This window comes from Lampetra planeri, chromosome 36, assembly GCF_965212315.1.
Source record: "Lampetra planeri chromosome 36, kcLamPlan1.2.h2, whole genome shotgun sequence".
Lineage (NCBI taxonomy): Eukaryota > Metazoa > Chordata > Hyperoartia > Petromyzontiformes > Petromyzontidae > Lampetra > Lampetra planeri.
In genome coordinates, this window is record NC_136142.1 from 10,863,160 (window position 1) to 11,007,338 (window position 144,179).

At 47.8% G+C, this 144,179-nt stretch overlaps 1 protein-coding gene across 5 annotated transcripts; it reads right to left on the minus strand.

Moving 5' to 3' along the window:
* Positions 1-35,556: 35,556 nt before the first annotated feature.
* Positions 35,557-119,767, minus strand: LOC144730807 (polyhomeotic-like protein 2). Of its 5 annotated transcripts, none has more exons than XM_078611577.1 (18): positions 119,702-119,767; positions 114,020-114,161; positions 100,843-101,078; positions 84,756-84,947; positions 75,817-75,930; positions 70,402-70,554; positions 69,264-69,365; positions 68,071-68,452; positions 66,404-66,460; positions 65,451-65,818; positions 64,729-65,073; positions 63,907-64,051; positions 49,539-49,831; positions 48,903-49,176; positions 48,350-48,467; positions 47,320-47,446; positions 43,245-43,977; positions 35,557-43,090 (listed from the first exon to the last, which is right to left on the minus strand). In XM_078611577.1, exons 2-18 carry the CDS (start codon positions 114,129-114,131, stop codon positions 42,936-42,938), a joined length of 3,906 nt encoding a protein of 1,301 aa, XP_078467703.1. In that variant the 5' UTR covers positions 114,132-114,161; positions 119,702-119,767; the 3' UTR covers positions 35,557-42,935. The 5 variants fall into 5 exon arrangements, with proteins under 5 accessions (XP_078467703.1, XP_078467705.1, XP_078467704.1 ...); XM_078611579.1 differs by having other exon boundaries at positions 114,020-114,158; positions 119,702-119,762; XM_078611578.1 differs by lacking the exon at positions 119,702-119,767 and adding an exon at positions 116,186-119,671.
* Positions 119,768-144,179: the final 24,412 nt, after the last annotated feature.

Below are 144,179 nucleotides of genomic sequence, written 5' to 3' on the forward strand. Positions count from 1 at the left end.
GTGTGGAGGGTGAAGTGTGTAGAGGGTGGAGTGTTTGGAGGGTGGAGTGTGTGGAGGGTGGAGTGTGTCGAGGGTGAAGTGTGTGGAGGGTCGAGTGTGTGGAGGGTGGAGTGTGTGCAGGGTGAAGTGTGTGGAGGGTGGAGTGTGTGGAGGGAGGAGTGTGTGGAGGGTGGAGTGTGTGGAGGGTGGAGTGTGTCGAGGATGAAGTGTGTGGAGGGTCGAGTGTGTGGAGGGTGGAGTGTGTGCAGGGTGAAGTGTATGGAGGGTGGAGTGTGTGGAGGGAGGAGTGTGTGTAGGGTGAAGTGTGTGGAGGGTGGAGTGTGTGGAGGGTGGAATGTGTGGAGCCTGAAGTGCGTGAAGGGTGGAGTGTGTGGAGGGTGGAGTGTGTACAGGGTGAAGTGTGTGGAGGGTGGAGTGTGTGGCAGGTGAAGTGTGTGGAGGGTGGAGTGTGTGGAGGGTAAAGTGTGTGGAGGGTGGAGTGTGTGGAGGGTGGAGTGTGTGGAGGGTGTGGAGGGTGGAGTGTGTGGAGGGTGGAGTGTGTGGAGGGTAAAGTGTGTGGAGGGTGGAGTGTGTGGAGGGGGGAGTGTGTGGAGGGTGGAGTGTGTGGAGGGTGGAGTGTGTGGAGAGTGGAGTGTGTGGAGGGTGGAATGTGTGGAGGGGGGAATGTGTGGAGGGTGGAGTGTGTGGAGGGTGGAGTGTGTGGAGGGTGGAATGTGTGGAGGGGGGAGTGTGTGGAGGGTGGAGTGTGTGGAGGGTGGAGTGTGTGGAGGGTGGAGTGTGTGGAGGGTGACGTGTGTGGAGGGTGGAGTGTGTGGAGGGTGGAGTGTGTGGAGGGTGGAGTGTATGGAGGGGTAAAGTGTGTGGAGGGTGGAGTATGTGGAGGGTGGAGTGTGTGGAGGGTGAAGTGTGTGGAGGGTGAATTGTGTGGAGGGTGGAATGTGTGGAGGATGAAGTGTGTGAAGGGTGGAGTGTGTGGAGGGTGGAGTGTGCAGGGTGAAGTGTGTGGAGGGTGGAGTGTGTGGAGGGTGAAGTGTGTGAAGGGTGGAGTGTGTGGAGGGTGGAGTGTGCAGGGTGAAGTGTGTGGAGGGTGGAATGTGTGGAGGATGAAGTGTGTGGAGGGTGGAGTGTGTTGAAGGTGAAGTGTGAAGGGTGGAGTGTGTGGAGGGTGGAGTGTGTGGAGGGTGAAGTGTGTGGAGGGTGGAGTGTGTGGATGGTGGAGTGTGTGGAGGGTGGAGTGTGTGGAGGGTGGAGTGCGTGGAGGGTGGAGTGCGTGGAGGTTGAAGTGTGTGAAGGGTGGAGTGTGTGGAGGGTGGAGTGTGTGGAGGGTAGAGTGTGTGGAGGGTGGAGTGTGTGGAGGGTGGAGTGTGTGGAGGGTTGAGTGTGTGGAGGGGCAAAGTGTGTGGAGGGTGGAGTTTGTGGAGGGTAGAGTGTGTGGAGGGTGGAGTGTGTGGAGGGGCAAAGTGTGTGGAGGGTGGAGTTTGTGGAGGGGCAAAGTGTGTGGAGGGGCAAAGTGTGTGGAGGGTGGAGTTTGTGGAGGGGCAAAGTGTGTGGAGGGTGGAGTGTGTGGAGGGGCAAAGTGTGTGGAGGGTGGAGTGTGTGGAGGGGCAAAGTGTGTGGAGGGTGGAGTTTGTGGAGGGGCAAAGTGTGTGGAGGGTGGAGTTTGTGGAGGGTGGAGTGTGTGGAGGGGCAAAGTGTGTGGAGGGTGGAGTTTGTGGAGGGGCAAAGTGTGTGGAGGGTGGAGTGTGTGGAGGGGCAAAGTGTGTGGAGGGTGGAGTTTGTGGAGGGGCAAAGTGTGTGGAGGGTGGAGTTTGTGGAGGGTGGAGTGTGTGGAGGGTGGAGTGTGTGGAGGGGCAAAGTGTGTGGAGGGTGGAGTTTGTGGAGGGGCAAAGTGTGTGGAGGGTGGAGTGTGTGGAGGGGCAAAGTGTGTGGAGGGTGGAGTTTGTGGAGGGGCAAAGTGTGTGGAGGGTAGAGTGTGTGGAGGGGCAAAGTGTGTGGAGGGTGGAGTGTGTGGAGGGTGGAGTGTGTGGAGGGTGGAGTGTGTGGAGGGTGGAGTGTGTGGAGGGGCAAAGTGTGTGGAGGGTGGAGTGTGTGGAGGGTGGAGTGTGTGGAGGGTGGAGTGTGTGGAGGGTGGAGTTTGTGGAGGGGCAAAGTGTGTGGAGGGTGGAGTGTGTGGAGGGTGGAGTGTGTGGAGGGGCAAAGTGTGTGGAGGGTGGAGTTTGTGGAGGGGTAAAGTGTGTGGAGGGTAGAGTGTGTGGAGGGTGGAGTGTGTGGAGGGTGGAGTGTGTGGAGGGTGGAGTATGTGGAGGGTGGAGTGTGTGGAGGGTGGAGTGTGTGGAGGGTGGAGTGTGTGGAGGGTGGAGTGTGTAAAGGGTGGAGTGTGTGGAGGGTGGAGTGTGTGGAGGGTGGAGTGTGTGGAGGGTGAAGTGTGTGGAGGGTGGAGTGTGTGGAGGGTGAAGTGTGTGGAGGGTGGAGTATGTGGAGGGTGGAGTGTGTGGAGAGTGGAGTGTGTTGAGGATAAAGTATGTGGAGGGTGGAGTGTGTGGAGGGTGGAGTGTGTGGAGGGTGGAGTGTGTGGAGGGGTAAAGTGTGTGGAGGGTGGAGTATGTGGAGGGTGAAGTGTGTGGAGGGTGGAGTATGTGGAGGGTGGAGTGTGTGGAGAGTGGAGTGTGTGGAGGATAAAGTATGTGGAGGGTGGAGTGTGTGGAGGGTGGAGTGTGTGGAGGGTGGAGTGTGTGGAGGGGTAAAGTGTGTGGAGGGTGGAGTATGTGGAGGGTGGAGTGTGTGGAGGGTGAAGTGTGTGGAGGGTGGAGTGTGTGGAGGGTGAAGTGTGTTGAGGGTGAATTATGTGGAGGGTGGAGTGTGTGGAGGATGAAGTGTGTGAAGGGTGGAGTGTGTGGAGGGTGGAGTGTGCAGGGTGAAGTGTGTGGAGGGTGGAGAGTGTGGAAGGTGAAGTGTGTGGAGGGTGGAGTGTGTGGAGGGTGGAGTGTGTGGAGGGTGAAGTGTGTGGAAGGTGGAGTGTGTGGAGGGTGGAGTGTGTGGAGGGTGGAGTGTGTGGATGGTGGAGTGTGTGGAGGGTGGAGTGTGTGGAGAGGCAAAGTGTGTGGAGGGTGGAGCGTGTGGAGGGTGGAGTGTGTGGAGGGGCAAAGTTTGTGGAGGGTGGAGCATGTGGAGGGTGGAGTGTGTGGAGGGTGGAGTGTGTGGAGGGTGGAGTGTGTGGAGGGTGGAGTTTGTGGAGGGGTAAAGTGTGTGGAGGGTGGAGTGTGTGGAGGGTGGAGTGTGTGGAGGGTGGAGTGTGTGGAGGGTGGAGTGTGTGGAGGGTGGAGTGTGTGGAGGGGTAAAGTGTGTGGAGGGTGGAGTGTGTGCAGGGTGGAGTGTGTGGAGGGTGGAGTGTGTGGAGGGGCAAAGTGTGTGGAGGGTGGAGTGTGTGGAGGGTGGAGTGTGTGGAGGGTGGAGTGTGTGGAGGGGCAAAGTGTGTGGAGGGTGGAGCGTGTGGAGGGTGGAGTGTGTGGAGGGTGGAGTGTGTGGAGGGTGGAGTTTGTGGAGGGCTAAAGTGTGTGGAGGGTGGAGTGTGTGGAGGGGCAAAGTGTGTGGAGGGTGGAGTGTGTGGAGGGTGGAGTGTGTGGAGGGTGGAGTGTGTGGAGGGTGGAGTGTGTGGAGGGTGAAGTGTGTGGAGGTTGGAGTGTGTGGAGGGTGGAGTGTGTGGAGGATGGAGTGTGTGGAGGGTGGAATGTGTGGAGGGGGGAGTGTGTGGAGGGTGGAGTGTGTGGAGGGTGGAGTGTGTGGAGGGTGGAGTGTATGAAGGGTGGAGTGTGTGGAGGGTGGAGTGTGTGGAGGGTGGAGTGTGTGGAGGGTAAAGTATGTGGAGGGTGGAGTGTGTGGAGGGTGGAGTGTGTAAAGGGTGGAGTGTGTGGAGGGTGGAGTGTGTGGAGGGGTAAAGTGTGTGGAGGGTGGAGTATGTGAAGGGTGGAGTGTGTGGAGGGTGAAGTGTGTGGAGGGTGGAGTGTGTGGAGGGTGGAGTGTGTGGAGGGTGGAGTGTGTGGAGGGTAAAGTGTGTGGACGGTGGAGTGTGTGGAGGTTGGAGTGTGTGGAGAGTGGAGTGTGTGGAGGGTGGAGTGTGTGGAGGGGTAAAGTGTGTGGAGGGTGGAGTATGTGGAGGGTGGAGTGTGTGGAGGGTGAAGTGTGTGGAGGGTGGAGTGTGTGGAGGGTGAAGTGTGTTGAGGGTGAATTGTGTGGAGGGTGGAGTGTGTGGAGGATGAAGTGTGTGAAGGGTGGAGTGTGTGGAGGGTGGAGTGTGCAGGGTGAAGTGTGTGGAGGGTGGAGTGTGTGGAAGGTGAAGTGTGTGGAGGGTGGAGTGTGTGGAGGGTGGAGTGTGTGGAGGGTGAAGTGTGTGGAGGGTGGAGTGTGTGGAGGGTGGAATGTGTGGAGGGGAGAGTGTGTGGAAGGTGAAGTGTGTGGAGGGTGGAGTGTGTGGAGGGTAAAGTATGTGGAGGGTGGAGTGTGTTGAGGGTGGAGTGTGTAAAGGGTGGAGTGTGTGGAGGGTGGAGTGTGTGGAGGGGTAAAGCGTGTGGAGGGTGGAGTATGTGAAGGGTGGAGTGTGTGGAGGGTGAAGTGTGTGGAGGGTGGAGTGTGTGGAGGGTGGAGTGTGTGGAGGATGAAGTGTGTGAAGGGTGGAGTGTGTGGAGGGTGGAGTGTGCAGGGTGAAGTGTGTGGAGGGTGGAGTGTGTGGAAGGTGAAGTGTGTGGAGGGTGGAGTGTGTGGAGGGTGAAGTGTGTTGAGGGTGAATTGTGTGGAGGGTGGAGTGTGTGGAGGATGAAGTGTGTGAAGGGTGGAGTGTGTGGAGGGTGGAGTGTGCAGGGTGAAGTGTGTGGAGGGTGGAGTGTGTGGAAGGTGAAGTGTGTGGAGGGTGGAGTGTGTGGAGGGTGGAGTGTGTGGAGGGTGAAGTGTGTGGAGGGTGGAGTGTGTGGAGGGTGGAATGTGTGGAGGGGGGAGTGTGTGGAGGGTGGAGTGTGTGGAGGGTGGAGTGTGTGGAGGGTGAAGTGTGTGGAGGGTGGAGTGTGTGGAGGGTGGAGTGTGTGGAGGGTGGAGTGCGTGGAGGGGTAAAGTGTGTGGAGGGTGGAGTATGTGGAGGGTGGAGTGTGTGGAGGGTGAAGTGTGTTGAGGGTGAATTGTGTGGAGGGTGCAGTGTGTGGAGGATGAAGTGTGTGAAGGGTGGTGTGTGTGGAGGGTGGATTGTGCAGGGTGAAGTGTGTGGAGGGTGGAGTGTGTGGAAGGTGGAGTGTGTGGAGGGTGGAGTGTGTGGAGGGTGGAGTGTGTGGAGGGTGGAGTGTGTGGAGGGTGGAGTGTGTGGAGGGTGAAGTGTGTGGAGGGTGGAGTGTGTGGAGGGTGGAGTGTGTGGAGGGGTAAAGTGTGTGGAGGGTGGAGCGTGTGTAGGGTGGAGTGTGTGGAGGGTGGAGTGTGTGGAGGGTGGAGTTTGTGGAGGGGTAAAGTGTGTGGAGGGTGGAGTGTGTGGAGGGGTAAAGTGTGTGGAGGGTGGAGCGTGTGTAGGGTGGAGTGTGTGGAGGGTGGAGTGTGTGGAGGGTGGAGTGTGTGGAGGGTGAAGTGTGTGGAGGGTGGAGTGTGTGGAGGGTGGAGTGTGTGGAGGGTGAAGTGTGTGGAGGGTGGAGTGTGTGGAGGGTGGAGTGTGTGGAGGGTGGAGTGTGTGGAGGGTGGAGTGTGTGGAGGGTGAAGTGTGTAGAGGGTGGAGTGTGTGGAGGGTGGAGTGTGTGGAGGATGAAGTGTGTGAAGGGTGGAGTGTGTGGAGGGTGGAGTGTGTGCAGGGTGAAGTGTGTGGAGGGTGGAGTGTGTGGAGGGTGGAGTGTGTGGAGAGTGGAGTGTGTGGAGGGTAAAGTATGTGGAGGGTGGAGTGTGTGGAGGGTGGAGTGTGTGGAGAGTGGAGTGTGTGGAGGGTAAAGTATGTGGAGGGTGGAGTGTGTGGAGGGTGGAGTGTGTGGAGGGTGGAGTGTGTGGAGGGTGAAGTGTGTGGAGGGTGGAGTGTGTGGAGGGTGAAGTGTGTGGAGGGTGGAGTGTGTTGAGGGTGAATTATGTGGAGGGTGGAGTGTGTGGAGGATGAAGTGTGTGAAGGGTGGAGTGTGTGGAGGGTGGATTGTGCAGGGTGAAGTGTGTGGAGGGTGGAGTGTGTGGAGGGTGGAGTGTGTGGAGGGTGGAGTGTGTGGAGGGTGGAGTGTGTGTTGGGTGAAGTGTGTGGAGGGTGGAGTGTGTGGAGGGTGGAGTGTGTGGAGGATGAAGTGTGTGGAGGGTGGAGTGTGTGGAGAGGCAAAGTGTGTGGAGGGTGAAGTGTGTGGAGGGTGGAGTGTGTGGAGGGTGGAGTGTGTGGAGGGTGGAGTGGGTGGAGGGTGGAGTGTGTGGAGGGGCAAAGTGTGTGGAGGGTGGAGTGTGTGGAGGGTGGAGTGGGTGGAGGGTGGAGTGTGTGGAGGGTGGAGTGTGTGGAGGGTGGAGTGTGTGGAGGGGCAAAGTGTGTGGAGGGTGGAGTGTGTGGAGGGTGGAGTGTGTGGAGGGGCAAAGTGTGTGGAGGGTGGAGTGTGTGGAGGGTGGAGTGGGTGGAGGGTGGAGTGTGTGGAGGGTGGAGTGTGTGGAGGGTGGAGTGTGTGGAGGGGTAAAGTGTGTGGTGGGTGGAGTGTGTGGAGGGTGGAGTGTGTGGAGGGGTAAAGTGTGTGGAGGGTGGAGTATGTGGAGGGTGGAGTGTGTGGAGGGTGAAGTGTGTTGAGGGTGAATTGTGTGGAGGGTGGAGTGTGTGGAGGATGAAGTGTGTGAAGGGTGGAGTGTGTGGAGGGTGGATTGTGCAGGGTGAAGTGTGTGGAGGGTGGAGTGTGTGGAAGGTGAAGTGTGTGGAGGGTGGAGTGTGTGGAGGGTGGAGTGTGTGGAGGGTGAAGTGTGTGGAGGGTTGGAGTGTGTGGAGGGTGGAGTGTGTGGAGGGTGGAGTGTGTGGAGGGTGAAGTGTGTGGAGGGTGGAGTGTGTGGAGGGTGGAGTGTGTGGAGGGGTAAAGTGTGTGGAGGGTGGAGCGTGTGTAGGGTGGAGTGTGTGGAGGGTGGAGTGTGTGGAGGGTGGAGTTTGTGGAGGGGTAAAGTGTGTGGAGGGTGGAGTGTGTGGAGGGGTAAAGTGTGTGGAGGGTGGAGCGTGTGTAGGGTGGAGTGTGTGGAGGGTGGAGTGTGTGGAGGGTGGAGTGTGTGGAGGGTGAAGTGTGTGGAGGGTGGAGTGTGTGGAGGGTGGAGTGTGTGGAGGGTGAAGTGTGTGGAGGGTGGAGTGTGTGGAGGGTGGAGTGTGTGGAGGGTGGAGTGTGTGGAGGGTGAAGTGTGTGGAGGGTGGAGTGTGTGGAGGGTGGAGTGTGTGGAGGATGAAGTGTGTGAAGGGTGGAGTGTGTGGAGGGTGGAGTGTGTGCAGGGTGAAGTGTGTGGAGGGTGGAGTGTGTGGAGGGTGGAGTGTGTGGAGAGTGGAGTGTGTGGAGGGTAAAGTATGTGGAGGGTGGAGTGTGTGGAGGGTGGAGTGTGTGGAGAGTGGAGTGTGTGGAGGGTAAAGTATGTGGAGGGTGGAGTGTGTGGAGGGTGGAGTGTGTGGAGGGTGGAGTGTGTGGAGGGTGAAGTGTGTGGAGGGTGGAGTGTGTGGAGGGTGAAGTGTGTGGAGGGTGGAGTGTGTTGAGGGTGAATTATGTGGAGGGTGGAGTGTGTGGAGGATGTAGTGTGTGAAGGGTGGAGTGTGTGGAGGGTGGAGTGTGCAGGGTGAAGTGTGTGGAGGGTGGAGTGTGTGGAGGGTGGAGTGTGTGGAGGGTGGAGTGTGTGGAGGGTGGAGTGTGTGGAGGGTGGAGTGTGTGTTGGGTGAAGTGTGTGGAGGGTGGAGTGTGTGGAGGGTGGAGTGTGTGGAGGATGAAGTGTGTGAAGGGTGGAGTGTGTGGAGGGTGGAGTGTGTGCAGGGTGAAGTGTGTGGAGGGTGGAGTGTGTGGAGGGTGGAGTGTGTGGAGGGTGGAGTGGGTGGAGGGTGGAGTGTGTGGAGGGGCAAAGTGTGTGGAGGGTGGAGTGTGTGGAGGGTGGAGTGGGTGGAGGGTGGAGTGTGTGGAGGGTGGAGTGTGTGGAGGGTGGAGTGTGTGGAGGGGCAAAGTGTGTGGAGGGTGGAGTGTGTGGAGGGTGGAGTGTGTGGAGGGGCAAAGTGTGTGGAAGGTGGAGTGTGTGGAGGGTGGAGTGGGTGGAGGGTGGAGTGTGTGGAGGGTGGAGTGTGTGGAGGGTTGAGTGTGTGGAGGGGTAAAGTGTGTGGTGGGTGGAGTGTGTGGAGGGTGGAGTGTGTGGAGGGGCAAAGTGTGTGGAGGGTGGAGTGTGTGGAGGGTGGAGTGTGTGGAGGGTGGAGTGTGTGGAGGGGCAAAGTGTGTGGAGGGTGGAGTGTGTGGAGGGGTAAAGTGTGTGGAGGGTGAAGTGTGTGGAGGGTGGAGTGTTTGGAGGGTGGAGTGTGTGGAGGGTGGAGTGTGTGGATGGGTAAAGTGTGTGGTGGGTGGAGTGTGTGGAGGGTGGAGTGTGTGGAGGGTGGAGTGTGTGGAGGGGTAAAGTGTGTGGAGGGTGAAGTGTGTGGAGGGTGGAGTGTGTGGAGGGTGGAGTGCGTGGAGGGTTGAGTGTGTGGAGGGTGGAGTGTGTGGAGGGGTAAAGTGTGTGGAGGTAGGAGTGTGGGGAGGGTGGAGTGTGTGGAGGGTGGAGTATGTGGAGGGTGAAGTGTGTGGAGGGGTAAAGTGTGCGGAGGGGTGAAGTGTGTGGAGGGTGGAGTGTGTGGAGGGTGAAGTGTGTGTAGGGTGGAATTTGTGGAGGGTGCAGTGTGTGGAGGGTGGAGTGTGTGGACGGGTAACGCGTGTGGAGGGGTGAAGAGTGGGCAAATGGAGGCCCTTCCGCCAGCAGTGGCGAGAGCGAAGCCAGTTCAGGGCTGCACTTTGCCTGTCACTACACAGACCTGATTCCATACTCAACCGGGCACACACACCACCCCACTCACCAGGACACGAACACCACCCCACTCACCAGGACACAAACACCACTCTACTCACCAGGACAAACTCACCACCCCACTCACCAGGACACACAACCCCGCTCACTAGGACACAAACACCACCCCACTCACCAGGACACAAACACCACCCCACTCACCAGGACACAAACACCACCCCACTCACCAGGACACAGACACCACCCGACTCACCAGGACACACTCACCACCCCACTCACCAGGACACACTCACCACCCCACTCACCAGGACACACTCACCACCCCACTCACCAGGACACAAACACCACCCCACTCACCAGGACACAAACACCACCCCACTCACCAGGACACAAACACCACCCCACTCACCAGGACACAAACACCACCCCACTCACCAGGACACAAACACCAGTCCACTCACCAGGACACACACACACCACCCTACTCACCAGGACACACTCACCACCCCAACAACAACAACCGCCATTCGCCACTAATTGGCGGTGACGTCACCACGACGCTTGTGCACCACCCCACTCACCAGGACACACTCACTACCCCACTCACCAGGACACAAACACCACCCCACTCACCATCACACAAACACCACTCACCAGGACACACTCACCACCCCACTCACCAGGACACACTCACCACCCCACTCACCAGGACACACTCACCACCCCACTCACCAGGACACACTCACCACCCCACTCACCAGGACACAAACACCACCCCACTCACCATCACACAAACACCACTTATCAGGACACACTCACCACCCACCAGGACACACTCACCACCCCACTCACCAGGACACACTCACCACCCCACTCACCAGGACACACTCACCACCCCACTCACCAGGACACACTCACCACCCCACTCACCAGGACACAAACACCACCCCACTCACCAGGACACAAACACCACCCCACTCACCAGGACACACTCACCACCCCACTTACCAGGACACAAACACCACCCCACTCACCAGGACACACTCACCACCCCACTCACCAGGACACCACCCCACTCGCCAGGACACAAACACCACCCCACTCACCAGGACACATTCACCACCGCACTCACCAGGACACAAACACCACCCCACTCACCAGGACACAAACACCACCCCACTCACCAGGACACAAACACCACCCCACTCACCAGGACACAAACACCACCCCACTCACCATCACACAAACACCACTCACCAGGACGCACTCACCACCCCGCTCACCAGGACACACTCACCACCCCACTCACCAGGACACACTCACCACCCCACTCACCAGGACACACTCACCACCCCTCTCACCAGGACACAAACACCACCCCACTCACCATTACACAAACACCACTCACCAGGACACACTCACCACCCCACTCACCAGGACACACTCACCACCCCACTCACCAGGACACACTCACCACCCCACTCACCAGGACACACTCACCACCCCACTCACCAGGACACACTCACCACCCCACTCACCAGGACACAAACACCACCCCACTCACCAGGACACAAACACCACCCCACTCACCAGGACACACTCACCTCCCCACTTACCAGGACACAAACACCACCCCACTCACCAGGACACACTCACCACCCCACTCACCAGGACACACTCACCACCCCACTCACCAGGACACAAACACCACCCCACTCACCAGGACACACTCACCACCCCACTCACCAGGACACAAACACAACCCCACTCACCAGGACACACTCACCACCCCACTTACCAGGACACACACACCACCCTACTCACCAGGACACACTCACCACCCCACTCACCAGGACACACTCACCACCCCACTCACCAGGACACACTCACCACCCCACTCACCAGGACACACTCTCCACCCCACTCACCAGGACACACTCACCACCCCACTCACCAGGACACCACCCCATTCACCACGACACAAACACCACCCTACTCACGAGGACACAAACACCACCCCACTCACCAGGACACACTCACCACCCCACTCACCAGGACACAAACACCACTCACCAGGACACACCACCCCGCTCACTAGGACACAAACACAACCCCACTCACCAGGACACACACACCACCCCACTCACCAGGACACACTCACCACCGCACTCACCAGGACACACACACCACACCACTCACCAGGACACAAACACCACCCCACTCACCAGGACACAAACACCACCCCACTCACCAGGACACACTCACCACCCCATTCACCAGGACACACTCACCACCCCACTCACCAGGACACCACCCCACTCGCCAGGACACAAACACCACCCCACTCACCAGGACACACTCACCACCCCACTCACCAGGACACCACCCCACTCGCCAGGACACAAACACCACCCCACTCACCAGGACACACTCACCACCGCACTCACCAGGACACAAACACCACCCCACTCACCAGGACACAGACACCACCCCACTCACCATCACACAAACACCACCCCACTCACCAGGACACAAACACCACCCCACTCACCAGGACACAAACACCACCCCACTCACCATCACACATACACCACTCACCAGGACACACTCACCACCCCACTCACCAGGACATACTCACCACCCCACTCACCATCACACAAACACCACCCCACTCACCAGGACACAAACACCACCCCACTCACCATCACACAAACACCACTCACCAGGACACACTCACCACCCCACTCACCAGGACACAAACACCACCTCACTCACCAGGACACACTCACCACCCCACTTACCAGGACACACACACCACCCCACTCACCAGGACACAAACACCACCCCACTCACCAGGACACACACACCACCCCACTCACCAGGACACAAACACCACCCCACTCACCATCACACAAACACCACTCACCAGGACACACTCACCACCCCACTCACCAGGACACAAACACCACCCCACTCACCAGGACACACTCACCACCTCACTCACCAGGACACACTCACCACCGCACTCACCAGGACACACACACCACCCCACTCACCAGGCCACAAACACCACCCCACTCACCAGGACACACTCACCACCCCATTCACCAGGACACACTCACCACCCCACTCACCAGGACACCACCCCACTCGCCAGGACACAAACACCACCCCACTCACCAGGACACACTCACCACCCCACTCACCAGGACACCACCCCACTCGCCAGGACACAAACACCACCCCACTCACCAGGACACACTCACCACCGTACTCACCAGGACACAAACACCACCCCACTCACCAGGACACAGACACCACCCCACTCACCAAGACACACTCACCACCCCACTCACCATCACACAAACACCACCCCACTCACCAGGACACAAACACCACCCCACTCACCAGGACACAAACACCACCCCACTCACCATCACACAAACACCACTCACCAGGACACACTAACCACCCCACTCACCAGGACACACTCACCACCCCACTCACCATCACACAAACACCACCCCACTCACCAGGACACAAACACCACCCCACTCACCAGGACACAAACACCACCCCACTCACCATCACACAAACACCACTCACCAGGACACGCTCACCACCCCACTCACCAGGACACAAACACCACCCCACTCACCAGGACACACTCACCACCCCACTCACCAGGACACACTCACCACCCCACTCACCAGGACACGCTCACCACCCCACTCACCAGGACACAAACACCACCCCACTCACCAGGACACAAACACCACCCCACTCATCAGGACACAAACACCACCCCACTCACCAGGACACAAACACCACCCCACTCACCAGGACACACTCACCACCCCACTCACCAGGACACACTCACCACCCCACTCACCAGGACACACTCACCACCCCACTCACCAGGACACACTCACCACCCCACTCACCAGGACACAAACACCACCCCACTCACCAGGACACACACCACCCCACTCACCAGGACACACTCACCACCCCACTCACCAGGACACAAACACTACCCCACTCACCAGGACGCACTCACCACCCCACTCACCAGGACACAAACACCACCCCACTCACCAGGACACACTCACCACCTCACTCACCAGGACACAGACACCACCCCACTCACCAGGATACAAACACAACCCCACTCACCAGGACACAAACATCACCCCACTCACCAGGACACAAACACCACCCCACTCACCAGGACACACTCACCACCCCACTCACCAGGACACACTCACCACCCCACTCATCAGGACACACTCACCACCCCACTCACCAGGACACACTCACCACCCCACTCACCAGGACACACTCACCACCGCACTCACCAGGACACACTCACCACCGCACTCACCAGGACACACTTACCACCCCACTCACCAGGACACAGACACCACCCGACTCACCAGGACACACTCACCACCCCACTCACCAGGACACGCACACCACCCCACTCGCCAGGACACAAACACCACCCCACTCACCAGGACACGCACACCACCCCACTCGCCAGGACACAAACACCGCCCCACTCACCAGGACACAAACACCACCCCACTCACCAGGACACACTCACCACCCCACTCACCAGGACACACTCACCACCGCACTCACCAGGACACACTCACCACCCCACTCATCAGGACACAAACACCACCCCACTCACCAGGACACACTCACCACCCCACTCACCAGGACACACTCACCACCCCACTCACCAGGACACAAACACCACCCCACTCACCAGGACACACTCACTACCCCACTCACCAGGACACAAACACCACCCCACTCACCAGGACACACTCACCACCCCACTCACCAGGACACACTCACCACCCCACTCACCAGGACACACTCACCACCCCACTCACCAGGACACACTCACCACCGCACTCACCAGGACACACTCACCACCCCGCTCACCAGGACACGCACACCACCCCACTCACCAGGACACGCACACCACCCCACTCGCCAGGACACAAACACAACCCCACTCACCAGGACACACTCACCACCCCACTCATCAGGACACAAACACCACCCCACTCACCAGGACAAACTCACTACCCCACTCACCAGGACACACTCACCACCCCACTCACCAGGACACAAACACCACCCCACTCACCAGGACACACTCACCACCCCACTCACCAGGACACACTCACCACCCCACTCATCAGGACACACTCACCACCCCACTCACCAGGACACACTCACCACCCCACTCACCAGGACACACTCACCACCCCACTCACCAGGACACGCTCACCACCCCACTCACCAGGACACAAACACCACCCCACTCACCAGGACACACTCACCACCCCACTCACCAGGACACACTCACCACCCCACTCACCAGGACACAAACACCACCCCACTCACCAGGACACACTCACCACCCCACTCACCAGGACACACTCACCACCCCACTCACCAGGACACACTCACCACCCCACTCACCAGGACACACTCACCACCCCACTCACCAGGACACAAACACCACCCCACTCACCAGGACACACACCACCCCACTCACCAGGACACACTCACCACCCCACTCACCAGGACACAAACACTACCCCACTCACCAGGACGCACTCACCACCCCACTCACCAGGACACACACCACCCCACTCACCAGGACACACTCACCACCCCACTCACCAGGACACAAACACCACCCCACTTACCAGGACACAGACACCACCCCAAAGACAAAGCCACACCACACACCAACACCACTCACCAAGCCTTATACATCACCCCACTCACCAAACTACACGCAACAACAGAGACACTAGTAGAACAACACACACACACAACTCACCACACATATGTCAGATGTGTGTACATGTAATCGTGTGTGTGCATGTGCACTTGCCCCTATCAGTCTGCTAACAGGCTGTACAGGGTATCTTTGTCTTTGTATATACATGAGTATGTGTGTATGTATGCAATGTCAACGTGCCTCTATGTGTCACGTTATAGAGACATGTGTATGTATACCGTATGTATATGCATGTATATTTGTGTATGTATATGTGTGTGTGTATGTGTGTGCTGAAGAGATGGTTCTGTATTTTAAAATGGTGGGTGGGTGTGCGTGTGTGTGGGGGATGGGGGGATAGAGGGGGGGGGGTCCGAGGGGAGGGGCTAAGGAGGGAATGGGGGGAGGGGCAGACGAGAAGATGGAGGCTGGAAAAGGGGGTGGGGGTGAGCGGAGGGGCGGGGGGGGGGTTATGGGGAGGGGTGAGGAAAAGGGGAGGGGTGGAGTGGGGGATAGGGGCGGGGTGTGGGTTTCACAGAGTGAGGGAGAGGGGGGGGTAGTGGGGGAAGGGGAGGGGTGGTGTAGGGGGTGATGAGGGAGAGAGGGGAGGGGTCAAGGGGGGGGGAGTGGGGGATGAGGGGAGGGGTGGGTGAGGGGGTGGAGTGTAGGGGAGTAAGGGGAGGGGTTGGGATAGGGGGGTTTAGTGGGGGTGAGGGGAGGGGTTATGTGGGGGAGGGGTGGAAAGGGGGATGAGGGGAGGAGTGGGGTGAGGGGATGGCGTGTCGGGGGGTAAGGGGAGGGGTTGGGATAGGGGGGTTTAGTGGGGGGTGAGGGGAGGGGTTGTGTGGGGGAGGGGTGGAAAGGGGGATGAGGGGAGGGGTTGTGTGGGGGAGGGGTGGAATTGGGGGGTAAGGGGAGGGGTTGCGTGGAATGGGGGAGGGGTTGTGGGGTGAGGGGAGGGGTTTGGGCAGTGATAAAGATCAGGAATTATAAATACAGTGTGTGTATGTGTACACATGCATGCACACGCGCACTTAATAGGTGCTCACTAACAACACTTGTGTCATAAGCCAACACGAGTGTGTCTGAGTGAGTTCATTAGTGCTGTGTGTGTAAGTATATGTGTGTGTGTATTAGTATACTGTATATGTGTATATATGTAAATGTGTACATGGATGTACATTGTGGGGAGCGGTAGTGTAGCGGACAGCGCTACGCTGCGGACCCGGCCATCCGAGTTCGATTCCTGCTCACGGCCACCAACACCGATGACGATTATCTGAAAGGGTCGTGGGCCTCCCGTAGGTCGACTCAGCCTTAAATTGAGTACCTGGTGCGGGGTGTATAAACATCGCCACTGGGGAGACAAAGGCGGTCGGGCGTGGTGCTGGCCACCCACCCCCTCGTGTGCCGTGCTGACCTTCATAGCTGCTCGCTAACAGCACTCGCCCCATCAGCTTACTAAGGCTACACGGGGGGATCTTTGTGTGTGTGTACACACTTTGTGTATACGAGTGTCACGTGTGTACAGGACAGTATTGTGGCACACACGTTAGAGTTGTATGTAGTGCACTGATCTAAAACACGATAATGTTTGTGTACACGTGAATTGTGTGTATGTGTCATGTATGTGTCATGTATGTCATGTATTTGTCATGTACGTACATGTGTACGTGTACATGTGTGTTGTGTACATACGTGTGCACTGCAATTGCGTATCCATATCTCCATATATGTATGTACATGTGTGTACTCTCTTTAGGTCTGTGTATATATTTGTGTGTACTTGTGTGTGTGAATTGTATATGTTTTGTGTACATATTCACGTGTGTAAATGCATGTTTACATATACATGCGTACAGTCCGTAAAATTGTGTCTGTGTACACGTGTGTGCATGTGTGTACACGTGGTCTACGTGTACTTACACGTGGTCTACACACAGCTGTGTTTGTCTATGTATGCCTGTCATTGTGTGTACGTGTGTACACACGGGCATACATAGAATGCGTGTGTTTCACACAGCATGTGCGATGTGTTTACATAAGTGTATGTATTGTGTACACAAATGTGTACTGTGCTGTTGACACACGTGTAGTATGTTTGTAGATATGCCTGTTTAGTCTTTGTGTGTGCACACATGCGTGTGCAGTATGCTGTGCCCCTGGTGTGTACACGAGGGTCGTGTGCAGTGTGTTGTGTATATGGTGTGTACACACAAAGTGTGTTGTGTGTCTGGTGTGTACACACAAAGTGTGTTGTGTGTCTGGTGTGTTGTGTATATGGTGTGTACACACACAGTGTGTTGTGTGTCTGGTGTGTACACACAGTGTGTTGTGTATATGGTGTGTACACACAAAGTGTGTTGTGTATATGGTGTGTACATACAAAGTGTGTTATGTGTCTGGTGTGTACACACAAAGTGTGTTGTGTATATGGTGTGTACACACAAAGTGTGTTGTGTATATGGTGTGTACACACAAAGTGTGTTGTGCATATTGTGTGTACACACAAAGTGTGTTGTGTGTCTGGTGTGTACACACAAAGTGTGTTGTGTATATGGTGTGTACACAAGGGTTGCGTGCTCACGTGTGCAGTGTGTTGTGTATATGGTGTGTACACAAAGTGTTGGGTATATGGTGTACACACAAAGTGTGTTGGGTATATGGTGTGTACACACAAAGTGTGTTGTGTCTGGTGTGTACACACAGAGTGTGTTGTGTATATGGTGTGTACACACAAAGTGTGTTGTGTATATGGTGTGTACACAAAGTGTGTTGTGTGTCTGGTGTGTACACACAAAGTGTGTTGTGTATATGGTGTGTACACAAGGGTTGCGTGCTCGCGTGTATAGTGTGTTGTGTAATCTGGTGTGTACATAGGGCTTGTGTGCGCATGGTGTTGCGTATCTGGCGTACACACTGATTCTCTGCTCATGTGTGAAGTGTTGCGTAATCTGGTGTGTACATACGGGTCGTGTGGTCACACATGTGAATTGTGGTGTGTCTGGTGTGTACACGAGTCTTGTGTGCTTATGTGTGCAGTGTGTTGTGTGTCTGGTGTGTTTTTGTGTACACGAGGCTTAAGGTCACACGCTAGCAGTGTGTTGTGTATCTGGTGTGTACACGAGGTGAGGCGTGTGTGTGTACAGTGCTGTGTTGCACGGTGTCTAATGAGTCCACAATTCCACCTCGTGGTCAAGGTTGACATAGCAGCTTCACAAAATCACGACACTCGCACACTGATGGCATTGCAGACGCGTGGATGGTTTCGTGTTCGACGGCTCTGTCCGTCCGTCTTGGTTCGGATATCCGTCAAATAATTCCCGCACGTCCAATATACAGCTCGCTGTGGCTGTACTCGCGACCCATACAAATAACACCGAATAATCATTATATCTGTACACGACAAAAAGGTGATCTTTTATTTAATATTCGCCAGTTCACCAGCATTGATTCCAGCGAGCCTGGCTGCTGATGAGACACTGCGCGTCGAAACCGGTCGAGGGTTTTGCTTGTCCTGAATCAATGCTGCGGAAACAATTAACTCCCAGAAGGTCGTGGGGCTGACGGGATGTGTAAAGAAAACTTTGATTTCTTAAGTGGGAGAGACAGGAACTCTGCGTGTGAAGGATATTTACACGACTGACCACACAAAATAAATATCGATGGTCGCTCACCGCGTGAAATAAAGGATATCAATCACAAGATACAATTGATCTCAATGGGGTCTCGCCTGGTATAGTAAATGGCGTTTAATATGCAGTTGAATAGTCACGACGACTTCAAATCCGAGTCTAATCACTTCATCATAAACATTATCATCAACAAATCGCCTATTATCATTCCCGCACTTCCGATTATCACGGTTGGCTACGTACGGTGCGAAAGAAGTTAAAGATGCATACATTCCCAGCTCATCTTTATGACCATCATCAACTCACGAACTTCATCATGAACCCATCGCTTCTATCAACTCAGAACCATCATCATAATCATCAGAGCTGCCACCAGGGTCGATACAATTACGAGGAGCGACACATTTGGCCAGAGCCAATTGGCGATTGTTCAACGTGGATATACTTGGTCCCTGCCATATGAATGTGGAATTTACATTCATGCCTCGCCGATAGAGATGAGCGCCACCCCCCCCCCCCTTGGCTCAATGATGAAGGAGAGGGACTGGGAAAGCCACCGGTAGTGCGACCCCTGCTGACCAAGGAGCTGTGGTACAACAACGACGAGAATGTAACATTCTGGTAATGAGGGGCCGTCCATAAATGACGTCACGCGATTTTGGACGATTTTTGACCCCCCCCCCCCTAGTCACACGGCGTCACAAAAATCAGACCCCCCCCCTCATATATGACGTCACAAAACTCTGCCCCCCCCCCCAAAATAAAATAAAACATGCTTCAAATCGCTTTAAACTATTATAATTTTTCTATTCTTGGTTCTTTCGGTAAAGTCACGTAGAATGGAAATAATAAAATAATAAAAATAAAACATAATAAAATAATTCTCACGACGTTTCGGCCACAAAGCAAGCAGCCGTCCTCAGGTGAAGAACAGGTCTGTCAGAAAGACAGCGTCTGAATGAACACCACCAGGCTTGGCAGCGTATATTTAAGCTGGGTTGGAGGGGGAAGAGCGCCTTGACAAATGAATTTGCATATCAAGAGGAATTTAGCATATTTATGGGAAATGCAGGTATGTGATTAGTACTACTTATGCCCGTGCATTACGCAGGATTAGCAGCATCAAAGGGAGGGGATATGGGAAATGCAGGTATGTGATTAGTACTACTTATGCCCGTGCATTATGCAAGATTAGCAGCATCAAAGGGAGGGGATAGGGGGTAGCATTAATAAAGGGAAGGAGTGTTAATAGTATGTAGCTGCAGTAACTGAAACCACCACGTAAACAACTAAAGTATAAACTACATAGTATCATCAGTATACTAAATATAATCTACAATAAGCTGAGTTACTAACAGTAAGTAATACATTACAATTCTACGTCGTAAAAAATATAATATGCTTCCATATAAATGTTATACTATTTGTTATTATACACTGGACCATTGACCGTCGTGTGAAAGATACTAAGAGGAAGCAACGAAATGTGTCAATTGGAGAGTAGTGAGGGGAAACCTGCAGCGGAGCAAAGAATCCATTCCCTGCAAAGAATACAATGCCAGTGAGTCGAACGCGGTCTGAAAGTCACCGTAAACGTGAACACAATCAGTTAAGATCCTAAATGGTTTATTACGTCCTTCCAATGATTGCTAAGCCAGAATCCATCTTCTCAGTTGAAATTGTCTCTGTGTTTGTATATGTGAATCGCCTCATGAACGAATCTCTCATGGTAGCCAGATGGCTTGCAGAGAACCTCTGTCTTGGAGAAGTCAATATCATGTGAGCCCACTGAATTGTAACAGTGATCTGCCACGGCTGAGGTGTTTGTCCTACCGTGTTTCATGTATGCTTTATGTTCACGGATGCGGTCCGAGACATGTCGTTTGGTTTCTCCAATGTAACTGCTACCACAGAAGCAACTTAGTTTGTAGACGCCAGGGTACTGTATGTCTGGAACCACATCTTTTACAGACGGGACCAGATCACGGATTTTATGTACTGTGTTGAATCAGACCTGGATCTTGTGTTTTATCAAGATTTTGGAGATCTATTTTGTGACCCCAGCAATGTAGAGTAAGGTGATGGTCTTGAAAGGCTCCTCAACAGGCTCCTTCTTGATGGTTGGAGTGATGGCTTTGCGGATTGTGTAGTCGGAGTAACGATTAGCCTGAAAAGCTTGGCGTACGTGTTTGAGTTCACTGGCAATGTGTTCCTGGTCGGAGATGCATTGGGCTCTATGGTATAGAGTCTTGATGAGGGGATTCTCCTGGGATGGATGGTGGTGGGAATCCGGTTTTAGGTAAGCATCCGTATGGGTGGCTTTCCTGTAGACAGAGTGGCTCATTGAACCATCAGGTCTCCTTTTAATTAGGACATCCAAAAAGGGTAGCTTGCCATCTTTTTCGACTTCCATGGTGAATCTGATGGCTGGGTGTATGGAATTGATGTGGTCGAGAAATTGGTCTAGAGCAGGCCGGCCATGTGGCCAGATGACAAAAGTGTCATCTACGTACCTCTTCCATAAGGTCGGGCGTAGAGTGGCAGTCTGGATGGCGTCAGTCTCAAATTTCTCCATGAAAACGTTGGCTACACCCGGAGATAGGGGGGAGCCCATTGGGGTGCCCTCAGTTGGTTTGTAGAAAGTTCCATTCCAGGTGACGTATGTATTGGTTAAGCAGTGTCTCACCAGGGGGGGTACCCCAGTATTCAGTCCTTGATGAACCAAGTCTTCAATGATTGCGATGGTGTCAGGTACAGGAACTTTGGTGTATAAGGAAACCACATCAAAACTGACAAGCAGGTCGTCTGGGGACAGGGAAATCCCCTTGATTGTCGATACCAGGTCAGTAGAGTTTAGTACCGCAGAGGTGGTTTTTCCAGTGAAAGGCCGTAGGATTTCAGACAAAAAATGAGCCAGTTTGTAGGTGGGGGAGTTGATAGTAGAGACAATGGGACGAAGAGGTGTATCTTCTTTATGTATCTTTGGCAAGCCGTATAATCTTGGTGGCCTTGCTGCTGGTCTGATCAATTAATGCGGTTGAATCAGAAATGATTTTGTTGGTTTTAGTGACGAGGCTGTTGGTGGGGTCTCTTTTTATTTTTGTATAGCTGCCATCGTTGCGTAGTTCTTGAATTTTGTTGTTGTATTCTATTTTATTGTCATTGTAGTGCGTATTTAATGTGGCGCTGCACTCTAATGTTGTAGGAGAAAACATTTATTAAAACGTCTATTTAATTAAGTAGAACGTGTTGTCTATATTTATTTAATGTTGCGCATTTTGATGTGACATCACATTTCTCAACCCCCCCCCATCGTCACACATCGTCACAAATGTCTGACCCCCCCGCCCCCTAGGTGCGTGACGTCATTTATGGACGGCCACTAATGAGAGGCGCTTTGATCGCCTCCCTCCCTTCTTCACTCGACGACGTCCCTGTGGGACTAAAATTACAGCCTAGAGTTGACTTGCACGTGTGCTTAACTTAACATTTCTTATGGCGCCTCTCCCTATCATTACACAGTCGACTTTCAATGACCTGCGTGCGGTTTATCCAATTTGCGGATTAATCGTCCACACTGATAATTTGAAATAAATTAATGACTCATTCATTTTCTCTTAAGCTCAAATTAATAATCTAAAAACAGTTGTATCTTGTTATTCTTGGAAATGTGTATTACAAGTCTCGTGCTTAAACCGAACAAATATGTTGCTCCGGTTAATCCAAAATCTGCGTGATCGCCTCTACAGTACAGTATTTGCCGTGTCTTTACAACAGTGGGCGGAGTTTGATTGATTCTGATGCCGTCATCCACTTAGTGGGCCGAGTCTTCTGTGCCGAGAGCAGGAAAGTTACCACTGAGCACGCGCATCGATCGGTTGATCGTTAGTATTCATTCTAAATCGAAAGAGCAACAATCTTCAGTTGTGCTTCATTTTGAGTGATTTATCTGATCATTTATTTTTGGAGTTTTATTTACAAACTGTGCGACTTAAACATAATTTATACCTATATTAGTGTTTTTGGGCATAGAAAATTATTATATTTGGATTATCCGCGATTTTTAATTCTTTGCTGCCGTCCCCGTCATTAGCACGGATAATCGAGAGTTGACTGGATTTGCAAACTGTCGTTTTGTTTCGCGTGTGCTTTGTTTTACGACCGTTAAATAATACCCCCCCCCCATCCTGAAGGACCGTGTACACTCGTTCTCTACAATAACGATGTTTTTCTGTAATTGTGTTGTTGATGTTGTTGTTGTTGTGCTCACGCAGCGCCACGGATCTCAACTGGCTAAACCGCAACCATCCGTGGAGCAAAATAAAATAATCCATTCCTTCTTTTTGGTTGAGATCGCAAATATGAATGCGTCATTAAACCCGCTATCACCCGATACAACCAATTAGGAAGGTTTGTCACGGAAACAAAACATGTCAGTTAGTTACTAGTTCAGCACACGGGTATGTTGGAGACTAAACCAACAACATTGACAATTCGAGTACGACATTTTTCTGGTAATTACAACCAGCTTCATCAGGCAATAGCCAGAATTGTGGCACGAGGTGACTCAGCGCACGATCTAGGAGCGTGGAGATTAGCCTGCCAGTAGGAGGGCGATGATTGCTGCTGTTGTTGCTGCTGCTGCTGTGCGTGTTATCCCAATTGAGAACCGTAATTTGCGGTGTAATTTTTCGAATTTGGGAAATTTGGAGCGAGATGCCAGCACACAATGCCCTACTGGTTTCGAATGACGTCAAAACATATTTTAGAGTCCACTGTAAAGCAGACGGCGTACTGAGTAGTATTTTACGGTTAATAATCAACACCCGCAGCACTGACCAGGGCGGCCTGCCGGAAGTGAGCTGCAAACCTCTGCAACGAGCCACCAAGGCCGCGCCACTGCCCTCAAAATCCCTTGTGTGTCCACGAATACACAAATTCGTTTTAGTTCAGTATTGGGCTTTCTAGACCAGTATCATCCAGCGGAATTTATTGAAGCAAGCAATCTATGGGTCTCATCAGCAGTCAGGAGCGTTAATCAAATGCTTCTGCATGTCCAGATGTTATTGGGAGGGACTATCTAAACTAAGGGGCTCGAACTCAATGCAAATCAACAATCTTGCATATAAACTCATTATGGGTTAATGTATACAAGCAGAACTCATGAGGTGCCTTTATTTAACCGAAAAGCTGAGCAAATCACCCGGAAGCTAAGCAGGCTCGAGCCTGGGATGATGATTGGATGGGCGACCACCAGAGCGTCAGATAGGTGCGAGAGGCTGTTGCTGTTGCGGCAGAGCGGCGCGGGGAGCATTGGTGATGCTACATTCAGATTCCTTCACGCGTGTAAAAGCGTCGACTTATGCCATGACTAAATATTCCATATTGTTTTCACTTTGGTTACCTTCAAAATGACAACACCCACTTTCACAATGGACCGATTATGGTTGGAGGTTGATATTTATTGACATAATACTCTACTTTATATATACACGGTATACAGTATTAAACACGTTTGCTGGCTGGCTGGAGAGAGGAGCGGAGGGCCGGCCAAGTATAAATACTCATAATCGACATTTGGAAAGTAGCCCATTGCATACGTAAATCCTAAATGCGCCGTGTATGAAAATCCAGGAAATTAACAGAGGCGGGGGAAAACCGCCAGAACTCGGCGGGAGGTGGGTTAAAGACCAGTTTCAGAGGTGAGTTTTCAATACGGGACTTAAACGCCTAGAACAACTCTGAATGTCTAAATGCAAAAGCGTTGTTCCAAAGCTCGGCGAGCTGCACTGGCAAAAAAAAGCGCGCGATCACTCCAGGAACGGAGCCTTGAGCTTCGGAGTCCGTAGGCGGCGGCAGCGATCCGAAGACTTCAGGGACTTTGCAGGCTGATAATAATCGACAAATATCGTTTATTTCCTTTTATATTTACCGAATAAGATGACCACTACCTTTTTAATTAAATGACGTAACAAGAAAACAATAGAAGATATGATTCGTGGACAGAATACAGTGTATTTAAATACATCCCTGCACTCGCGGCGTTCAGCTGTTTCGTTTGAATTATCTGCCGGGTTGTCATTACCGATGCGGTTAAATATGCCATCAAGAAATGCAAGTTTTAAACTGAACGTCGTGAGCAATTCATCATCGTACCCAGAGCAAAGAGCGTCCTGGCTGAGTCGCGTTCCTCCGTAGCTGCACCGGCAGAGTGCCTGCAACTCTTCGCTGCACCTTCTCAGCATCCAGACATCGTCAACCACCTTCAAGCAGCAGCTCAAGGCTCACACCTGTCTAGGTTCTCATCGCTTACCTATTCGGTCTCTCATCTGGTTCACTCACCTGTTCTGGCTCACGCGTTCAGTATCACATCTTCAGGAACTCACCTATTCAGGCTCTCACCTGGCTCAGGCTCACCTGTCCAGACTCACCCCTGTTCAGGCTGGCGTACGAGGGACTTTTAGCTCTGCATCCACGACTCCGAGATGCCAACGGCTTGGGGATGCCTGAATCCAGCAACGGAGTGATCATGGCTGCTGCTGCTGATGAAACTGTCATCAATGCTCCCCGCCTTCACCAGCGCGCACCAAAGACGTGGTGGTGGTGGTGGTGGGGAATCAGGTGCTCCCTCATCCAGCAGTGGGTTGGCAAAATGTATGTACATGTACAGTACTTATGTGTTTGTGAGATGGAATTCACTCGTCAAGAGTCCATCACCAAGTGCACAATGCCGACAATCTAAGATGATTGCTTGTTTCATGGGTGGCAGAAATAAACTATTTAAAAACATTTTTATTTTACCAGGTATAGGCCCACTGAGCTATGTAGCTGTTTTTCTGAAGCTACCTGGACACAACGAAGTGGCTTATCGTGTGCAAATTGATAGCAGTCAAATACTCTAAGCGCGTGTTTCTAAATCTGGAGAGAAAACCCGGAGGACCCGGAGAAAACTCCACGCGACCACGGGCGCCTCGAGACGCTCTGCATGGGAGGTGCGGTTTCAATATGAAGTGGTGATGATGATGATCACATTGGCAGTGGAGGTGCCCGGGGATGTCAATAGTGCAAAGTGGGACTGGCACCACTGCGTCTGCGAGGATTACATGGTGGGTGTTTGTCGTGCGTTGTGGTGATGAATATTAGTGAAGTGATTTCTTTGACTTAAATTACCATCGATACAATGGTGCTATAATGGGGTGTAGGGAGCTCTGGGTAGAGGTAGTACCTTTGTTTTCTGGTAGCTGCACTCAATTTTTGAGTGGACGGAAACACTGGTCCTCATCCATCTCCTAAATCTCTGACGTCTGGCTCCTAGTGCCACACCCCGGTAAACCGCTTCAGCTGGCGGGCTAAACGACGTGAGGGGGTGATGTCAACACTGCATCACTGGGCGAATGAACTCCCACGACGGAGTCACCGGCCAGGGCGGAAGGGTCTCGTTAGGACCCAACGGCCAAGTGTTCGGGACTAAGGCGCGCCACTTCGTTACTGTGGACTGCGGCTGTGGCCTACCAGCTATGGTTTGAAATAGCAGGGACGGTGGATCTCTTCAGCCTTGGAAGGCCGTCTACCTAGGAGAAGGAAACTCTGATGTAAAACCTACGGCCCGAGGACCTCGCTGTCACCGTCCCAGCTTGCTAGGCCATGGCAGACGAACCCCGGGTTTAAAGGGTGGGGTCAGTTCTGCGCACACTGCACTCCACTTGAAAGCTCCTTTGCACAGGCAAGAAGGGAATCTTCACGTCTACCCCCCCCCCCCGGCCTCACTAAGTCCTGTAGCGATGGGAAAGGGGCGAACTCGGCAGGTGTAAGATGACACTGGCAGCCGCAGTCTCAATCCTGCATGCAGGCGGCTCAGGGGCAAGTGGTCGTCTGATGATGACCTGGAAACGACATCATCACCCGGCAGCACCCTGAGCGACCAAGCAGCCTTTTCTAGGGACATCACTGCTTGCTCCACACGGAGGGGCCTAGAACAGGTGGCCTAAACAAAGCTCGTCTCCTCCTCCCTCAGTTGGCTTACCGCGGTCAACGGGCATCTTCATATGCGGTCGAATTACATCAAAGAATCGACGGCGCATCCCACTCGCCTTAAAAGGTGGGAAAGGACTCAAACTCGCATGCTGGAACATCAGAACCATGCTAGACTCAGCTGACAGCACTCCACCTGAGCGACGATCTGCTTTAATTGCACACGAACTCGCTCGGCTGGATGTTGACATCGCCGCTCTCAGCGAAATCCGCTTTTCAGAGGAAGGCAGTCTGAGGGAGCATTGCGCAGGTTACACTCTCTACTGGTCAGGTAAACCAGCGACAGAGAGACGCCGTTCAGGTGTCGGCTTCATGATCAGGGACTCTATCGTTACCAAGCTTGCAAGCCTGCCAAATGGTCACTCTGACCGCATCATCTCAATGCGTCTACCACTTCGTGACCAACAACACGCAACGCTGCTCAGTGTGTACGCTCCAACTCTCCAGGCAGATCCCGCTGATAAAGACAAGTTTTACTCCGACCTACGCAGCCTTCTGCAGGATATCCCAGCTGACGACAAGATTGTCATCCTTGGCGACTTCAACGCCAGAGTGGGCAGAGACTCGGAAACCTGGAGAGGCGTACTTGGAAGGCACGGCGTGGGCAGCTGCAACGACAATGGACGCTTGTTACTTGAACTCTGTGCGGAACAGCAGCTTTCCATTACCAACACCATCTTCCAGCAGAAAGACAGTCTGAAAACAACCTGGATGCACCCTCGGTCAAAACATTGACATCTCATAGACTACATCCTTGTGCGCCAGCGTGACCTAAAAGATGTCTTTCACACCAGGGTAATGCCCAGCGCCGAGTGTCACACAGACCACCGTCTTGTCCGCTGCAAACTCAGCTTTCACTTTAAACCCAGACCAAGGAACGGTGGCGCCCCGAGGAAGAAGCTCAAAGTCTGCAGCCTTCAGTCTGCCGCGGTCAAAGCAGCTTTCCAGAAAAGCCTACGATCTAGGCTAGAGGAACCGAGCTGCCTAGGAGACTCGCCTCCGGTTCCTGAAATGCTGTGGGACCGCATCAAAACTGTTGTTCTGCAAACATCTGAAGATACCCTCGGATTCTCCACGAAAAAAAACAGAGATTGGTTCGATGAGAACAACTTAGAAGTCCAGGAGCTGCTGTCAAAGAAGAGATCAGCACACCAGGCCCACCTGGCCCGACCATCCTGCCCGCACAAAAAAGCAGCCTTCCGCCTGGAATGCAGCACCATCCAGCGCAAGCTTCGAGAGATTCAGAACGAGTGGTGGACCAACCTCGCAGTAAAAACTCAGGTTTGCGCTGATACTGGCGACTACAGGGGATTCTACGAAGCTCTAAAAGCGGTATATGGCCCCTCGTACCAAATCCTGAGCCCCCTGCGGAGTGCAGACGGGAAAGAACTGCTCACTGAAAAGGACTCAATCCTGAACCGCTGGTCTGAGCACTTCTACACGCTCTTCAATGCTAGCCGCTCAGTCCAAGAACCAGCGATTGACCGCATCCCACAACAACCAGTGAAAACCGAACTGGATGTGGCACCAACATTACAAGAGACTGAGGAAGCCATTAAACAGCTGAAGAGTGGTAAAGCTGCAGGAGTTGATGGCATCCCTCCTGAAGTATGGAAGAACGGAGGTCCAGCACTGCACACCAAACTCCATGAATTCTTCGTCTGCTGCTGGGAGCAGGGTAAACTCCCTCAAGATCTCAAAGATGCAGTCATCATCACCCTGTACAAGAACAAAGGGGAGAAATCAGACTTCCAATTATCGTGGCATAACACTTCTGCCCGTCGCCGGCAAAATCCTCGCAAGAGTACTGCTGAATAGACTGGTACCCGCAATAGCTGAAGATCACCTCCCAGAGACCCAGTGTGGCTTTAGAGCCAACCGGGAAACCACAGACATGGTGTTTGTCCTGAGGCAGATTCAGGAAAAGTGCCGGGAGCAAAACAAAGCGCTGTACGTCACCTTTGTGGACCTGACAAAAGCGTTTGACACCGTGAGCAGGCAGGGACTTTGGAAAATCCTGGACAAGCTAGGCTGCCCATCGAAGTTCCTCACCATGATCGTCCAGCTTCACGAAGACCAGCTTGGACAAGTCAGACATAGCAACAATCTCTCGCAGCCCTTCCCTATTGCAAACGGCGTGAAACAGGGCTGTGTTCTTGCTCCCACGCTGTTCACCATTTTGTTCAGCATGATGCTCCAGCAGGTCACAGAGGACCTCGACGACGCTGATGGCGTATACATCCGTTTTCGTCTCGACGGGAGCGTGTTCAACCTGAGGCGTTTGCAGGCCCACACAAAGACCATGGAGCAACTGATCAGGGAGCTGCTTTTTGCTGACGATGCCGCCCTCCTTGCTCACACAGAGGCAGCTATGCAGCGAATTACGTCCTGTTTCGCGAAAACAGCTCAGATCTTCGGCCTTGAAGTCAGCCTGAGGAAGACTGAAGTTCTTCATCAGTCCGCACCCCATGAGGAGCACCATCCACCAAGCATCTTCATTGAACAAACAGAACTGAAAGCTGTCCACCAATTCAGCTACTTGGGGTGCGTGATCTCGTCTGACGCCAAGATCGACAACGAAGTCGACAACAGGCTGGCCAAGGCAAACAATGCATTTGGCAGACTATACAAACGTGTCTGGAACAACAGAAACCTTAAAAGAGCCACAAAGGTCAACGTCTACAAAGCCGTTGTGCTGACCACTCTCCTGTATGGCGCTGAGTCCTGGGTCACGTACCGTCGTCACCTGAGTCTCCTCGAGCGTTTCCATCAGCGCTGCCTCCGCACAATCTTCAATATTCACTGGAGTGACTTCGTCGCCAACACTGAAGTCCTCAAGTCAGCGAAGGTCATCAGCATCGAGGCCATGGTCCTCAAGACACAGCTTCGTTGGGCAGGGCACATCGCCAGGATGGAGAACCACCGCTTACCTAAGATTGTGCTGTATGGGGAACTGTCCTCTGGCCATCGCGACATAGGGGCACCACGAAAGCGATACAAAGACTCCCTGAAGAAGTCCCTCACTGCTTGCTGCATCGATCACCGTCAGTGGGCAACACAAGCAGCTGATCGCAACTCCTGGCGGCACACAGTCCACCAGGCCACCTCCTTCTTCGAAGATACCCGCAGGGCCCGTATGGAGGACAAAAGGAGAAGGAAGAATCATGATCCCTCAGCACCCATCCCAGATGAGACCCATACTTGCAGCTGTTGTGGCAGGACCTGCTTGTCCCGCATAGGCCTCTTCAGCCACCAGCGTGCCTGCAGAAGACGTGGATGTCCTTCCTAGATCTTCGTTCGCGAAGCCAAGCCATGATGATGATGATTAGAAAGTGGTTATGGGTTTGGTTATGTGGTCATGATGCAATGCAAAGTTATTTCTCACTCAAATGAACATCGAGAGGAATTGGCATTCATCCGGCCATGTGGCGTTACTTCTGCAGTACCCACGCTGAAAAAGCTTTTCTTTTTTCATCGTATTGATATCAGCAAAAAGGGTCCCATAGATATAACTGACAAACCCGAGCTAATAATATCATGGGACCTCATTTGCCAGTACCAAAATATAATAGGTTTCCCCCTTTTTTCTGGCAACAAAACAGGTGTTGAGATCAGTTTAACACGTAGGCTTTCGCGACCAATATTATTCATAATCAACGTTTTTGGGTTTAGATCGCGTTATTTATAAATGTGTCGTAACCCTCCACCACCCGACACGGCCAATCAGTAAAAAAGTGTCCCGTTGACAAAAGACAAATTAGTTCACTGCTTTAGCCCACCGGTGTGTTGAAGCGCGAAACCACAACATTTACAATTTGAGTACGACGTTTCGCTGGTAATTGCATCCAGCAAAAGCAAAACATTACAGTAAGATTTGGTACAGTACACAAAATTCAGCAACTAGTAACGTGCACTAAAGACGAATTACCTAAATTATCAACAGAAGGTGTATATCGGATTAATTGTGTATGTGGCAGATGCTATATTGGACAGACAGGGCGTAACGTTAGTGTAAGACTAAAAGAACACCAGAGAAATATTAAATTATCACAAACACAACTGTCGGCAATGGCAGAACATGCATGCCAACAGGGACACTCAATTGATTTTGACAACGTTGAAGTGCTGTGTAAAACTAGTTACTACTGGCATAGACTAATTAGAGAATCGATTGAAATTGAGAGAAACAGACAGCTACAGGCTTAGTGCGGCCTGGAAGCATATTATTAAATAAGATACATTACAATTCCTTATAAGGGAAACAAACACTAACTGATTACTAATGTAGCATAATCACAATAAAACACATTCCAAATGATTACTAATCTACAACTCGCATCGTAACAATAGCCTGATTACTAATCTAGTATATAATTACAATAACTCCCCCCTCAAATCTTTGCACCTGATGAGTTAATGAGTTAATGATGACGTCACCCTGCTGCTGCTCTATATACGAACGGGAGACACAGCAGAGCCTCACCATTCTGGCGAATTGCCCGATGATGCTGGATGCAATTACCAGCGAAACGTCGTACTCAAATTGTAAATGTTGTGGTTTCGCGCTTCAACACACCGCTGGGCTAAAGCAGTGAACTAATTTGTCTTTTGTCAACGTGACACTTTTTTACTGATTGGCCGTGTCGGGTGGTGGAGGGTTACGACACATTTATAAATAACGCGATCTAAACCCAATATCGTTGATTATGGAGGTGTTGAGATGTTAAAACACCAAACTGAAACATTTTACAAGGCATCATGTCTGCATTAACCACTTGTGGTCAGAATGCAAACAAAAAAACACTGATAATATATGCAGTCTTTGAAAATGATTGGTCCACACCTCTGTGTGTCTGTCCATGTGCCTATGTGTCTGTGTTTTGTCTCTCTCAAATTTAGCAATCTTTGGAAGAACGTAATCAACCAGGTAGGGTGTTGACTGTTATGTTAGCCGACTCTGTGTTGTATTGCATTATATTTCTAAGTTTACTAGGTTTGTTTTCTCTTTCATTTGTACCTGATGATGATCGCTTGTGTTGCAAATGAAACGGCGTATGCTATTATTTAATTTATTATTTTCTCTTTCTACATGCCTTTACCAAAAGAACCAAAGAGTAATTTCTGCAGTCACGAAAGCTCAAAATCAAGTTTAATGCATGTTTTTTGTTTGCATTCTGACCACAAGTATTGTGGTTAATCCGAGCTAATAATGTTTTGAAATTTGCATTGCCTTCGTGCCGTTCACCTTTTGGCGTTCTCTGGTCTAGCGCCAATGAGACAACGCCATAAAAGGAGGCTGCAGCTCTGGTGTAGGCCAATCCATTTCAAGGATGATGCATACATTATCAAACTCATTTCTTTTAAACTGCTTTGCGTTTAGTTATTTGTCCTTCCCCCGCACCTCTGATTAGCAAGTACGGTGCGAACGAAGTTATAGATACATACAAAGCATGTTTTTTTGCATGTGTAATAACAGCCATAGAGGGTTCACGTGGGGATTGGCTTGCCGGTCCTGCTTGTAGCCAATAAGGGTTGAGATAGGGACCATGGCCCATGCGTCATCACGACAGGTCATCAGGAGTGATTGGCCTAGCCATTCGGGGCCCCAGCCAATGGGGAGCCGGATGAGGGGCGTGGTCCCGGGATTGACAGGAAACCATCGAGAATGGTCGAAGCTGTCCATGTACGATTGGCTGGGGGAACCACGTGACGAAGGTATTAAGAGCGAGTGGAGGGGAACGATCGGGAGCAGACTGAAACTGACAAGAGCAGGGTCACGCGCGGACGGGGGCTGGGGTTGCCACGTGCGCGGTGGGGACTTAGTGCGTGGTCTGTCCTCTCTCCGTTGTCTGCCAGCAACGGAGAGTGAGTGAGCAAAGTGTATTGTGGAGTGGAAATAAAAGGACCGATTCCGAAGCCGTCTCTGGAAGGATTATTACACATGTTTTACTAGAACCATGTGTGGTTAACATCTCATCTATTATTGCCTTAAAGGGTAAAGCCTTTTAATTTCCCCTCGAGGATTACCAACCATCAGGTGCATGCAGTGTGTGTGCAGAGGATTCATTTGGATGTTAATATCAATTATTGTGGGGCATTGCGCTCGGACACCCGACCTCCAGAGTTCGATTCCAGGCAAAGTTTTAACCAAATCAATATCCCGACTGTTTCTGTACAGCAGTGAATTTGTGGTCACATTTAGACGTTCGATAAATCCACATTTGTAGATAATATTTGTGATGTATTAATGCACTGTATATTGTTTTAAAAACAGAAATATGCACGTTATTAATTCATTATTACACTCGTTTATCCAGGATAGTCTTGGCTCCTGCCAAGTTTTGGCAATAGGGGTGCAATGTCCCTGCTGCTGTGTGATCCCAATTTAACATTTTCAGCATTGGAATGTTTTGGCCAGTTACATTGCAAGATTTGTCAGCTTTGAGAGGAAACCTGAAAACCCCGGAGGAAACCCATGCTGCACACGAGAATAACATATACACACTCCCAGTGGCGGCTCCTGCAAAATCTCTCAGGGGGGGGCAAATGTCTGGATGATTTATAAGGATAAGGTCCACCCATGCAAAGGATAAATTAACAGCTTAAGCATGTAAAGGCAACTTCACTTCTTTAATATTAATGAAAAATAAAGTGACTCTTACAATACATCTTGTTTGTTTCTATACTCACTATTAATACAATCCACTCAAGTTTCTTTTATTAAAGATTCCATTAGGTGGCGACAAATAATATTGTTGGATGCAACGTGCTTATGTATGATGACGTAAGCACGTTAGTGCGAGCCCTCCCGGAAGCCATAGAGAATGCATTGCAGCGCCCCCCCCCCCGTTCGAAAAAAAACATATTTGAATGTAAGTCTATGGGACTACTCTGGGCGATTCTCAGCCGGAGTGAAATCGCCCAAAAAGAGGCGGTACTCCACAGAACGGGACATGACGCTGATTGGACTATATCCAGAGGCACAGTGACGGCTAGCGTGACTCTGTGGTTGAATGACATTGGTGGTGCGTCGCCCAATCGCCCTAATGAAGAAACCGCCCCTGCACACTCCACACAGAAAGGGCACCCCAGTCAGAAATTGAACCCAGGTACTTCTTCCTGTGAGGCATGAGTGTTCCCACTGCATCGTCCTGCTGCTGCCCAGTTTGCACTACTCAGTAGAGTGGCGCTATCGAGAGGTGAGACACTGGAGGGCCGGGCCTGGCCTGACGTGAGAAGGACGTAGAATTAAGTAACAGGTATCTGAATATGACTTGGTCCTTCCCAGAGGGCTTTATACGAGCATCAGATGGCGCATTCCAACAAGGGTTGTTGAGTCATATTAGTCTCTCAGTAACATTCCGAGAGCCTCTCGAATCCAGATGCATTGCTAGAATCGATGGCGGTGAATAGAATCGTGTCATGCGCGTATGAGTGATGCTTAATACCGAAGCTTGCAATGAGCCGGCCGATCGGGGAAGTGTAGGCTGTAAAGAGCAGGGGACCTAGTACAGAGCCCTGGGGAACCCCGCATAATGCTATTGTTTCAGGCGATGTGGACATGCCCACCCTGACTGAAGATTGCCGGTCAGAAAGGTACGAAACTATCCACTTGAGTGCTGAGCCGCATATACCGAAGTCGGATTTCAGGAGGGAAGTAAGGAGCGAATGGTTGATGGTGTCGAAGGCTGACGAAATGTCCAGACTTACGAGTGCAACAGTTGAGCCGGAATCAATGATCGTTAAAATGTCATCAAGCACTCTAGTGAGTGCTGTTTCTGTGGAATAGTTTTGACGGTAAGCTGACTGGAAGCAGCAGTAGTTTGCGGAGGTGATGTGTGGTTTTAGCTGGGCGAGGGCTAGTCGTTCAAGGAGTTTAGAGAGGTTCGAGAGGTTAGTGATGGGACGATAACTAGATGGGTCATCCGAGTCAAGACTTGGTTTCTTTAACAAGGGAGAAACCAGGCCAGGTTTGAGGTTGGACGGAAAACACCCCGTAGAGAAGGAGGAATTTGCGATGTTCCTGATCATGATGGCGAGTTCCGGAGCACATTGCTTGAACAAGGAACCTGGGAGCACGTCGAGTGGAGATGACTTCAAATGAGGTGATTCAATTAAAGAGAAAACGTCTTTTGTAGACACTGGCTTTAGCGTAATTAGAAGAGTGTCTGGGTTAGTGCTTACAATTTTAGGTACCATGAGCGGGGTACAATGGTGCAATGTGTCGGTAGATGTGCACGAGTTTGCGATGGTGATTAGCTTGTTGGTGAAGTATTAAAAGAGGTGACAAGTTTCAGTGAGGCAAGGGGATCGCTAAGGTGAGGGACTATGGTGATACCAGGATGTAGAAGATCTTTGAGGGTTTTCCATAGAATGCGCGGTTTTCCGGTTGCTTTTTTGATGCGTTCCTCAATGTCGGAGGAACGTAAGACTAGGATCAATTTGTTAGTTTTCATGCAGGCGACTCTGTAAGCAAGTCGATCAGCAGGTAAACCACTGCGGCATGCGATACTTTCAAGGCGCCTCCTGGTTTGCTTAGCAATGATGGCATCTCTTGAGAGCCAGTGAGTGTCGTGGGAAGACTGCCTAGCGGTTCGTGATTTTAATGGAGCTAGTTTGTCCAGCGCCGCCCTCATGTCAGCTTCTAGTTAGAGAGCGCAGACGGTTGGATCCGATGATGAGGATAACATTGAAAGCGAATTTGCAAGGTGACGAAAAGCAGAAAACTCGATACCCTTAAAATTACGCAAGTTGCGGGTGAATTTGATGGTGATTGGCTTGGGAAATTGGAGGGAAGAAATTATGAGGCGGTGGTCGGAGTAACCAGTTTGGAAAACTCCCAGTGCAGTGATGCGTCGGTGCTGGTCAGGTTCCAGAACCAGGTCGAGCATGCTCTCAACGTTTGTTGACGAAGCTCTGGTGGGGCCTGAGTTTGTGATGTAATAATCTTTCTTCCAACCCAGTTACAATGTGTTTTTGGGGGTTTAACAAATCTGATGTTAGTTGCTTAGAGCTCCTGGATCTGCAAAGCTGTGTTGGGCTTTGCGAAAGCGTCTCGACCTCGTGAGCAACTTTCAACAACAAAAGATATTGGGTCATGCACACCGGTTTGGAGCTCAACATTGTTACAAACGTTCAATGAATTGCCACACACTAGCGTACAACCACTTTTTGAAACACATGCATCCGCGCTGGCTTCTATACAAAATCGATACAAAACGACGATACAAAAACAACACTGCTCACAGCGGTGGCTGGCGAAAAGGAACCACGAACAACGAAGATCATGGGAAAAGCCGCGAGGTGCCGACAACACACGCGCGTCTTCGCCTTCGGACGAGAGCCCTGTTTGGAACCAAACTCGGGGTGGGGGGGGGGGGTTAATCCCTTTTTAATGTTTTGTTTGTTTTGCATATGATTACCAAGTCGCACACAAACCGCCAGAGCATCGAGAACACGCGGCAAGAAGTCGGGTGTGAAAACACGCATTCTTGAAAAATAAAAAGCATGAAAACCGATCGTAATTTAAACACAAGAGAACTCTTACGAACGAGCACATACAACAAGAAGAAAAAACCTCCGGTTAAATTCACAACAATATTACAAAAACGATTTAGTAAAAGCAAATCTGCCCTGAAAAAAAAACTTTCTAAAAACCTCCCGACGACTTGGAGTCTTTTAAAAACGCGAAACATTTTGTTTTCATATCTGTAAAACATGCATACGGGCACGCACACGCTAACCCAGCAGTCCAAACTAAAGTAAAAACAAAACCACCGCTTATTTCTGTTGGAAACGAGCGAAGGTAAAATGACTTGTCCTTTATCAATCAGGGCTGATTGGAATGTCTGTGACCTGACACAGAGCAGTGTTGAAAGCCTAGTTATTTATTTCTCTACATGCCCCCCCCCCCCCCCTTAAAGTGCAGGGCACTTGGTTCTACAGCAATTATCACCATCACCACAGTCGTCATCAGCATCATCGATATTCCAAGCCTTTATTTCCGCCCGGGACGAATTAATTATTTGTCAAGCTTCTCAAACCACTCGCTTGAAGAAGGCACTGGGAGCCCAGCCTGGCCAGAATCTGTTTTCTCCCAGAAATGTTTCTCTTCTCCAGATTGCTCTGCGTTTTCAAGCGGACGTGTCCACTACTCAGCGAACACGCAAACCCGATGACTACGAACGCTCGAAAGCATTGACATTTAGTGCGTGTTCCGACAGACAGCAATTATATACTTGGAACGGATACAGCCGCCCTCCGTTGCATCTTCACTCCTCATACACATCAGGCCACTAACTCCCCCACCCCTCGTGTTTACAGCACCCACTGCAGCGAGTCGACTACCTTAACATCACTTGTAGGCACCCATGTGTCACAGTGTGTGGTCGACAAAGGCTCCTCACCAGGCCTACTGCTAGAAAACGCTACTAACAGCAGTTATGGCCACGTTCTTTGCCATCCCAAAACCTTAATACGAGCTGGGCAAGCCAGTCCGTGATAACGGAGCCTTCCGGTTCATTGGGGAAGGGGGGGGGACGCTTTGATCGTACAGAGAAATGCGCGGACAAACGGAGACACAAACGCACGCGCGGGTTCAGCCGGGTCCACGCCCAGGCGACTGGTTGCGTGGTCGTCTCTGCAGTTAGTTTGGACCATGTGTGGGTTCGGGAGCGATTTGCTTGCGAGATTCGGTCGCTCGTGTGTGGAACAGTCGCGATGCTACATCTTTAATCTGAAATGAAAACGCCGTTCAAAGTATTTATGTTGCAATCTTTCCCCCAAAAGCTCTATAGGATCCGGGGACTGCTATGGGTAAAGCCTGTGGTGAATTTTCGAGCGATTAATTTTTGTTGTAACAACACACTGGCGCGTGTCATTGGACGGACGAATTTGCATACGGATGGACGGACAAAAGATACAACCATACCCAGGTACAGCGGAAAGCAGCCGATTGGCTCGGCTGACAATGTCGTGTGGCGTTATTCGTTTCCCTGTTGACTCAGCTGTGTCGCTAAACTGAAGTCCACGCGTGGCGCTGGCTGCACGGCGACAATTGAAAAGCTGTCGTCAAATACCATCCATCTTCTGTAAACGTCACTGGCATTACGAACCACGCCTGGTAGTGCAGAGAACGCTTCACACGCAAGCTTGTCGATTCACCCAGAAACAGGCGCTGTGTGTTGTGACGCTGACAAACCCCGCCTGGATGTGAGCTGGGCAGAAGGCATTACAACAAGTCGGTTCACGAACCCGTCTATGTGGACCCTCGAGTTATCTCCGGATACTCCGACTTTCCCCTCCTACACGAAGTAATACAACTCAGGATATAAAAAACAAATGGACAAAAATTCCAATGCAGAACAGTACCGTGCGTCATTTTACACAGCTTAAATATGAATGCAAATTACTCAACAAAGTGGTCGCCCTATGGATAGATTGGAATAGGCATGGAAATTTGGAATGTTTACCACTGGACTACTCAGCCCAAGATACACAGCACGTGCATGTAAGTACAAGATAAGAGCCGCCTATTCTCTTTGGGTTGTGGTTACTCCTTTCCTTCCACGCGGCAATACGGCAACGACACTGCACCACAAACCCAGACACGGCCATGGCCAACGTAAGTGGAGAGCGATATCCAAACTGGACCCGAACCAGTCGTGGCCCTCCATCCTTTCACCGACCCCGCATGTTGAGCAGCGTCGTATGTAACCTGAACTTCTTTCGCACCGTACGTAGCCAAGCGCAGCTTTTAGCGGCGGTACAGCGATGACCGCAGGTGGTTAAGTATGGTCTAGGACAGGGGTCGGCAACCTACGGCTCCGGAGCCGCATGCGGCTCTTTACGGGCTGCTTCTTGACGATATGTACGTATGTACAGTATGTACTCAGATGCATTGCGGCTCTTGAAATACTGAATTTTGCACCGAATTGGAAAGAAATGGCTCTTCTTGTTATTTTGGTTGCCGACCCCTGGTCTAGGAGAAGCCCCTCAGGTCCCACGGCCGACGCGGCGTGTGCAGTTGCCTTCACCCAGCAGGGGATTGATGAGAGGCCCTGCACGCGCTGCGCATTCATGTGAGGCATCGTGGGATGCCACAACACCAGTGAGCGAGCATTTTGAATGGAGATTCTGGGTCCAAATGTATTTGGATTAATTCGGACGTTTCATCACATGAGTATTTTTTTTTACAACAGAACCCCATCACAAACCATGAAGCAAGCAAACAACCGCGTGCCAGCGCTCGCACGCGGGTGGGTGACAAACATCCAACTGACGATTTAGTAGAACAAAAATGCGTATAAATATTAATCTGCAAAAACTCAACTATCGTCAACAAGAGCTTACAAACACACAGGGCGATCCATGTATAGATACCCCAACTTGTTTCTCGTGGCCATCTCACCTTCCCAACGGCTGACTGAATATTTGGAGAGCGATGGCCCAATATCAGAGGAAGTGCCTAAAGACAATTCGCAAGTCTGTTGTGATTGGGTGGGAGACGAATCAGATGTTGTCTCTGCGATTTCTGAATATCTCAAAAGCAGTGCCTTCAAAAGATTTCGACATTTTAAATTGGGAATGTATCGATTTTAATTATTTAAATTTAACTATATCCCCCTCAGCCCAATAATATTCCAATTGTGCTCACTGACGGCACGTCATTCTATGAAGACATATAGATTCGGGACTCTTAAAGAAAGCAACATCTCCCGCCATGTTCAAGAACAGCCTGTGGAAGTTGACGCCAAATAACTACTTTCTGAGGTCCCGACAATTGCCTCTAATCCACGCTGAGTGATGCTGCGCTTGCTCACGTGCGCTGCTATGGAATTGTACTTGTCACATGGCAATCAAACCGAATTCACCAGAAGCAGCATTAAGTAACAAACTCAACACGTGTTTGTTTTGTGCAGTCATCGGTTACCGGGCTGGGACCATCAACTCGCTACGCTCAAGAAGCCAGTTTAATCATGGGCGCCTAAAGCCTGGATTCAGACCCAGTATCCTCAGCATCGCTGGCTCAGTATTCTCTGACCCCTGGGCCAATCGACCGCCTCGAATTGCTGGATTTTTCTTGATATGTGCTTGTATATATACCGTATATGACTGCCAGTGCAGTCCCCATCACCATCATTGACAGAGCCTCATGAGCAACAAAGTACAGCTGGCGATGATGTAGACCCCGCCCCCCCCCTTTGGAAGGATAACCGACCGAAACAAAACCCACTGAGAAAAATCGCAAATTCCCGATACTTTTTCTTAGTCACATGAAGGGGAATGGTTTGTTTTTATTTTTCAAACACCCTCCAATTTTGATTACCGTATATCGCATTCTCCATATTATAAAATGCACTCCGCCCCCCCCCCCCCACTGTATTTTAAAGCTAAAGTAGGTTCAGTCGGTGTGTGTCCATCTGTGTGTCTGTGTCCATCTGTGTGTGTGTGTCCATCTGTGTGTGTGTCCATCTGTATGTCTGTGTGCTAGTGGGGAGAGGTAGCGCACCGTGCTACGAACCAAGCGACCCGAGTCAGATTCCTGCTCACGGCCAATAACATTTGTGAATATTTCCCCTAAGTCGACTCGGCCTTAAATGTACCTGAAACAGTGTATAAACATCAGTACTGGGGTCACAAATGCGGCCGGGCGTGGTGCTGGCCACCGACCCCCCCCCCCCCATATTCCATGCCAGCCTTCATAGGTGCTTGCTGACAGTACTTACCCCAAGAGTCTGTTACACAAATCTGGGGGATTCTCTTACATATGCAAGCGCACGTTAGTATGTTAGTGTGTACATCGCGTATGCGAGGCCACATGTATATCACTTCATTACTTCATTAGCACTGGGAAAAAGTCTTATAGTCCAGAGAATACAGAAATTATTGTTGGTGTCAGAATGGAGAAGAGCTTCATTGAGGGACAAACAAAACCAATTGTAGACATTGAGACTGAATCCTTGGTCTGACCCTCTGAGCTTTGGAAAGCACCACTGAACCCCAAGCATGATAATGCTGCCTTCATCTGGCTCTGCGAGCCTTGGCCATCAACACTAAAACCTATAAATCTTACGAGCGCATTCGTTTGGCTCTGAGCCTTAGGCAATAACACTGAACCATAAGCAACCTACCAATGTATTAGTCTGACTCTACAAGCCTCGGCAATTAACACAAAGCACAAAAAATGCAATGGGCCCTCCCCCCCCCCCCTTATCTGGCTCTGTGATCGTCTGGTTAACCTACGCCAAGCCACGCTAAAGTCAAGACGTAGCTAAGCATCCATTTTCTTTCGTAAAGGTGATGAGATGACAGCGATTGTATGGTAACACGCCGACACGATGCATCCATACTATTACTCATGAATTCGGAGCTGCTTGAACTACTTAAGGACCTACACGTTGCTTGGTTTGCTAACTCCTCGCCACCACTGCTTACAACATACACATTTGTTTTCAGAGACACCTTACAGACCATTGTTTTCAAATCACAACAGCCAACGCTCTACATTGCTCTATAGACAAAACGACGCGAACTTGACAGCGCACACACACACACTCCTATCCAAGTCTACAGGCAGTCCACAGCTTGGGAAGCAGCACCGCAAGTTGGTTGCTGAGCAGTACAGCACGATGTGCACTTGAGTGTTGTCCAGTTGCACTCAGTTATTTGTAACCAAGCACTCCGATTTCCTCCCACGACTCAAACAATAAAGAAAACGAATGCAAAGAGGTAAGAATTGACCAAACATCCCAACTTGGAACCTCCTGATAAATACTTATTTTTCCACTGCACAACCGAGCCGCGCTGGCGCTGTGCTGAGCCAGCCTTACGTGGATCAAGAACTGGGTTGTTTTTTTCCATTACGGTTGAACGACAGCTGTGCCACGAACGTCACACGCAATGAACGAGTCAAGGTGCGCGTAGTGAACTGACGCAGCGTATAATAAAAAAACTATTGGCCTCGTCCCTAGCCCTGTTGGCCCTAAGTCAGATTGAGATGTCTTGTGAAGCCAGTTGAAGCACGGTTTCGTTCTGGATTGGCAAATATCCAGTGGAAAACCATCTGTGTATGACTTGGCTCAGATGTGCCAGTGGAAAAAGGTGTCTTGAGGCTCAGTGAAGGCTTTCCTGGATAAATAAAGCACTGATGATTATTGTAATACTCAGGATCATTATGATTACACCAGCAAAGATTATTAAAAAAGCACCTTAAGTTCATTCCACACTCCGCAAAGCCTTAATGAAATAAAAAATGTCTGGTCGCCTACAAACGACGACAGAGCGGAGCGTCATGAAGAAGCACCCTCGTTTGCCGCTAAAATTAACAAACGGCAGTCGCGGCAAATTTCCCAGCCGCCATTTTTCGTGACCAAGGTCAGTGCTACGAGCAGCCATCTTGGATGGCAGCCGTTGTTGTTTTGTACGTTCCAACGTCATTTTGACTTCGTATTTTTTAGAAACCTCTGTGTCTTGAAAGTCAGTTCCATCTTCTTGCTCAGCGGTACAGCAGAGTCCATTCGCATAGCTCCCGCGCGGATTTCTGATTTGGTGAACGGTGGTTGTGATGCATTTTGGGAAAGGAAGAGGGATTTGTCGGGTTCTTGTTTGTGGACGAGTTTGGTCCCGGCAACTTTGATGCTCTCACAAAGCAGCTCGGACGAGTCATACTGCTGGTGCTGGAATAGAACTAAACGACCGTTCAAAAATATAATAACAATGGTAATATATCACTGATATGGGATTCAGAGTTTAGTGTAGAATTCGGACACTTACTAGCATGGAATTTAGATACAGACTAGAGTGGGATTCACACTCAGACTGGAGATCGATTCATGTTCGATTTCCAAAACGATGCAGAGTGTGTGACAATCACACGCCAGACAAATGCAGATAGTGAGAGGGATTTAGAGAGATGAAGAGACAGACACAAAGACACATGTGCACTCACACACCCACTCACACGCACATTCTAAATACATGACAGAAGAATACAGAAATGGATTGAGATACAGATGGTGACAGACATACAGAAGGACATGATATAAATACACTTATTAAGATACAGAGACGAGGAGATACAGAGATAACAAGTCTGGAGGATATTGAGAGGCATAAACAAAGAGATACAAGTAATGACCCTGTTTACGTCGGGGATGCTTTCCTGAAAGGTGTGATGACAAATATCGAAACGATGAAAATCAAAGCAATTTACAGGGTAGGTGGAGGCATACGCCGAGGCAGCGGATATGAGAAAGGACGGACGATGATGTCCATGTTGGTTGACGGCGACGCAAATCCGGTAGCGGTGTTAACAAGTGACGATATATTTACGAAACGACGTAAAAGGAGGAGACAAACCGGGGTATTACTGTAGAAAGGTGGGATGGAGAAGGATATTGCCAGGCACACAAAGAAACTGAGACACAAAAGAGAGATGGGAAGACAGACAGCGGAGAGAGACTGGGATACGGGGAGATGTTGTTGGCTCAGCACTCCTTGAGGCGATTGATCCAGGCACAGACTTTGAGTGCCGGCCCTAGCTTGAGGTTCATGGCCGACATGAGGTGATCCTCCTTGAGCAGCAGCAGGGCTTGCCCGTCGATCTCCTGCTGACGGAACTCGTCCGCCAGCTCCTGGCAGCCTGCACACCAACGGAGAAGACGACACGGGGGGCTGCGTGAAATGGAGGCTTGGGTAGTGTGCAATCAAGTCACTTGTAGGCTCCCCGCCCTTGTGTGGTGGTAGGGGGGGGGGCTGTAGGCGAGGGTGTTGTGACCAGAGTTTGTGAACCTCACCCGGCAGCCGCCCGATGAACTCCCACACCTCGAGCACACTCCAAGCTCCCGGCTGCCTCACTTCCCTTCCCCTCCCGTGCTGCCCATGCTGCCCGTGGTGCCTGTGCTGCCCGTGCAGACAACCCAGGCTCCCTCCTCCAACTCCCACAGCTCCAGACACCACCCCTCCAGATCCTCCTCCTCCCATCACGCGGCTGCCACCCATCGCTCCCACCACTCCTCCTCCCCCCCCCTCGGGTGGAGCGACAGTTCCGCTGGCGGTGTTGGGAGGGGCGGCGCTGTTCCGCCGCGTGACCGGCACGCTGCGCACCAGCCGTTGCCGCGCCGTGTCGCGCACCCCTGAAGCGCCGTGCCGGTGCGAGTGGAGGCGCCGGCGTTTGGCCGGGCGGGGCCGGGCGGCGCTGGGCTCAGACTGCGGGCGCGGCGTGGCAGAAGGCGGCGGAGGCGGCAGCGCCGGCACCAGTGGCGTTGTTGTCGACGATGACATCTGCGATGGCGCAAGTTGCGCCGCCGCCGTCGTCCGTCTCGAGTCTGCGTCACGACTGCCGTTGGCGCTGCTGGCGTTGGTGGCGTTAGCGGCGTTGGTTGCGTTGGCCGTGGCGGTGGCGCCTGATTCTGGTCTGGTGGTCGCCGACGAGCGGGTGGATGGGGGGCAGAAGGGCTCCTCGGGGCTGGATGCATCGTCGCTGCCAGCAAAGGCCTGGTCCTTCAGGCCCGAGGGACAGGCCAACGACTGCCCGACGAGAGGGTCGGGAGGTGTGGGAATGGCATGGGCAAAACGGCTTAATTTTAGTAATGTAGATTCATTCCATTCTAAATGTTACATTATCATATAATTAGAAATCAGTTTGTCTAAAACATTAACAATTGATTCCAACATGCACAAATCGATGTACTGTTACCATAAGAATACTTTTTCCCCCTCAATTTTATCCCAAGCGTACTTTTAGCGTTGTGTTATGAGAAATAATCGACAGGGAACTCTCCCACAATCAATACATCACCCAAGGTTAGGAAAGAGCCCACGGAAGTGGATATCATAGAACTACTTCTGAGGTCTTTTTAAGTGACTTGTGGTCCACGCAGTAGGGAGCAGCACTTTCTTACCTGCCCTGCCACCGAGAATAATGTATGTAGCATGAGACTCAAACCAAAAGTTTTAGTTATCAGTGTAGATGAAAATGAAGGGATTTTTTTTTGCGGTTGTTGGTGAGAGGAATGAAACCCTCAACTCATAACGCTTGAAAACCCAATTTAATCATAGGTGGTTGCCTGCATTTGAACTCAGGTTCTCAGTGTTACCGGGTCAGCGCTCCGACCTGTGAGCCACTTGGCCACAACCGTAAAACCAATGGTTATAATTCTCAGAGCTGGAATGTAACAAATATAAGTGTAGAACCGACTGTTTAGTCATCAGTGACTGGGCCCAGACCACCACCGTCCTACACTTGACGTAATAATATATAATAGAAACGGGAAATCCATGTATTGTGTGTGGTGTTGTGTGTGTGTGTCGGTTGGAAACATTTAGGCTGGCCTGCCTACGATCCATCCTGGGTTTAACCAGGCTGGATTGTGTGAGGAGCTCACAAATCCTTGAAAGATCTAGGCAAAGTCCCTTCGGTGAGCACCTCCGGCAGGCAAGGCTGCGTTGGCTGGGTCATGTAGCCCGCATGCCCAGCAACCGCATGCCTAAACAGCTTTTGTTCGGCCGGATCGAGGGGGCTAGACGGGCGCGGCACGGGCTAGAGAAGAGATGGAGTGATGTGGTACAGGAGGACGTGGAGCTGAGTGGACTTGCCGATGACTGGTACCAGCGGTGTCAAGATCGGCCTCAGTGGAGGAGGCTCGTGAAGGACGCTACTGGGCAGTTGGAGGCAGTCGCCCTCCAACAACAACGGAGGGCGGAGGAGCGACGCTCACAACAACGAGCGGAGCACCGGGTGGCTAAAGCACAGCAAGTTGGTACAGTAGGGGGCACAGGTGGTGCATCAGCTAGTCATCTCGGTCATCTCGGTCAGTCGACCCGTGGCACCTGCTGGGTCTGCCCCGTGACCTCCTGCCAGCGGGCGTTCGACACTTCACGTGGCCTCAAGGTGCACTTGGCCTGGCACAAGCGTCGTGGTGACATCACCGCCACTTAGTGGCGAATGCCGGTTGTTGTTGTTGTTGTTGTGTGTGTGCATATATATAGGGAGCAGTGGCGTACTCTGGTTGCTGGGTTTGTAGCGCAGCGCTACGATCCCAGCGACCCGACTTCGATACCTAGTCATGGCCACCAACACCAGTGACGATTATCTGAACCGGTTCTGGGTCTTCCCTAGGTCACATCGGTCTCAAATTAGTATCTAGTGCGGTGTAAACATTGCCACTGGGGAGACAAAGGCAGCTGGGCATGGTGCTGGCCACCCACCCATAGGTGCTCGTTAACAGCACTTGCCCCAAAAGTTATGGCTATACAGGGGATCAATCTTAATTTTATAACTTTCGTGACTGCAGGAATTATTATTTGTTTCTTTCGGTTAAGTCACGTCTAAAGATAAAATAATAAATTAAATTAAATAATAGAATACGACGTTTCGATTGCAACACAAGCAATCATCATCAGGTATAATTAAATAGCGACATAAAATCTAACCAGAAAACTATAGACAGACATATTAGCAGACAGATATCACCAAGATACATAGCGAGAGCAACACAGGTAACAGAGAGGGGTGATCGTCTCTGTGTGGTGGCCTTAAATAGACAGAGGGGGGGGGCGGAGGCAGAGAGAGGGAGGAGGGTTAGAGAAAAAATTAGCATATCAATGAGTGGTCAACAGACGTGGTGCTGCGAATGCGATGGCACGGCAAGCAAGCCTGAAAATCAGAAGGACACACTAAAATTAAATAACCTAGTAAAATATCGAAATGTAATGTAATACAACACAGAGGGTCGGTCAACACACAATTAACGCATAGCCTGGTTGATTACGTATTTCAAAGATTGCTAAGTTAGAATTTAAGTGTGAACAATCTAAAGAGAGGACACAGGCAGAGAAAACAAGTCGCCAGAGAGAGAGAAAAAAGATAAGCTTAAAACTTCCCCGTAGAAGTGGTTCAATCTTAATTTTAGAACTTTCGTGACTGCAGGAATTATTATTTGTTTCTTTCGGTTAAGTCACGTCTAAAGATAAAATAATAAATTAAATTAAATAATAGAATACGACGTTTCGATTGCAACACAAGCAATCATCATCAGGTATAATGAAATAGCGACATAAAATCTAACCAGAAAACTATAGACAGACATATTAGCAGACAGATATCACCAAGATACATAGCGAGAGCAACACAGGTAACAGAGAGGGGTGATCGTCTCTGTGTGGTGGCCTTAACCGAAAGAAACAAATAATAATTCCTGCAGTCACGAAAGTTCTAAAATTAAGATTGAACCACTTCTATGGGGAAGTTTTAAGCTTATCTTTTTTCTCTCTCTCTGGCGACTTGTTTTCTCTGCCTGTGTCCTCTCTTTAGATTGTTCACACTTAAATTCTAACTTAGCAATCTTTGAAATACGTAATCAACCAGGCTATGCGTTAATTGTGTGTTGACCGACCCTCTGTGTTGTATTACATTACATTTCGATATTTTACTAGGTTATTTAATTTTAGTGTGTCCTTCTGATTTTCAGGCTTGCTTGCCGTGCCATCGCATTCGCAGCACCACGTCTGTTGACCACTCATTGATATGCTAATTTTTTCTCTAACCCTCCTCCCTCTCTCTGCCTCCGCCCCCCCCTCTGTCTATTTAAGGCCACCACACAGAGACGATCACCCCTCTCTGTTACCTGTGTTGCTCTCGCTATGTATCTTGGTGATATCTGTCTGCTAATATGTCTGTCTATAGTTTTCTGGTTAGATTTTATGTCGCTATTTCATTATACCTGATGATGATTGCTTGTGTTGCAATCGAAACGTCGTATTCTATTATTTAATTTAATTTATTATTTTATCTTTAGACGTGACTTAACCGAAAGAAACAAATAATATACAGGGGATCTTTGTCTTTGTGTGGGTGTGTGTGCGTCTTACCCTCTTGAGTTTAGACCTGGTCCCTCCTCCGGCCATGCGAGTGTTCTTACGTGGCCGCCCCACCTTGTTCTTCTTAGAGGCGTCCGACTTGAACAAGCCAATTCGCTTACTGCAGCCGACGTTATACCTGTTCATTATGCCACCACCGTCACGCAAAAACAAAGATCCCCCGTTTAGCCTTAGCAGACTGTTGGGGTACATATGAATGCCAGCACGGCACAAAAGGGGGTGGGAGGCCAGCAGTACGTCTGGTTGCCTTTGTCTCACCAGTGCTGATATTTTTACACACTCTACTAGGTACTCAATTGAGGCCGAGTCGACCTAGGGGAGGGCCCAGGACCGATTTAGATAATTGTCACTGGTGTTGGCCGTGATCGGGAATCGAACTCGGGTCGTTGGGGTCATAGATCAGTATGCTAACACTAAACTACCGCTCCCCACGTACAAAGACACACATACACACACATTATACACAAGCTGCAGGATACCTATGCATAAATGTATTAATTATTCCGCTTGTTTGCCCAGGAAATGCATCAATGAGTCATAAGATTTCTTCAACAGGATCCTGCCAGGTTTTCACAGTAGGGGGCGATGTTGTGATGTGTAAGCTCAATTGAGTTATTTGCCGTAAAAAATGTTTCGTACCACCATTGTTTGACTAATAGTAGGAAGTTTTTTTTTGTTAAGCCATGGGAAGAAACAGGAGAACCTGAAGGTAACTAATGCAGAAAAGGGGGCACAACATACAAACTCCACACAGAAAGGGTTATTTTGACCATACTTCACCACAGCTGTTAAATGGCCGGATTGGCATATTGTCACAGAAGGGAAATCAATAAAGTTGTATCAAAAATGCAGTAATTAAGGTAGGACATTAATAATTCTCACGATGGCATCATCTCCACCCCTCTGCTGCAAGCTCTCATACGTATGGGCAAGCAGAGTTTTTGTTAATCCCCTGCTGGGATGGGGGGGTGCCTCACCATCTGGCCTCGTCTGATTTGTGCGGGGGGGGGGGGGCACTTACCGCTTGGCACAGACCATGGAGCAGAAGCGTTTGGAGCGCTTGAAGGTGTTGTAGAAATCCACGCGCCCACAAAACTCACACTTCAGCAGACGATCGTGGACTATGGTTCGAGGGGGCTCTGTTGGTGGCGGGGGGGTGAAGATTAAGGTTTCACTACACATGCCCACTCGAATACACACATACTACAACAAACACACAAAGATCCCCCTTATAGCCTAAACAGACTGTTGGTACAAGTTCTGTTTGCGAGCATCTACGAAGGCCGGCATGGCACACAAAGGGGTGGGTGGTCAATGCAACGCCTGGTTGCCTTTGTCTCCCGAGTGATAATGTTTTAACACACTGCACCAGGTTCTCAATTGAGGCTGAGTAGACCTCAGGGAGGAGGCCCAGGACCAGTTCAGATCGTCACTGTTGTTGACCGTGAGCGGGAATTGAACTCGGGTCGCCGGGTCCGTAGGGCAGTGCGCTAACTGCTACACTACCGCTTCCCACGTATACTAAAATCCACACATACAGATACACCCACTCGCATCCACACCCCCCCCCTCACCTCTCCCCGCCTCAGCTCCATCAGAGTCACTGTTTTCTGACCGACGCCCTTCTCCCCCCCGCTGCTGCTGCTGCTCAGTCCCGGCTGCGGCAGCTGCAGTGGCGGCGGGCGTCTGTATATGCAGCTGCTGCAGCTGGTGGCGGATGTGCGCGTGCACTGCGTGTGTCTGTCTGGTAGCAGCAGCAACGACAGCGGCCGCTGGCACTGACGATCCTGAGCGAGGGGCGAGCGGCTTCTTGGCATTCTTGTCGGAGATAACGGTCTTGCGTGCAACCTGCACACGCAAGGGATACACACACCCACACACAGCTATTCATAAGCACACACACACGCACAGCTATACAAAGACACACTCACGGATAATCTTCACTGGTGTTGGCTGTGAACATGTATCAAACTCGGGTCGCTGAGTTCGTAGTGCAGCACGCTAACCGCTACACTACATACATACACACATATACACAGGGCCTTTAATATAAAGGTTTTCATTAGTTTTAACAGCTAGTAGCTGGTCTTTTCAGCGAGCCGGACCAGGCCTCTCCCCCATTAGTTGGGCGAGCCGAGGTTTTACTGCACTCGCTGGGTAAAGGAATAAGCAGGCTCAGAGCTCATTCAGTAATGAACCACTGTACTCACGGGGAATGGCTCCGAGCCTTCTTGGATGACAAATCCCTCGATGACGTGGGTAAGAATCTGGGGTTTGACAATGGCCTGAGGTGGTCTTCCATCTCTCCCTCCTCCACCACCACCACCACCTCCTCCTCCACCTCCGCCGCCTCCTCCACCACCGCCACCGCCCAGGTGACCCCCAGGGGTCGAGCCAGGGGTCGTGATCTCCGACCCGCTGACCCCTTGACCCGTGACCCCGTTAGGCCCGCCGCTGGCTCCAGAGGTCGTCTGAGTAGAGGTGGTGCTGGGTTCCACTTTGTCTGTGCGTAAAAACAACAGAGGCAACGGTTAGCGAGTAACTATTAAGGACGGCAGGGAACACGTGCGAGTGGGGCGCAGGAAGGTAAGGATCCATGGCTTAAAAGTGAGTCAAGTTCAGGATACACACATTGAATCGTGCCACTTAAGAATGAGTTGTTTCCTATTCCTGAATATTATATCAACATGAGACCGAACGTAAGAGACAGACAACATGGATGGGACAGTATAAATGTTCCCTTCAGGCTAATGGACAAAACAAGACAGGACATGCAAGACACAACATATGTGTGACTACTGGTCACAGCTAACATCAGTGATGAACGATATCTGAACCTGTAATGGGTCCCCTATCCACCACTGTAGTCCCTATGGCCAGTGCGAAGTGTGGTGTGACTGACTCATGGGGAAGTCGTCATCCAGCAGTCGATTTACAAAGGGCTGCTGTTTGTAAAAATGTTTTACTATACGTATGCATAAAGTACAACGTTGCATATTTGACTTGCTGGGGACTGATGTAGTATGGGGTGGATATGTCAACAGCTCAGATGACTGGACGAAAATAAAGCGCAAACTGCTTTAAACACGGTTAAACGCTTGAATGTTCTTTACAAGCAAGTGAATGTACGCGAGATTAAGAACTCATTACTGCCGTGCGTGACAAGGTGCAACTTGTGAACATCTTACAGCAAATGACAACTACACCCGTGCACAAACACGACAACCGTGTGTGGGCGGCCAATTGGGCAGGGTGGATATGTGGCGGTGAGATATGCAACGCCGCCGTATTGTACTTCGAAATCCCACAGGTTATCTCTCACGAGTCACTCGTCAACACCGCTCTCACCCACACAAGTCCCCCCCCCCCAACCAAACTCCGGTTTCCTGAAAATAAGCTTTTACAAACAGCAACGGCCACATGTTCTCCATGGGGAGGATGTTGCCGTATTCGTGGTGTTTCCTGGGTCATTTTCCCCACACCAGACACCAAGCTTGAGCCATGTTTTGATGAATGCCCCATGCACCATTCCCATTCTGCTGTAATGTGCACCGATGCCTACTTTACTGGGGGCAATATTGGCACGTAAAATAAAGATCGATTGATTGAGGCTGAGCTTCTGAATGGGACACACAAGGCAGCTATGACGTTTGGTCGCTATAAATGATACATTTTAATGTTATTATCATCATGATACAGTCACGCAGACCAGCCTAAGATCATTCTCATTACTGCTGCTGCTGCTGCTCGTGATGAGCTGTGCCTTGTGACTAATCCCTAAGAAATCTAACTTCCTCAGGTTTCAAGTATTTTGTTTTAACCAGTTGAGAACTCAAGAAACCAGGAAGAGTCTCATTTGCAAGAGTAACCTGGGGCATTCGTTTGCCAATAGGGAGTGCTGATTGGTGCCGCATATAATCCCAATTGAGTAATTTGTCTCATAATGCCTAAGTTTGGTCCCATGGGTCTTGGATGTTTACACTCAACATGTGTAAAAAAACAAACGATTTCTGAATGAATGACATAGAAAAAATATTGTTTTTCATCACATAAATAAACAACAATTAATAACAGCTGGATGTTTGATAGTTTAACTCTATTTCCAGTAGAGTTATTGTTGTAGTACTCCATTATTTATAGACAATAACAGAGACTGGTCTCCGATGGGGTCTCTACACAGTTTGCTAAAAGATTGCTCTCTGATGGGATATTTAGACAATTGACCAACAGACTGGTCTCTGATGAGATCTTAAGATAATATAATGACAGACAGGTCTGTGACAAGGGTCTCTAAACAATAATAGACTTACACACTGCTGCCTGATAAGATCTCTAAATGATAATATACAGACCATTTTCGGATGGGAGGCATTACATAAAAGGTGGACGGGTCTCTCTGATGGGGTGTCATGACAACACGTAGAGACTTGACTATCCTCGCCAACAGAGAAATAAAAATGCAGCAACACAAAAACAAAGGAATTGCACAATTTCAAATGGACCCACCCCATCACCACCCTGGGACAAGCCCGCACTTTCCTAGCGCACACTGTCAGTCCTAAGCGTTACGCACAAAAGAGACGCGCAAACAAAGGGGCGTCATTGAACGGAAAAAAACACAAATCTTCTGGAGCAGCAGGAGCAGCGATAGCACCAACCCCGCAGAGTTGATGAGCGGGAGGGGGCACAGCCCCACCTCTGCCCACCGCTTCCCACCCAGTTGAAGGGTCAGTACTCCACTTCTATTCTAAATTCTAATAATCAGTGGAAACTCACATTCGTCAATAGCACTACACCTAAAAGGATATGAAATAAAAACGATAGGCTATGTTTTGGGCAATGGCCCTTCTTCATAGTAGAGATGATCTCAATTAGTCTTTGCGGTTAAGCACCACTGCCCATGCGGTACCACAAAATTAAATTGACAAAATCTTGGCACAATAACATCCACATACATACACACACATGGGGTGGAGTGTGGTAGAGCCGAACCCACAAAAGAAGATTGTATCGTTACTCACTCTGCTTCGCATTTTAATTAGTTTAACGTAAACTGTGTCGTGTACCCCTCACCCCCCCCGAATTGTCATATGCCCCCGACATCCCCCAGCTTAACTTTAAACAACAAGGTCTTGCTATACTACAGGGTTGAAGAGCACCCACCTCCGAGAACAGAACCATGGATCCGCCGGCCAACAACCGGCGCCAACACCGCCAGACTCCTCATTCAAAGGCCCTTCCACAGCGGTGGCTATCAGAGCTGCGCGTGGGTGGTCTCTTGCTGTTGTTTGCTTCGCTGGATGAATAATTATTTGTCGTTATCGTCGCCGTTCCTCCGACACAGTGGTGGCCAGAGTCTGTGAACTCACCAACTCACAAAATTTAGCAAAAGCGTCGACGGTGGAGAAACTTGCGTGGGGGAGGGGGGTCAGTTGTTGCTCTCTGTCAAATTTACCTTCGTGGTTTTAGAATCTGACTTTGCGCGCTCTATATTTTCTTAGGTTAATGGTCTCAAGAGGCGGCTCCTTCCAGAATTGGTGAAGCAAAATTCAAAAGTCCGGTTCCAAAGGCGACGACGAGGCCAAGGCATTTCATGATGTGGGAGTGATAACTCAGCGCTAAAATTCTGCTGAAGGCTCCGTTCTCTCGCTCATTTTAAACGCGTAAATCCTGGCAGGAACAAACTAACGGCCAATTTGATCGCCACCGCTCAGAGGAAGATGTCGACAATGCCTGTTGGACCTTGTTCCCAATTACACATTCTTTCGATGCGACAACACAATCTACAAATGAACAAAACGGCCAGCCAAGTCGGGAGCAAAGAAGTTGCTACAATTCAATTAAAATGTTTTCCTTCAGCTTAATTTTTTTATGAATAACAATGTCTTCAACATCTTCTTGTAAAGGTTTTATTTGATATAATGTTGTCTTGCACATGTGACAAAAGGAAAATCGATTCAGCCAGCACGACGAGGTCTCAGCAATCACCACGGCGAAACAAGTTTTTTTTTTATCTTTCCCCGAGTCTTCTTTTGTGGACACGTTGCCGACATCCGAGTTTTGTTCCGTGTTCTTTCCTACCGCTAGTTCTCCATCATCTGCAGTAAAGAAATTGTTTCTCAACCTGTGTCACACTGCGGCTCGATTGTTTTCTTCTCGCTTTGTATCGCTACGCAAGTGACTCTTTCCAAGCGATTCAAAACCACGCTCGCTCTGTGTCGCAACAATGGGGTCAGTATCGGCGAGCACACACTGCGAGGCAGGCTCAGATGTCGCCGGTGTTCAGCGCCACCCACCCCAACTTCACCATCGTCCCAGAGAAAAGCAGCACCCTCTCAAACGACGACAACGAAGACATAAACGAAGAGGCGAAGCGTGGCTTGCAGGGCTTCTGGCACGAGCGACAGCCCAACAGATGGGTGGAGAAAATGAAAGGAAAACAAAGCAGGCAAGCAATAAATAAATAAATAACACTGTTGTCCCTTTCCTTCCTCCGATGGTGACACGCTGGAAATTTGGCAACTTGAATTTTCTTTCCACAAATTCTCTTTGGCGAGATGCGGCTGGAAGCGAGGAAGGTTGCTGGAAGATGCAGGATTTGAGAAAATCAAGCGGAGAATTCTTTGGCAACAGCGAGCGGCATGTGGCAATGAGGTGAAGGCTTCACCGTTGAGCCGCCACAAATGCGCTCGATTCTTGACATCACGGCCGTGATATCCTGCACGTGCATTTTAAAGCAGTGCAGCGATTTCTGTACATACGGCCGTCCGGCTAACCAAATGAAAAACAAAACAAAAACTCACGCATAGGTTTAAGAACGGAATCCCGAAATAGAACTCGGTGGGATGAAGCCACGCGTTCGTCAAGGAGGAGGCAAAGCTTGCTTGAAGGGAATTGTGTGAACAGAAAAAAAAAACCCGCTCGAAAAAAGAACGACATAAACTTGGGTTCGCCTGTTAAAAATTTCCCTGTTAATACGCTTCTTGTTTCATTGGCTCCGCGCAACTCCAGAAACACTCCCGAGCGCGACAATTGCCGTGGCAATTGTGACTGCCAACGCCACGTAAAGGCCGGTTTTATGATCACTCTCCCTGTGACACACCAAGGCACCCGCCCCCCTCTCCCGCCGGCTCGCCAACCCGACCGCCTGCCTGCCCTGAAAAGGCAGATGTCTGCCTTTGTGAGCCTGTGCTCACTCACCCACTCCTGCCCCCAACACCAGAACCCATCCCCCAACACTGACCCCCCCACCTCGCCCAACTCAGGACCATGCTTGTTTTTTTGTCCTCCCCTGACAATCAGTACAGCCACTCCTGCTGCTATTACTACCACAACCGCTGCTACTACCGCCAACAGCATTTCCACCACTACCAGTGCTCGCACAACCACATCTACTACCATTACTACGACCGCATCAACGACTACCAGTGCAATCCACCGAACCAGTGTTACCATAAACCGCCAGTATTACCACAACCACCACTAATACGAGTGCTATCACAACCACACGTGCTACCATTAGTACTTCCGCATCCACAATCCAACTTACTACCACAACCACCAGTGTTGCCATAACTGCCGCTGCCAGTGCTACCACCACCACGATCACATAAATACGCACAATTTTTACGGTGTAACATTGCAGACTTCTCGGTGAAATACTATTAGTGAACATGTATTAATACATGTGCACACCCTGACACTCAAGACACACAATCAACGTACATTACATACAAACATCAAATACGTTCACATACGTACTGTACATACTTGCATATATGGGCATCAATTTGATTTACAGACCAAAATCAATCCACTGGTGCATAAAGGCCTCCCCGTGCTGTGCCGGTCAAGGGGGTTGTTTTACCACACTTCCACTCATAGTTACAAAACCCCACACATACCCCAACAACTATGTTTAACCATATAGGTTGCTGGATAAGTGTTGGAGGCAAGCAGCTATACACACACACACCATACACACACAACCCTTCATTACATCCCCAACAGACACACCCATATTATTAGTAACCCAACATACAGAAACGCATATAATGTATAAACATACACATATATACTTTTATTACACACAATACATACACACACAAATAGCATGCTATATTTCCATGACAAAAAAACACACACATAAGCACATATGCTTAAAATGCACACACAAAGACCCCATGTAGCCTTTAACAGACTGCTAGGGCACGAATTGCGAGCCAAAACCTATTAAGGCACACAAGGGGGGTTGTGTGGCCAGCACCATGCCTGGCCACCTTTGTCTCTCCAGTGCTAATGTTTTACACACGACACCAAGCACTAATTTAAGATTGAATTCAACTTGGTGGAAGCCGTGGACCAGTTCAGATATTCCCCGCCACTGATGTGAGCCGTGGCTGGGAATAAAAATCAGGTTTACTGGGTACGCAGCACAGTGCGCTAACCACCGCACCACTGATCCCCACAGAACACAGATGTTATACATATTACCCATACAAACACGACCACTACACACACACAAATAACCTTTGTGTAACCTTAGAGACTGTTGGGTTATGTGTTGTAAGGAAGGACCTATTCACACGCCACAAAATGTATACACAGCACATTACAGCCACAATATACACGACATACACAGATACCACACTCACTCACTACACACCAAACACACCTTACACGACACACACACACCTAATGCATACCCAAAACACAAAATACACACACACTTTATACAAAACCAACATGTGTGTTTTGTCCTTAATGGGTGCTTCCAAGCACAACTTGTCATCAACACTCTGCAAGGCTATACAGGGGAACTTTATTTTGTATCTTGTATGTATGTTGGAGGAGTGGTGGTGCAGTGATTAGCACACCGTATTACGAAACCGGTGATACAAGGTCAGATTCCATTTGTTTCTGCTCCAACCAAGGATTTTTGTCCAAGCATCCAGTCAACCTTTGCTCCGGGGGGGGGGGGGGGGGTAACTCCTCCTCTGCTGCTCCTATTCTGGAACTCCCTTCCCCTAGCCATCTGTGCTCACGGTTCCCTGCCCGTTTAACTCTAGGCTCAATACCTTCATCTTCTCCTCTGCCTATGACGGATTGCCTCTCTCTCTACAAAACAAATGTTGCCCACGGTTTCTGTCGAGCATCTTGAGATGCAATTTCATTTAGATGCTACGTAACTGCAAATTGTTTCGTGGAATGAACATGCATTTTAAACCATTACAGTACCCACGCACACGCAATGCAAGGCAGATCCTCCCACAGAGCAGGCGGTCGATGCATGGCGTTGGGATGAAAATAATGGCAACAGGTGTTTAAGCACAAAATCCCCTGAATCAGTCATTAGCTCCTCCAGTAGTCACCCATCATCCAAGGCCACACTCATCACCCATCACCACCCCAACCTAACCATCAAATCTCCTCCCATCACCCATTACCACCCATCAACACACATTACCCACCACTACTCCCACTTTGCAGCCCACCACCAAGCTCCTCCCACCACCCCCCTCCCCCCCTTAAACAGACACAAAGGCCGAGGTTCCCATTTCCACTCTGGAGACGGCAGGGGCAAGTGCTGTTAGCGAGCACCCATTATGGCAAATGTTCCATTGTGGAGTGCTTTTGTGTTGTCATGATACGTGGGTTTCAACTTCAAATTGAAACACGCATGAGGTGGGGAGAGCTCTTCACCATTGTCAGCTCTCAGCCCGTGGTGGAAATTCTACATTCCTGTGATGGGAGCCAGACTTTCCATACGATAATTGTCGACCTTCCCCACAGAGTGGTGATATACACCTTTTATCAAAAACAAGGAGATGCGGCTGATTATGTTGCTGTAATTATGTTGGTGTCCTGAGATGTACTGCATGGGAGGTGTGGTATTAATAAATTATTATTCCTGCTATTATTTGGTAATGATGTTGCCTTTGTTGATGATGCAGAAGCGGTTACTAATATTGCGACTGCTTTTCCTGAAAACGCGGCTGAAAATGCTGTTGCTGTGACTATTAAATAAAAATGATGATGATGATGACGACGTCTTTGTTGGCAATGACAATGCTGTAGTTGCTGTTGATGATATAAGAGGTTTTGGATGCCCAACCCAGATTTGAACTTTCGACCTTGCAAATTAAAATCACATGCTGTGACCACAGTTGTATTTGGCTTGTGTTTTGTGATTGTCAGCATCGATAACTCCTTAAGATACATAAAGCAAAACCCACGAAAAACTGTCACGCATCGATGTTACTCTGTCAGTATCACCATCAACTGGACTTCATTATTCTTTACATTTAGCAAATTTCCCACGTGCCACATGTAAACCTCATTTTTATTGTTTTACCTATCAGTGCTATATATCTGTGCCATTGGAATTGTGTTTCTCTTTGTGAACTATTACGAAGGCACTGACAGTATTTGAACATTTACAACAAAAAATTAGTCACATCAAATGGTGTATCTGTAATTTTGAATACATATTTACATATCAGACTTATTCATACATCCGTCAATAGCGAGTAATACAGTCCCTCCAGAAAAACGCGATTATGCGATCGCATGATTTCATGCAAAATCAGCCAAAGTCCGCATATTTATGCGGGGGGCACGTTTTTTCAAATACGCCGCACTTTCGCCGCATAAATTGCAGATTTCCGCGCGCAAAATATGCGGGCTTGCATGATTTCATAATCCCCGCATTTTAGTTGCAAAAAGTCACATATATCTTAGCAGAAAGTTGAAAAATGTTGCGTTTACTTCACACAAGCGCAGCCATTTCCCCTGTTGCCATGGGAACGTTATGAAGTGACGTCACTCATTACGCGACATCATTGAAAAGCTGCAAACCCCGCGATGCCAATGAAACCATGATGAAGCCCGCAAATCTTTCTCATTTGCCAACAAACATAAGCGCAAAAGACCGCGCAAAGCAGTTTCCCAGTGTGTTACATGACAGTGGGGGCAAATTATTTTGCACTCCGTGCAACTGCGTGTTGGACCACAGGCGGAAGTCGACGCTGGACAGTCACTTTGCAACCGACAAACATTCGAGGATGGTTAAAGCAGCAGCGGAATCAGCCAAGATGAAGCAGCTCACCTACAACGAGGCATCAACTTCCAAAACAGTTGCTAGGGCTGAAAGAATCAAGGTCAGTAGCCTATTCCTTTCTTTGTGTTTTTATAGGTGTGTAGCAGAAGTGCTCCACAGTCTGTGGAGAGACTCCACGAGATGCTTCAAGACCAAGACCTAGCTCAGTCCCTGAATGTCCAGATCAACATCATGGCTGACAAGTGCAAACGCTTCCTAAGTCTTCTCGATATCTTCCAGAGCAGACGTCCTGTGACCACAAAGATCTTCACTTATCTGGAGGATCTGCAGGTGGTCTTTGCTGCCAACAAAGAGCTGCAGTATGAGGCGTGTGCCGAATACTTTGAAGGGTTTAACTTACCTTACACCACAAAGACACAGATCCTCTGCACAGTTGGTCAGGCATATGAAAACGCTGAAGAAAAGCTCACCAAGTACATGTCACATGGGCAGCCGGCCATTGAGTTTCTCCAGGAGGTTAGGGTGTTTGACTCTCGCCACATTGCATTCCTAGATGACTCCGTAGCAAGCTACAAGGCCATTCCAGGTTTCACTGAAGTGCAGGGTGATGAATTTGATTCTTACTTCAAGACTCTTGGTCCAGCAGCACTCAGAGCTGCACCATTCGGCGTGGTGGATTTGGATGTGTTTTGGGATGGCCTACAGGAGAGACTTCCTGTGCTGAGTTCCTTGGCCAAGCGGTACAAAGATGCTGTCTCAAACTCAGCTGATGCTGAACGCAGCAACAGCATCTACAAACTAGTGTTGTCTAACCGAAGAAGATCCACTACCAACCAAAACCTCAAAGCCTTGGTCTTCCTTTACCATAACCAACGAGTCCGCAGTGGAGCATTTGAGAGGGAGGAGATGGTGGAGGGGGAGGAGATGGACACTGAGGGAGAGGGGATGGAGGATGAGGATGGTGAATGATTGGCCAGTGTTAGAGGCTACGTAGTTAGTTTTATTCAGGAGTTTATGCAACTTTACAGTTGTAAGATTGCACTTTTTTGTTAGTAGTATGTAAATTTACATTACTGTAAGACTGTACTGTTACTGTATTGCTTACGTTACTGTGCACTGAAAACACTTATTTTAACAGAAGATGTCTGTTTTGTATAGCTACCTCTGTAAAACAGGAAGCACACATTTTATTTTTTAATATTTTATTTATTCATTTTTACAGAAGTTGTAGCATATTCATTTTGTAAAGCTACAGAACTTGTTCGACTCAATGTTTTGTAAGTTTGAGCCATCTGTTTGTTAAGGTCTGAAATAAAACAAGATGAGAACTTAAATATTCCCAGCACTTTCTGTGATGTAGTATGCTTGCTTATCATAGGAAGTAATAAGAAATGACTCTTTACATTAAAGTAGTAGCCTAGTGAATAGGGTGTTGGGGGAATCACTTTTTTTTCTCTTTTTCATCAAACCGCAGTTTTTGCAAGTTCCCGCAATTTTTGCAAGTTCCCGCAATTTAATCGCATAAAATTGCATAAATATCCCGCATATTCCATCGCATTTTTTAAGAAAACGTGCCGCATAATCAACGATTTTTGCCCGCAACAATCGCCAAAAAACTCCGCGTTTTTCTGGAGGGACTGGTAATATATGCAACATTATACCCTCTATAAAATTGGAGTAGTCATCATTATTAGCCATGGTCAATCCACTGCTCGATGAAGGCCTCTCCACTTTCGCCATCATGCATGGTACTGAAATGCCACAATCCATCGAGCTTCTGTCAATGAGCCGATCTTATCTTTGGTATTTTCACTCATTTAGTTGCCATTATGTCTCCAGTCTCATCCAGCAGCCATCATTCCATCCAGCCATGATGTGCTCTGCAAAAACCCACTTTTCTTTACAGCCGATACCAAGTCTCTGATTTGCATTTGTCCTTTGATCCACAAGCTCTTCTTTCAGTCTCTTAGTGTAATTCCAAGCATTCACCTCTCACCATGCTTCTTTGTACAATGTTCAACCTTTTGTTCCAATGCCTTTGTCAGTGTCCACGTTTCTAATCCATGTCACAGTAGAGGCAATATGCACTTTATGGAAATCATTCCTTGTAAGGCAAAATGTTTTTTTTTCCATGATAAGATTCAGTCTTTACCAAAATCAATACATCCAGCTCTTATTCACCTCTTTATATCATATTAATCCTGATCTGCATTCGAGAAGTAGCAGCCTATTTCATCAGGTGAGAACCTACTGCAATATCCCGTCTCTTTTGCAAGGGTGACAAGGGTAGGAGGCAGTTATTTAACCATGTTTTTATATATACAGTATATTTAGAATGCTTACAAAGACAGACAACCTCATGTAGCCTCAAAGACTCTTTGGAAAGTGCTGTTAGCTAGCACCTAAGGCCAGAAAAGTACACAAAGGGGTGATGTAGAAAGCGCCACGCCTCATCTGCCATCGTCTTCCCAGTGCAGATGTTTACACCCCAATTCAGGTGCTTTATTTTAAGCCAAGTGAACCTATGGCAGGCCTAGGACCGGTTCGGATATTGCTTGCTACTAATGTGAGCTGAAGCCTGAAAACCAATTTGTGTTTGCTGTTTTCAGCACAGGGTGTGAGACACCCCCAAAGACAAACATCCCCCGTATAGCCTCAACAGACTGGTGGGGCAAGTGCTGTTAGCGAGCACCTATGAAGGTCAGCATGGCACACGAGGGGGTGGGTAGCCGGCACCATGCCTGGCCACCTTCAGACACCCCCACACACATCTACCACCCTCTCACACGCACACACACAAACATTGTCCCCTCACACACCCACACTCTCATACACACTCGCACACATACAACCTCTCATACTCAGCACACACAACCATGTGCTCACACCATCAGTCTCTCTCACACAAACCCAAAGATTCCCACAGTTGAGCATTAGAGACTGCAGCGTTGAGTGCTGTTAACAGGGACTTTAGCTGCACACTCTGGTCGTTGGGTTCACAGCGCAGCGTGCTAACCGCTATACTACTACTTCCCACATACACAAACACTCACGCGTCCCTCCCAACACATACGCTCTTGCCCCCACAAACTCTTTTTCATGAATAAAAATTCATTAGAACCAGAGAAAGCCAAGGCTCGGGGTGGTTGTGCGTGCGTTCGTATGTGAGCATGTGTGAGTGAGCAGGTGTGAGTCTGCGTTTGAGTGTGTGAGTGCACGTGTGTGAGTGCGTGTGCACGCATGTGTGAGTAAGTATGCGTGTTCGAGTCTGCGTTAATGCATGTGTACGGGTATATGTTTAAGTGGGAGCGGTAGTGTAGCTGTAAATGTGATTGCGCTACGAACCCGGCGACATGAGTTCAATTGCCGCTCACGGCCAATAAAGAATGATGATTATCTGAACCAGTCCTGGGCATCTCCTAGATCGCTTCAGGCTCAAAGGAGTACCTGGTGCGGTGTGTAAACATCGCCACTCGGAAGACAAAGGCGGCCTAACGTGGTGCTGGCCACCCACCCCCTTGTGAGCCGTGATAGCCTTGACAGGTGCTCGCGAACAGCACTTGCCAGGTCTGTTAAGGCTATAGGGGGAATCTTTGTCTTTGTACGTGCATATGTGCATGTGTGCGGTGGAGCGACTATTATTCCTGCATCTGCTCCCAGCGTCACCACCACACGCGAGCTCTGAACCCCTTTGTGTGCCATGGGCATGCGTATGCATGCGTGCGTGTGCATGCGTGCGTGTGTGTAGCGCAGAGGTGGGGTGTGGCAAATGTATTGGTTCGTGCACTGCGCTACAAACACGGTGAGCAGGTTGATTCCCACTCACAGCCAACATCAGTGACCAATATCTGAACCAGTCCTGGGCCTCTCCTAGGTCGACGCAAGCCTTTTACAAGTACCTGCTGTGGTGCAAAAAGAAATCCGCACTCAGGAGACATAGATGGTCAGGCATGGTTCTGACCACACCACCATCAGATGCACTGTATCAGCCTTCATAGGTGCTTGCTAACAGGACCTGCCCCAACAGCCTGGTGGCTATATGGGGCATCTTAGTCTTTCGTGAGTGTATAAACGTATGTTTGCCTATATACAGCATGTGTATGTCTGTGTGCGCACCTGTGTATGAATGTGTGTGTACATATGAGAGTATGCATAGAGAAGTTATTGTGTATCAGTGTTCCTTTGAACATGCATGTGTGTGCTTGTGTATGGAGGTGTATTGTCTGGAAAAACAAACCCATCTACTCTATTGTGTCAGATGGTAACACCGAGCTGTTTTGTGAACAATGGCAATGGGGGAAAGGCTGAAAGGCTGATGCTAATTAGCTGTTGGTGCTTACAGTTACCAGAGTGGTTAACGGGGGCACTGGATGCATACAAGGGGCCCTCCCCCATTAAACTAATTACCAAAGAACGACGGAGAAAATAAACTAAGCTTGTGTCGGAGGCACTGAGGGGACAGCGTCTGTAACGTCTTGTTGCCAAACCTCATATCGTGGAGCCAGGAGACTAAACGCCCCCCCTCCTCATGGTCCCTCCATAAATAACAGGCAATCACTCAGGCTGGCCATGTGGAACGTCCAAATGGTCGTAGGGGAAAATAGACGCTGCTATTCCTCTTGGGACCTCCCTTGCCAGTATCAAAATATAACAAGAGGTTTTACCCTTTCTGGCAATAAAACAGGTGTTAAGATGTTAAAATACCCAAATGAAACCTTTTGCAAGGTTGCAAGGTTTCAGTTTGTCCCATGATGTAACTGCTCAACCCACGCTCTCAATGTCCTGATAGTGTGTGGTCTTTGTGCTGTTCACCTTTTGGCGTCCTCTGGTCAAACACTGTTTGAGACTAGCCTCTAGAAGAAAGCTGTCTCCGGTGTGGACCAATCGGTTTCAAGGAAAATTCATATACTACCAGAGCATGTTTTGTTTGCATGTTCACCATAAGTATATGTGGTTAATGCAGACATGATTCCTTGAAAAAGGTTTCAGTTTGGTGTTTTAACATCTTAACACTTGTTTTATTGCCAGAAAGGGTAAAATCTATTCTTATGCTATTCCTCTGTCGGGATCTGCACTGGTACCACCGAGACCTCTGTGGAATAAGAAGGTCCAGTGGATTGGTTCTAGCTCCAGTAACGATGAGTGGTAGACAGCTCGCCACTCGGGAAAGGATAAAATCAGACAACAGGGAGTGGCTTTTTATGTGAATAACAGAATGAAGAGGGCATGGACGCGTGGGTGTGAGGTGTGGGAAGCCGTGAGTCCCAGCCTATTACCACCAGGCAAGGGCTGGTGGTGGCGTGGCTTACACCCTCAAAAAAAGATGAAGATGAGTAAGAGGGATGCAAGGCAAGGTTATTTTGTGTCAAGTACCTTCTGCTGTGACCTGTCCCAGGTGCTGGCTAGAGCATTGGATTGATCATGGTTTGTGATCACGATGATCATAAGAGACTGTTGAATCATCATGGGGAGGTGGAGTGAATCATTGTACATGGTGCCAGTGGAGGACCCGGCCTCACCTGCGTGTGGCTGTCCATCCACAGGCCGCGGTGCCGGCGAGAGAGAGGGTGGGGACGGCGTGTTTGGTCGGCGTGATGGGCGCGCCTCTCCAGGGGGGCTACCCCGCCGCTCCCCGTTCACTTCCCCTGCCTTGGGGCCTTGGGGCTGTGCGAGACGGGGAGGAGGGCGGTGGCATTACTGGGCAGCGATCCTTCTTGCGCGCAAAGACAAAGATCGCCCATGTAACTTTAACAGACTGTTGGAGCACGTGTTGCAAGTGAATACCTATGAAGGCTGAGAAAGCACGTGCGGGATAGTGTTGCCAGTCCCGAAAACCACTCAAATTACATATGCATTCATGTGTGTGTATGTATTGCCACACACGCTTGTGTATCATGCATATACGCCGAAGTGTGTGTCATGTTTATCAGCAATGGTTAGTGCGCCGCACTACAAACCCAGCAATCCGGGTTCAATTCCTGCTCACGCCCAACACAGGTGACGATTTTGGGAATGGTCCTGGGCCTCCCCTAGGTCAACTCAGCCTCAAATGAGTACCTGGTGCAGTGTGTAGACATCGCCAAAGGTGGCTAGGCGTAGTGCTGACCACCCACCCCCTTGTGTGCCGTACAGGCCTTCATAGGCGCTCACTCACAGCACTTGAACCTACAGTTTGTTAAAGCTATAAGGGTGATCTTTGTCTTTGGTGTGTATCAGCACACACTCACAATCATCTATATGTATTAGTGTGTGTGTGGTGTGTATCGGCACAATCCCTTGTAACTGGCTGTTTTGTTTAAGGTGTCAAGAGTGGTATTTCACGAAACCCCACGCTCACTCACTTCTCCAGAGCCAGCCGTCCCCGCCTGCACCACCTGCAGGTTCACCGCCATCGTCTGTGGGGGCGGCAGCGTCGAGGTGGCGGCGACGGGAGTTGTGGATGAGGTGGGAGGGGCAGCACGTGGAGAGGAGTGTCCGGAGGGGTGCGCTGTGTTTCTGGATGTCGTCACTCCCGAGGAGCAGGAGGAAGTGAACGAGGAGGACAACGAAGCAGACGATGATGATGTCACTGCCGTTGCTGTCATCGTCGAGTGGGGCTGGGCGCATGGGGTCGCGCAGGAGCTCGGGGAGACAAGGTGGTTCGCTCCGGAAGCGGATGACGATGATGATGAAGTCGTGCCCACCACCTACACAGCGACCGAGCAGCCAACTCACGTGAGATATTTGGTTAAAAGAGAGGGGTACATAAGTCCCACTGGCCCGTTTCGGCCCACCCAAAAGGTCTGTCAAATACTTTTGGAGAGCCACACATAAGAACACACCAAAAATATTCCCATCTCGTATCCCATCAGTGCAGTTAAGATGCTTGCAGTGACCGATAAATATCACTTGCAGGACATTTCAAAGTGTGACCATGTGCCATCTGAAATGAAGTCATGGGCCATGTGTAAAATTAAGTTGTGGGTTGTATGAATTGAATATATTACGGGGCTGGCTAGGTCTCCCAACCCGGCTTTAAAACAATACGATGCAAATAGAATAATCGTGCGAGTTGGGTGCTCACCTGAGTGGCTCCATACGCTTGTGCCGCTGGGGGCAGATGGGATCCGCTGGCCCCCATCACAGCACTCTGCTGTCTCTGACTGACGGTGCCAGCCACCCCCATCGCCACCTGCCCGGCCTGTACCGGTGCATGCTGGGAAAGCAATGCATGATGGGAACAGACGGCGGAAGCAGCGGCGGTGGTGGTGGTGGTAGTGGCAGCACTCTGTGACACGTGACTGGTCGCCTGATGCTGCTGTTGCTGATGCTGTTTGTGCTGCAAATGCTGTCCATGAAGAAGCTGCTGCTGTTGCAGCTGCTTGTGCTGCTGCTGTTGCTGTGTTTGAATGAGGTGATGCTGCTGTTGCTGCTGCATTGACGTATAGGTAGCTGAAGGGATAGTAACACGAGAGAACGTTAGGGAACGCAGTCAAACTTTGAACCAATTTTAAGGCCCAAACCCCAAAAGACCAACAGCTCTTATTGATGCATATGGGAGCATGTAGCAGAAGTATAAGATGCAGTTGTCATGAGAATTATTACTATGCCCCAACTTCTTAAGCTCGATGCCTTCACAATCTCGCACTGACCGGCACGCTGAAGTATGGTCAAATAACCCTCACAACTGGCACGGCATGTTGAGGCCCTCATCCAGCAGCGAATTGACAAAAAGTGCCATACATGTTTTTAATATTTTCATTTGTGTATCTTTAATTGATGAGCGATGTTGCTATCCTGTAAATCTCAATCGAGTTATTTGGAGGCATTTTTTTGCATTGGGATGTTTGTCCAATACCAGTTACATTGTGTGTTTTTGATTTTGAGCCCAATATAGTTTGTTCAAAGCGGGTTACTGTTGTTATAAGTGTATCGGAGTGTAAAGCACAGGGGTAGGAGATGGTGTTATTGTGGAAATTGTCAGTGTCGTATTTTAATTGAAGCGCAGCTAAGCCCACTCCCTTCCCATTCACTCACTCGAGTTGATATGCAGCGTTCCCCGATCATTGGTGTTGAGCAGCCAGTGCGGTCCTCCTGAAATATGACAATCGATTAATCTCTGACAGTCAAATCCTCATCTCAACACCGACAAGTCCCAATCATAAAACTCCACATTCATAGAGATGTTCCCACTGTGCACTTCCCAATATGCTAGTTCATCCAGAAAAGCCCCGTCCTGCCAAGGTTTAGAAAGGGAGCGATATTGCCTATGTGTAATTGAAATTGAGTAATTTGGAGGTCATTTTTTTTTTCCGGAGAACCCCGAGGAAATCCATGGAGAACACGGGGAGGCCATACAATCTCCGTCCAAAGAGGTGCCCGAGTTCGGAAAAGAACCCAGGCCCTTCTTGTTGTGAGGCACCAGTGTTAGCACTGCACCACCCTGCTGCCCACAATCATAGTTCATTGGAGTAGAATGTACCTGTGTGGAGGTTACATCCACCCAGCAAGTAAGTAGAAATGCCTCTGTCCACTCAGCAGTATAAATGGATAAAACACAGTTAGTTGATTGGCAGAACATGTGAGGTGGGGTAAAGTGTAGGTACTCCCACTTCTTCAAAAGATGTATGGCCAGTGTGGAAGAGTAGGCAAAAATATATTCAGGAGAGGGGCTCTCTCGCAGTGGCATGAGCGAGAAATTGCAGGGCTACACCTTCACCTTAAACTACATCCATGGCGAACACCAGTGGCAAGTGCTGCCTGAACTGGTCATAGCCCCCCACCTTCACTAATCCACGCCGACTAGTGTGGTGAAGTATGGTCAAACAACCCCAATGACTGGCATGGCTAAGGGAGAAACTAATGCATTCAGCAGATTGACAAGGAGCTTTAAGTTATATTTGTTGTATTTATTTTATATGCAATTAGAATTTAATGTGTGGGAAAGCCTCAAAGAGTCTCACAAACTCACGATGCGTTGTTGTGGAGCATCAAGAGTAAAAGCAAATATAAGGAGAACACTATTCTGTATCTCCACATATAAACATGTGTTTAAGTTTATCGGCCTATCGGCTTTTCAGGCCAATATTAACCAGCAACACTTTTAAATCAAGAAAACTTGGGGCTGGTTTCAACATTCTGAGTTTCATCTCCTTCCATGTTCCTTCCTGTCATCTTCGTTCCCAATCTTCTCTGTCTGTCCCTCCTTCTCCCTGTGCCCTACTCCATTCCTGGTCCTTCTCCCTCCATGCTCCCCTCCACTGGAATAAACATCCCCTGTACATTAAGCAGTCCTCCTCTTTAACCTCCTTCCAATTCCTCTCTTAAAGATTACCTCTTCACTATTGCTCATTTTTTCTGCCCTTCGCCACTTCCCATCCCTCCCCTATCCTTCAGTGATCCCCAAGTATCCTCTATTGCTGTCACTCATTCCTCAATCCATGTACGCCCCTGTCAACTACATCATTCAATTCTGGCATCGTTTTGTAAGTTATGTCAAGCACCTTGAGTAAAGGTGCTCTATAAATATAAATTAGATTAAACAAATGCTGCAGGATTACCAGATATTATTGGCAAGAACACTGAATCTGAACTCTAGGCCCTGTTCAATGCAAAAGAAAAAGCAATTTCGTATACAAAACCATTAAGCACTGCTGTGATACCAGTCTACCAAATCCGTGGCTCATTGAGTCACCGGATGTCACCTGAAGTGATGGGCAGCAGTGGATACCCAGCCGCTGTCGCTGACCCAGCCACCGAGCCTGCCGCCATGCGTGCCGTCCCCCCTCGCCCGTCCCCGCTTCCCATCATGCCGTGCTGCTGCTGCTGTTGAGTCATGATGTTTGCCTGTAGGTCTCCTTTCTTGCCACAGTCGCCCATGAGCTCTGTGTGCCCACTCGATTTGGGAGACTTAGCCTGGTTGGTGCCGGGCAGGTGGGGCACACCCATGCCACCAGTGCCAGCGCCGACACCGCCGCCTCCACCGCTGTTGATGTTGTTGCCACCGCTGGCCTTGAGAGGGACGCTCTGAGATGAAGCAATGCCGCTCAGACCCAGAGGTTGCCCCGCCGAGCGAGACACCAGGTTCTGATGCCGCGAAAAACCGAGAAATTAACGAGAAAAAAAAATGATACGCACACTCGGATTCTGTAACTCTTCCAGAGATGGGTTTGCCCTCAGAAGTAATTTAACGAGGGAAAACGAAGTTATGTTTCAAGCCATCCGACGGGATGACGCCAACTGCGAGAGCAGACGTCACCTTGTAACGATAAGATCAGGAGAGGAGGTGCCTTTCCCTCCGCTGCAGACAGATGGAGAGACAGGCATACGACTGAGAGACAGACACTGACGGAGGGACAGGTCTACTAACAGAGACACAGATGCAGATATAGGCTTTTGATGGTCAGACTAGAATAATGGCATAACGATGGACATATGGACAGACAGGCATACCAGCTGACAGACATACAAATACAGGCAGTCCCTGCTTTTACGCCATAATGCATTCCTGGAAACCCCGTCGTAAATCGGATCGTAGTGAAACAGACCATATTTTCCCAGACAGTGGGAACAGTAGAAACATTACTTGCCGATGTGTTTTCCTATTATCAGCCATATTTAACAGGGCTTAATAGGTGAAAAGCCACAAGAAACTCTTGAAAATAAAAGCTCCACGCCAAGTCACATCGGAAACCGGAGTGTTTGAATGCGCTCAGAGTCGTGTCGTAAGAAGCATCGTAAATCGATCCAGTGGCCCTACATAAACGTGTAAACCGGAGACTGCCTGTAAATGGAGAGACAGGCATATTGATGACAGTTTGATGGAAGACGGTGGGAGGGAAAGGCAGATAGAGGGGCGCGGGCTCTTTCACTCTCGTACCCTCGCTCTCTCTCTCACCTGAGCAGCCACTGACTGCGCTGCGCCGGTGGAGGGGGCCGAGTGCGACGCCGTCGTCTCTGGCTGCAGGGTGGTGACGGTGCCGCTTGGCGTCAGGATCAGCTGCGGGGAGGATAGTGGGAGAGCAAGCGGGAGGGTGAGTGTGATAGAGCAAGTAGGGCAGTCCAGGTAATATAGCCTCGTTGTACATCTGCAAGATAATAGTCGTTTGTTTATTGGGATTATGCCCTCCTCGATTGTATCCACTTATCTCAGTGAGGTGGATATCATAGAACTACTTCTGAGATCCATTCAAGTGCCCATTGGGGAACAAAAGTGGGGAGGGGGGGGCATACAGCCACTGATTCAGATATCACTCGCCACTGATATTTAGCTGCTGTACATTTCCAAATAAGCCACTTCGTTGAGCTATAATTTGTCACCAGGTCGCTTCTGAAAAAGAGATATAGGTCTCAGTGGGCCTTACCTGGTAAATTAAAACTATTTTAAAATAGTTTTTAGTTTTAGCCACCTGGATTCATAGCGTAACTACTATGCCAGTCCTCCACCACGTACTGAAGTGGAATACTTTGAGTATATAATTCTGTGTACCCACTACAGTATGTGTTGATTCTAACCTGCCCCACAACTCTCAACTCAACAAATTGTCATGATGGATCTTATTAATCTGAGAATGGACTCGTGTTAATTTGTAGTCTTAGTTGAGTCCACGACACCAGTGGAATCTTCATCAAATCTCAAGCCGGTGGTTTCATGTTGTTATTCTGTTAGTTTAGCCAACTTAGAGCAGTCAAACATTTAGTTGCTGTTAGTTATTCAATGCTGGTGTGAGGAACATGCAAATCCACACCCCCCCCAGCAGTATTATCAGCACAGCCAATCAGTTAAATCAGTGACTCTCTTTATATACATATGACCAAGTTTGGTCTTCCCCAGTGCACTGCAGTTTTTAGCCTAGGTTATTAAATCATATAAGGCTGCATCTTCATTCAAACTCCTTAAGCCCATCTCATCACAGTCAGGAAGGATCTGGTATTTGGTGGTATTCATAGCTGTTGTCACACTTGTTGGCATTTGTCCACTTGTAGTAACCGTAGATTAAAATGAAAAAATGTTGTTAACATTCTCGCCTCCTCACCATCTGCGCTCGTAGATACATCTGAGCCTGGTTGATCTGCCCGGGTGTGGCCGAGTTGCCCAGGAGCACAGCTTGTTGGGTAAGGCCGCTCACGGGCTGCGTGGAGACGCCCTGAGTCCGGCCAATCATGGCCGAGCTCGGAGTCAAATTAATCTGAAGGGAGGAAAGGCATGACAGGGAGGGAAGGCTGTCCAACATGAGTTTCAAGATTGAAAACGGGATCTGAGCAGTGCTGACTGTTGCTGAGATATCCATTATTAACTCCATAACACTAAATATAGGAAGAGAGACCCATACCTGGGGCCTGATCTTGAAGCCTTCAAGCTCTCCGATCACTTGGCGATGTCACCTACATTCATTTCCCCATGTACAAGATCCCTCAGCCTTATCCAAACAACTGAATGTGACTATTTTGTCATTTAGACCACCAACTCGAAGAGTAAAGAAAAAGTGGTTGTGCCGATAGGCAGCAGTGAAACAAATACCACTGCAAACCTGTTTCATTCTTGTTAGGAATCATCAGTATACTCTAGTCATCAATGTGTGACACTGCAATATGCCTCTGGGAGCATCATGTGTATATATATAGTGTCCAAAAAGGAATAAACAAAAAAGACGAATAGTTTTATTATTATTCGAAAGACTGACATAAATTTGATACTTTCTTTCTGTTTCAGGAGAAACCCCATTTTCTTATATATGAATGTAAAAGGTAAAAACAACGAGCCTATTTTTACCCTACCTTTTACCTTACAACAATACAATCACTCTACCCTACCTTTTACCCTTTAGCAGGTAAGGTAAAAGGTAAAAAGCAACGAGCCTACCTTTTACTCTACCTTTTACCCTTATCCCATACAAATTACCCAATTACAGGGTAATTACTAGGGAACTACACATGAACAAGGTTTATAACGGTAAATGCTAGGTAGAGCACTTTATTAATATAGAATACTCTCGCTGATTCCAATTTTACACGCTTGTTGTTGTTGTCATTGTTGTCGTTGTTGTTGTCGTCATTGTTGTTGTTGTCATCGTCGTATTCTCAAATCTTGTAACTACATTTTTACCCACTTCCTAATGTGGTATCGACTGCAAACTTGGTATACTTATGTCATACTGATGACAACACTTTATTCTATCATAAAATCATTTTGTATAGGTTATGTTTCGGCTTGGGTCTAATTGTCCATGCTCAACTGACGTTGGCTGTAAATCACCACGGCCCCTTACGTTATGGCAAGCCTCGGGGACACTTCCTGGAGTCGTAGAGTTCTGTCATTACTCGTACATTTCATAAAAGCGTGTTTTTAAGAAAGTTTGTTTTAATATTACTTATTAAATGGAGGCCACGAACTGCGCCACGGAGCTTTTAGCGGTAAACAAGGTACCGTATTTACCGGGTAATACTTCGCGCTACCTTTACCCTACCGGGTAATTCTTCCGTGCTACCTTTACCCTACCCTTTACCTTACCCCTTGGCATGTCGACATCTTTACCCTTTACCTTTACCCTTTTACCCGGTAAAAAGGGGTAAATTACCTTACCTTGCCGAGGCCTACTTGCAAGGGATTTGGCTCTCAAACGGTGGGATTTACGTAAAAGAAAATAAGCCAGGTACCACGCCGTAAGCCCCGCGGGTGGCAAGCGCGATTCCTTTTTCACGTCCGTCACCTTTAAATTAGTTTAATTAGCGATTTTGTGCGTTTTTTCGTTATTTATTTATTGCGTGCTCGACCACACCAACTCACGCATTGTTGGTGGGGGGGAAGGACCATGCCAAGTCACACGCGTTCAGTGGGGGTGAGGGGGAAATTCTATTTCACGTTAAAAATGCTACAAAAAAACACACAACACTGTGTGATGTCCTTCCCACCCCGATGCGTACAATTACTACTATAGAGTACGTACACATTAATATAACGCTTAGATAGTATTTTTTTGCGTGGCCAGGGGGATGGTGGGGGGGTAGCGGCCCAGCCCCCAGCCTGCCTGCTAGGCAATCGAGGCAAGGTCGGGGGCTCTGCACGGGACTAGGCCTCACCACGCCAGTCTGTCAGGTTCGTGCTATACAGTCGATATATACTGCTATAGAGTCAGCATGTACTACTGTTGTGATAGCACGTACCACCACAGTCAGTATGCACTACTGTAATCATAGCAGGTTACACCACAGTATGCACTGCTGTAGTGAGAGCAGCTACCACCACAGTATGCTCTGCTGTAACCATAGCAGTGACCACCAGTCAGTATGCACTGCTGTAGTGAAAGCAGGTACCACCAACGTCGGTATGCACTGCTGTAGTTATAGCAGGCACCACCAGTCGGTATGCACTGCTGTAGCGAAAGCAGGTCACACCACAGTATGCACTGTTGTCATCATAGCAGGTACCACCACAGTCAGTATGCACAGCTGTAGTGAAAGCAGGTACCACCACAGTATGCATTGCTGTAGTGAGAGCAGCTACCATCACAGTCAGTATGCACTGATGTAATCATACCAGGTGCCACCACATTCAGTATGCACTGCTGTAGTGAAAGCAGCAACCACCAGTCGGTATGCACTGCTGTAGTGAAAGCAGGTACCACCACAGTATGCACTGCTGTTATCATAGCAGGTACCACCAGTCAGTATGCACAGCTGTAGTGAAAGCAGGTACCACCACAGTATGCACTGCTGTCGTGAAAGCATGTACCACCAGTCAGCATGCACTGCTGTGGTGATAGCAGGTACCACCACAGTCAGCATGTACTGCTGTGGTGAAAGCAGGTCCCACCAAAGTCGCTATGCACTGCTGTAGTGATAGCAGCAACCACCAGTCGGTATGCACTGCTGTAGTGAAAGCAGGTACCACCACAGTATGCAGTGCTGTTATCATAGCAGGTACCACCAGTCAATATGCACTCCTCTAGTGATACCAGGCACCACCAGTCGGTATGCACTGCTGTAGTGAAAGCACGCACCACCAGTCAGTAGGCACTGCTGTAGTGATACCAGGAACCACCAGTCGGTTTGCACTGCCGTAGTTAAAACAGGTACTACCACAGTCAGTGTGCACTGCTGTAGTGATAGCAGTGCATACCGTCGATGTGTGTGTGCATAAGTCGATGTGTGTGTTAGTCAATGTGTGTGCGTGGTATGTGTGTAGACAACTACTAATTGAAAATTAAGTTACTTATTTTAACAACAATAATAATGCGTGTCTACGTCCATGTGTGCGTGAGTCAATATGCGTGTCTGCGGTGATGTGTGTGTGTGTAAGTCCATGTGTCTGTGTGTGTGAGTCAATGTGTCTGTGTGAGTCGATGTGTTTGTGTGTGTGAGTCGATGTGCGTGTGTTAGTCGCTGTGTGTGCGTGGCTCCATGTGAGTCAGTGTAAGTCCATTTCTTTGCGTGTGTGTAGGTCCATGTGTGAGTGCATGTGTGTAAGTCCATGTGTGCTTGTGTGTGAGTCTATGTGTCAGTCGATGTGTGTACGGCAATGTGTGTATGTGTGTGTGAGTCCATGTGTGTGTGTGTGTGCGTCGATGTGTGTGCAAGTCCATATATGTGTGTGTGTGTGCAAGTCCATGTGTGTGTTTCTTAGTCGATATGTGTCTTTGTAAGTCCATATACGTGTGTGTGTGTGTAGGTCAATTTGTGTGTGAGTCTATGTATCTGTGTGCGTGAGTGGATATGTGTGTGTAAGTCTATGTGTGTGTGTGTCGATGCGTGTGTGTAACTCCATGTCTGTGTGTCTAAAGTCGATGTCTGTGTGTGCGAGTCCATGTGTGTGTCTGTCTTTTTCGCCTGGGCAATGCCGGGTACTTACCGCTACTATGATATAATGACAAGTCCGCCCATTCACCCGACTTAACACCATGATATTTTTACGTCTGGGGTTTAAAAAAAAAGTAAAGTCTATGCTCGCAAACCAAGAGACCTTGAAGAACTTAAACACCATATTGTTGATGATGTGTCATCCATCCCTACAGGTGTGTTGGAAAATATTTTCTCAGAGTTTGAAGGCTGAATTAGATTGATTATAGTGAATGATGGACGACATATACAAGTGTATTAATAATTCGAGAATATCTAATCAATACCATAAAAAAATGAAAACTCACAAGTCTATTACATGTGTAGTGACATAGAATCGGTCACGTAACAGCATAGCGCTTGCTGCTGGCAGGGAAGGGGATCTGCAGCTTACAGCAGCCCTGACTGACAGCAGGCCACGTGATAGACCAGAGAGGGATCTCGGGGAAAGGTTACGGAAGGGGCACGTCGAGAACCCGCTGATAGGTTCCAAAGGAGGGCGTGGCCGGGGGCGTGGCCGGGGGCGGAGCCAGGCCACGCTGATAGGATAAGAGGGGCCCAGGGAGGGGACCTCGTGGTTGTCGTTTGGAGTGGGATCCTGTCATGCTGCTGAAGTCTTCACCGTCATCGCCATCTTCACCATCTCGGCATTGCCAGTCCGGCAGTCTACCAGCTGTCCTAACTGGGAACTGTAGTTACTATATGTTACTGTCAGGCTGTGTTAATAAACAGTGCCTCCTACTCTTAGTGTCTCTGGGTCAGTCACTACACATGTATTCATATTAAATTTATGTCAATATCTTGAATAACAATACAATTATTCAACGTTCTTTTTGGTAAACAGCAATTCCGTGGCAACCACAGTTTTGCCAACCACGATTTAAAGTATCCACACATATGGGTTTAGTTTTCCTCTACCCATCGGCCACCAGGGGCACATCATGCGCGTGTACCCACACTTGCCTGCGTATAGTACTTGTCCGCGTCGTTCAGTATTGTGCAGCAGTCATCAAGGTGTAGTGCTGTAATTTATACCTTGTGAAAGTGTACTATAATTCCTGTACAACACCAATCATTTTCCCTTAATTATGGCCCCTACGCGTCGAACTGGTGGTGAATTGCTTGCATGTGGAGAGAGTGCGGCAACAGTAGGACGGCATATGGCTGTGAGCGAGTCAAAGCCTCCTCCCCTAACATCAGTCAACATTATCTGCACTTCACTATCAATATTAAAAGGTAATTAAACGTATTTTTGATCGCTTTCAATATGAAAGTATTTGTCCATTTGTGTATGTTCTGCAGGACTGTACATATTTTCACATTTACTTAATGCATAGGATGCTTAGTTAGGCTTCGATGAGAGTGTTCATTGTGGCTGCGGAACCTATTTTTCCATAAACCTTTAGTCTTGCCAACCACGGTTTTTCCAACCATGGGGGTTTTCAGGAACCTAAGCCTCACTGTTTGTGAGGGATTGCAATAGTCAATTTCAGATACCCGGTTTTTCCAACCATGGGGGTTTTCAGGAACCAAAGCCCCATGGTTGGTGAGGGATTGCTATAGTCATTTTCAGATACCCCGTATATATGGGGATCTGTGTGTAGAGTTTTACTCACGGAAGCCTGGGAGACACTGACACCACCGTTACCACCACTGCCACCACCACCACCCTGTTGCCCAGCGCTAGGGCCATTCATGGTGGCTGTTTGACGACCAGCAGCCATACTCGCCTGTCGGGACACACGGGATATAAACGCAAACGCTATAGACACACATACACCCACAGCAAACACAGTAAACAACTGTGTGGAGTGAGGGGGTGGCGCAGTAGTTCGCACACTTGATTCCCAGAACCGGTTAAATATGACTCAGTGGCGAGTGAGATCAGAACTGGTCCTGAACCACTGCCTTCGACAACCTGCGCTGACACGGTAATGGGAGGCCTTCATCCAGCAGCATATTGATAAAGGGCTGTGAATTCAATAATCATTCATTATATACATCAAACAAGTCAAGATATGATCACTCATGTGGTCTACAGACTGTTAGTGCAAGTGCCGTTAGTGAGCCTCTATTAAGCCCGATATGGTGCAGGAGGGTCTGAATGTGGCCAGCACCACACCTGGCCACCTTTATCTCCCCAGTGCTGATATTCACAAACCACTCCAGGTACTCATTGAAGGCCGAGTTGACTTAGGGAAGGTCCAAGACCGGTTCAGATACAACTTACCACTGACATAGACAGTGAGCATGAATCAAACCAAGGTTGAGAGGATTGTAATGCAGTATGTGAACCACTATGAAAATACTGAACACACTCACAGGAAGACTCACACGCACTTGAGCACCACTCATTTACAACACCGAAAAATAAACACTCCAGCCAGTACCACTTCATGGGAATCCAAATGTGGTTGGAACTTGCCATAAGAATGTCAAATGTACACCACCGTCACAAGAAAGCCAAAAGAGATGAGTGCTGTCCAGCACTCACTTCGGATTGTTTTTGCTGACGGAGTAGAAAAGCCTTACACAAAAATTATAATTATCCACCAGATTTGTACACAAAGTGAAATGTATTCGTTGGGTGAGACAGTTAATCAGTAACTTAAAACTCAATTGGTACCACTCAGTGGGAAGGCAACACACACACACACATGACTATAAAAGAATATTCCTAAAAGTTACACCTATTTTTACGTTTTACTGAACTGACAATGTTTGATATTCATTCATGGGATTGTTTTGATTGCCAGGCATATTTATCAGTCCTCTTTCAACACAACGATGCCAGACCATGAAAATGACGCTGTCTCCCTTACAGACCTGGTCTTCACTTGAGGACGGCTGCTTGCGTTGTGGCCGAAACGTCGTGAGAATTATTTTATTATGTTTTATTTATATTATTTTATTACTTCCCTTCTACATGACTTTACCGAAAGAACCAAGAAGATGAATCCCTGCAGTCACGAAAGCTTTAAATCGAAAAATGATAAACTGCATATGGGCTTCATAAGAATGATTTCAACTTGTAATGCGCTGCAGCAGGGTATTCGCTCCCTAACAGACAGAACTTTGAAGGCGTGAGGAACCACAGACAAGCAGGAAAGGCAGCATCCACGCAGTGAGCAGGCACCAAAAACTGCTCAAGCTCTCCGGTTCTCGATATATTGAGGTGTTATCAGCCAATACACAAGTGATTACATGTGTGAGGAAACCAGAGCACTAGGAGAAACACACACGTGCAAGGGGGCAACAATATTTAAAAAATGCCATTGCACAGTTCGGGTCAACTGTGCTGCCCGATCCACTAGCTCAAGCCCAGTTCTGGCATCCTTATATTTTTATCCTTTAGGCCATTTAAAGGACGGCCGCTGACAGTATAGGATTACGATATTCGCAAATAGTTACATGATGCTGACGAATCCTCCTGTGATGGAATGTTGGCCCTGTTTCCGCACTGGCAACAAGTGCGGAGAAGAGAAGGATGGAGACGGTGTTGAAACACAACCGAATGTTCGTGACACTCGCACAAATGGCTTCATGAATGTTATCCTCTACAGACAACAGCCTCATTTTCCATTTGTGTCAATGTCACTAATATTTGGTTGTTTCAACTCCATTTCAATCCTTCTCTTCTCCGTGCTTGTTGCCAGTGCGGAAACAGGGCCAGCATTCCATCACAGGAAGATTCATCAGCATCACGTAACCATTTGCAAGCGAAATCCTATACTGACAGTGGCGTAATTTTTAAAACATTGCCCACAAAAGCGGTACGTCAAAAGGCCAACTGTAATGGTGCCAATGCTGGGCAGTATGGCGGATGGGGCAGCAGTTCACCAAAACTGTGTAATGGCCTCTAATATCTATTTTCCATTGGCACATCCGAGCCGTGCCAGCGCAGGGTGTCGTCATATGGGTAGTTTTTCGCTGGCTATATTCCGCACTAATTCAGAACCAATATGTGCTACGCTGGCCTCACAAGACACCTGAATCTGGACGTGGGCCAAGCAGGGCCAGGGCGTGTGATGACGGTGAGTACCATGCCCTCTACATGCGTCCAAACTTGTTCATTGCGTGTGACATCAAGCGGTATGGCTCAGCTTCTCCAGTGGAACAAACAACCTGGCGCCTCATAATAAAGTATTTTGGAAAAAAATAATTTTGGGTTAGATCGCTAAATGTGTCGTATACCAACTACCACCCAACACGGCCAATTATTAAGGTTTGTCACATGAATAAAACGTGCCAATCAGATACTACTTCAGCACGTGTGTTGGAGAGCAAACCCACAACATTTACAATGAGTACGAAGTTTTGCTGATTACAACCAGCATCATCAGGCGATTGCCAGAATTGAATCAGTTTTCCTGTTTAAAAAAAAAATTGTCGCAAAAGCCTACGTGTTAAATTAACTGGTGCCTCCTTAGCCGTGCAGGCTTGGCAAGGTCCGAGCTGGGCTGGGTTGTACAGTGAGAATGAGGTGTGATATTCTTAGGTTTGTTTACAGCAGGGGTCCTCAAACTTTTTAAACAGGGGGCCACTTCACTGTCCCTCAGACCGTTGGAGGGCCGGACTATAGTTAAAAAAAACTATGAACAAATTCCTATGCACACTGCATATATCTTATTTTGAAGTGAAGAAACAAAACGGGAACAAATACAATATTTAAAATGAAGAACAAGTAAAGTTAAATCAACAAACTTGCCAGTATTTCAATGGAAACTATAGGCCTGCTTTTGGCTAATGAGATGGTCAATGTCCGGTTCCATATTTGTCACTGCTAGTCGTAACAAGTGATGCAAGTGTGCATCCGTTAGTCTAGATCTGGTTGGAGATTTCAAATGTTTCATTCTGGAAAAAGTTTGTTCACAGACAGAAGCGCTGCCAAAGATGGTTGCCATTTTGAGTGCATGGTTCCTGAGATGAGGATATGTCTCAGAGGGGAGAAATGCATAGAAATTATGAAGGCTGCTTGACTTGAATGCGTCTTTCAGAGAGTCACAATTCTGCAGTTCAGCCAGTTCCATTTGGTAAATTGTATCCACATTTTCAATGTCAATAGAAAATGGGTTACGGAAAAGCTGTATGTCCTGTTCATGGAGATGAAGCTCTTTAAATCTAAATTGGAACTCCTTTTGCAATTTTTCCAGTGAATTCACACATGTTTTGTTTGGGAATGCAACCAATGGTTTTTCCGCTAACAGATTTTGAGTTGTGGGGAGATGGCAGAAGTTTTCCTCCTTCACTTGTTTGATGAGGAGGCCTAATTTTACTTCAAATGCTTTGACATGTGATTGCACATCACAGATGAGCTTCTCCTTTCCTTGAAGTTGCACATTGAAACTGTTGAGTAGCTCTGTTACATTTGTCAGAAAGGCAAGGTGCCATTTCCATTCTGCATCATTGAGCTCTGGTACTTCTTTGTTTTTTGAAAACAGAAAAGCTGTAATCTGTGGAAGTCATAGAAACGTTTCAAAACTCTCCCTCGACTCAGCCAACGGACTTCTGTGTGGTACAGAACATCTTCATAGTCAACATTTAGGTCAGACAGAAATTCCTGAAATTGTCTGTGGTTTAGTGCATGAGCTCTAATGAAGTTAACAGAGTCCTACTTCAGTGATTTACTACACAGCGCTTGTTGGTGGATGAGGCAGTGTATGGCTATTGGATGAGAATGGTTATGTTTGTCCATCTCTTGGTTAATGCGAGCAATTACTCCTTTCTTAGACCCCACCATGCTAGGAGCACCATCAGTTGTCACACTGGCTAGTTTAGCCCAGTTCAGCTCCAAACCATTCACAGTTTGGCAAACCTTTTCATAGATATCCTCTCCTGTAGTTGTTCCTTTGATGCTTTGCAGTGCAGCAAGCTCTTCTGTGACTTTGAAATATTCATTCGTCCCACGAATAAAAATTAGAAGTTGTGCAGAATCACGAACATCATTGCTTTCGTCGAGTGCCAAGGAAAAATAGGAAAGTTTTTTTGTGGAGTTTTGCAAATGCTGATGGAAATTGTCTCCCATTTCTTCAATCCTCCGTGTAATTGTAGGTCCTGAAAGACTCACTGTACTAAATAAATCGGCCTTCTCTGGACACATCTCTTTGGCAACAGAAAGAAGGCATTCTTTAACAAATTCTCCCTCAACGAATGGTCTGCCAGTGCACACTATTAGCTTGGCAACTTGAAAACTTGCTCGCAGTGATGAAATATTTAGCTGCTTCTGCTTCACAAAAGTATTTTGCTGAGTTGTTAATGTATTTTTCAGTTTTTATATTTTATCTTTTCTCACTTCTCCGACCAAACAATCATATTTATCTTTATGTTGAGTTTCATAGTGTCGACGTAAATTGTATTCTTTGAACACAGACACTATATTCTGGCATATCAGACACACAGCTCTTTCCTTGTACTGCATGAAAAAGTAATCATAAGTCCACTGTTTTTTTAATATCCTACACTCCGAGTAAATTTTTCTCTTTCTTGACATCATTGTTTCCTAGGGAGTCAAAATTGCTATTAGTAAAATACCAATATATATACAGCGCTACAAAAACAATATACCAGCAATAACTTTGCCCACACAGAGACATACAGACTGCACTGCCCATCAATGCAGTCTGATTGGGGGAACTCCGCTTTTACCCCAGGCTCACACTGGTGCGGGTGCCATTAAAAAGTTAATTACACCTGCAGTTTTGTTCACAGATCGCAGCCCAATGAGTGCTCACCAGCGCAGCCAAATCAGTGCTCGCCACCGCAGCCCAATCAGTGCCCACCAGCGCAGCCCAAACAGTGCCCACCAGCGCAGCCCAATGAGTGCTCACCAGCGCAGCCCAATTAGTGCTCACCAGCGCAGCCCAATTAGTGCTCACAAGTGCAGCCCAATTAGTGACCATGGGCCGGATAAATGCCCTCGGTGGGCCGCATGTGGCCCGCGGGCCGAAGTTTGAGGACCCCTGGTTTACGGTGTGGCGCTGGCATGTTTGAAGAAGAAAATCTGCCACCTGACAAATGTTTTGACTAAAAATTCCCATAAATGAGAATTAAACATTTTTGTAACAATTCAATAATAAAAAGCTGTTTCAATAACAAATAGGAGGCATTTATTTCTGGGAAATTCTCAGAACACAACAACCGTTTGTCAATCGCGAATCACCAGTTATGTGATCATTGCAGATTGAAAAATCTCCAGTGACAATAAAACAAAACACACAAAAGATATAATGCATGCAAGATAACATCTACGTAATAAAACAGTACTTTGAAAATGAGTTAACTGTAACAATTTGACAATCAGTGTTGTGTTGTCTTGAAAGGAATACACTTCTATACATAATTCTGCAGCTAGTAGTGAATCACCGTGCCACATGACTACTTCTGAAGTCATACCTAACTGAACCCATATTTTAAAGAGAAGGTCTTGCCTATAATAACTGGCAGTTCACCAGCATTGATTCAAGCAAGCCTGACTCCGAATGAGACACTGTCAAAACCGGTCGAGAGTTTGTTTGTATTGAATCAATGCTGCTGAAATGAAACACTTCTAGATGGATATGGAGCCGATGGTTTGAGTAATAAATACTTTAATATTTTATGTGGAGAGACAGATCCATGAAGGAGCCATTGTCCGTATATCAAGAATGTCAATGTAGTTGGCTCTGTAGCCACACTTGGGGCACACCATGCCCTGCACGGGTGTCTGTATGTCACTAAAACACATCCAGATCCTTAGAGATAAAGTTAGGTGATTTAAATAATAAACCAAATAAAGTATGGGTTTTTTGTGCAGTCTGTGGTGACTGGGCTCAGACCACCACCTCGCACCACTTGAGACCCCGATTTAATCACGGGAGGCTAAAACCTGGATTCGGCCCAGCATCTCAGCTGTGCTGGCTCATTCACTCCAACGCGGCCATTATAAACCACCCAAGATGAAATGCCCACTTCCAAAAAATAGTGGAAAGGCAAGCGCACATGCATGGTAGGCTGTGACATCAAAAAGCAGGAGACACGGCAGGAATCACAGGAAGTCAAAAAAACACATCGTGCAAAAACAACCACACACACACACGTGGGACCCTCACACACCGCCCAGTTCACAACGGATGTCAGGATTTACAAAATGGAACAATAATAAAGATGATGATGATAATTTGTACTGATTATTGTTGGAGGTAGGCGGTGGTGGCACACACCTGTAATCCAGCACTGTGGAATTGTTGCTTTATCAGGTAAGGCCCATTGATGGTTCAATGAAGTGGTTTATCATGTGGAAATTTATATCAGGGAAATACTCGAAACGCATGTTTCTAAATGTGGAGGGAAAAACTGTAGGACCCAGAGAAATATCTACGTGACCACAGAGGGTGAACATGCAAACTTCAAATATACAGCAGGCGTCAGGGTCGGGATCAAACCCACAACCTCCTGTATACAAGGCGAGGGAGTTAACATTTCGCCACCATGGCGCCTATACCATGGCTCACCAGGAAAAGACAATTGAGCAAAATGTGGACTAATCGCCATCTGTTCCATCTGTATGGGATAGAGCATTGCCCCTTCGCAGGTGTAGGTTTTCTCCCATCCCACATCCCAGTGGGCTTTGAAGTTTCACAGATTTATACGTGACCCACCAACTATTGCGCCTAAATTGCTGGATCACAAGCGTGCGCAAACTGCGCCGGTCTCACATAATAAAACTTGTATAGTTAACAATTTTGTCGATCCTTACGTACAGGTGTCAATGCATCTAATATAAAAGCATAATAATCGATTATTTTATAAAATGTCATCATCACAATCTTCTCCTCTGGGAACTCCCTGAGCATCTAATCCTGCATCCGTTGAAAGCGGGCACTGTGAAACTGCGATCCACGCACATGCAAGGGGTAAGGGGGTGGTGGGAGGTTTGCTGGGATATAATTCACGATACGATGCCATTTCACGATGAGGCGATTATTGCGAAATCGGCATTTCCACAAAACTGTAATTTTGCTTCACATCTGTTTTGTACTGCTTTTGTGTTTTGCTATAACTTTAGGTACGAATAAAGATCGCTTATAACTTATTCGACCGCATTTCACTCGACGGAAGCGTTATATCTTCCAATGATTACATCTTTACAATATTTAACGCTTATAATGCAAGTCAGTGGAAAGTTACGTAATATAAATAATGAAACGCATAGATTACAGATATGATGTCATAACCACGTAGCTGTGAATACGTTTGGCAAACATTTTACAAATCGCTAACTTAATGGGAAATAGCTTAATTTATTGTGAACTTTATTTCATATCGTGAACTTAATTAATACTGTTAACTTAAAATGATTGTCGTTGAACAAATATTTTGACAGGAAGTAAAAGAGCCATGATAATCACAATATACCAATATTGTGCAAAACGGACTTTCGATTGTCGTGGATCTTGTATCGTAAGATATATCACAGCACGGCCATGTTACAGCAACCCTAGTCAGGGCTCAGGGCATTCCTTGGCCGGGTAACGTCACGGTTAGGAGAGCTGGGCAGGCTGTGGAAAACAGTGCATACGTAGGGGTGGTGGGGGAGGAAGGAAGGGCGGTGGGAAAGAAGGAGAGGTCGTGAGGGTGGGAGGATGGAAAAGGAGATCAGGGGTTTGATGTTTCTGTCGTCTCGCTGTCGTACCAGCGCAAGGCACGGAGTTGAGTAGTCGAGAGGGCAGTTGGCAGAGGACTGGAGTGGTCGAGAGTTAAGGGGTGGGTGAGGGCATGGGTGGCAGGTAGGAAGGGCGGGGGGAACAGACAGGCAGAGGATTATTGTTGGTGTTGTTGGGAAAAGACAGGCGGAGAAGTGGGAACAGGCGAAACGGAGAGGTTAGTGGTGTTAATTTAAGCTCTCCAGCAACTGCTCAAACTGAACAGCTGATCCACAAACCAGTGTTATCCCAATCCTCCACTGCCTCCAAATCCAACGACAAGATCAGACTGATCATATTCACAATGCATCAAATACCCATTGGTGTATAGCCATCTCTCCCCTCTCATCTAATTCTACTGCCATACCCTCCGCTCCACAAAGTCCCCCTCCAGTAAATCCTGTTACTTTGTCTTTCTGTGTTGGGAGTCTCACCTCTGTCTGTTCTTGTCTGTTTCTCCTGTCGGACCGTCTGCCTACACCTTTTTCAGTTACTGTCTCTATCCCATAGCCTTCCAAAATGGTTCATGGATTCTCCTCTGCCCATCTCTCCACTCTGATCTCACTCCGGTCTCCTTCCTGCTCCAGCAACCTCTCAACGCTTATTGGAGGGTGTCAGCTCAATGTCTGAGATGGCCATTATGAATCCCCCAAGACACACTAAACACCAAAGCTTGAAGCCTGAGTTTCAGCAGGACTGGCTCGATATTTTAAGACATGGCTATTATGGGAGTGAGACTCACCCTGACATTTCTCCCGCTGTACTCATCTAGTCTCACTACACATTTAATTTCTTGCTGCACAGATATAATATGGCTACACACATCTCGTCTACGGCTGCACCCATCTATTCTACTGCTGCACCCATCCACTTACCTGCTGCACAGCCGCCAGGCTCTGTAGCTGAGCGCTGCTCAGATGCTGCTGCTGTTGTTGCTGCTGTTGCTGCTGCTGTTGCTGCTGCTGCAATGCAGCAGTCTGCAGCATGAGGTGCTGCTGCTGGGCGGCGTACATCCTCTGCAGGTACTGAGCTGCCGACGGTTGCCCGTGCAGGGCCTGCTGAATCACCTGGGACACAGAAGGGGCAGCAGAGGCATTTGATTTATTTTCCATTAAGCATGCTAGTTCACTCAGGACTCTTTTTCAAGAGAGTCCTGCCAAATTTCAGCAGAAGTGGATGATGATGTTGCTGCTGTGTAATCCAAATTGAGTAATTTGCAGGCAACTTTTCAGCATTGGGATGTATTTTGGACAATACCAGTTACATTGTAAGTGGTTTTTTTACGATGGCAGGTAACTGGAGAAACCCATGTAGAACATTTTAACTAAAAACTTTCGTGACTGCAGGAATTAACATTCTATGGTGCTTTCGGTAGAGTCACGTGAATTAAAAATAATAAAAATATCACGACGTTTCGATAGCAACACAAGCATTCGTCAACAGGAACAGGTAGGTTAGTCTCTGAGGGCAAGCTGTTTATAAAGGTTTAGAGATGGGCGGGGCAGCTAATGTTAATGTAGGAGAGGGCTCCGACACCAGCAGTAGGTCAACACCAATCAAAGCATTGCACCTCGCTCCACACACCCACACTGCTGACGGTGGAGTTGGACAAGAAAACACAAATCAAGTCATGACCCAAAGTGGTTTATGACATCTTTCCAATGATTGCCGAGTTTAACACTGTCGTCTCGGTTGAAATTGTGTCTGTGTCTGTATGTATGGATGGCTTCGTGAAAGAATCTTTGTTGATAGCCAGTCGGCTTGCAAAGTACCATCGTCTTAGAGAAATAATCTTCATGTGAGCCAGCCAGGTTAAAGTAATGATCAGCAACAGCAGCAGTATTGGTTCTGCCGTGTTTCATATCTGCCTTCACGAACACGGTCCGAGACGTGTCGTTTGGTTTCCCCAATGCAACTGCTGCCGCAGATACAGCTTAGATTGTAGATGCCGGGATATTGCATGTCAGGAATCTTGTCCTTCACAGATGGGATCAGGTCACGAATAACAAAATTCAGGACCTACTTAATGATAGTTGCTACACAAAAATTTAAAAGAGATCCCACCAACTGCCTCATTACAAAAACGAACAGTATCACCGATTCAGCTTCATTAATTGAACAGACCAAACGGTTTTCCTTAAAACCTTCTGCTGCTAGACCACCCAGACTACTGTATTTTCCCGCATATAACCCGCGGGGTATACCACTTTTTACAAACAAAACAAGACCCTGCGGGGTATATGGAGGTGCGGGTTATCCCACAAATATTTTACACGTGTGACATGTCATAACTCGTTACATTTTTTCATGGTAGGACTATCCACTATGCAACACTTACCTTTGACTAAAGCACTGCTGAATAAACCACTCACACTAAAATTGCATGTGTTATCACGTTTTAAATTATTCGAATTGTTTGTACAATGAAACGACAATGTTTGAAGTGGGCGCACTTTGTTTACCGTAATACTTTCAGTGGCTGTAGGGGGGTGCGAAAGTTTCAGCTGAGGCTATGGATTGCACAATGGGAAGGGCCGTAACAAGCATCTACCAGACGTAGAATCATAATTGCGGAGTCCCTTAGGCCGCTGCTATTGGCTGAGCACTATACAGTCGCGACCATGAGCTTTGTTTCAAACTTCCAATGGCTTTGTTGCCAGGAGGCAATGGCGTTACCGTAGTGCCACTATTGTCTGCGCAGTGCGCAATCTACCAGTGCTAAAACTGTACAGGTGTAACTACCGGTCCAGTAGCTGTAATATGATGAGGTCGAATGCTGGTAAGCCTAACAGTACGCTTAATTACTTATCTACCAGATGTGTGTTACTTATTTATTGGATATTTACTTTTGTTACTTATTTACTGTTTTAAGGTCACTCGTTTCCGGTTAGTTTGTTTTCTTTGTGCGCGTTATGATTTTAATGTTAACAATTGATAGTGGAATGTATTACAAATGTAAACTTTGTATTAATATGATGGAATTAAGCTGCGGTAACGACGTTAAAGATATGAATGCATGCGGGGTATATGACGATGCGGACTATCTGAAATTTGTTTTATACAAAATGCTATTTTTGCGGGGTATATGCGTCTGCGGGTTATATACGTATGCGGGCTATATGCGAGAAAATACGGTATATGGCTTACCAAAAATCCATAAAGAAGGTACACCCCTTCATCCCATCATCTCCACTATTGGCTCACCCACCTACAAACTGGCGCGATATCTGTCTGAGACCTTACAGCCATTCACTAGTAAGACCACCTCTTCTGTTCTTAACTCAGCTCACCTGGTATCGCCAATTAAAGGCATCTCACTGTCCCCAGGTGATTTGCTCATTAGTTTCGATGTAGTTTCTATGGTCACCAAAGTTTCTGTGCCCGATACCATTGCAATAATTGAAGATTTGGTCCAACAAGGCTGAATGCTGATGTACCAGCCCTGGTGATACACTGCCTCACCAATACATACTTCACTTGGAATGAAACATTCTACAAACAAACTGACGGCACCCCAATGGGTTCTCCCATATCTCCGGTTGTGGCCAACATTTTCATGGAAAAATTTGAGACGGACGCCATCCAGGCATCCACTCTACGCCCGTCCTTGTGGAAGAGGTACGTGGATGGCACGTTAGTCATCTGGCCACATGGCCGACCGGCTCTGGAACAATTCCTAAACCACATCAATTCCATACACCCAGCAATCAAATTCACCATGGAGGTAGAAAAGGGTGGCATGCTAACCTTCTTGTATATCTTTATAAAAAAGAGACCAGATGACTCAATGAGCCACCCTGTCTACAGGAAAGTAACCCATACTGACGCCTACCTAAAACCGGATTCCCACCACCATCCATCCCAGAAGAATTCCCTCATCAAAACGCTACACCATAGAGCTCAATGCATCTCTGACCATGAACACCTGACCAGTGAACTCAAACACATACACCAGGCTCTCAAGACGAATGGATATTCTGACTACACAATCCACAAAGCCATCACCCCAACCATGAGGAAGGAGCTATCTGAAAATCCAATCAAAAGCATCACCTTACCTTACATAGCAGGGATAACCAAAAATATTTCCAAAATCTTGAACAAACACAAAATCCAGGTCCGATTTAATACAGTGCATAAAATTCGTGACCTGATCCCATCTGTGATGGACAAGATTCCTGACATGCAATATCCCAGCGTCTACAAACTAAGCTGTATCTGCGGCAGCAGTTACATTGGGGAAACCAAACGACATGTCTCGGACCGTGTTCGTGAACATAAGAAAGATCTGAAACACTTCTGCCGTGGCTGATGATGACTTTAATGTAGCTGGCTCACATGAAATTGATTTCTCTTAAGACGATGGTACTTTGCAAGCCGACTGGCTATCAACAAAGATTCGTTGACGAAGCCATCCATATATACATATACAGACACAATTTCAACCGAGACGACGGTTTTACACTCAGCAATCATTTGAAAGATGTCATCAACCACTTTGGGTCATGACTTGATTTGTGTTTTCTTGTCCACCTCCACCGTCAGCAGTGTGGGTGTGTGGAGCAAGGTGCAATGCTTTGATTGGTGTAGACCTACTGCCGATGTCGGAGCCTTCTTCTACATTAACATTAGCTGCCCCGCCCATCTCTAAACCTTTATAAACAGCTTTCCCTCAAGAGGCTAACCTCCCTGTTCCTGATGACGACCGCTTGTGTTGTGATCGAAACATCGTGATATTTATTATTTTTTATTCACTTTATTTTCATTTTTATAATTTTATTGTTATATTTTTATCTACCTACGTGACTTTACGGAAAGATTCATAGAATACCATATAGAACAGGGAAGAACATACAAACACCAGGTAGAAATCTTCTTGGTTCTTTCGGTAAAGTCACGTAGAAGGGAAATAATAAAATAATAATAAAAAAACATTAAATAATTCTCACGACGTTTCGGCCACAACGCAAGCAGCCATCCTCAGGTGAAGAACAGGTCTGTCGGGAAGACAGCGTCTGAATGAAACACCCCAGGCTTGGAGCGTATATTTAACCTGGGTTGGAGGGGGAAGAGCGCCTTGACAAAATAATTTGCATATCAAGCGGAATTTAGCATATTTATGGGAAATGCAGATATGGGATTAGTCACTACTTGTGAAATACGTAGGAGGTGGGCGGGGGGTTTCAAAGTCATATTGTGCCCGTGCATTATGCAGGATTAGCAGCATCAAAGGGAGGGGATAGGGGTAGCATTAATAAAGGGAAGGAATGTTAGTTAATAGTATGTAGCTGCTGTAACTAAACCACCACGTAAAAAACTAAAGTATAAACTACATAGTATCATCAGTATACTAAATATACTCTCCAATAAGCTGAGCTACTAACAGTAAGTAATACATTACAATTCTATGTCGCAAAAAATATATAATATGCTTCCAGCTAAACCTTTTTCCTCTTACATCACACGGGTCTACCCCATACTATATACTGCCATAGACAAACCCAACATTAAATTATATACTGTATTACTATACACCACCCTATACCTTCGACTATACATTGTAATATTACACTATGTATTATTCTACCCACCCTACTGTATACCACACTGCTGTATATTCACTATACAATTACGATACTATATATTACCTTATACATTGTATTAAACATTACAATTTTATACTATTTATTATTATACAATCTGCTATACACTATACCATTGACCGTCGCGTGAAAGATACTAAGAGGAAGCAACGAAATATGTCAATGGGAGAGTGGTGGTAGGAGACTTGCAGAGGAGCAAACAATCCATTCCCTGCGGAGAATACAAGATATATAGTCAATGCCAGTGAGTGGACTGCGGTCTGAAAGTCACCGTAAACATGAACACAATCAGTTAAGATCCGAAAGGGTTTATTACGTCCTTCCAATGATTGCTGGGCCAGAATCCATCTTCTCGGTTGAAATTGTCTGCGTTTGTATATGTGGATCGTCTCATGAACGAATCTCTCATGGTAGCCAGATGGCTTGCAGAAAACCTCTGTCTTGGAGAAGTCAATGTCATGTGAGCCCACTGAATTGTAACAGTGATCTGCCACGGCTGAGGTGTTTGTCCTACCGTGTTTCAGGTCCACATCTTTTACAGACGGGACCTTAAGAGTTTGACGTACGTGTTTGAGTTCACTGGCAATGTGTTCCTGGTCGGAGATGCATTGGGCTCTATGGTAGAGTGTCTTGATGAGGGAATTCTTCTGGGATGGATGGTGGTGGGAATCCGGTTTTAGGTAAGCATCCGTATGGGTGGCTTTCCTGTAGACAGAGTGGCTCATTGAACCATCAGGTCTCCTTTTAATTAGGACATCCAAAAAGGGTAGCTTGCCATCTTTTTCGACTTCCATGGTGAATCTGATGGCTGGGTGTATGGAATTGATGTGGTCGAGGAATTGGTCTAGAGCAGGCCGGCCATGTGGCCAGATGACAAAAGTGTCATCTACGTACCTCTTCCATAACATCGGGCGTAGAGTGGCAGTCTGGATGGCGTCAGTCTCAAATTTCTCCATGAAAACGTTGGCTACAACCGGAGATAGGGGGAAGCCCATTAGGGTGCCCTCAGTTTGTTGGTAGAAAGTTCCAGTCCAGGTGAAGTATGTTTTGGTTAAGCAGTGTCTCACCAGGGGGGGTACCCCAGTATTCAGTCCTTGATGAACCAAGTCTTCAATGATTGCGATGGTGTCAGGTACAGGAACTTTGGTGAATAAGGAAACCACATCAAAACTGACAAGCAGGTCGTCTGGGGACGGGGAAATTCCCTTGATTGTCGATACCAGGTGAGTAGAGTTTAGTACCGCAGAGGTGGTTTTTCCAGTGAAAGGCCGCAGGATTTCAGACAAAAAACGATCCAGTTTGTAGGTGGGGGAGTTGATAGTAGAGACAATAGGACGAAGAGGTGTATCTTCTTTACGTATCTTTGGCAAGCCATATAATCTTGGTGGCCTGGCTGCAGAAGGTTTCAACGAGAACTGTTTGGTTTGATCAATTAATGCGGTTGAATCAGAATTGATTTTGTTGGTTTTAATGACAAGGCTGTTGGTGGGGTCTCTTTTTATTTTTGTATAGCTGCCATCGTTGAGTAGTTCTTGAATTTTGTTGTTGTATTCTATTTTGTCCATGATGACAGTGGCATTGCCTTTGTCGGCTGAGAGGATGACAATGTCATCCCTCTTTTTTAATTGAGCTAATTCAAACGCTCATCTTTGCTGATGTTGCTAGCTGGCATCTTAGCGTTTTTGAGAGTTGCAGCGATTTCAGATCTTGCTACGTCTGCAGCGATGTGACTCAGGCCCTTGAGAGCCACATCTACTTGGGCAATGATACCATTAACTGGTATGTGTCTAGGTGTGACTACAAAGTTTAGTCCTTTAGCTAAAACGGATTTCAGACTTCTCAGAAATAGAACTGTTACTGCGATTAATTACGACTTTGTTAACGTCTAGCTTTTCAGTGTGTGGGTCCGGTCTCTTGTTTGAGAGGCGGTTGAATTTGGAAATCAAGTTGTCCTTAGATTTGGTCGACATAGTGGCAGCTGAAGAGGCAGTTATATTGTCTACATGTTCCCAATCCGATGTGGACATTGTTGTAGTCAAAGATAAGTGTGATTTGTAGAGTGTCTTGTCTAACTGATCTAGTTCGGTGCGCATAAGTCTAATTTTCTCTGAGATAAGAGCTAAGCTAGTTCTAGACAAATCCTGCGGCCTTTCACTGGAAAAACCACCTCTGCGGTACTAAACTCTACTGACCTGGTATCGACAATCAAGGGAATATCCCTGTCCCCAGACGACCTGCTTGTCAGTTTTGATGTGGTTTCCTTATACACCAAAGTTCCTGTACCTGACACCATCGCAATCATTGAAGACTTGGTTCATCAAGGACTGAATACTGGGGTACCCCCCCTGGTGAGACATTGCTTAACCAATACATACTTCACCTGGAATGGAACTTTCTACCAGCAAACTGAGAGCACCCCAATGGGCTCCCCCTATCTCCGGTTGTAGCCAACGTTTTCATTGAGAAATTTGAGACTGACGCAATCCAGACTGCCACTCTACGCCCGACCTTATGGAAGAGGTACGTAGACGACACTTTTGTCATCTGGCCACATGGCCGGCCTGCTCTAGACCAATTCCTCGACCACATCAATTCCATACACCCAGTCATCAGATTCACCATGGAAGTCGAAAAAGATGGCAAGCTACCCTTTTTGGATGTCCTAATTAAAAGGAGACCTGATGGTTCAATGAGCCACTCTGTCTACAGGAAAGCCGCCCATATGGATGCTTACCTAAAACCGGATTCCCACCACCATCCATCCAAGAAGAATTCCCTCATCAAGACTCTATACCATAGAGCCCAATGCATCTCCGACCAGGAACACATTGCCAGTGAACTCAAACACGTACGCCAAGCTCTTAAGGCTAATGGTTACTCCGACTACACAATCCGCAAAGCCATCACTCCAACAATCAAGAAGGATCCTGTTGAGGAGCCTTTCAAAACCATCACCTTACCCTTCATTGCTGGGGTCACAAAAAATATCTCCAAAATCCTGATTAAACACAAGTACCAGGTCCGATTCAACACAGTACATAAAATCCGTGATCTGGTCCCGTCTGTAAAAGATGTGGTTCCAGACATACAGTACTCTGGCGTCTACAAACTAAGTTGCCTCTGTGGTAGCAGTTACATTGGAGAAACCAAACAATATGTCTCGGACCGCATCCGTGAACATAAAGCAGACCTGAAACACGGTAGGACAAACACCTCAGCCGTGGCAGATCACTGTTACAATTCAGTGGGCTCACATGACATTGACTTCTCCAAGACAGAGGTTCTCTGCAAGCCATCTGGCTACCATGAGAGATTCGTTCATGAGGCGATCCACATATACAAACACAGACAATTTCAACCGAGAAGATGGATTCTGGCTCAGCAATCATTGGAAGGACGTAATAAACCATTTAGGATCTTAACTGATTGTGTTCACGTTTACGGTGACTTTCAGACCGCAGTCCACTCACTGGCATTGACTATATATCTTGTATTCTCCGCAGGGAATGGATTGTTTGCTCCGCTGCAATTTTCCTACCACCACTCTCTCATTTACATATTTCGTTGCTTCCTCTTAGTATCTTTCACGCGATGGTCAATGGTATAGTGTATAGCAGATTGTATAATAATAAGTAGTATAAAATTGTAATGTTTAATACAATGTATAAGGTAATATATAGTATCGTAATTGTATAGTGAATATACAGCAGTGTGGTATACAGTAGGGTGGGTAGAATAATACATAGTGTAATATTACAATGTATAGTCGAAGGTATAGGGTGGTGTATAGTAATACAGTATATAATTTAATGTTGGGTTTGTCTATGGCAGTATATAGTATGGGGTAGACCCGTGTGATGTAAGAGGAAAAAGGTTTAGCTGGAAGCATATTATATATTTTTTGCGACATAGAATTGTAATGTATTACTTACTGTTAGTAGCTCAGCTTATTGGAGAGTATATTTAGTATACTGATGATACTATGTAGTTTATACTTTAGTTTTTTACGTGGTGGTTTAGTTACTGCAGCTACATACTATTAACTAACATTCCTCCCCTTTATTAATGCTACCCCTATCCCCTCCCTTTGATGCTGCTAATCCTGCATAATGCACGGGCACAATATGACTTTGAAACCCCCCCGCCCACCTCCTACGCATTTCACAAGTAGTGACTAATCCCATATCTGCATTTGCCATAAATATGCTAAATTCCTCTTGATATGCAAATTCTTTTGTCAAGGAGCTCTTCCCCCTCCAACCCAGCTTAAATATACACTCCAAGCCTGGGGTGTTTCATTCAGACGCTGTCTTCCCGACAGACTTGTTCTTCACCTGAGGACGGCTGCTTGCGTTGTGGCCGAAACGTCGTGAGAATTATTTAATTGGTTCATTTTTATTATTTTATTATTTCCCTTCTACGTGACTTTACCGAAAAAACCAAGAAGATGAATCCCTGCAGTCACGAAAGCTTTAAATCGAAATTTAACCACATAGAAAGGCACCCAAGTTAGGAATCAAACCCAGGTCCTTCTTGCTGTGAGGCACAAGTGTTAATATAGCACAGCCACCCTGCCCCCCAGGAGTGTAACGGTGCACTAATTAAAATATAAATATCGATTCTTAATCTCGCGACACAAGCATCAAATCCGAAGTGACAGAACAGATGTTTTTTTTGTCATGTTGGTATGACCAAATGACCCAGAATGCACGTGATCGTCGGATCTCATGAGGTTCTACAGGGCTGAGCCTGGATATATCGTGCTTAGATGGGAGACTACCATGCACAAACAAGTGTCATAGTTGTTGTGAGCAGTAGGGGGCAGTGCAGTAAAATACACTAATAACAATATTGTACATATGTAAGGTGCATTTCATCCGTAAATCCCAATGTGCCAATGTCTATGGAAAGCATGGAATAAACAGAGTCTGCAGAAAAAACGTCCAGAACTAGTAGTGTAAAGGCCAATTTAAAGAGGTGAGTTTTCAAGACAGACTTAAATATAGCTAACGATTCCAATCGTCTTATTAGCAAAGTCAAAGCGTTTCAAAGCTTTGGAGCTCCACTGAAAAAAGGCCGATGACCCAAGGAAATGAGCCTTGACCTCAGAATACTTGTTCTGCTCTTCCCCCTCCTCACCCTTCACCAACCTGCCACTGACTAGCGCGGTGAAATATGGTAAAATATCCTTCATGGCTTGCAAGGTTTGCAGATGCTATCATACCCCAAAATGGGCTGCACATTAAACAAGATATACATTTAACGCCACAAGTTGCATAACAATTTTACTTGACCCTGACCCAAACCCCACATCCACTAGAGAGGTTGCTACATCCACCACGAAGTTAAAAATAAATTCGCCAATCGAATGGAGAATGTGTTACTCCCCTAACGCAGCAAGACTAACACTGTTGGTTGACAAGGAGTGTGGGCTGATGGGTGTAAATGTGATTTATTTGACTGGTGGGTCATGAAACACACACTTGTCTTTTCATTGGCCAACAATCCACTAAGACGTCACAATGTTGTTTTGAGACAAAGATCCCCCTGTTTTGCCTTAAAAACTGGGGGGCAGGTGCTGTTAGTAAGCACGTATTAGGCCACACACACACAAACGTGTTACATATACACAAAGACAGACGCCTACACACTTGTATTTACAACATGCAAAGATCACCTATGTAGCCATAACCGACTGTAGGTGCAAGCGCTGTTAGCGAGCAACTACAGTGAGGGAAAAAAGTATTTGATCCCCTGCTGATTTTGTACGTTTGCCCACTGACAAAGAAATTATCAGTCTATAATTTTAATGGTAGGTTTATTTGAACAGTGAGAAACAGAACAACAACAAAATCCAGATAAACGCATGTCAAAAATGTTATAAATTTATTTGCATTTTAATGAGGAAAATAAGTATTTGACCCCCTCTCAATCAAAACGATTTTTGGCTCCCAGGTGTCTTTATAGGTAACGAGCTGAGATTAGGAGCACACTCTTAAAGGGAGTGCTCCTAATCTCAGCTTGTTACCTGTATAAAAAGACACCTGTTCACAGAAGCAATCAATCAGATTCCAAACTCTCCACTATGGCCAAGACCAAAGAGCTCTCCAAGGATGTCAGGGACAAGATTGTAGACCTACACAAGGCTGGAATGGGCTACAAGACCATCGCCAAGCAGCTTGGTGAGAAGGTGACAACAGTTGGTGCGATTATTAGCAAATGAAAGAAACACAAAAGAACTGTAAATCTCCCTCGGCCTGGGGCTCAATGCAAGATCTCACCTCGTGGAGTTGCAATGATCATGAGAACGGTGAGGAATCAGCCCAGAACTACACGGGAGGATCTTGTCAATTATCTCAAGGCAGCTGGGACCATAGTCACCAAGAAAACAGTTGGTAACACACTACGCCGTGAAGGACTGAAATCCTGCAGCGCCCGCAAGGTCCCCCTGCTCAAGAAAGCACATATACATGCCCGTCTGAAGTTTGCCAATGAACATCTGAATGATTCAGAGGACAACTGGGTGAAAGTGGTGTGGTCAGATGAGACCAAAATGGAGCTCTTTGGCATCAACTCAACTCGCCGTGTTCGGAGGAGGAGGAATGCTGCCTATGACCCCAAGAACACCATCCCCACCGTCAAACATGGAGGTGGAAACATTATGCTTTGGGGGGGTTTTTCTGCTAAGGGGACAGGACAACTGCACCGCATCAAAGGGACGAGGACGGGGCCATGTACCGTCAAATCTTGGGTGAGAACCTCCTTCCCTCAGCCAGGGCATTGAAAATGGGTCATGGATGGGTATTCCAGCATGACAATTACCCAAAACACACGGCCAAGACAACAATGGAGTGGCTCAAGAAGAAGCACATTAAGGTCCTGGAGTGGCCTAGCTAGTCTCCAGACCTTAATCCCGTAGAAAATCTGTGGAGGGAGCTGAAGGTTCGAGTTGCCAAACGTCAGCCTCGAAACCTTAATGACTTGGAGAAGATCTGCAAAGAGGAGTGGGACAAAATCCCTCCTGAGATGTGTGCAAACCTGGTGGCCAACTACAAGAAACGTCTGACCTCTGTAATTGCCAACAAGGGTTTTGCCACCAAGTACTAAGTCCTGTTTTGCAGAGGGGTCAAATACTTATTTCCCTCATTAAAATGCAAATCAATTTATAACATTTTTGACATGCGTTTTTCTCGATTTTGTTGTTGTTATTCTGTTTCTCACTGTTCAAATAAATCTACCATTAAAATTATAGACTGATAATTTCTTTGTCAGTGGGCAAACGCACAAAATCAGCAGGGGATCAATTACTTTTTTCCCTCACTGTATAAAGGCCGGCACGGCACACTAAGGGGTGAGTGGCCAGCACCACGCCTGGCTGTGTTTGTCTCCCCAATGGCGATGTTTACAAACCGCAACAGGTACTTCCTTTAAGGTAACCGAGATATTCACCACTGATGTAGGCTGCGAGCGGTAATCAAACTCAGGTGGCGGGTTTGTCACGTAGTTCACTAACCACTTCACACAACGTGTCATTCACCACACGCAGTCGCATTTGTACCAAAAGCACAGACAACAGCCGTTCACCCCTAAGTAGTGATGACAGAACCACGGCGCTTGTGCCATGCTAGGTGCACTTTGAGGCCACGTGAAGTGTCTAAGGCCCGCTGGCAGGAAGTCACGGAATAGACCCAGGTGCCACGGGTTGACCGACTGAGATGACTGGCTGACTGAGATCACTGGCACACACACGTACAGATGACTGACTGTACGGTACTCAAACGACACACACCTATGTTACAAACACCCATGTTACACGCATTTGGACACACCCATTTACACACACCCATTTACACACCACACTTGAGCTCACACGTCCCAGCCACACAACCACGCAGACTACGAACATTAAATCACATAAAAAGACAAACACGTTATGCATCAAGTATTAGAAAACGTACACATTAACCACACATATGCAGTGACACACAAAGGCGTGTTTTGAACACACAGTTACACACGTAACTAAGACGCTCACAAACATAGGTCATATACAAGCACGTACTACGCGCCTATTGCCACACATACTATAACAAACACACGTGTTGCACACACGCGCGCATTACACACAATAAAACACACACGTTTACCACACACACCTCATAGACATGCAGCCCACCCACACGTGCACCACACATGCCACAAAGCACTCACGCGCCTCACACACACACGTGCACCACACACACGTGCACCACACACACGTGCACCACACACACGTGCACCACACACACGTGCACCACACACGCGCACACATCACCCTCGCTCACCGTTACACGGGCACGCTGTGTAAGCCCTGCCAAAGATGGAGGTAGCCAAGAGAAAGCGAGCAAGGCTCTTTGAAAGAGGAGTTGGTGTTCGCTGGGAACAATGAGAGTCCCTCACGTGGATGCTTGGCACGGAGGGGACACTGGGGGTGGGGGAGGGGCACTGGGGAGTGGGGGTTATGGGGGAGAGAGGGGGGCGTGGGGGAAGGAGCAAGGGGAGGGGCTGCGGCAGAGGAAGGGGATGGGGCAGCAGGGGCAAAGGCCACTGCGTAAAATCTGGGGTCACAGTTCACATTCCATCCCTTATTTGGGCGTCCCATTGTAACTCAGCCTTGGGCAGGGAAAGCCACTTTGGTTTCTGGTTTCATTACCTACGTTAGCGGAGTGGCGTTTACTCAACCGATGGCATTGAGCCAACAGTGGCAATTCCATATTTCCATGGCAGGGGCCATGCCGGGGCATGGGAAGACCAATACTGTTGTGCAGTTCGGAAAACACTTCCATGTGTCTTTTTAAAATAAGTTTTCATATGATACTGTATGCCCTAATAGTGATGTTATTGGTCACCTTATTATTTCAATTACCAAGACGATATTATCTTAGCAGTGTTGGTTTACTGTCGCTGGCTATTATAACAACCTGATATAATCACACCGAGTCAGAAGCCTTGAACGCAGAATGTCACTTTCTGGCAAGGCAATTATGAACCCCCTATGACAGAGACAGACCAAGGGCTTTAATTCAGGAGCGCAACGGTGCTGACGCAATTTCTATGACAAGGCCATTATGGACCCCCTGAGACAGACACCCAGTGCGAAAGCTCAAACTCTGGATCGTAATAGTGCTGGTTCAGTATATCTGGCCATTATGAACCGCATGGGAAAAACAGACGACGCAGGCCCAGGCTTTGAACCCCAGACTTTGGCAGTGCTGCTCAATATCTACCACAGTCACTATGAACCCCATGAGACAAAGAAGGACAGACACCCCTAAACCTGATGCTTCGACCCAGCATGTTAGTGGTGGTGGCTTGATTAACCTCACGATAGAGAATAGAAAACACCAGCCCAAGTGCCTGAAACTAATGATCTCAGTGATGTCTGTTGTCTATGATATGCCCATTATGAACCCATTTAGACACACCCACCCAGGATCTCAGCTCTGCTGACAAAGTCTCCGATATCCTCAGATTTTCCCCTCCACATTTAGAATCAACATGCGTTTTATTTGGCTGCCATAAATTTCCACGTGATAAGCCACTTCGATGAGCGATCATTTGTAGCTAGGCCACTTCTGAAAAAGAGCTACATAGCTCAGTGTGGGCCTTACCTGGTCAAAGAAAAAGTCATCTTGATTCACCCAATTCACCTGGCAAGCTATTTCACTTTTTTACATTTATTCTCATCAAGTTGGCAATTATATTCTAACTTTCCAAGCAAATGTATACGATGAGAGCCTCCCCATGCTGTAGATTGTCAAGATCATAGGTACTAGTGAATGAGGGATATTTGATCGTACCGATTAGTGTGGGTTGAGTTATGGGAGTGTAGAACAATGGATTTGCTGCACTGCCCTCTATTGGCATTATGCAACCGGTTCAGCTTAAATGGAAAATAAAACCTCGTGTCATATTTCATTTGTACTGTACACCGTTATTCAGCGTATACATTACAGTGGATTACCCCCATTCCTTTCTCCACCACCCTCTCCAGATCTGACACGGAGGGTTGCCAACATGAATAGTTTGAGAAAAAACTGAACTCAATATCATGAGCGTCACTGTGGAGAAGAACATAAGTAACAACATTGATAAGCACGCAAAATAATCTCTTTCAGATGTCCGTCTCTCCACATTAAAACTAAAGTATTTATTTTACACCATTTATGAGCCCCATGCCCTTTTAGGAGGGCATAATTATAGCAATATTGATTCAATACCAGCAAACTGGACCAGTTTCAACAGTGTCTAATCAGTAGCCAGGCTTTCTTGATTCAATACTGGTGAAATGCCAGATGTTATAGGCAAGGGAGCCTATTATTTTAATTATGGGTCCGAAATCGACGCAAAATAATAAAATACTTAACACGCGCAAGCCCCGTTGTTCTTTCGCACAACACATCAGTCAAACGCTAGGGGACTCAGCCACCCATGAGCTTACACCATCTACAGCTATTGTCTCAAGACCATCCAATCATAAGAGACACCGTACTTCGTTGCAAAGTGGGCACGAGACAATTCATGGATTAAAAGCGATGGTCTCACACACGGCACGTGCACCGAATCATAGGATTGAGAGTTGATTGTTCATGTTTTGTACAAGTTAAATGCAAGCGTTAGTTTTGTGCCAATAGAAGAAATGAGACTGAGCAATTGAAATGTGGAGCACAAACCAGACTGGCAGAATGATACAGTACAAGTGAGACAAATAGTCTCGACAAGACGACGAGTTCAAATGCCACAGTGCCAACGATATGGTGCTCACGAGACAGACAATACAGATGAGCTACAATGAGACAAAAGACACTACAAATGCCTCGGACAACAAACGCGACGTTACATAACGAGGCTAACGAAAACAGTACAGATAAGACACATGGTACAAATGGGATGGACAATATAATTGTGACAAGCAATTATAATGATAGAATTATAATGAGGCAAAGGTGCATCAGTGCTGAGGAGACCAACAATAGAGGCAAGATAGCCCGTACAAGCTGATAGATAGAACAAAGGCAAAAAGTAACAACAAATCAATAGAAAAATACAAAGCAATTAATTATTGGATCAATTAATGATCCTAAATTGTGACAAATCATTAAATCACTGCGAGGGTTAGTATTAGTATTAGGCTTGGTGTTGAGGTTGTAGTTTCAAGTTTATGTTGAAGTCAGATGACCATGACTTGATGTTTTTCCTTTACTCATGAACAAAGCATCAGTCCCAGGGGATATGCGCAGCCTAATTGTGTACATCCACAGAGTAAGAGTTGTCTTATTTCATCTTCGTGTGAAAGCAGCCCCGGCCCTCACTCCCTCACCTGCACCGTCTGCCGGTCAGTCAGGCCGCCGTACACCGAGATCTGTGCCGACCGTGCCGCCCCCACCCCGACTGCCGCCGCCGTCGTCGTCCCATTGGCAGCAGCGGCGGCACCGTTGGTCGCCGTGGCAATGGCGCCACCTGCCCCGGCAGCCGGAACAGCAGCAGGAACGCAGCTGGCTGTTCCAGAGGTCCCACCACCACCAGCGCTCGCGTCCTTGTCCATCGGCCGGGCAGCTGTGGTGAATAATTAAGAATGATTCAACATCCTGGGGTATGACGTTAACCTGGGTGGCAAGGGTGGCAGTGCAGTGGTAACAATTGTGCCTCATAGCAACAAGGGCCTGGGTTTGATTCCTACTCGAGCGCTTTTATGTATGGAGTTTTATGTTCTCCCCCTGTCCTCCATGGGTTTCCTCCGGATTCTCCGGTTTCCTCCTATAACTTAAAAAAAAAACAATCTACATTGTGTATTGGCCAAAGATCCTAGTGCTGAAAAACTACCTGATAACACTGGTCACACTTTTTATGGCATAAGGTATTCCAACGGTTTTAAGGTAATTTTGGGGTGCTGATTCCAAATCTGGCATCAGTTTTTGTCTATCACTTCAGGTTTTTGAGATATCAAATATTGCATTTTCAATAAAAACTGCAGAATAAAAATATTAAATAAATGTGGATACCTCCATAAAATGATATTATAAACACACTATCCTAAAAATACAGCACCATATTTTCAAACTAAAGCAGTCACTGACTCGCAACAACTTGCAATCATAAGTGACAGAGTTAATTTCGGGTAAAATCAATGAAAATGGGGTATGCCGATAGCATAAAAATGAGATGTGATAGAGCAAATCTGAGATCAGCTTTGGAATCAAACACCCTGAAATTAGTCTAAAACAGCTGCAAAAGTCCAGGCCAGAAAAAAAAAATGTGTTGACCAGTGTAATTACTCAATTGGGATGACACACAGCAGCAACATCGGCCCCACTACAAAAAAACTTGGTGGGATCCTCCTGAAAGAGAATCTTGAGACTGAAGCTTTCGTCGGTCAACGCGCTTAATAAAAATCTGTGGCAGTGCAGGTGGGAGTGCGGCCATCTTCCCTCTGGACCAAATGTTACTGGACAGAAGGTACAAAGATTTTGACTTTTGCAGTTTATTACGCAACCATATTTCGATACCGAAACTTTGAAGATATGAGAAGTTAATAATGTAGACGAAAGTATAATCTTTAAATTAAATCGTGACCATGAATCGTGGGAATTTACTGAATTGCAGGGAATGTGAATTAGTCGGAGGACTCGACACTGGGACATTTCTGAATCGTTTGGAAAGCTGCAGATATTGGCTGCTACACAACGGGTAACCAGTAGAGGGCGTGAGACTGCTTAGCGGTGGAGTGAGAACTGTGGAGCACGGGGAAGTGGGTGGTACCATTGGCAGTGGTAACAAAATATAAAAGATGCATTTAAAGCCAAAACGTTGTGTTTCAATTAACCAACATTTAAATTACTAGAGTCTACAGCCCTTTGTCAAACTAATGCTGGATGAAGGCCTTATCATGCTTCACCACGCTGACCAGTGCCGAATGGTGAAGTGGAGCATGCCTATGACTGGGTCAGATATAATTCGTTATTGATGTTAGCTATGGCCAGGCATCATACTCACGTCTCCAGTTTCATAGCAGTGTGGTAACCACTGTGCTACACTCCCACAAACGTATTACATGCCGTCCTCAACTTACAAACACCCGACTGATGAACACCCACACTTACGAACCAGCTTTCATGAAATACCGTTTTTTTACATCGACTTAAATCGCAAACTCGCACTTGTAAACCGTGTGTGTGTGCAATTGTGGCGAGTTCTTGCACATCTTCCGACATGCAAGCCAGCATCAGGACTCAAGGTAAGTGAAAATAAAAAATTATACTTGTGTTACTACTTTGTTTTATGTTTTATTTACTATACAGTATTTATTAAAATATTACATGGAAATGTACAATATTTATTTGTATTTATGAGTTTAATGACACTTCCCTTTTCTTCTGAACCGTAACATTTAATAACACTGACCACGTGAGCATTTAAATATCGTACATGATTGTGTTCGGACTTATGAGCGGGCCTCAGGAACGAATTATGTTCATAAGTCGAGTATTGACCAAATGGTATTATTATAACACTTGATTACCCAGGAAGAACCCCCGAGTCTCGTGAATATCTTTCAGGATGGTTCTAAGTTTTAGCAGTAGGGGAGCGATGATTACTACATATAATCCCAATTGATTACATTTTTCTATGAACAATCAGCGTGTTGTAAATGTTTAAGCTGAAAAACACACGAAGTCTGAACTGCGTGAAGCACTTTAAAATCATAATCAGCAGCACTCCATTGACATCACGGTAAGTGACGTATTGAAAGGTGCAAACATCTTAACCAACCAGAAACTAACTATTTTTATTTTACCAGGTAAGGTCCACTGAGATATATAGCTCTTTTTTAGAAGTGACCTGGTTTCTGAAAAAGTGATAGCTCAACGAAGTGACTTTGTGTATATTAATAGCAGCCAAATAATCTAAATGCATGTTCATTATAAATGTGAAGGGAGAAACTGGTGGACCCGGAGAAAAATCCACGCTACCACGAGGAGAGACATGCAAACTCCAAATAAACAGGCGTCAGAGTCGGGATCGAACCCAACGACCTACTGTCTACCAGGCGAGGTAGTTAACATCTTTCCATCATGTAAAGTACTTGGGGACTCACAGTATAAGTGAGCGATCTGTACCAACAGTATTTAATCGATTATAGATGTTTTCGATGCCACATGATTTTAATTTGTTGTTTTGACAAGGCCAACTCTACCTTAATAATGAGGACCGTGTGCAGTGTGAACGTTTAGGAATGAGGGAGACAAAGGAGGTCGGGCGTGGAACTTGCCATAATACCTCTTCACGCGCTCGTTAACAGCACTCATCTCAACATTATTTTCTTCACGGTTACGCAGGGAAACCTTTATGTAAGTATGTATATAACAATGTGTGTATATATATATAAAACTTGATGCGATTAAATAAATGCTTGCATTTTAAAACCGCCAGGAGTTGTTAAAACAAAACGAGACCAGAAGAAAATAAATGAGAGGTATGTGATATAAAAGATATCAAAAACAGCCCAAATTCCACCACTACCATCCCCTCTCCCACCTCCAATCCAGACTCTTGCACAGAGTCCACATCTGGAAATGATTGGTAGGGGAAGGTGTGGGGAGGCTTGGTGGTGTGCGGTGGTGTGCGGTGGTGAGATGGGTTGTGTGTGGAGGTGGGTGTTAGTGTGGTTTTGGTGTGCAGTGATGTTGGGTTGAGAGTGGTTGTGTGTGTGGTTATGTAGGAGCAGTTGTACGAGTTGGTGTGTGTTATGTATACAGTGGTATTGGATGATATTGGTTTGTGCCAAGGTGTGTTAGCATTGGTTGGGTATGGAGAACTATGGTTATGTGAGGTGGGGTTGTGTGTTTTGGTCGAGGTATGTATTGGTGTGTGTTAGACTCTAGTGGCGAAGGAAGGTATGGTAATAAACGGTTGAGGTGGTGAGTAGCGGTGTGGGTGGTATGCGGTGATGTGTGATAGTGTGGCGATGTGCAACTGTGTTGTTTGTGATGGTGTGTGATTGTGTGGTTTGTGGTGGTGTATGTATGTTGAACTTCTTTCGCACCGTACGTAGCTATCCGTGCTCAGAGGTGTGAAACTGCATACGGTGCTTAGTATTGGGCAATTCATGAAGGCATTGTAATCAAATCCAAGGATTTCCACTGTGGATGTTTAAAGCAGGAATTGCGATTCTTCTCTGGATGATTCCCACATTCAAATCTCCACTTGCATCAATGGTACCAAAACAACATGTGTGCGCCATCTAGTGGCGATCGTTCCAACTCACGATAAGAATCCCATTCGCTTGATTACAGATGCATTGACATGAATGGGGATTCTTTCGACGATTCCTGGACTGCTAAAGAATACCCACTTATTTATATAGGGATTGATGCATCTCCATACAAACGGGTGGCATATTTGAGATGCAGTCGACACCAGACCTCCAAGGACCACTCATAAAATATCCTCACCACCATCCAGAGGTCAGGCTTGCTGTTGTGACAAATACAATGCATCCATCATCACCACTCTCAGTCCCACTGCCATTATCTGCCATTATGTCTTTCCTATCTTACAGCCAAAGCAAGGCCCCTTGATTGCCAACCTCTGGGTGCCACTCAACTGCCTGAGTATCCTGCCCTCCTCTGCTCGGCACACGTGTCCCACCCATCATAAACCCTACTAAAGTAGAATGGAAATAATAAAATAATAAAACATAATAAAATAATTCTCACGACGTTTCGGCCACAACGCAAGCAGCCGTCCTCAGGTGGAGAACAGGTATGTCGAGTAGAGTCAGACTGTCTACTCGACAGACCTGCTCTCCACCTGAGGACGGCTGCTTGCATTGTGGCCGAAACGTCGTGAGAATTATTTTATTATGTTTAATATTTATTATTTTATTATTTCCATTCTACGTGACTTTACCGAAAGAACCAAGAAGATGAATCCCTGCAGTCACGAAAGCTTTAAATCGAAACCTACTAAAGTACATGCAAAAAACCAGTGAAATATTAAAAGAATGCCAAAATATTAATAATACAGAAACTCAGGAAATATTAATGGATGAGGTTACTACAGATGTTGTCTATTAGTGAATGTCGGGGTCTGTATGCAATTTCTGAGGCTGCAGGTTATTTGGGGCAAGTGAAACGTTATCCGCTACACTTACAGTAATTGAATAAAACGTTGCCTTGTCAAACTTCACTGTTCAGTCCTCTGCTTCTTATTCTAGTCCCTTGGCTTTTTGGGCCATTGGGAGAATGACAGACTGACAGACCGGTTTCTGATGTGGACTCTAGACACAGGTCTCTCTACAGGGTCAATGTCAGTCAGTCGGTTTATTTTGGGTAAGGCCCGCTGAGCTTAAGATGTTATTTTGCAATGGCAACCAGGCCAAAACAGCTGAGAATATTACACGAGTAGGGAGGGTTTTAAGTGGGTTCCATGGAATAAAAACAGGGAAATATGATCGATAGACTTATAGACCGGTCTCTAAAAAAGACTGTAGGCAATGATAGACTGACAAAGCAGTTTCTGGTGAGGTCTCTAGACAATGATAGGCAGACAGACCGGACTCTGACAGACGGGAAATCTAGACGATGATAGACAAACAGACCGGACTCTGACAGACGGGAAATCTAGACGATGATAGACAAACAGACCGTTCCTGACGGCGTCTCTAAGAGAATGAAAAACTGACAGACTTGTCTGTCCCCACTACCTCACGAGGCCCTGGTCTCATCAAAGCACAATGCTTGACTTGCATGAGTTAGCACTGGCAATGAAATTAGCGTCGTTATAGCGATACTTCTGCGAGCCGGCAAAGCATGGCCCCACGGGACTCATCGCGATGAGCCACATGAGGTAGAGTGGCCTTATCTCAAACAAAAATTCCCCCAAAATAATTTAAAAATGTGAACGTCTGTGGCCTATACAATGAATGAATGAGTGAAAGATTCAAGGAATTCTTGAACAAATGGACACGAGACTGAACAAATGGATGAATAAGCAAAAGGTGGAGTAAATGAATTATGGAGTGAGGCAATGATTGAATGAAAGCAATTGAAAAATTAAACAAGGGACCAACATACTGAAAGATACAGCAAAAGATAGAGTGACCAAATTAATGACATTAAATTATGTAACCACTGAGTGCACAAATCAGCAAATACAGGACCAAGTTAAGTATTGAACAAACAAATGGCTGAACGAGCTAAAGAATGACCATGTGAACAGGTGAACAAACCACCGAAATAATGAAAGACTGAGTAAACAATTAACAAAAAGAATGCATAAACCTGTGAACGAAAAACCCAGCGGTTGCCTTGATAAGCAAATAATTGATCAAACGAGTCAATGATTTCATGGCAGACAAAAAGAATGAGCCAACAACCGAATTATAAAAAGGAAGAATAAGAGATTCAGAATGAGATAATTATTCAATTAACGATTCAGCAAATAAACTAAATACCCTGTGAATGAATACAACATCAACCCAAGGATTGCCCGAGAGACGGCGCAGAAGAAGGAAGGTTTGCAGTCGTACGATCATATAAACGTGATGCGCGTTGCCGCTAGCGTTCGGCGTTTCTCGCGGTGCGACCAATTAATTTGGCTGCTCCGAGGCGACGGCGGAGATAACGAGCGCTAACGCATGAGTGGCGATCAGTATGCATGTGTGTGAGCGAGAGCGCGTGTCGAAGAGAGCGATTGCGCGTAAGCAATTGTGCGCGTGTGTCTGCATGTATGCGAGCAATTGTGCGAGTGTCAATGTGTGAGCGATCACGTGCGAGCTCACGCGTGTGAGCGATCGTGTGCGAACGTGCGAGTGATAATTATTTGAGTGCGCATGTTTGTATGTATGTGTTTGAGCATGTTTACATGCGTGCGTGCGAGTGTGTGAGCGATCATATGAGTGTGCAAGTGAGTGTGCGTGTGCGAGTGTGTGCGTGTATGCTAGCGATAGTGCGATTGTGTGCGTGAGCGATCGTGCGAGACGACTTTAATGGACCGCTGCAGGCGATGGATGAGTGTGTGGGCTATGGGGTCTGTGTGATCAATGATTTGAATGAGCAAGCGAAAAAACAAGTAAACGATTCAATGAATGTCTGAAATACTGGGTGAATGAGTGAGCAAATGAGTGAACGAACATGTGTCAATTGAATGAAATGAGTCGAACACTAAATGAAATGAGTGAAACAATGAATGAAATTCAGTAAAATGAGTGCACTTAGTGACCGATTAATCAAACGAGCAAATTAACGAGAGATAGATTGAATAAATGGACAAACAAATATCACAAGCTGGGACGTACCAGCAGTTTCATAAAAAAAGTCAGATCATTCAACCTGGTGAGTATAGAAAAGGACCGCGTCATATTTTAACCTGCGCCATATTCAAGTGTTAAAGTAACTCCCCCCTTTGTGTGCTGTCCCTTCGGCTACAGCTCCCCCCGCATGGAATCTGTCATTGTGTTCTCACTTAACACCCGCAGCACTCAACACCGTGCCCAACAGCCATCACTCTCCTGCCCACCCCGCCCCCCCACTAGTAAAACCGTGGTGCCCCCCTCTCCTATTGTACGTGTGTGTGAATGGCCACATAAGCAAAGTGCAGGACCCATTGGGAAAGCAGCAGAGCTCTGCTGTAACACCCCCCCCCCACCTTTGGACGTGAGACATTATTTTGGCCGGCAGCTTTGTGGACCGGTGCCCTCCCTACGGTCAGTGCCCCCCACAAGCAGCACTGCTGTGCATGGGAAGAGCATTCGTCTGAAAACCGCCAGGGAGATTCCTTCACCTGCATCACCGGTTCTGCATGGGTTTCCTCCGGGTTCTCCAGTTTTGATCCAAATAAATTACAGTCTTGAAAACGAGTCTTCAAACGCAGTCTGATTTTCCTGAATGGCCCAGTGAAAACACTTGTGCCTCAGAGCAAGAAGTTTCTGGGTTAGATTCCTGACTCGGGCATCTTTCTAGGGGAAGTTTGTACATTCTAAGTCTGTTCTACATGGGTTTCCTCTGAATGTTTTTTTGCTCAGGGAATAAATCAGAAAATGCAATGTAACTTATAGCTCAACATCCGCAAGCTGAAAAATTACCTGCAAATGACTCATTTGGGATTAAACACAGCAACATACAGCGAGGCTTTACTAGGTAAACAAGCTTAATTAGGATATGTACATCCCTGCTCTCCACACCTTTGGGGAGCCTTGGTTTCTCAACCGCGGATAATCACGATTACCCTCAAATTATACCATGGATGGCCATGCAAACACATACACATGCGGCATGCTTGCACATACACATACAAGGATGTGCTCATCCAGACACACATGTATACGCACCCTGCATACACAATGGTGTGTATAACAAAGACAAAGAACCTCTATATAGCCTTTAAAATACTGTTGGGGCAAGGGCTATTAGTGAGCATCTGTGAAGGCTGGGCATGGTGCAAGAGCTGGGTGGTGTGAACAGGACCACGTCAGGCTCCCTTTGTCTCCCCAGTGTTGATGTTTTACACACCTCCTCAGTGACTCATTGGAGGCTGGATCAACCTCATCGAGGCCCAAGATCGGTTCAGATAATGATCACTGATGTTGGCCATGAGCGGGAATCGAACAATGCACTTACCACTCCCCTCCCACTCCCCAGGATGTGTATAATAAAGACAATGACATGCATACACACCCGCATAGACAAAAAACCTGCACACGCACACACAATTACACATACCCCATATAAACAGACTGTGTACATACGTGCACAAACCCACACACACACGCATGGATAACACCCCACACGCAACATCTGCATGCAAATACAACTCTGATGCTTAATTCTCACCCCCGTGTTACCCTCGCCTCCACACACAGACACAAACAGACACATACCTGAGCCCTGTGAATGCTAATTTGTATGTGTCGGCAGATCACCGTCTGGAATGTACTGATCCTTGTTTTGGATAGTTAATTGAGCTGGCTACATAAATGACCACCCCTTCCCTCAATTCTCCCCTTCGGATATGCTCTATGCTTACCTAGAGCCGCCGGTGGCGAGATGTAAACTACCTCGACTGGTATACAGGAGGTCGTGGGTTTGATTCTGAACACCTGTACATTTGGAGTGTGCATGTTCTCTCCGTGGTCACGTGGATTTTTCTCCAGGTCTGTTTTTCCCTCCACATTGCGAAACATGCGTTTATAATATATGGCTGCTGTAAATTTCCACTTGATGAGCCACTTCGTTGAGCTATCATATGTGGCCAAGTCGCTGCTGAAAAGGAGTTAAAGCTCATTGGGCCTTACCAGGTAAAATAAAAAGCCAATGTTTAGTAGTATAGTATAATTTGATAATCTCACGGCAGTTGACAAGGTGGTGACAAGGGAGCACCTTCACTGCATGTTAGAGGTTCTTGGTTTGAATCCAGCAGACTGCCCTGATTAATACTGCGGGTGCAATAACCATACAAATACATGTCATCTGCTTGACAGTGGACGTCAAAGATCTCCTGATGTCATTCGAATGGGGTACGCCATTGTCTGCCGGCATCATGGTCCAAATTAATTTTTTTATTCACTTGGGATTACAAGTAGCAACATCCCTCCCTACTGACAGACTACATTATATCCATATCTGAAACATAGCGGCTTTATATTAGACCCGCACTATAAAAATGTCACGAAAACCAAATATACTAATTACAGTAAAACCTTGGATTGCGAGCATAATTCGTTCCGGAAACGTGTTTGTAATCCAAACCACTCGTATATCAGTTGTGATCACGTGACGCTCGGCAGACAAAGCGTACACGTACTACTCGTATTGCAAGACCTCGCTCGTTTATCAAATTCATATTTATTTTAAATTTTTGCTCGTCTTGCAAACACTCGCAGACCAAGTTACTCGCAATCCAAGGTTTTACTGTACCAGAAATGATTGCATCGACGGTGGGTAGATGTCAGACCGTGAGCACTTAGCTGTCGTTGAAACGTCTCAACTGTCAAACAACACAAGTCTCAATGCCCCAGCTTGTCGTCTTGAGTTCACATGTTGACGTAATACGCGTATGTTAATTATAAAATGCATCACCGAGTGAACAAATGAGCCAATGAGCGTGTATTTGATTGAGGGGCTCACAATGGTTGAGCAGAATAATTGTAAGAATGAGTGAAAGCCTGGGTTAATGACTGAACAATTGAGTGAATAAGCAACATATGGAGCCAACTAATCATTACATAAGCAAAATGAATCGACATGAATAAAAAAATAAGATATTCGTTAAGCGATCAAGAAAAGAACGAGCTGATGAGTTAACTACTGAATGAGAGAAAGATTGTGCAAACATAAGTTAGTGACTGATTGAACGAGGAAAAAATAAGTTGGTTAACATGCCAATGGGTGAGGAACAAAATTATGAACTGAGTGAATGAACACGCAAAATAAACAAATAAGTGATAGATTAAGCAATCAGATTGAGCCTATGAATGAGCAAAGGCTTAGAAGGAGCAAGCACAGGAGTCTGATTGGACCAACGAGTGAACGAGCGAGTGAATAAGTGAGTATTGAAGTGCATAGTGTTTGGAAAACGAATGAAAGACTGAATGTAGAAATGGGAAAAAGATTTAATGAACAAAAGACACCAACTGAGTTTGTGACCTAACAGACAAGGAAACAATTGAGCGAGTAAAGAAATTAACAAATGAGTAAATGGATGGGCGACTGAAAGACTGAACGCTCTCTTGGCTTTTGTGCTGAAGGTCAGGAATTGAACTTGGGTCACCAGGATTGTGGCACAATGAGCAACCCACCCCACTACAGCAAAACCACTACGCAAAACACAGACAAGACAAAGATTCACGACAAAGCCATGCAGACTGTTGGGGCAAGTGCTGTCAGCGAGACAAGGCACGAGAGGGTGATGGCCGAGTCGACCAATGCGAAGGCGCAGGACTCGTTCAGATACACGCCACTGATGTAAGCCTTGGTCAGGAATTGTAGCACAGTAAGCGAACCACTGCACTGGCAAGAAACGACGCTTTGAACATCCAGTGCGTAAACAGAGGGAAAAGGTGGTGGGCCGATTACATTTTTTACTAAACTGTACACCGTAATTGTGATGCAAATGACGCAAGGGAGAGCCATGCAGGGGCAGACAAGATAAATGACTGGCAGATAGCGGTGGTGGTGGTGGAGGTTTACCCAGAATAACGCAAATCGGCCTGTAACCCTCACTGTGTCAGTGGGAGAGAGAGCGAGTGAGTGACAGCGAGTGAGAGCATGAGCGAGTGTGAGAGAACGAGAGCGAGCAAGAGCGAGCAAGAGCGAGCCAGAGGGAGGGCTCTAATTATTCAGGGCTTGGCCATCCTGGGCTTGGAATCAATAAAAATGCAAATGGGAATGAGAGGAAGATGCCAGGAGAAGGCCCCTTATTTTACATAATCGAGTCAAAAGACGAGGCTCCGTGTGTGTGTGTGTATCGCGGTTCAGTTTAATTCTGTCTATTTCAACGAGTTTGTGTGTATCCACACGTGTGTTTCTCTAAGCGTATGTAGGTGTGCATCTCCGTGTATGCCATTTTACAAGGCTTGGCGCTGTGGTGAAATCTCCCCTAAAATTAGCGGCAAATGGCGGTTGTTTTCTCAGAATACGGTGAGTGGTTATGTAGTGGTTAGCACACTGCACTACGAATCGGCGACCCGAGTTCAATACCTGCTCACCACCAAAATCAGTGACTAATATCTGAACCGATAGTGGGCCTCACTGATGTCGAGTCAGCCCTAAAAGAGTACCTGGTGCGGTCTGTAAACATCAGCACTGGGGAGATGAAGGCAGCAAGGCATGCTGCTGGACACCCAACCCGTTGTGTGCCTTGCCAGCCTTCATAGGTGTTCAATAATTTCACTTGCCCCAAAAGTCTGTTAAAGTCTATATGGGGGATCTTTGCCTTTTTTGTCTCAAACTTTACCTCTGAGTCGGTCTGCCTTTCTGTATATTTGTGTGTGCCTACGTCTTTAGCATCTTTCTGTGTAGATCTCTGTAAAACAGTTGTTATTACTTGTGCGAATTTTTAAGAATTTTATCTGAAGAATTTTCCAGTAACCTCCTGCATTATGTTTGGACAATTCCATCAAATAATGTTTGGTTTTGTGTGGGAACAAACCACAGCCCACAGTGGAAGCCCATATATGACGGGATTGCAATTAAATCTCCCCACTGATATATTAAAGAAACTACTATTGTTGTTGTATGACCATTTTCTGGACCTCGCAGCCAGAGTCTATAACGGTTTTGGCAGTCTCTTATCCAAGCATTAACTGAGCTAAAACCTGCTTAGCTTCTGAGATTGGGTGCATATAATTCATTTGTTCGTAGGTACTCTCTCTCTCTATCTTTCCATGTGCCTCTGCGCATATGCAAATCAGTCTTTGTATCCCATGAGGGACCTTGTTTTACATAATCTAGTCAAACGCCAGGGCTCTGAGTCTTTGTTTGTTTATGTTTTTTTCGATTGTGTCAGTGTCCATATCTGTGTGCGCCTATTTTTATGTCAGTGTTTCCCTCTGTCAGTGTCTCTGTGTCCACGTTCTGTTCTTTGTCTACGCGACTGTGTTTATTGTCGTTATGTCTGTATTGGTCCTCTGTCATTGTCTGAATGTAATTACGTCTGTCACTATATATTTCTGTCTATTCCTCTTTTCATACGTACATTTGTCTGTGTCTCACTTCATTAAATTTTTTGTCTATATATCTCGGTCAGCCTTTGTCTGTCTCTGGCCACTTTGTCTCCCCAGTGCTGATATATAAATACCACACCACATTTTACTTTAAGATCGAGTCAGACTAGAGGAGGCCCAGGACCAGTTCAGATATGACTTGTCAATGATGTTGGCCCCACGTGGGAATTGAACCCAGGCTGGAGGGTTTATAGTGCAGTGCGTTAACCACTACGCCACCACTCACCATATAAATTACTACAAACACCCTTGCATTGGGACTGAAGCTCTCATTGAAAGCCTGGTTTGCACATAGTTATATTTACAGTCGAGACCACATCGCGCTCTCGTCTTGCCATGTCGCATCGCAAGATAATCACATAAGGTGTCAACAGCACGACCAAGGTGTGGACAATCAGAAACTGCCATCATGTCCCATGCTGCTCGATGAATCACCACCCAATGCAAACACTCACCAAACAAGTCACAGCCCCGAGAAGAGTTGAATCGCCAGTATTTGATCGAGTCTTGGTTTGCCCTTGCGGTATATGCATCTGTAGGTAAGTCTATGGACCGCACTGTCAATCTACAGGTCTTTATGCAAGTCTATTGGTCTCTGCGAGTCGATGGGTCTCTATGCAAGTCACTGTTCAGCAGGCTGACACCATAAACTCTCTGAGAACACAGTTTAATCCCTGTTGGAGTAAAACCTAAATTCGTATATTAATTATAATCTCAGTGGGGCCGACGCGGTGTCACAAACTCGCCCGTTATGAACCCATTCCCAAGCACTCACCAGCAGCTCTGATGACAGCGGCTGAACCCCCAGGATGATTGGAACACAATGGCCGGTTCCGGGGGCGAAGCCTTCCTTGCTTCTGCTGCTGGTACCGCCACTCAGCAGGCATCAACGCTTGCTTGTGCGCTCGTGTTGCCTGCTGCCAGTAGGATTGGGGGTAGGGGGCAGGGTGTTCAAACATATCCACAGATGTATTAGAAATACTTGCCTAATTGCCATCTGGCAATTCACCAGTATTGGTTCAAGAAAGCCTGACTCTGCTCATGAAACGACGAATGAAGGAACCGATCCAGAGTTTGCTTGTCTTAAACCAGGGGTCGGCAACCAAAATAACAAGAAGAGCCATTTCTTTCCAATTCGGTACAAAATTCAGTATTTCAAGAGCCGCAATGCATCTGAGTACATACTGTACATACGTACATATCGTCAAGAAGCAGCCCGTAAAGAGCCGCATGCGGCTCCGGAGCCGTAGGTTGCCGACCCCTGTCTTAAACCAAAGCTACTAAAAAAAGACACTCCCAGAAAGCCATGTGGCCGAATGGATGTGTAAAAAATACTTTATAATTTTTTATTGTGGAGGGACGGATATGGCAAGGAGGCCTATCATCTGCCTATTTATTTTGGTACATATATTCTCCACAACGACACAAATGTGTTAGATACACGATCATCAGAATACAATGCCCAAAGCATATGAAAGTGGTGAATTGAAGTATTTTATTTTAACCAGGTGAGAGCACATTGAGATTCAATATCACAGCGATATAGGTGCTGCATTAGGCTTTTGAATGTGCTGTAAATTTGCAGGCTGATGCATTCACGTTCTTTATTTACATTGTATGAGAACACACTGAGATTGATCGTCATGACACCCTCGCTTGTTGAGAGGGTGGGTGATTTAAACGTATTTACAGATCATGGTGACCGGAACACAATGCCCTCGCCTTGTCAATGTGCAGCATTGAAATATTTGATTAAACCAGGTGAGAGCTCCCTGAGATTCACTGTCAAGAAGCCCTAGGCGCATGGTGGCGGGGTGGGAGTTTTAGATGTAGCTTAAGATCTCTTTGACATATGCTTACTGGAAAACAGTGCACTGCGGATTTAAATACTTTATTTAACCATGGGAGAGTTGACTGCGATTCAGTCACATTGCTAAAGCTTTTTGCAAACGTGCCAACTTTAGAAATTTTGTACTATATTTTACAATGTGTTTTCACAACATTCTTGGCTTGTAAACATGTCGACTGATGAATTGAAATCCTGTATTTAACCAGGGTCTGGGGTGGGTTAAATGTATTTACAGGTACTGAATGGAAATCCCTTATTTAACCAGGTAAGTGCACATTGAAATTCAAGGTCACAATGCTCTGGGTTAACATGCCAAATGATTAATTACATCTATTATCCAAACCACTGTGAGACCAATAATATTTCAAGTATATACATTCACAATGTTCTAGGCCTGCCAACGCGCTTCAATTGACATATTTTATTTAAGCAGGTGAGAGCTCATTGAGATTCAGCGATACAATGCACCAGGCTTGTAAATGTCCTATAAGAGCTTTTATTAACCATGCGAGTGCACAACGAGCTTCATTGTCACGGTGCACGGTTGATAAAATTAAATCCTTTGTTTAACCAGGTGAGCACCCTTAAATTTATCACAACGTCCAAAGCTTGTAAATTTGCTGATTCAAGAACTAACTAACATAATTCAATTAATCAAACGAGAGCACGTTGAAATCAGCACAATGCATTAGCCTTACAACATGTGCCTGTTAAGGAATTCATATCCTTTAATTAACCATGTGAGAGCACATTTAAATTGTTAGTGTTCTCCTCTCACAAGCTTATTAGCTGATGAACCAGCATCCTTTAATGAACCGGGTGAAAGGACAGCCATCTGAATGCAGCAAGGACACAAAATACGCTGGGCCACTGCGACAGGAATCTAAGCATTGTTTCAAACCTCTGGAAAATCGCTGAATCTGGAGGAAAAAACCCTCCGATCTGGAAGAAAGTTGAATTGCCCACTCAGTAGACGAGTATAACCGTTTCCACGGTATCCAGCACCAAGTATTGATTATCCAAAAGTCAATTGCGGCGTTTAACGGGCAAGCGAGCGTGCACAAAGTTGCAGACATGTGCCTCCCAAATTACTTCATAATCATTCGCAAACTGCAGATAGACTGGAATCCGCTGCAGGAATAAGGAATTTCCACCGCTGGCTCAGGGGGCCGTCAGTGAAGGTGAGCACCGATGCATGTTCGTTGAGCGGGAAACTCACTACCTGTGGTAATAATCACACGACCATTGATAAAATATGATATTAATAATTATTGATGCTGACGTCTTGTAATTGTTAGTGTACGAAATTTGCTAGGCAGAGATCGCTGGTTCGGTTACCCGGCTTGGCTTTTGAAATACTGGTAATGGCCAAGTTTTTTAAACCCCCCCCCACCTCTGTCCACCCAGCAGTATAAATGGGTGCAACCACAGTTAGTCAATCGCAGGTCACGTGTGGTGGAGTAGAATCGATTTCTGAATGAAACCGAGAGCCTGAATCGTGACAATCCATGTTTCCGAGACAGTGAATCATACGTAACACATTTAATATGTATACGGACAATATCTATAATGCACAAACACAGTAACAGGAGCACACAGATCAGGGAACAAATACAAATCAGACAACACATTGACTGTTAAGGCAAGTGGGGTCGGACATGACACATCATGGTGAGAACGGATGACAGCAAATGGACAACACTAGTGATGGAATGGCAGCCAAAAGATGGAACACATCCGAGAATATAACTACCGTGGAGATGGAGCCATGAGATACAATTTTGCGCGGGGTGATATGAAGGTGCCTAGGTGGCACAGGGGGCTAATATCGTGTTAGAGTACTGAACCAACAATGCTGAGATCTCTGGTTTCGGCCGTGCGTGTTTGTTTAAACCGGGTTCTCAAGTGATTGCACACACAAAAAACACATTATAAAACTGGGATTTCACTTAGTTTGAAAACAAATTAATGTCCTAAAACATAATTTATTTTCAGGACATACGAAAACGATCTCTACACAGAGCACCTCACAAGATGCACCACCATCTGGTATGGATCATAGGTAAATTAAGGCACCTCGGATGTATTTCTGTAATGTCATCCTCCACAGGTCGTTGTCTAACATCGGGTGATGTTGCTAAACCGTACATTCTGTGAGAGTTCCAGATGTAAATGTTTTCATCTTATGCCGATGTAACAGAAAAAGCACGAAGCGATTATAACTATAAAATTAACGAAAACATGTCTTATTTGACAGGCTTTCACACGGCAGGATGGCATTAGGCTTTTGAATGTACCGTAAATTTGCAGGCTGATGCATTCACGTTCTTTATTTACCTGGTGAGAAAGCATTCATTGGAGTCCTCCACCCCCATCAATAGATAGACCATGGCTGATGAAAATGCTAATCTAGCAACAATACTGGTTCATAACAATCTGCTACCCTAATACAGTAACAGGATGCATAAAAACACATTTGAAACACCTTACGATGAAAAAACTCTTGTCTTGTGCACGAGAACAATCCACTGCTGGATGAAGGCCTCGACAATATTCATTTTAGAACAGTCAACCGAATATCAAGTTAATAGTGTCGAGACTGCTGACAGAATGGCAGCCAAAGGTAGAAAGGAGGCTGATAGTTTGACCGTAGAGTTGGAATGTTAAGATGAATTGCAGGAGCGAGATGTGGCATCAATCAAATAAGGGATGGAGACACCTCGGGGTGTTTTCATCCAGCTGTGTATACCGTAGATCATGACCGATTATGATTGAGCATGTTGTTCGTATCTTAAAACACTTAAAATGCATATAACACATGAACAAGAGCTCACTAAACTATATCACTTTAAAGTATTACTTGCATATCTTGTCCACCATATTATTCATAATGCAGTATCATTATTAAACGTATTAGCCACATCAGAGTACAGTATTAGTAAATTATCAGTGCAGCACTTGCCTTATCGTGTTAACAGCTGGACTGGTTACTTAAGGGCGCTGCAGTGGCGAGATGTTAACTACCTCGCCTGGTATACAGGAGAACATGGGTTCGATCCCGACCCTGACGCCTCCTGTATATTTGGTTTTGCGTGTCTCTCTCTCCCGGTGGTCGCGTGGATTTTTCTCCGGGTCCTCTGATTTCCCCCTCCACATTTAGAAACATGCGTTTAGAGTATTTGGCTGATATTAATTTCCACATAAGCTACTTCATGGGGCTATCATTTGTGGCCAAGTCGCTTCTGAAAAGCACCTTTAATAGTTCAGTGGGCCTTACCTGGTAAGATAAACAGATTTTAGTTTTAATAGCACAAGTGCATTTGTAATACGAACTACAATGTATACATTTTCACAATAACCACGTACCTATCCCTCCGTAAATATATTGTGATGCTGTATTGGCAGCGGTTCAAAACATCATCTAACGAGAGACAATATACACTCGATGACATTTCGTACAATGGCCCTTCTGAAAAGCACACCATTAATCAGGGCCATTACCTGAAACGTCTCCTTAGGGGAGTGTTATTAACTGGTTGAGCTGTTTTTATATCTTACACACAATAAAACAACGCTGCAACGTGAACCACAATCCTTGTCATCAGCCACGACCAATCCACTGCTGGACCATATATATGGTCATATAATCAATATTGCATGAGATGTTCAGGTAAAGAAGGTAGTGAAGTGGGATGTCATTATGGGATCTTGCACAACGCGTTGCGTGCATTTGAAATGTTTATGTTACTATTTACTATGGATGATCCTCATCAGCCATGCTCAATCCACTGCTGGATGAAGGCTTCCCCCCCTCTAAAGCTTTCGCAATCTCCCAAATCGTGCCATGTAAACAATTCACCCAGCACTTCGTCTGCCACACTAGCCGATTTTACAGATTACATCTCCTCGGCAGACGTACTCTCAAGACGAGTTCCATTACATTACATTTAAGTCAAAACCGCAGTTAAAGCAATAACATCCAACATTACAATTATTACCGTAATAAAACATGCAGAATACACAATATAAAATATACTGGGATATCGCTGACGAGAGAAAGCATAAAACCTTAACCTTGCACAACATTGTCCGTTCGCCTCCTAGGTAAAAATACGAATGTTAACAACCGAGACGTTTGCGAACATCGTAAAAATACAACCACAGCCATCGCATTTCGCCCCCCACCGCCACTCCTCACAATAAAAGCGATCACAGCCAAGGAACGGAACGGCTCCGGGAGGACCTCCACTGGGGAAATGGAACGATGGAATCAGCAGCTCGCGTGCAGGAGAGAGGGCTGCATTGTTACACGGCAGGATCGCAAGAGGAAGGCGACCTCCATCCAGCAGGGGTTCGATGATGATCCGCTGCCGAGGAATAAAAGCAACTCCCCGTAGCCCCCCTGCATCGCAGCTCTCCTCCTCACGATAATATTTTACCACAAACAAAACACGCCGATTTCGACACGGCCCTAGCCACGCGTCGATTCAGTTGGGGGTTCTCAACAGAGAGAAAAACTAAACGTCGTGAATTAGACAAAGCGACGATAAAATAAAAATAATTATAATAAAACGCAAATTTCACTCCGAATCTCGACGAAAGACTCACCTTTCCCGCCCAGCGCCGCTGCCCGCGGAACCGGCTCTGGGAACCGGCTCTGGGATCCGGGTCCCAGTCCCGGGGATTTTTCATCGTTGGAGGGGGGGACGGAGTTAAGAGGCGGGGTGGGGTTTGGGGGCGGGGTAAAGAGTTGGGGGGGCGGGGCGGGGTAAAGAGTTGGGGGGGCGGGGCGGGGAGTGGGGGCGGGTTGTGGTCCGCGGTCCTCCTCCCCCGCTCGTCATCTTCTTTCGTACGGCTGCTGATGTGGGCGCAGAGCAACAACAACAACTGCAATCTTCTTGGTTCTTTCGGTAAAGTCACGTAGAAGGGAAGTAATAAAATAATAAAAATAAAACATAATAAAACAATTCTCACGACGTTTCGGCTACAACGCAAGCAGCCGTCTTCAGGTGAAGAATGAGACACTACCAAGCTAGGAGCTTATATACAAGCTGGGTTGGAGGTGGAAGAGCGCCTTAACAAAAAGAATGTGCATATGAAGAGGAATTTAGCATATTCATGGCAAAATGCGTAGGAGATGGGCGGGGGGGTTTCAAAGTCATATTATGCCCATGCATTATGCAGGATCAGCAGCACCAAGGGAGGGTGCAGGGAGTAGCATTAACAAAGGAAAGGAATGTTAGTAGTATGTAGCTGCAGTTACTAAACAACCACGTAGAAAGCTAAAGTATAAACTACGTAAAAAACTAAAGTATTATCTACATAGCACCATCAGTATACTTACTATACTCTACAATAAGCTGAGTTACTAACAGCAAGTAATACATTACAATTCTACGTCGTAAAAATTATATAATATGCTTCCATCTAAACTTTATTCTCTTACATCACACGAGCATACACCGTACTATATACTGCCATAGATAAACCCAACATTAAATTATATACTGTATTGCTATAAACCACCCTATACCTTATATATTTTAATATAACATTATGTATTATTCTACCCACCCTAATGTGTATCACACTGCTATATGTTTACTATACAATTACGATACTATATATTACTTTGTACATTGTATTAAGCAAATAAATGTTATACTATTTGTTATTATACACTATACCATTGACCGTCGTGTCAATGGGTGAGTCGTGGGGGGAAAACTTGCAGCGGAGCAAAGAATCCATTCCCTGCGGAGAATACAATGCCAGTGAGTGGAACGCAGTCTGAAAGTCACCGTAAACGTGAACACAATCAGTTAAGATCCGAAATGGTTTATTACGTCCTTCCAATGATTGCTAAGCCAGAATCCATCTTCTCGGTTAAAATTGTCTCTGTGTTTGTATATGTGGATCGCCTCATGAACGAATCTCTCATGATAGCCAGATGGCTTGCAGAGAACCTCTGTCTTGGAGAAGTCAATGTCATGTGAGCCCACTGAGTTGTAACAGTGATCTGCCACGGCTGAGGTGTTTGTCCTACCGTGTTTCAGGTCTGCTTTATGTTCACGGATGCGGTCCGAGACATGTCGTTTGGTTTCCCCAATGTAACTGCTACCACAGAGGCAACTTAGTTTGTAGATGCCAGGGTACTGTATGTCTGGAACCACATCTTTTACAGACGGGACCAGATCAAGGATTTCAGACAAAAAACGAGCCAATTTATAGGTGGGGAAGCAAATCATTTCTGATTCAACCGCATTGATTGATCAGACCAAACAGTTATCGTTGAAACCTTCTGCAGCCAGGCCACCAAGATTATACGGCTTGCCAAAGATACATAAAGAAGATACACCTCTTCGTCCCATTGTCTCTACTATCAACTCCCCCACCTATAAATTGGCTCGTTTTTTGTCTGAAATCCTACGGCCTTTCAATGGAAAAACCACCTCTGCGGTACTAAACTCTACTGACCTGGTATCGACAATCAAGGGGATTGCCCTGTCCCCAGATGACCTGCTTGTCAGTTTTGATGTGGTTTCCTTATTCACCAAGGTTCCTGTACCTGACACCATCGCAATCATTGAAGACTTGGTTCATCAAGGACTGAATGCTGGGGTACCCCCCCCTGGTGAGACACTGCTTAACCAATACATACTTCACCTGGAATGGAACTTTCTACAAGCAAACTGAGGGCACCCCAATGGGCTCCCCCTATCTCCGGTTGTAGCCAACATCTTCATGGAGAAATTTGAGACTGACGCCATCCAGACTGCCACTCTACGCCCGACCTTATGGAAGAGGTACGTAGACGACACTTTTGTCATCTGGCCACATGGCCGACCTGCTCTAGACCAATTTCTCGACCACATCAATGCCATACACCTAGCCATCAGATTCACCATGGAAGTCGAAAAAGATGGCAAGCTACCCTTTTTGGATGTCCTAATTAAAAGGAGACCTGATGGTTCAATGAGCCACTCTGTCTACAGGAAAGCCACCCATACGGATGATTACCTAAAACCGGATTCCCACCACCATCCATCCCAGAAGAATTCCCTCATCAAGACTCTATACCATAGAGCCCAATGCATCTCCGACCAGGAACACATTGCCAGTGAACTCAAACACGTACGCCAAGCTCTTAAGGCTAATGGTTACTCCGACTACACAATCCGCAAAGCCATCACTCCAACCATCAAGAAGGATCCGGTTGAGGAGCCTTTCAAGACCATCACCTTACCCTACATTACTGGGGTCACAAAAAAGATCTCCAAAATCCTGATTAAACACAAGATCCAGGTCCGATTCAACACAGTACATAAAATCCGTGATCTGGTCCCGTCTGTAAAAGATGTGGTTCCAGATATACAGTACCCTGGCGTCTACAAAATAAGTTGCCTCTGTGGTAGCAGTTACATTGGGGAAACCAAACGACATGTCTCGGACCGCATCCGTGAACATAAAGCAGACCTGAAACACGGTAGGACAAACACCTCAGCCGTGGCAGATCACTGTTACAACTCAGTGGGCTCACATGACATTGACTTCTCCAAGACAGAGGTTCTCTGCAAGCCATCTGGCTATCATGAGAGATTCGTTCATGAGGCGATCCACATATACAAACACAGAAACAATTTTAACCGAGAAGATGGATTCTGGCTTAGCAATCATTGGAAGGACGTAATAAACCATTTCGGATCTTAACTGATTGTGTTCACGTTTACGGTGACTTTCAGACTGCGTTCCACTCACTGGCATTGTATTCTCCGCAGGGAATGGATTCTTTGCTCCGCTGCAAGTTTTCCCTCCACGACTCACCCATTGACACGACGGTCAATGGTACAGTGTATAATAACAAATAGTATAACATTTATATGCTTAATACAATGTACAAAGTAATATATAGTATCGTAATTGTATAGTAAACATATAGCAGTGTGATACACATTAGGGTGGGTAGAATAATACATAATGTTATATTAAAATGTATAAGGTATAGGGTGGTTTATAGCAATACAGTATATAATTTAATGTTGGGTTTATCTATGGCAGTATATAGTACGGTGTATGCTCGTGTGATGTAAGAGAATAAAGTTTAGATGGAAGCATATTATATTATTTTTACGACGTAGAAATGTAATGTATTACTTGCTGTTAGTAACTCAGCTTATTGTAGAGTATAGTAAGTATACTGATGGTGCTATGCAGTTTATACTTTAGTTTTTTTTATGTAGTTTATACTTTAGCTTTCTACGTGGTTGTTAGTAACTGCAGCTACATACTATTAACATTCCTTTCCTTTATTAATGCTACTCCCTGCACCCTCCCTTGGTGCTGCTGATCCTGCATAATGCATGGGCATAATATGACTTTGAAACCCCCCCGCCCACCTCCTACGCATTTTTCATGAATATGCTAAATTCCTCTTCATATGCACATTCTTTTTGTTAAGGCGCTCTTCCACCTCCAACCCAGCTTGTATATAAGCTCCTAGCTTGGTAGTGTCTCATTCTTCACCTGAAGACGGCTGCTTGCGTTGTAGCCGAAACGTCGTGAGAATTATTTTATGTTTTATTTTTATTATTTTATTACTTTCCTTCTACGTGACTTTACCGAAAGAACCAAGAAGATGAATCCCTGCAGTCACGAAAGCTTTAAATCGAAAAACAACTGCAATGTCACATTCAGGTGGTCAAGCCAGATTAGCACGTCAGAAACAGCGGAGTTGTATCGCTGTGATGTCTCTTTCGTATTTGTGGATCGGGCATTGCGTTTCTGGTCTGGATGATCACAGTCGCACAGTTGTGCATCAGGTATGGGGTCATCCATAAATGACGTCACGCGATTTTTGACGATTTTTGACCCCCCTCCCCCATAGTCACACAGCGTCACAAAAAGTCAGACCCCCCTTCATATATGACGTCACAAAGCTCTGCCCGCCCCCCCCAAAAAAAACATGCTTCAAATCGCTTTAATCTTCTTGGTTCTTTCGGTAAAGTCACGTAGAAGTGAACAGGACCTGTTCTTCACCTGAGGACGGCTGCTTGTGTTGTGGCCGAAACGTCGTGATAAATATTTTATTATGTTTTATTTTTATTATTTTATTATTTCCCTTCTACGTGACTTTACCGAAAGAACCAAGAAGATGATCTCGCTTGATGTTTTTGCTGAGCGGTCTTTTTGTGTTCTGCACTAGTTAGAGGCTATATAGTTGGTCAGAACTTTTGCGGTCCGGTATTCAGTTGGATGAGCAGCACCCAGGCATTGTGGCTAGAGTGTGTGAAGACCAGCCCTTTAATGCTCTCGATCCACCGCTGGCATATGGCTGAGTCTAAAGACTCTAGCAGGGCCTTTCCAACCTATGGGCTGCCCGACTGGTTGTACTGTCGGAGCAGGTCCTGGGTCTCTTTTGTCCAGCATGGATGCCTTCCGAGAGCCTTGGGGGATGCTCTTCTTGGCGGCTGCAGTAAGGTTAACAAAACGGTGATAGCATTCCGGTGTTGCGGAAATTCGACTCGCCACTCTCTCTACAGCCTCCTTATAGTGGTCCCAGTCAGCTTTGACCAGGTTTCAACTTGGTCATCGTTATGACAATCACGGGGATTTCGATGCCAATGTGAGCGATGATGGCCCCATGTTTACTGTTAGGGAAGCTTGGAAGTATGTTGCGGGATGCATGAAGTGTGCTCCAACTTTGATCTTTGGAAACGATGGTGAGGTTCGGGTTGTAGTCGTGTTGCTGCCGGAGAGCAGAGTGGAAAGCTGTTTGCTGCTTGGAATCGAAAACCAGGTGCAGATCTTCAGCAGGCATCCAGTCGGTGAGGTCTTCGCCGTCGGCCTGATCTCTTGCATAGCCCCACATAGTATGGTAGCTGTTAAAGTCACCAATGTATAGGGCTGGAATTGGTGCACTTGGGAGCGCTGGTGTGATGCCGCCGCCACGAAGCCGTTCGGCAGGCGCCCCATCCCCGACCTCGCCACCACCAAGCAACGGAGCCAACCCCTCGTCCCCCTCACCTCACATGAACACACCCGCACGCATTTCCCCCCCCCCCCCATAGAGCTGGAAGGGAAGGTCACCTGATCGACCGGTTTTTATCCGAGAAACCCTTATCGGGATTAACTCTCACGGTTTCCGGCGATCAGGGAATTGGACGGCCTCCCCCGACGCTACGTTGCACCGCGGCGCTGCGACCTGCCTTAAGATGGTATGGCCGCGGCGAGGGGCATTTGGCCACCACGGTTGAAGCGCATCCCCCACACACACCACCCACGTGTCGACGGGGCAAGCAGGGGAGGGACGGGACAGCATGAGTAGCGGGACCGCAGGGGCTCTTGCGCATAGTCACGGATGGTTGGGATAATTACACTTGAGCGCGCAGGCACCATTGTTAGGGAGGGAAAGGGATTAATTAGAATTTACGCCGCGCAACGCCGCACACTGATTAGCATATCACAGGCTCCCGGAACCGCGGTGCGCGTGCCAGAGGGGCGCGAGCCCATTGTTCAGAGCCGACACCCTTTGAGGAAGGGAGGATAAATAGTGCGCGCAAAGGGGAAATCGGGCTCTCTTCTCTCCAGCGCCAGGCGACAGGACGCTCTCCAGTCCAGCGACCCGAACGTCCGTGAGACGCATCGAGGCACGCTGCGAGTACGGGATCAACGAACCGCCGTGGGCATCTAACAGGGAGTAAGAAGGTGAAGTGGGATAATAGCCGATAGATAAGGAATAGGTACAGGTTTAGTGGAATAGGCCAGCCTCGTCGACTCACTGATTCAACATTAGTTACCAGGTAGCGAATAATAAATCAATAATAGCGAAGCGTGGCCTCGCGTGATCTTGTCGAGCAGTGGGAACGTGTGGGTGCGCGTGTGTACACAGTGGTTCGCCACGTGAGTGAGCGCTGCATAGAGCGGCGCACGAGTGGGTGTCGCGTGTGTGCAGGTGTGTGCGCTCGTAGTGTGGGGGAAGGGGTCGGTGCGTCCGCAGGCCCCTGCTCCGTCTGTCGCCGCCGGGACTCGCGCAGTGTGAGGGCAGCGTCGTTCGCCCTCCGACCCCTGACCCCCGTTTAATAGCGCGTGATCCGTGGAGAGACAACGCAGCGTCTGCAGGTGAACGACGGCGTGCGGCGAGCTATGCCTCTCACACGAGCTCGCGGAGGGACGGACCAGGGAGGGGAGCCGTCGGGCGATGAGCCCAGCGACGGCAGCAGCTGCTCGCAGAGCAGCGAGGGGTCGGCGCACGGCGGAGCCCCTGCCATAGGCACGGAGCAGGGAGGGACTTCGGGGACCAGCGGCCCCAACAACTTGGTGTCAGAAGTCGTACGAACCCTCACATCTTCACGGGAAGGTGGCGCGCTACTCCACGCAAAGGTAAGGCATGTGTTCACCGGCCAGGGGACCCCTACATGGAAAGCGTTTTCCCGTAATATCATAGGGGCTAAAGAGCTTAATGACTGGTCGGACGCGCAGGTGTTGCGACATCTTACGTTAAACTTAGATGGGCGGGCAGCCGACTTTGTAGAGGCACTACTCGAAAGCGCGCAAACCCAACTAGAAGAACTAATGCGTAGATTAGACCTGCGTTTTGGCACGCGCAACGCGATACGGGCGAAGACGGCCTTAGAGGCGTGCCGACGCCAAACTGGCGAGGACTTCCGAGACTACGCTGAGGACGTGCGATCACTAACCCGGATCGCCCGTCCAGAGTTCTCGAAGGAGGTCATTGACGCGCTAGCTGCAGACAAGCTACTCAGGTACCTAGCTCGCACCGCGTGGTGGCAGCCCAAAAAGAGTAGCGCAGGCCTCCCTTTCGATACCCTAGTCGAGCAAGCGCTGGAGTGTGAGGAGCTCTCCAGCGAACGCGCGCAGCTCCGAGGGTCGGGACAGGAGTACACCGTGGCGAGCCTGATCCCTGATGAGGAGGAGGATGAGGATGAGCCCGCCAGCCCCATAGGGAGACGGGCAAGAGAGGCCCAGAGACCCTGCGAGACAACCCCGGGTTGGGTAGCTGGGTTACAGACCGGCATGGGAGATATTGCTGGCCGAGTAGACCGAATGGACGGTAAGGTAACCCAAGTAGGGGAGAGGGTAACCCACGTAGGTGAGAGGGTAACCCAGGTACGCGAGGAAACGAATACAAATATGACCAAACTGTAATCCTCCGTTGAGACCATCCGATCCGAGATGGGGGAACTAGACTCCACGGTAGGAGGGCTAACTGGAAGGATAGCCCGACTAGAAGCAGAGTATGAGCAACAGCGCACGGGGGGAGGAGGGAGTGGGCAGAAAGCTCGCCACAGAGCCGCCAACCTTCCCCCTTTATGCCATATATGCGACCAACGGGGACACCGAATGAGGGACTGTCCTCAGGTCACCCGAGCTAGACAAGAGCTAAGGTCAAACACTAAGGCCCCCCTAGAGAGGAGACCACCTAGGGGTGCAATCGACATGGTCCCAATACAAACAGACGATGATGAGAATAATGGCGAGCGAGTGATCTCCACACAGGTTCCAGCAACAACGCCCACGGAAACGGTGACTACTGGTGACTGGCTGCGGGAGCTGGTGGCGGGGATCACGGAGGCCACGTCGCTGGTGGAAGGGGAGGTAAACGGAGTGCGTACCCGAATCCTGCTAGACACGGGGGCGGTGGCCTCGCTCGTGAGCGCAGCGCACTGCAGCGCGATCGGGGTCGACGTGCGTCACCTGCAGGCACCGGACCGCGTGCTGCACACGGCGAGCGGAGCCGGAATGGGGCTGCTGGGGAGAGCCACCCTAGAGGTCCGCATAGGCAGTCAGGTGTGCACCCAGGAGTTCGACGTGTCGAGTGCGTTGTGTCACGAGTGTATCGCAGGTACCGACCTCTTAGAACGGCTGGGACTCAACGTGCAACCCCGCCAGCGATGCGTCACCATGGAGAGCAACGACGAGCGGATTTCGTTCCTGGGACGAGATCCAACGCGCCTCCGCTTTGCACCTGTGGCCGCTATCCTGGCGACGGCAGTCACCCATCGGCCCGCTCACCGAGATGCTGGTGCCGGTGGCAACATCCCCCACCCACCCCGCGCTCCGACCATCAGGGGAGGTAATGCTAACTCCTCACCCGGAGTTGGCAAAACGGTATGGGGTCGTGGGATCCGCCATGTTGGTAAACGCAGATGGGGACCAATTGTTTATGCGGATGTTTAACCCGCACAATACCCCAGGGATACTGCGACGGCGCACCCCGATCGCCACTGTACACCCCCTGCACACACGCCACTCTGACGAATCGGTGTTCGCACTCTGGGCTGAGGACCCCGGTCGTTCGGAGGGTGACCAGGACCTGGCCTGGCGAGTCGGCCCGACTCCCCGAGCCGAGGTCGTCCCCCTGCTCGACGCGTTACATGTGCCATGGGCGGATTTACCTAAGGGAGAGGCCGATCGGCTGCACGAGTTACTGCGGGAGTATGCCGACGTGTTCAGTGAACACGACTCGGACGTGGGTCGGACCGACCTTGTTAAGCACCAAATTGACACCGGTGCAGCCCGACCCATCAAACTCCCTGCATACCGAGTGGGCGCACCCGAACGCACCCAGATCAAAAAGGCAGTTGGGGACATGCTTCGCGATAATATAATTCAGCCCTCGGCGAGCCCCTGGTCAGCCCCAGTGGTACTAGTAACGAAAAAGGATGGGTCAACCCGGTTCTGCGTCGATTACCGTAAACTGAACGCAGTCACGCTCCGCGACGCCTTCCCCATACCCCGCATCGACGACACTTTTGACAGCCTCGCCGGAGCGCGATATTTTTCCACCCTCGATCTCGCGTCCTGGTACTGGCAGGTGGAGATGGCGGAGGAGGATCGGCCGAAAACCGCATTCACCACCCCGATGGGACTATTCGAGTTTCGAGTACTCCCGTTCGGACTCACCAATGCGCCCGCGACGTTCCAGCGGCTGATGGAGTTGGTGATGCGGGGCTTGCAATGGGAACAGTGCCTGATTTACTTGGACGATGTGATAGTGTTCAGTAGATCTTTGTCTGAGCATTGGTCCAGGCTTCGAGAGGTGTTCCAGCGACTGCGAGCGGCTCGTCTCAAGCTCAAGCCACGTAAGTGTTACATCGCACAACGCGAGGTGGGGTACCTCGGGCATCGCGTCAGCGAGGCAGGCGTGCACACCGATCCGGAGAAGGTACGCGCCGTAGTGGAGTGGCCACGGCCAAGGAATCTGACGGAGATCAGATCATTTTTGGGGCTCGCCACCTATTATCGTCGATTTGTAAAGGGATTCAGCGAGATTGCACGCCCTCTCACCCAACTCACCTCCCCTAAGCACCCCTATCAGTGGACGGGGGCCTGCCAGACGGCCTTCACCACTCTCAAAGATCACCTCACCCACGCCCCCACCCTCGCTTTCCCCGATTTTACCACCGATTTTATTTTGGACACCGACGCCTGCAGCAGCGGGCTGGGCGCGGTGTTGTCACAGGTACAGGATGGGACGGAACGAGTCATCGCGTACGCCAGCCGGACCTTGAGTGGGGCCGAGCTGAACTATTGCGTGACCCGCCAAGAGTTGTACGCCGTGATTTTCGCATGCAAACAGTTCCGGCCGTATTTGTACGGCAGGAGATGTCGCGTACGCACTGACCATTATGCTCTGCAGTTCCTTCTTACATTCAAGGAGCTGCGGGGGCAGATGGCCCGGTGGTTGGCGCAGTTGCAGGAGTACAACCTGCAAATCGAGTATCGGGCTGGCCGGACGCATGCAAACGTGGACGCCTTGTCGAGGCGACCCACGGTGTACGCCGAGACAAGGGCGCAGGAGGCCTGCCCGTGTTTCATGGGGGGACGCTGCCGGAAGGCAACGGACCCCCGAGAGGCCGCGGCCACTGACCCCCCCCCAGCGAGAGAGAGTGCAGTGTGCGCCACAGAGACCCTCACAGGTGGCACCGAGGATCCCGTCGACCGCCCGGCAAGCGCGGGACTCGCGGCTCGGGACCCGATCGGACGGATCCAGGAGGACGTCGGCTGCGCCTTCCCGGGCCTAAACGACGAGCAGCTGAGACAGACCCAGCAGCGAGATCCGGATCTGGCGGCAGTGGAGGCGGCGCTGCGGGAGGAAAAGAGCGCCCTACCAGGACCCTGGAGCGGTTTGTATGCCCGGTTGTGTGTGCAGAACGGAATGGTACGGGAGTTAACCGAGGCCGGCCAGCCGGGGTGTATCTGTGTTCCTGCCCAGGTGCGACCCCAGCTGCTACGGCTGGTGCATGACCACCCACTCGGGGGCCACGATGGGGAACGACGCACGCGAGAGACCCTGCGTCGCCAGTATCTCTGGCCCAAATTGGCACAAGACGTGGCGGCCTGGGTACAGGGCTGCCGCGCCTGTCAGCAGTGCGGGCTGAAACCGGCACGATACCAGGTACCCCTAAGGCCGTTCCGCGTCAGCCGCACGAATCAGCTGGTCGGGATCGACCTACAAGGGCCATTCCCGCGATCCCATCGAGGCAACCGGTATATCCTGGTCGCAGTAGAGTATTTCACCCGCTACCCCGTGGCAGTGGCCATCCCTGATAAAACGGCCTTGGTGGTGGCCCGGGCATTTGTGGAACATTACGTACTGAAGCACGGGATCCCAGAACGAGTCCTCACCGACCAGGGTAGCGAGTTCGAGTGTTGTATATGTTGGGTATCAAAATTTTGATGTGTTGTATGCGTGCGTGGGTGAAATTATTATGTTGTATATGTGGGTTATGAATATTCAGTTAAAATAATAATAATCAAATGAAATTTGGCCAAATGTGTAATTATCCGGAAATATGTTAATTGAGGTAATTAGGCACATTTAATTATGCCAATTCGAGAGGTAATCGTAGTAATTATGCGAGTGGGTGTAATTATGATAATGCAAGTCGTTATGATAACCAGACCCCGCCTCGGTGACGAGGGTGGGTTATCGATCGGAATAAGGCAATTAATCGTATGCAGTTATGCAGCTGTGGTGTAAGTATGCAAGATTAACTTAGATTAACTCGGCATCGTTGTCTAGGTTCGTCTCATTCTCGCTTATCTTTAGGTCCCCGGTTCACCCCGTTATCGCTTTAACATTTACTGAGTATGTATGTGTGTTTATTAAGGTCACCAAGTTCAGATCTCAACGCAGAAGCAGATCTTATGCATAGACTTCAGGAAAGAATCACACAACCACTTCTGTATTAATCAATTTATTACTAATTCAACCTCAACTATGATATAGTATGCGAACTCTCAATCCCGGAACGTCAACACGGCATCAATACAGTATCATCAATGATTGTCTGATTTCACTTGACAACGGCACATGGATCCCGCATAACGCGATGGTTGTTAGTGAGAGAGAGAGTCGTTAAAACATGCAAATACTATGCTAAGAAAAACCTTAACTTTAATGAATGATTATACTCAATATTGTTCACGCAGTACCGCCCTCCTTATTGATCATACGCAACCCTTATCACGTTGTTAGCACCTTGGGTCACGGGACAGTTGAATATTCTGTAGAGGATGCGAGTACGTGCGGCGATTATGACTGAAAGATACTTGAAAGATTATACGGCGATAAAAAAAACACAATCAAAACAGTTATTATTCTTAAAGGCACCAATCTCAACAGATACATCGGCAGGTTATCTGACAACAGAATGGCTCGGAGTAAGGACCTGCGACGGTGCTCCTTTTCCGAAGATCGTTATCTTATGTCAAATTTACTAATTGGGGACCAGATCACCTGATAAGGATCTGGTGGGCCACCACTCTCCACGTGAGCGTGGCTCGGCGGAAGGAGGTGCCAAGAATCAATTCGTATTGATGGATCTGTTGGGAATTTATGCGATTAAGAGTACAGCCCACTAAATATTAAAGATAAAAATTACGAATACTCTTATAAACGACGGATGGCCATCACTCGGTCTCGAGTGTTTTCTTCACAGCCACGGATGGCTTATGGGTTCGAGTGTGTTTGAGTGGTAAGAGTGGTCTTGAATAGTCAGTGTTCGGAGTCGGTTCTTTATGTCAAACAGACGCCTGGTGGTCGTGTGGTGAGGGGGCGGTGCGCGTCATACGTATCAGTCGTTCTCCTGTCGCCGTGGCGAATTGGTTGGATGCCTGTTGATACGCTGTCGTAGTTCGGAACCCGGTCGGTAGGTGGCGCCCACAGCTCGCTCGCAGCGTGCAGTGCTGGGTCGTCGCCTCGTCGCCAAACCGCGACCTTCAGCTGCAGAGAGACCTCCGACTCGGCAGAGGTTGGCCCACGCAGGCCGAGTTGAGCTGTCAAGCGGGTCTTGCCCGCCTGCAGAGGAGATGGGGAGCCGCTTGAGTCGAGCCCCGAGAGCCGGCTGAACTCGGCTGAGTCCCAGAAGCTGAAGAGTCGAGCCGACCCGTTGGTCGCAGCTCGCTCCTGAGTCGACCCTCCCGGTCGAGCTGAAGATGAGTCGAGCCGACCCGCTGGTCGCAGCTCGCTCCTGAGTCGACCCGCTGGTCGAACTCCTGAGCCGACCCGTTGGTCGAACTCCTGAGCCGACCCTGTTGGTCGAACTCGGCTGATGAGTTGACCCTCCTGGTCGAACTGGTTTCCAATGCTCAGGGTCCTTTTTTTATGCCGAAAAATCCCTTTGGGTCCTGCCCACAAGGCGGGGTTTCTTTCGATTTTTGCTGTGTCAGGATCTGTCCGTAGGTAGGTGTGTCCATGTGTGTGTCCGTACGTCCGTGTCCTTGTGTGCATCACCCACGGTATATTCCGTTGTCATACTCCCTCCATAAAATCCATGAGCAAACAATCAGATGTTACAAATTGCCTCGAAATCGTCTCTCTGTCTGGGTGCAATATTATCTCTTGTCTGGCCTTCTTCATGAACCAAAACACAGACGTTACAAATCGTCTCACAGGCGCCTCTGTCCGTGTTGCACGACCTGGAGGGAGGGGCACACTCCCTCCGATCCTCACAGCACACAAAGACATGGTTAAACAGTTTTAAATTAACATTTGTCCCTTACCATTTCCCAGTTATGATTCTGTATGTAACCTAAGGTGTGTCGTTTCCCATCGTGGTGCTTGACCCAAGTGGAGGTGCCTCCCCGAGCGCATACACACTCCCATCCCGCGCTGCGGGGATACAAAGACGGCCGGGATCTCCCTTTCTCTCCGACCCTGGGTTTAACATCGCTCTTTTATTATGTATTTTATTTCGACCTGGTGGTGATTTATCCCGCTATCCTGGCTTTTCATAAGTTTTACTTTAGTCTTTCCATGCATAGGCTTATTATTATTAATTTATTTCCGATATCTTAGGTTAAGGGGTAAGTTTCTTGATCCTAGGAATTCGTATTCCTTGGTGTCTGCATGGTTATATAAGCGGAATATAGTTTACGGTGAATAGCGTTAACATTGATGTTATGTACGATATTATGTATTGTGATGTCTTTAACTTAACTTGTTGGTCAGGGCTTTACTGACATGAAGTTGCATTTCATAGCCTCGCAGTCTTTGCCTCACTCTGTCTCTGCTCGCCGTTGTTGTTGCTGTCCAGCTGACGCCGTTAACTCAAGGCCTCATTAATTTCCGTCACTCCTTGTAGGTGAGGGCGGTTAAACCTTGGAGTCAGTTCTGGTTTTTGTCTGCTTGCTTCTTCTGATGTCCCCTGACCCCGGGAGTTATTATTTCTACTTTTATGGCCTGTCGAAGCCCGACTCGCTGTTGCTGGGCTGGTGGGTCGCTGGGTTGGTGTGTTCCCGGCTTTTTTGCTTACGTTTGCAGTTCGCCGTGCTCTTAATTTCCTTCCCTCTTCAACCTTATATCGACTATTCGCTCCTGTCTGGGTGCGATTCAATTTTGACTTAGGAAGGTTCTGATCGTCATATGCTTTGGGTCGAGTTGTATATTAAAGTATGGAAATAACATTTCATATTGACTTAATGATGGTGATGGTTCAGTAGGCGTAACTTGTGGCCTGGTTTAATTGGAGTGGGTGTGAATATCGATAACTTTAGCCTATCCTGTTGTTAAATTCCGACTTTAACGTTACTTTAATAGCAATACAGAATAATTGAGCTTTTCGTCTTAACTAGGCGAACGCGAACTTCTGGTGACCCCTGCAGCCTTGCTATTCAGCTGAGTCTGCATCCTTGAGATATACAACGCTCTTATTCGTCTCACTGTGGCCATCCAACCTTCTGCTCTGGGAGTGTTATTCTTAATTTCAAGTCAAAGGCCCCCTCACGTTCAGACGCGCAGGTTGTTTAAATCAGCTCCCTCCCCTGTGTACACAACCTTGAGCTGACCCACTTCGTTTGACCACTCACCCTGGATTTATCTTTCCTTGAGGCAAGGTTGCAAATTCTGTCATCCTAGCCCTCCTCCAGTTCATTACTCAACAACACCTGGTGTTTTGCAGCCTGCTGCTTCTTGGTGTGTTTTCATTCATTATATCTCAATGATGGAAGAAGGCTAGAATACAACATTCCGCCCTTTTAAAAATGACCAGTGGTCAAATGGCCACGGGTTATTTTTAAAAAAATGTATACCCTTCTTCCATCATGAACCATCGATTGTCCTCAAGTGTTGCTGCTATTTCCTTACAACGCGCGCGTACGTGTCACAACTTAACATGGTTATATGTGACAAGAGAGAGGAGGAAAAAAAAATATTCTAAAGGAAGGTAAAACGATAAGGGAGGGAGAAATTATTCTATTGACTACGTGTTATAGGAGATATCGTTAAAAAGATAGTTTCTACGGTTATTCTTGGGTGGCATCATCAGGCCTTGGCTCTATCCCTGTTCCTGGGCTTGATCAGCTCTTGGCTCCCTTCTAGCTTGGCAAGGTACGTTAGCAGGAGCGTGAGCAGGAGGGCTGCCATTTCCTGGAAAACATGTTACACATTATTGTAGTGTGATATGCCCATTAGTTTAGTTCCCCAGAGATTGGTGTTTTATTCTGAGTTAATTTTTTAATGTCCTAAGGTTAAGTGTACTATGCACTTAAGCTTTCTGGAATTCGTACTCTTTAGTTTTTATTTTTATTTTTTTGGAAGGTCGTGTAGGTAGGAAACATATAATAATAAAAATTATTGTTTGTTGGTTAATTATCTTTGTTAAGTTTCTACTTTTCGGTAAGGAAAACGTTAAGAAAACGCGAAGTTTCAACCGTTATTTATTCTGCCCTTATCTGTATCTCTAGATGTCTTGGGAGGCTAGTCCATACATCTTTTGTCCATTTGGATGTCCATGACCTCTTTGTGACCGAACTCTCAACATTTCAACCGCCCTCCATGTTTCATGGATTCCTGGTGTTCTTGTGAGGAGAAGTGAGTTGTTTTCATTAATTAATTAAAAAAAGGTATATATATAGATTAAAAAAATTATTATATATTTTTTGAATTGTTCTTAATTAAAAAAAATAGACACAACAATCCGCCCGTTTGAAAATTATCAGGGGTCGATTTGGCCACTGGCGAATTTTCAAACCAAGTAAATGCCCCTTTTCTTGTGTTATGAATCTATAAGCCGCCCTCACTCTCGGCGGTTATTTCTTACGACGCGCGCATATGTATCACAATCGTAACATGGTTACATTTGAAATAAGCAAAATAAATAAAACACAACGTTAAACATCGGTATCACCAGTTACATGGTTCTCATCCCTCATAACTCCGACGGATATTAATTTTTTTTGTTTTTGCTAAATCCTGGGAAACGCTAGGTAGCGGTTTCGAACGCATTTTTGCGTTAATTCCCTCCTGTTACATCCTTGCAATCTTTTTACCAAGTTCTGAGTGTCTGGTTTACCACTTATCACTTTGATCATTCGATCACGGTTTTCCGGTTCGTGTTTGTAATTTCCCCTCTCACTCTCTCGCGTCGTGGGAGTGTGTGGTGTAAAATTGTGCTGCACATAATCAGAATTCGCGCACACAACCAACTTCTGTACTCCGTCATCACTGGCATTCGCTCTCTCTGCGATTACATGCACATTTGCCGAGTCAGTGTGTCGATTTAATTCTGTCCCTCGTAATGTTGCCCTCTTTGTTTTTACGAGTGTGTTGGATTCCAACACCATTCCCGATACGTCATGGACATTCGTCTCCATTTTAGCACTCCGACCCACATAAATTTTGGTTTCCCTTGGATATTTTCCATTCAAAGGCTCATGCCTGCGCTCCTCAGGGCGTGTCCCTGCTGTCGGTTTTTGTACTGTCCGATCACGCTTCAATGCAACCCTGTCCTTGTATTCGATCCGCGCGTCATTTACGGGAGTACTGTCCACGTTTCTGCCCGCCCTGTCACTTGCAGCCTGCCTGTATTCCTCATTGAGCTTCGGGTTTAATACCTCGGCGGGTGGGGCGCGTGTTGGCCGCTCGCTCGCGCTCACTGTGGGTAGTTCATCATGTATTTGGACCGCATTCTGTGTTATTCCTCTATTCCCTCCTGGTATAGCCGGTGGAGGAATTGGTCGGAATTGGATCGATTGTGTTTGACCTCCCATCCTGCGATTCTCCTGAATGTTCGCATCCATACCTCCGCGGTCTGTGTAACACCTTCCCGCTAGGTGGTTATCTTGCCATCTCTGTGCGTAATTTGAACCTTGCGTGTGTCGTGGGATGGGGTGTTGATATGGTTCTGCTCTGAACCTCTCCCTCCTACGATTCTCCTGCATGTTCGCATCCATACCTCCGCAGTCTGTGTATCTTCCCGCTGGATGGTTATCTCGCCATCTTAGTGTGCAACTTTGGCCTCGTGTGTGTCGTGGCATGGGGTGTTGGTATGGTTCTGTTCTGAACCTCCCCCTCCTGCGATTCCTCTGAATGTTCGGCTTTGTGCCGCTCTCATACTCGTGCCAACCTCTCTCTGGGTTATTTTGCCATGTGTGCGTGCGTTTTTGCTCCGTCCTGCATTGTGGAACTGCTCGGTGATTTTTATTCCTCTCTGAGAGGCTGGGTTCCTTATCCCTCTCCCTGTGTTCTGGATCCGAATTATGATTCTTAGCTCTGTATAACCATGCCATGTACGCCTTGCTCTCTATGCGGCGTAAGGATGCGGTTTCTGGATTCACAACCATTCTCACCCTTTCGGTAATCTCTGGGCTCAAGGATTCAAAAAACATAATTTTGAACATTTTATCTCCTTCGTGGTATTGATTCACATCGCCTGCGTAATACGCTCTTTTAAATAGTACGAGGTAGTCACGTGGATCTTGGTCCATGCCCTGGGTCATCGATTTTACAGCATAAAACCCCTCAGTGAGTGTCGAATATTCTCCAAACTTCCGAATCACTGCCAGGCTCAGTTGTTTAAAATCATTTCTAACCTTGTGTGGTAGTGACTTTACCCATGGGATAGAATCTTTATCTAAGCTTCGTTTCAACAAACTCGCTTTTTCATCCCGTCTCATCAACCCTCTAATCATTGCCTCCTCTTCCACTGTCGCGATATGTGTGTGGATATCCATAGTCTTATTGTGGGGGTCAAAATCGGGAATTCTGACTAGAGCCTTGTCCATCAATTTAAGGGTTTTACTGTTGAATAAGTATTCCGAAAGTTGATCGCCGTCAGCGTCATCATCAAACAAGTTATCATCAGGCAATCTGTCACTTTTATCTGTTCTGTGTGGGGCGTGATTAAGCGGTGTGCATTTTCTGTGTGCGCGCCCAGTGCCGTGTCGCTCGTGTTGCCATTTCCCTTCAGTTTTTGCCTCTGCCCTTAATGGAGCACGTCCTGTCGACTTTACTTTAACATTTTGCTTCCCTCTATCTGTGAAGTTGTCAATCTCACATGTTTTTGTTTGCATATGTATCTCTCCATCCCTTCTCTCGAATGAGTGTGATTTAATGTTACTTCCATATTTATTCTGTGGATCCACGTCTGTGAGTTTCGCTGGTGTCGCGAGCCCTGATTTCTCCTCCCTTACGATGGTGTGAGGACATTTTTCCTCGTTTATTAGAGACGATTTCTCTCCTGTTTCCTTTCCGAATTTTCCTTTATTCCACCATCCCTGTCTGTATGCCTGTGTGAGGAGGAATGAGTCCTGTCCTGCCTTCTCTGCAGCTTTTGCATCGTGTTCGCCTTTGTTACATTTTATCCAGTCAATTAGTTTCCCCCGAGGTGTGTTCGTGTTATCGATACAGCTCCCTTCCCATATGTCTCTCTGACTGTACTGCTTTGTAACAGATTGGTCGGTACGTTTTAATACGAGTTCCCCGTACCCCGTCACCCATTCAAAAATTATTCTTAATCCTATCATCTCAAGTGGCAGGAGTTACTCTAGAATTCCCCTTCAGAGCCCATATAAACAATTGTATCACAGGATGCGTCAGTTCAACTCGAGCAAATAATCTCAGCCCAGCTGTCTTTGTTATACTCTGCTACTCTGGTATTTCCCTTCAGAGCGCGTATATACCCCCGTTTATAACCACAAGGCAACGTTAGTTCACAACACTTTGATTAACACAACAGTGATTCGTTCCTGAATTCATGCATAAACTGTCTGCGAGAAATCCCGGACAAGAGCCCCCATTATGTTGTATATGTTGGGTATCAAAATTTTGATGTGTTGTATGCGTGCGTGGGTGAAATTATTATGTTGTATATGTGGGTTATGAATATTCAGTGAAAATAATAATAATCAAATGAAATTTGGCCAAATGTGTAATTATCCGGAAATATGTTAATTGAGGTAATTATGCACATTTAATTATGCCAATTCGAGAGGTAATCGTAGTAATTATGCGAGTGGGTGTAATTATGATAATGCAAGTCGTTATGATAACCAGACCCCGCCTCGGTGATGAGGGTGGGTTATCGATCGGAATAAGGCAATTAATCGTATGCAGTTATGCAGGTGTGGTGTAAGTATGCAAGATTAACTTAGATTAACTCGGCATCGTTGTCTAGGTTCGTCTCATTCTCGCTTATCTTTAGGTCCCCGGTTCACCCCGTTATCGCTTTAACATTTACTGAGTATGTATGTGTGTTTATTAAGGTCACCAAGTTCAGATCTCAACGCAGAAGCAGATCTTATGCATAGACTTCAGGAAAGAATCACACAACCACTTCTGTATTAATCAATTTATTACTAATTCAACCTCAACTATGATATAGTATGCGAACTCTCAATCCCGGAACGTCAACACGGCATCAATACAGTATCATCAATGATTGTCTGATTTCACTTGACAACGGCACATGGATCCCGCATAACGCGATGGTTGTTAGTGAGAGAGAGAGTCGTTAAAACATGCAAATACTATGCTAAGAAAAACCTTAACTTTAATGAATGATTATACTCAATATTGTTCACGCAGTACCGCCCTCCTTATTGATCATACGCAACCCTTATCACGTTGTTAGCACCTTGGGTCACGGGACAGTTGAATATTCTGTAGAGGATGCGAGTACGTGCGGCGATTATGACTGAAAGATACTTGAAAGATTATACGGCGATAAAAAAAACACAATCAAAACAGTTATTATTCTTAAAGGCACCAATCTCAACAGATACATCGGCAGGTTATCTGACAACAGAATGGCTCGGAGTAAGGGCCTGCGACGGTGCTCCTTTTCCGAAGATCGTTATCTTATGTCAAATTTACTAATTGGGGACCAGATCACCTGATAAGGATCTGGTGGGCCACCACTCTCCACGTGAGCGTGGCTCGGCGGAAGGAGGTGCCAAGAATCAATTCGTATTGATGGATCTGTTGGGAATTTATGCGATTAAGAGTACAGCCCACTAAATATTAAAGATAAAAATTACGAATACTCTTATAAACGACGGATGGCCATCACTCGGTCTCGAGTGTTTTCTTCACAGCCACGGATGGCTTATGGGTTCGAGTGTGTTTGAGTGGTAAGAGTGGTCTTGAATAGTCAGTGTTCGGAGTCGGTTCTTTATGTCAAACAGACGCCTGGTGGTCGTGTGGTGAGGGGGCGGTGCGCGTCATACGTATCAGTCGCTCTCCTGTCGCCGTGGCGAATTGGTTGGATGCCTGTTGATACGCTGTCGTAGTTCGGAACCCGGTCGGTAGGTGGCGCCCACAGCTCGCTCGCAGCGCGCAGTGCTGGGTCGTCGCCTCGTCGCCAAACCGCGACCTTCAGCTGCAGAGAGACCTCCGACTCGGCAGAGGTTGGCCCACGCAGGCCGAGTTGAGCTGTCAAGCGGGTCTTGCCCGCCTGCAGAGGAGATGGGGAGCCGCTTGAGTCGAGCCCCGAGAGCCGGCTGAACTCGGCTGAGTCCCAGAAGCTGAAGAGTCGAGCCGACCCGTTGGTCGCAGCTCGCTCCTGAGTCGACCCTCCCGGTCGAGCTGAAGATGAGTCGAGCCGACCCGCTGGTCGCAGCTCGCTCCTGAGTCGACCCGCTGGTCGAACTCCTGAGCCGACCCGTTGGTCGAACTCCTGAGCCGACCCTGTTGGTCGAACTCGGCTGATGAGTTGACCCTCCTGGTCGAACTGGTTTCCAATGCTCAGGGTCCTTTCTTTTATGCCGAAAAATCCCTTTGGGTCCTGCCCACAAGGCGGGGTTTCTTTCGATTTTTGCTGTGTCAGGATCTGTCCGTAGGTAGGTGTGTCCATGTGTGTGTCCGTACGTCCGTGTCCTTGTGTGCATCACCCACGGTATATTCCGTTGTCATACTCCCTCCATAAAATCCATGAGCAAACAATCAGATGTTACAAATTGCCTCGAAATCGTCTCTCTGTCTGGGTGCAATATTATCTCTTGTCTGGCCTTCTTCATGAACCAAAACACAGACGTTACAAATCGTCTCACAGGCGCCTCTGTCCGTGTTGCACGACCTGGAGGGAGGGGCACACTCCCTCCGATCCTCACAGCACACAAAGACATGGTTAAACAGTTTTAAATTAACATTTGTCCCTTACCATTTCCCAGTTATGATTCTGTATGTAACCTAAGGTGTGTCGTTTCCCATCGTGGTGCTTGACCCAAGTGGAGGTGCCTCCCCGAGCGCATACACACTCCCATCCCGCGCTGCGGGGATACAAAGACGGCCGGGATCTCCCTTTCTCTCCGACCCTGGGTTTAACATCGCTCTTTTATTATGTATTTTATTTCGACCTGGTGGTGATTTATCCCGCTATCCTGGCTTTTCATAAGTTTTACTTTAGTCTTTCCATGCATAGGCTTATTATTATTAATTTATTTCCGATATCTTAGGTTAAGGGGTAAGTTTCTTGATCCTAGGAATTCGTATTCCTTGGTGTCTGCATGGTTATATAAGCGGAATATAGTTTACGGTGAATAGCGTTAACATTGATGTTATGTACGATATTATGTATTGTGATGTCTTTAACTTAACTTGTTGGTCAGGGCTTTACTGACATGAAGTTGCATTTCATAGCCTCGCAGTCTTTGCCTCACTCTGTCTCTGCTCGCCGTTGTTGTTGCTGTCCAGCTGACGCCGTTAACTCAAGGCCTCATTAATTTCCGTCACTCCTTGTAGGTGAGGGCGGTTGAACCTTGGAGTCAGTTCTGGTTTTGTCTGCTTGCTTCTTCTGATGTCCCCTGACCCCGGGAGTTATTATTTCTACTTTTATGGCCTGTCGAAGCCCGACTCGCTGTTGCTGGGCTGGTGGGTCGCTGGGTTGGTGTGTTCCCGGCTTTTTTGCTTACGTTTGCAGTTCGCCGTGCTCTTAATTTCCTTCCCTCTTCAACCTTATATCGACTATTCGCTCCTGTCTGGGTGCGATTCAATTTTGACTTAGGAAGGTTCTGATCGTCATATGCTTTGGGTCGAGTTGTATATTAAAGTATGGAAATAACATTTCATATTGACTTAATGATGGTGATGGTTCAGTAGGCGTAACTTGTGGCCTGGTTTAATTGGAGTGGGTGTGAATATCGATAACTTTAGCCTATCCTGTTGTTAAATTCCGACTTTAACGTTACTTTAATAGCAATACAGAATAATTGAGCTTTTCGTCTTAACTAGGCGAACGCGAACTTCTGGTGACCCCTGCAGCCTTGCTATTCAGCTGAGTCTGCATCCTTGAGATATACAACGCTCTTATTCGTCTCACTGTGGCCATCCAACCTTCTGCTCTGGGAGTGTTATTCTTAATTTCAGGTCAAAGGCCCCCTCACGTTCAGACGCGCAGGTTGTTTAAATCAGCTCCCTCCCCTGTGTACACAACCTTGAGCTGACCCACTTCGTTTGACCACTCACCCTGGATTTATCTTTCCTTGAGGCAAGGTTGCAAATTCTGTCATCCTAGCCCTCCTCCAGTTCATTACTCAACAACACCTGGTGTTTTGCAGCCAGCAGCCTGCTGCTTCTTGGTGTGTTTTCATTCATTATATCTCAATGATGGAAGAAGGCTAGAATACAACACGAGGCCGAGCTGTTCCAGGCACTGTGCCGAGAATTCGGAATCCAGAAGGACCGAACCACAGCGTACCACCCCCAAGCGAACGGTATGGTAGAGCGCATGAATCAGACCCTAGCGGGGAAACTCAAACGTATGGCGGCCGCAAATCAACGGGATTGGGACGAACACCTTCCCTACGCCCTTTTCGCCTACGCCATCACCGTACACACGTCGACGGGACAAACCCCGTTTTTAATGATGTTGGGCCGCGAGTCTCGTTTACCCGCAGATCTGCTATTCGGCGTCCCTTTCCCCCCAGCCGGAGGAGGGAAGCCGCCCCGTGGAACACCTGTTGGAGTCCCTGTGAGAAGCCCGAGGCCGAGCATACCCGCAAGGGGAAGCCGCGCATCGGCGGCAGGAACAGGGCACCCGACCCCGCATGGAACCCCCCTTATTCCTGACAGGCGCTAAGGTGTGGCTACACACCCCTCGCGTCGGGGCCGGGCAGGTGGGGAAACTGACGACCTACTGGCGGGGACCCTGGACCGTGGTGCGGCAGATCTCCCCCTGGACGGTACTAATTTATGGCGGGGAGAGGGGTCGAGAGACGGTGGTCAACGTCCACCGCTTAAAACCGTGGAAAGCGGCCCCGGCGAGAGAGAACCCCGTCACCCGAAGGCCCCGAAATCCCGGAGTACCCGCACCCCTCGTGTTGGGGGGCCTCGCACACTACATGGGCCCCGCCGGGCCGAGACGCCCCGATCCAGTCCGGAGACGGCGCGGACGACGGCCCCTAAACCCTTCCGCTGCTGAGTTTGTGCCCCAGCCCACAGGTGCCGGAGGACGGGGAGAGCCGCTGGAGTGGAGGAGGAGGCCGCCGCAGGAGCCACAGAGGACGGAACCACCCGCCCCGAGACCAGCCACCAGGTCCGGACGGATCCCCCTGACCCCGCAACGTTTCCTCGTGGGCGCGGCCCAATCGAGGTGCTCCAGTCAACTCGGGACGGGGACTGGCACCTCGGGGGGCTATGTGATGCCGCTGCTACGAAGCCGTTCGGCAGGCGCCCCATCCCCGACCTCGCCACCACCAAGCAACGGAGCCAACCCCTCGTCCCCCTCACCTCATCTCACATGAACACACCCGCACGCATTTCCCCCCCCCCCATAGAGCTGGAAGGGAAGGTCACCTGATCGACCGGTTTTTATCCGAGAAACCCTTATCGGGATTAACTCTCACGGTTTCCGGCGATCAGGGAATTGGACGGCCTCCCCCGACGCTACGTTGCACCGCGGCGCTGCGACCTGCCTTAAGATGGTATGGCCGCGGCGAGGGGCATTCGGCCGCCGCGGTTGAAGCGCATCCCCCACACACACCACCCACGTGTCGACGGGGCAAGCAGGGGAGGGACGGGACAGCATGAGTAGCGGGACCGCAGGGGCTCTTGCGCATAGTCACGGATGGTTGGGATAATTACGCTTGAGCGCGCAGGCACCATTGTTAGGGAGGGAAAGGGATTAATTCGAATTTACGCCACGCAACGCCGCACACTGATTAGCATATCACAGGCTCCCGGAACCGCGGTGCGCGTGCCAGAGGGGCGCGAGCCCATTGTTCAGAGCCGACACCCTTTGAGGAAGGGAGGATAAATAGTGGGCGCAAAGGGGAAATCGGGCTCTCTTCTCTCCAGCGCCAGGCGACAGGACGCTCTCCAGTCCAGCGACCCGAACGTCCGTGAGAC

Excerpts from the sequence above, each read along its gene's own strand:
- LOC144730807 (XM_078611577.1), bottom strand. The coding sequence starts at position 114,131 with ATGCCTGCTGAGTGGCGGTACCAGCAGCAGAAGCAAGGAAGGCTTCGC. Across the intron at positions 101,079-114,019 it reads CGCTGTCATCAGAGCTGCTG|CTGCCCGGCCGATGGACAAG; the intron begins GTGAGTGCTTGG and ends TATTCACCACAG. Across the intron at positions 43,091-43,244 it reads GTTCATCGGGCGGCTGCCGG|GCTGCCAGGAGCTGGCGGAC; the intron begins GTGAGGTTCACA and ends GTTGGTGTGCAG.